The sequence below is a fragment of the Vicugna pacos genome, chromosome 30 (genome assembly GCF_048564905.1).
Source record: "Vicugna pacos chromosome 30, VicPac4, whole genome shotgun sequence".
Classification (NCBI taxonomy): domain Eukaryota; kingdom Metazoa; phylum Chordata; class Mammalia; order Artiodactyla; family Camelidae; genus Vicugna; species Vicugna pacos.
Window position 1 is genome coordinate 8,792,622 of NC_133016.1, and position 144,179 is coordinate 8,936,800.

General features: G+C 37.9%; 1 long non-coding RNA gene and 1 pseudogene across 2 annotated transcripts; one reads left to right on the forward strand and one right to left on the reverse strand.

Moving 5' to 3' along the window:
- Nucleotides 1-12,093: 12,093 nt before the first annotated feature.
- Nucleotides 12,094-13,551, reverse strand: LOC102527347 (tyrosine--tRNA ligase, mitochondrial pseudogene; annotated as a pseudogene).
- An 18,979-nt stretch (nt 13,552-32,530) lies between these two features.
- Nucleotides 32,531-120,657, forward strand: LOC140690527 (uncharacterized). 2 transcript variants are annotated; one of them, XR_012065836.1, is made up of 5 exons: nt 32,531-32,706; nt 93,424-93,553; nt 96,670-96,757; nt 114,539-114,654; nt 120,519-120,657. It is a non-coding gene; the product is annotated as an uncharacterized lncRNA (long non-coding RNA). The 2 variants fall into 2 exon arrangements; XR_012065837.1 differs by lacking the exon at nt 96,670-96,757.
- The last annotated feature ends 23,522 nt before the right edge of the window (nt 120,658-144,179 follow it).

The window sequence follows — 144,179 nt, forward strand, 5'->3', positions numbered from 1 at the left end:
TAGAATTTAACAGTTTTGGAAAAGCATTAATTCCTCTGATTTATACTGACTTCGGGTGAGAATTTCTCTTTCTTTTTCAGAAGTTTACATATTCATTTCAAGGATGAAAAAAGATTGAGAGATATAAACTTTTGTGTTCATTTTCACAATTCTCCATCTTTGCAGAAATCTCTTATGAGTGTTTAAATAAGTCATTTGATCCTGTAGCACCTGTACAGCTGAAGACTAATTCTCACTGACTCCAACAGAAGTCATTATGTTAAGTTTAATTTTGCATCCATTTTAAAAGCGGAGTACACAGCTGGGAACTCTCTTAAGGGCATCTGTAACACAAACTGCCTCCTTCTCCCTATAGACTCATCATGTCATGACTAAGACTCATGGCCTATGGCTGCCACAAAAAGCTATGAATATATAATACAAACTGAAACTCAAGTGCCCCCAATGAATTATGTTGTGAAACAATTTATTGTGCCTACCCAAAGATTCATTCTAAAGAAATAAAAAGACCAAGTCATTACTGGGTTTTCTTTCCTCTACTGATACCAACTCAATATTTCAAATGGGAAGAAAATGTACATAGTGATGGTTTCATTCTTGATAAATGATAAAAAGCTGATAAATTGCCCCTACCCCAATTCCAGAACTTTGGAGAATCTATAAAAAACTGCATAGAACACATCCCACTCCATAATAAGCCACCCTGAGCCTTCAGATCTCAAAGACAAACTGTGAGATTTTTGTGTTCCCTCTCATATTTCCAACACAAAGGCAGGTTATGTATGAAATACTATTTTTTGGAAGCTGATAGCTGCATGCATTTTTTGTTTTGTTTTGTTTTGTTTTGTTTTGGTTTTTGTATCACTCTAATTTTTCACCATAGCCCTAAGTGTAAGCCTTAGTGAGGTATCATTAATTGACAGAAACAGACTTGGGGGCCTAGGCATTCTGACTGCTATCACCACACCTAAAACCTACGGGCAGTATTCAATTTCATTATAAGCATTAGCAAAAATGTCTACAAGCAAACAAACAGCAGCCAGATAAAAAGCATTAATTGAATTGTATTCAACCTGACTTAATTAAACCTTTAACCAGCAGACATAGGGTGGCAGAAGTTTTAATGCATCTATTATTGTAAACTTAAATTGATGCAGACAAACAAAAGGAAGCAACAAACACATAGACATAATTCAATTAACAGCCATTGAATCGTATTGTTTAGATGAACTGCTTGTCAGAAATTGTTAATTATCCATAGCTACAGAATAGCAAAGTAGGAAACATCTTCTAATTAACTAGTGAAGATCATTTAGTTAGTTCCACATTGCTTTGTATTTATAAATGACTAAATTATATGTGTATGTTCTTATGTTTTCCCCCATTAAGTTAAATCGATATGTATCACTATCTTCATTTCAAAGATGAATCAATTTAGAAGCAAAGAAAATCAACTTGTGCAAAAATTCTTAACTAATTAGAAGACCTACGGTTTTCAACTCGGGATTATCTACCTGCTGAATATCACATTCATGAGAAATAATTTCCTTTTCTACCTCACTTATCAGATGTCTCTCTTCCACACTGACTGAGACACCTGCCCAGACCTGTTCTCCGTCTCAAGGCATTTTGTTCTTAGTGTGCCTCCCTCCTATGACACTTCCAGGCCTGTCAGAGAGTTTGCCTTCTCATATCTCATATGGGAGTTCACATCTTCATCCTTCCACTCTCAGACAAGAGTACACTTCCCTCTGATTCCCTTTAATTATGTCAGGTTAGCTCATGTAAACAGCCAGTGGAACTGTTGAAAAGTTAATACTTTCCTTCTACGGATTAGTCTAGAATTCTGGACAGAAGGAAAAAAAGAATTTTTGTAAAATGGGAATAAATTAATAGTACTTACTTCCTAGTTCTATTGTGAAAAGCAATATAATTATCAAATGTAAATTGTGTGGCCCATTTAAACACGTAGGAACTCAATTACTGCCTGCTATTGTGGTAGATGTTTTCATTATTAGGGCCTATGATGAGGCCAACTCACTCCTCTACATTCTGTTCATTTATTAAAATTAGACATGTAAAATATATTTTAGGTCCTCCCAAAATTATAGTCTTGAGTATAGGGGAGATATATCAGATGGGAGATAGGAGTTATTTTAAAACCTCGATATGAAGTAAGTATTATAAAATTCTAAATCTATTAAGTGTTACTTAAACTTTTAAAAAGCAGCTGTGCACTGGTGACTGTGAGGGAGTATAATGTTCCCTGTACTTCTCCAGTTATGCTCCCAGGGGCACTGAACACCAGCACAGTTAGACCTGTCAGTCCCAGCCAGTTCTAGTTATTCTCCTCCATTCACTTTTGGGCCCAAGACTTTCAAATCTCAGTATTTAAACCAGAGAAGAAAATTAAAATAATCGTGGAATAAAAAGACCCTCCCTAATCTTATAATTCTTGAATTCTAGGCACTGATTTGTCTTTTTCCACAAGACTCATCTGTTCTCCCTATGTTTACTGAACCAATGGCTAATGTTTCAACAATCATAGAGATGAGTGGGAATAATAGTTTTAGAAAAAGTAAAAGAGGAACAAAGCTAATAATGTGCATGGCTGAAAACTGTATAATGAAAACCAAAGTTACTTATACACAATTGATTGAAATTAGATTATAAAAGCCGTGCTGGAAGGACACTGGCTATAAAGCATAAATTTTAAATATTAATGTGTCATGAACAATGTGTTTACTTCTAGTTCTTGGAGTAATAGACTCTATATAAATACAGAAACAAACACAGAAACACAGAGATTTTACTCTTGTTGAGTGAGAGAAATCTGACTCCAGTGTAGGTGAAAAGGGGGATTCACTGATTGACCAAATTGAGGAATGAGGTGTAAAAAAAGGCAGGATGGTTGCCTTAGAAATATAAGAAACTAAGGATTAGAATGTTTTCAGTATTTTCCCTCCCTTCCTTCCTTCCTTCCTCCCTCCCTCCCTTCCTTCTCTTTCCCCTGCTCTCTCTCTCCCCTACACCCCTCCTCCATTGACTTTTCTCCTTATTATGTCTTAAATACAGAGGAAAACAAAGCCACTAGTAGAATCCAATCTTTTCTCTTTGCAGAATCCACTACGAGGAAAAAAAAAAAAAGGCTAATTTAGAACAAGCCTCCATAACTGGTCCAAACAACTGTGGCAAGGAAATATGGGTCTTATAAGAAAATGACTACTTTCAAGGTTACCACTGGTATGGGGATGGGGCTATAGAAGACATCCCTGTAGAAGGATAAAGGAGGAGTCTGGGCAGAAAACACGTATGCATTACATATGTAATACATGCATTATATGTATTAATCTATGGTATATCATACATAAAAATCAATACAAGTAGATTGTAGAGCTAACCATGAAAGACAAAGAAAAGTTTTCTATTAATAATATGTTTCCAAGAGTTTTTGATAGGAAAAGATTCTTTAATCGGGACATGAAAAAACTAACTACAAATACAAAACTTGATAATTAGACTACATTAGAAGAAGGTCTTCTGTTCAGAAAGCTTATGTTAAAAAAGCAGAAAGGCATGGTGAAAGGAGGAGATGACATCTGCAAGACACGCAAGTGATAAAGCACTTGTAACTGTAATATAGAAAACATTTCTATGAATTAAATGTAAAACACTCAGAAATCATTTCATAAAACAACATACAAGAAGCTTCATGTATCACTTTTTAGAGGACAAGTTTAAATGGCCAATAAACACAAAACTTGCTTTACTCCACTAGTTACCATTTAAATTGCAGTAGAGGCCATTGTGCTCCTCCCTCTACCCTTCTATTTTATCGCTAATGTCATCCATGTCTTTCAGCCTTGCTCAGACAGCATCTTGCCTTAAGAATGTGTCATGTATTTCTGTCTGCTCCAGGGCTTCTCCAATGTCAAGAAAGCTAACAAAAGCCTGCTGGGCAAGTGCGCAAGTACAAGGAGGCTGGAGTAACCCTGTAGCAGAGGACTAGAGGCAATGCATAATCCTCCTCCTAACTGATCCTTGAGCAGACAGTACTGAGTGGCATCCTGTACACTTTGTAGAAGGTCCTGGAGAAGCCCTAGTTGCCCACCGTGGTGATTATATAACACACTTACACAATTTTTCATTTTTCAATCACTCCCCAAGGTCCTTCCTTCCTGCTTCCTGGGATTGCATCCTGCATACGAGTTATTTTCTTAGGCTCTGCTTTCAAACAGAAACTCAACCTAAGACAGGCATACAAATTAAGGCCACAGTAACATTGCTTTAAGTACACACCAAAATACATTAAACTAAAACCTAGAGTTGGTGAGGATATGAAATAACATTCACACAGTGCTGGTGGGGATGCAAATGGTATACATATTTTGGAACATTCACCAAGACAGACCACATACTGGGTCATAAAACACATCTGAACAAGTTTTAAAAAATAGAAATCATAAAATGTCTGCTTCCAGTTGGAATTAAACTAGAAATCAGTAAGAGAAAGAAAGATAAAAAATCCAAAAATACTCGGGGACAAAACAACAAACTTATAAATAACACATAGGACAAGAAGAAATCTCAAGAGAAATTTAAAAAAATATTCTGAACAAAATGAAAATGAAAACAACTAATAAAAATTTGTGATACAGTGAAAGCATCCAGAGAAAAAGTCCAACATGTGCTGAAAAACCTGAGATATTAATATTCTTTGATCCATTAATTCTAATTCTAGAAATAGTGTGTACTTAAATGTGTGCACCAGGGTTCTAATAGTTTATAATAGCAAACCAGTGGAAATAATATAAAGTAAAAGATTATGAAGTATTTACATAATCCTAAAGATGTCAAATTTAAAAAAAATAAATGATACATGAAAAATAAGCACCTAAATAGCACTGCACCTGCCAAAATGTCAACAAGGGGCATCCCTGGATTGTAGAAGTATATAGTCTTTTCTTTCTTTTTTCTTCTTTTAATTCTAACTTTTCCACAATGATATGCGTTATAAAAATTGACAGTGAAAAGAGTAAGCCTGAGAATCTCTTGTTCCTGAGGTTCATACATGACCTTCCTTCACTGTGGTGTTGTCCCTGTAGATTTAAGAAACACAAGGTTTCAATCCCAAGTGTAGTGTTGGCACAAATTTATTCTTAATATTTTAATAGCGTTTACCTTAATGGCACTTTTGTGAAGAAGGAATTTTTTTCTGGAATCTGCAATGTGCTTATCCTAGAGTCTGTTTTCCCCTTGCTATCACAAGTGTCCTTAGATGACTTAATTAGCTTTTTGACTTTGGTATTCTGCAACCAGGATCCTGTATGATTGAATTTATCAGCTCTCATTGTCCCACTACTGAGATAAAGGTGTTTGTTTAAGAATAGGACATCTTAACTTGGCAAATGAAAAACTCACTTTGCCAACAGTGACTGAAAGTTAAACACACACACACTGATAGTTATTTGGGAATGTTAAATGTTCTGTAAACATCTCCAGGATGTAAAACAATATATTAGTATGTGACTGAAATCCTCTGAACCAATGATTCTATTTTAGAAAACCGGGTCTTTAAGAAGCAAAATCACATAACGGGTATAATTGTGCACACTAAATTCTCCAGTCCATCCTGATGCTGTAGCAAGAAACAAGGAGAATATTAAACAATTAATAGTCAAACACAAATGATCTAATATTTATAACTGAACTTTGGCAAATTTGAAAAATTATCTGTCATTTTCACACTTTAATATGTGTGGAAAAAAAAAAACAAGTGCAAAGTGTTTATGGAAGATAAGAACTCTGAGTTACAAACAGAGACCAAAAAAAAATGAAGACTGACAACCTTCCACTGCTAAGAATCAAGAGTCAACTGACAGCAATAATGCTTTAAATTCCTAGTGTTTCTAATATTGTTGCATTAAGCAAAGTAAAGCAGTTAAATGGAGAAAAATGCTTTGGTTTTCAATGACTTGTCCTCAGAGACATCATTTATGATGGAACAACCTTTGGTTGTTCAGGAGTGTAGCCTATATAGTCAGTGGAAAAGTGCTAAGAGAACTGTGTCCTAGCCATGATGTGGGGCTGCCCTGGTGCACATACTGTCTGCCTGGATGATGTTTTGTGGTTCAACCTGACTCTTTGCTCAGATAAGTGACTGTACTGGGGAAACATGCACTTTTCAAGCATAGAAGAGTCACGCAGTTTGCATCTATCCTCGGCCACCTCCATCTTGGACAGTGCTGGTACCATGAGATTACGCTTTTGAACCCAGCCATAGGTTCAAAACTAGAGGGCATTAGGGGAAGAACAGTTAGTTTCTCAATCCACAACACTCTAATCAATAGGTCTATTTTTAGGAGACTAGTTCTAAGCGCTTACTTCTCAAGGCCTACATCACTGATATAGGGATAAATTGAAAAGGCTATACTCATTATCTATTATTGCTCTACTCTGGATTGCTCAGTGGGCAGTCCAAATAGCCTCTACTAATTATCACTTAATGATCAAAATAACTCTAAGTGATGGGGACAAGCATGAAATCCTGGCAAAAAATGGCATTAGGTGAAGAAACTGAGGTGCAGGAGAGTTAAGTATCAAAGCCAGGATTTGAACACAGGCTTATTAGACTTTAGGCCCTTATCTTCATTATCAGCTGAAGCCCTTTTTGTATTCTCACATACAACTCCTCACATACCTAGGATGATGAATAAAGAGTTAGCCACACATGGTACATATAACTCAACCTTATCTCATGAAATAAGCACTTGTAATACAGTAATAGTTTTATCTTTAATATCGGTATATGGTTCTATATACAGGTGATTTCTAAGACAGAGATAAAATTAAATGATTACTTACAGTTTATATTTTACAGATTTTTTTTAAAGACAAAATATTAAGTGTATCAGACTCTCCCTGATAATTTGGAGTCAACTACCCCTCAGGTTGGTTTATTCCTATAGTAACTGACTTGAACCCCATGATTTCTAGGATTCTTACATGTGCATTTTGTAGATTTATCTTCTGGCTATTAAGCTATTCACTGCTCTTCTCAATGAGTAGCTTGTATGTCTCACCTTTCTTATTTGTTCTTCCAATTGCCTACAATATGAGAACTTATATAATTTTGACTGTTAGACATGTGTGTAAACTGAGATAAAACAATATATATGTAAAGGTCTGAGAGGCACTTCTGTTAGTACAATAGAAGGGAGTGATCTTTTCCCATGAGATTTAGCATTTTTGACTTGAAGAGTTGTATTTTGACTTCTTCCAGATATTTGAGTTTGTTAGTGATGTAGAAAAGTAATAGAGAATTGAGAGAAACAAAAGTAAATTGCAAAGGAAAGATGTGAAAAGAAAAATTTTGGAAACACTCAAATACTTATGCAATTTTAGAAATCTCCAAAAGCTAGCTCCCGTTAATGAGCAAAGCACATTCTACAAAATGCAGAACTTGACTATACCACCATGCTTCTAAAGAAGGAATAGCAAAGTGCTTCCTTCGAATATCAGTATAATGGTAGCCAGAGTTTGTTTCTGCAGGAGGAAAGGGGAGGCTCTTTCATTGGAGAAAAATATCTCTCCATCAGCTTCTGCCACTCCGCATTCTTCTCCTGCATTTTCTTAAGATGGAGAGAACATTAAGCTAAATTTTCAGAATGTGGAATATTATTTGAAGGCACACATACCCAAATGTAGAACCATCTGAATTTCTCCTACCAAGATATGACCCACCTACTGTCAACTTTTACATGACGAGAAGACACAGGAAGGTCTTACTACAAAAGCCATGTTCTCTTTCCTCTTCTCTCCTGTAGAAAATTGAGAGATAAGCTGACCCACATCTAGCATCCTAAGAAACGTATTTTTGGTTATGTGTCTCCTCCATTTGAACACTTAAGCATGCTGGAAAGTCCTTCAGGTCCTAAGATGGGACAGGCAACCCGGGGACCGTACTTTTTCAAACTTGAGATTTAAACCTTAAGGGAAATAGTAGCCCATGTAGACCTCCAACCTAACGGCCTCAAGCTGCTCACTAGAATTCAGTACCTAATTAGTTGACAATAAAATACATGTTGATTCTCACTCACTCTTGCTCCTTTTATAAAGCTCCCTTGAAGATTTCATTGGAAGAGAGCCAACTGGCAGCACAGGCCTTGAGAACCCATCCACTCTTCAAGTGATATCACCAAACACACAATAACATTTTCAAACCCCAACCTTGCTCCAAACACATCTAAATACACAAATGAATTGCTTTTCTGAGAATCCACCATTGTATTAGTGCAAATAATGATGAGTATGGGTAGATTTAGAGCAATACATGATGGAAAAAATTGCTACATTTGTCAATCTCATTTAGACAAATGATAACATTTTATTTACGTATGCCTTAAGAAAACATGTAAGGAACCCCTTAAACTAGACTCTAAACGAGACAAACTACACTGTTCAATGAAACTTGCTCAGTCTCTCTGCTTATTCTTTCCTCAACTTATTATGAAAAATAACATTGTCATCAACCTATTTTACAGCAAAGTTGGAAGACCTTGCAGCATAGTATGTTTTCAGTTAAACAGCAGCATTCATTAAAACACAGGTTCCCAGAGCAGAAACTCTGGACCCTATTTGGGCTATATTATACTTAATGCATTTTTCTTTTAGAGTACAAATGATTATGATGATAATGCACAGTGTCCAATAGCAAAATGACCTATGTCACAGGGAGGTTGTCTGGAAACTCACAGTTGTGAAATTGTAATAACTGCTGGTTGGCTAGTGTGGATATTTCCAAAGGGAGATAAAAATGAATTGTGTATGTCTTCCCCACAGTGATGGGCTTACTATAGGAAAGAATAAGTAATGTTTTAGATTCTAGTCACAACTTGACAAAAGAGAACATAAAGTAGGTGCTTACGTGTTGTTAAAGCACAGGGAGTCCAAAAAGGGACTTCTGTCCAGGAGGAAAATAAGTTACTGTATAGAACATGGTGCCCTTTAAAAGTAAAAAACTGTTGCTCTAACTAGAACTACAACTGGAGGTGGGGCGAAGGTGCCACAGCACAGACAGGGAGCCAGGTGCTTTGTGGAAGCAGCCCCTGTGATTCAGTTTGCAAAAGCAGATTTCTCAGTGACAAGGAAGCTGAGCTCACCCATGGCCGAGAAAGCTTTCTACTCGTCTGAACAATTCTGTGAATGTGGTAATAGAGACAGTGTCTTCTCTGATTCAAAAGGCTACAGGGGAAAACCAGACTTGTCTGAGATGGCAGGGGAGACGTGAAGAGGGAATGTGCTGCTCTTACGACTGCTGCAAACTGGTGTAAGATCCAATCCAAGTTGTTTCAGTTCTCTCCCTCTCAGTTCCTGAACACATAAAATTAGACGATCAGATCAATCATCCTAGCTCTTAGATTTTATGATTCTAAGCAATATAATGCGAAGGAGTGCCTGAAAATCTTTAATATATGATAAATTATATCCTCCCATGCAATGTTCACGTGATAAGAAAGGTGATGGATATATTCAACGTACTTGAACAGATCGATAATGGCAAGAAAGGAAGACAATCACTCCAAATTTTCGTCCTTTGAAGAACATGAGCACATTTGTTCACTGGGAGAACCAAAATTACTAAAAGAAAAAAAATATGTAAATACAGAAACAAAGCAAAAATAAACCATAGTCTCAAGTCTCCATGGAAACTCCAGAGAGTAAACATACATGCCACAAGTACCATGTTGAAGGGAAAAAAAAAGTGTTATAAGCATACATTTTGCCAGAATTTAAAAGAATTCTGAAGAGTCTAGCCACTGTATATTAGATAGTAGCACTCTCTAAAAATTATTGTTCCATCATCACTATTATTTGATGACACATTTCATCGAGACTCCTGATTCCTGAGCACCACACAGTCTTACCGATGTAAGAACGTTAAACAACATGTAGTCCACTCCACCTGACACTGAGCATCCCTCCCGACAGGCCTTTTTCCACCGGCTCCTTTTCTAATCGTATAGGTCATGCACAGAACTTAGGCATGGATGAAGTATGGGGTAGTGAGTTACTTAACACAGGAAGCAAGAGATGGGATGTTACCAAAACAAAATTCTGGTTTCACCTTTTGCAATGAAACTTTTATAAGGATATGATATACAAATTCCCTAAAAGATGAAAAAAAGGCATTTAAATCATGTCCCTCTCTCCCCGAGGAAACTCTCCGAAGATCACTTCGCATTCACAAGATTTCCATGCCCCAGCGGAGACTCCTCTGAGGAGACTACATCCTCTGCAGGTCAGAGAGGAACCCCCGTGGGGCAGCTAGGCCGCTGCCGGCCAGAGACAATCGCTTTTACATTATTTTTAAATGAGAAGACGAAACAGTTTAACCCCAAAACAGATTAAAGTTAACAGAATAGATGAAAGGCCCATGCCAATCAATTTAACTTCTCATCAGACAGGAAAAAGGAGATGAACTCCAAGAAAAGACATGTTTCGACACAAAAACTAAGAAACTCATTTGTTCAGAGTCACAAGCCAAGCTCCACCAGCTCAAAATGTGGGAGTGTTTTCCATGGATTTTTAAATCAATTTTAAGGGACCGCAGGAATTATTAACAAAATGTACATAATAATTTGCCCTGTTCTCCTTTACAGAGGAGTTTCTCATATCTATTTAGGGTTTATAGTAATAAGTTCTAGGCAGTTTCCTTCTTTCTGTTTTAAATTTTTGTACCTCATATTCTTTGTTTCACTTGATAAATAATCACTGAAGACTAATCAGGTGCGCTCATACTACTAGATATTAGATAAATAAACTTAAATAAGACATTGGGCCTGCCCTGGTTAGTTTTATAGCGGCAGAGACAGACAAGAGTATAAACAAAACAGTAACTAAATTATTAAATGCCCAATGATAAAAGTATAATACTGTAAAATTAAGGAATGCAAAGGAATGACTGAGGCACCGATGTCTAAGGGAGGAGTGGAGATCAGAAAACCACTGGGGGTAGTCAGACGGGAGCTGCGTTTGAAGATGAGTTAGGTGTGGTAGCAGAGCACCCCAGGCAGGCGATATGTTAGTTCTAATACTTACTACACTGACTGATTAGACTCACTAACTTTGATACTGAAGTTCTCTCTTTGTAATACTTAACAACTGAAACAAGGAATTTTGTTATTGTTTTCCTTTGATCCCTGAATTGTCTGTTTCTTTTTCCCCTCTTCTTTTGAAACTCCAATTACATATACATTAGCTAGCTTCATACTGTCCCACACCTGAGATTACTGTCATTTTGTTTGTTTGTTTGATTTCTTTATATGACTCAGTTCGAATAACTTACATCAATTTGCCTTCAAATTATTGAATCCTTTAACCTGTTGTATCCAAGCTGTTAATTTCATCAGATGGATTGTGTAGTTCAGGAGTTTCTACTGGGTACTTTACTTTTTTTAAGGCTACGAATAAATTTAATTATACGTAGGCCAGGCCCTGGAAAACTGAATCAGAAGCTTTCTGAAAAGTCAAGTACTGATTTTTGTTCTTTTCTTTGAAAATAAATGATTTCTACTGTAATTTCTTATGACAACTATGGTTTCATCTGATGCTTTTCTTCTTTTTAAGGAGAACTATATTTACTTCCTAAATAATGAAAAAATCATAAATTTATGTTTCCAATACTACATTTCACATTCTTAAAGTGGACACTTCCCATTCCCTTTTGATTTTAGAACAATATAACGCTGTGATCAGTGAGATATATACCTGGTATAAAGTATCCACAATTCCTTACACGATCTCTTATTCATTTTTCCTCCTCATCTCCAAAAAAATAGAGCAAGAAGGGTAGGAGAGGAAAGGCAACATTTACCTTTTTTCATGAAGTACAATTTTTTAAAAAAATTAACCCAGGTTAATAGAAAACCCATGGTTTTCTATAGTCGTCAATGCTCGCAGATCAGGAAATAAAATATTTCATCATCACACAAACACCTTATTTATTAACCAACCTACATAAATAATGAAATTACTTACAGTGTGAAACCTAGAGTCTACTCCACTCTCTGTTCTGATTTGCATAAGTGAAGGTTCAAGTTCTTTTCTGTATCTTGAGAACAAATCATGGATGTTTGAACCACCAGGATTTTTCATCATGGCTGAAGCGATTTTATAGTGTAGAAATTCCTTTCCATCTTTAAGAATGAAAGTCCATTCTTAAGAATACGTGGTCCAACAATTAAATCAGTCTCAGAATTTGTTACTTGTCTGTGATTAATACCGACTCCACCTTCTGTTATCCAATACCCTCGGGGACCATCTGGAATGGCATTTGCTTTGCAGTATGTATCTAGGACGCTTTTTCCAAGGTTAAAGAGTAATTCAGAAAATGAAGCTTCTTTAAAAAACTCTTTTTAACTCTTGATCAGACATGACCTCCAGTGCATGTATGCTACTATGACAAACGGCTGGTGTACATTTTTAAAGCAGAATCCAGCCCTTCTTCTCCATAAACAAACTTTGTTATGTCTGCAGCAAGTCGTTTCTGAGGACGCCGATTTTCCTGGCTCTTTGATATGCAGCTGCATCATTAGCGCCATCTCTGGAATGGGTAGTAAAGTGAAGAGCTCCAGGTATTTTTCTACTGAAATCATCTTGCTGCCTGACAAAGAACTGACACAATTCAAGGAGAAATGTCTTAATTCTGTTTAGCCAAACGGCACTGCCAGCAGACTCTCCCAGTTTTGATCTAGTTGTAGTCAGGGGAACAGTGATCCCGAGTACGTTTCTCCAGGCAACTTAAAGATGAGCTGGTACCTGGACATGATATTGCCCGGCTGATCAGATCCGCGCAGCTGGATCCGACACCCATAAAGCTGGAGCAGGCAGTAGAAATCATAGGCCTGAGCACCCGGTACAGGAACTCGTCCAAGCTCACGACCTCCGGGACCCTGAGTCTGGGCTGGACGCTCCTGCGCAAGCGTCCGCGCGCCGCCAGCGGGCGGTGCCGCGCGGGCTGCTCAGGCCCCTGGCCGAGCTGCCCGGCACCGCGAAGAAGCCGCACGAGGCCCGCCCGGCAGCGAAGAGCTGCGGGTGAGGAGCCGCCCGCGCCTGGAGCCCCTGGCGCGCGGCTCTCGCAGCTTCCCGCGCTCTGGGCCCCGCGCCTCGCGCCCTCAGGCCCCGCCGGCCGCGCGGGCCTCCCAGGCGCGCAGCGGAGCACCCCACCGGCGCCGTCAGCTCGGCGCCCATTCGCTGGACGTGAAGCGCACGCAGCAGCGCCAGCCCAGGCCCCACCTGAGGCAACAAGCCGGCCGTGGTCTGAGGCCACGGAAGGTGATCTGGGAGCTCTGCCCGCCTTGCCCCGGGGGACGGGCTCTGGGAGCTCTGCGTACCGCTCTCGGGGAGGAACTGTCTGAACCGCCCCCGAGCCTCCTGCACCTCCTGAGCGCCAGAGCGGGCCTCAGCGCAGCCCCGGGGCAGGACTCCTGAAAGGCCGGGGACACGAAACCACCTGCCTGAGGAAAAGGACCGCAACCTGCGCGCCGCCATCTTGGTGGTGGCGCGAAAGGAATGCTGGGATTCTGGAGGCCCGACTGCACCCCTGAGTCCCCGCGTCCTGCTCCTCTGGGTAAGTTTTAAAAACAGTTTTAATAAAGCATAACTGAAGTACAGAAAATTGTACAATTCTATTAGTATGTTTGTGTATAGTGTATGAAACCACTATAATCAAGATAGCAAACATTTCAGGAACTATATTCAATACCTTGCAATAGTTTATAATGGAAAAAATATGAAAAGGAATATATATGTATTTGTATATGTATAACTGAATCACTATGCTGTACATCAGAAATTAACAGAATATTATAAACCGTCCACATTTCAATTAAAGACAAGCCATAGATAGGAAGTATTTATAAGACACATACCAAAGAATTTGCATACAGAATATATAAAAATTTTGTATAAAATCAATGAGATAAATATGTATCGCTTGAAAAATAGACAAATGAAAAATAAACAGCTAATTACCTGAAAAAAATACTTAAATCCACTTATAATGAAAATGACTTAAATCCACTTATAATGAAAATGACTAAAAACCTGAGATAACATGAAATGTTATCAGATTTCCAAATATTCTTCTTGTTGATCTCCAGTTATAGTGGAAAGTCCATTACAAATATTGTTCAGCCATGCATACTGGTGCAATATTTCTAGAGAAATATTTGGCATACCATATCAAAAACTCGAGATACCTACCGTGAAACCTAGCAGTTACAGAGTTAGACGTTTAATCTAAGGGAAAACATGAAAATAATTTATGTACGTGTATATAAGGCAAAGAAGTGAGAAACAAAGCATATCCACAAATAAGAAATTTTTGAAATGTAATAAGTTCATGCTATGAAAAATTACATGGGTATTCAGTTATTTGGTAGCAATATATTTACTGCTGTGAAAGGACGTTTAAAACATATTTGAAATGAAGTAAGTTACAAAAATGAATGTAAATGTAGTAGGTTAAAATACGCAATCATAAAATTCTTCCATCTTGGATGTGCAGTGAGGTCTGTTTACCCAGAAGTACACAAAAAATACTTCGCCAAACCTCTATTCATTGTTCCCCAAAAACTTAACTCTCTAATTTGTAGAAACTGAGTCCTATCTGAAGGCAGTCTCAGTCTCTTTGTGATTGGTATTCAGTCATTAAGTTCCTTCAACTCAGTTTCTCTACTGGGATTAATCTAAATTCCCAGAAGGGCTTAAGTATCTCATCATTCTAGGGAGGGTCATCTGGTCTCTGTCCTGGTGCAAGGGAAGCTCATTTCTTCTGCTCCTTTTTTTTCTTTTTTTTCTTTTTTGGTTCTGTTGATGTCTCCCACCATCCGAAGGAGCAGGCTTGGATTTCTAATCCCTAGCTTGTCTGCATGTACAAGCCTAATGTCAGACACGTCTGTGCTCCCCTAACAGTGTTCATGATAACTTTTTCACACTTCTATTTTTTTTTCCAAATTATGTATAGAAGAGGGAAATAGAAAGGGTTTTACTCACCTCTTTTTCAGCTAGTGCCACTCTACTTTTCAGCCACCATGTTGACAAAGGAGTTTCTTTATGACGATAACAAGCTCCTAGATTTGTTATAAGAGAGGGAAGGAAAACATTCTCAAGCTTTTTCAAAATCTTAACCCATTAGAATTAGTAGCATTCCCTTTTGGATGAAAAAAAAAAAGAAAGAAAGAAAAAACACATACGCAGAAGGAAAGAACAAATAATTATGTACCCACTTGCACACAGAAATTACCTCTGGATACCAAACACTAAAGGTGAATTCTGTTCTTATGTGTATTAGTCTTCTCTAGTTTGCTAATTAAAAAAACCAAATATTTATTTTTAAAGTAATTTCCCATAGGGAAAATAATTCTTAACTTCCTTCCTTCAAAATATTGTTCTGTTATTTTCAGAGAATTTTTCATCTAGGAGAACTCAAAGATCTTTTCCAGAGCTGTGTTGCAAGCTTTGTAATTGTTTTAGAATTGACTGCTATACGAAATAGGTTTATGTGTTCTGACAGTGTGTTAATACAATAAAAGGAATTTTTAGTAGCAAAGGAGTAACAATTTTTCATTGGTTGTAATAAGTTTTTCCCCCCTTTTCATTGCTGTCTCTTTGTAGATAAAATGGGATTTCATAAGCTCTTGTTTTTCAACATCAGTTTCTAGGAAATTTTTTTCATCAGGATGCCTTGTTCAAGGCTAAATACAGCTCAGAGGAAAATATATCCAAAAAAGCCTTAAAAAGATTTATTGTGGTGTGCTTAATGGGAAATATTGTTACTGTAAAAATACATTGTAAGTTGTAACCTTGAATGTTTGTTTACCAGGATACTTGAAAGTAAATGTAACAGCCTTATTTTCCAAAATAGATAAACTACTTTTCCTTTGGTATCTGTGCAGTATTTTCAAAATAATTTTCTTAGGAATTAAGTACGTGTTTTAGCATCGGTAGAATATTTTAAATTTGTATTTATCATTCAAATGTAAGCAATGTAGTTTGGAATATTCATCCTCTAGGACTAGAGATGCTTTTATTAGTTTCACATGAACTATGTAGTTCCTACTTTCCATGACTGGGTGTCACTGGTTTCTTCTTCACTTTTAATTTTAAATACTATCTGTGAAATTTTATAGATATACAGTGTGCACACCAGAGAAAACTAGTGGCAGCTGACCTCAGATAGAGGTCACTGGTGGTAGCTAATCTAATGCCACTTTGTGCAGTCGACCCTCTGTATCTTTGGGTTCCTCATCCTCCCATACAACCCACCCAAATTGATCAGTGGTTTGTCGAATCTGTGGATGCAAAACCCACAGATATGGAGACTGACTGTATAATATACCCCATTTTATATAAGAGACTTAAACATCTGAGGATTTTGGTATCTGTGGTGGGAGGTTCTGGAACCAATCCCCGGCAGATCTCCAGGGAAAGTTGTACTTATGAATATGGACATAGGAACAGACTTTGGAGTGAACCCAATATGTGAAATGAAGACTTTCTGTACACAGTTGCTTTGCCAATATAAAATGGTACAGAGATGGGAAGTCTTGTGTGGCAGTCAAAAACCTCCTAAATATTTAGCAATCGGTGAAATAAAACCTAGCACAGAGCAGCCCTGGACGAGATAAGTTTCTCAAGTTCAGTTCTCTCTTCTGTACCTGCTGAACAGGTGACTTGAACAAGATGTATCTCTCTGTAGGCCTCTGCTTTCTGATCTAGCCCTGGACACTCACTAGCTCAAGGATTTTCACTGTGATCAGGGGAGAGAAGGCTACTGAGACTGCCATTTTCACTCAACAGTCGCTGCAGTACCAGTCACTAGGTGTATAGTTTTGAACAAAATCCCTTGTCTAATGGATCACGTAGTCTAGTGAGGGAGATAAATAATAAATAATTAATAACAGCTAATGTTTGTCAATTATTATTGGTAATATAATAGCCATTGATGGTATAACTAATACTAATAATCAGTCATTATTATTGTTTTATATAGCTAATCTGTATTGAGTTATTTTCCAGAAGAATTTCAAAAGACTTTAATTCATCCAATTCTCACATAAGCCCATGTGGTAAGTAGCATCATTATCGTCTCACAGAAAATCTGGGGCACGTAAATTTCCAGGAGCATTGCCAATTTCCAGTAGCTGGTGAACTGGGATTTGAACCCAGCGTAACTCATAACTCATAACTCATAACTCAACTTTCATTGAGCAAATGAATACATGGACAGTGAACAGTTAACAACTTAAAATTAGTTCTAAGAAGGAAATGACTCTGGTGCAGTGAAAGGGATTTACAGAGGTGAGAGGTTCAGCATGTATGTAATTAGTTAACCAGAAAAAGCCCCTCTGAAACTTGAAGGTTGAGAAGGAAGAAGCCAGATGAAAAACAGAGGGAGGGTTGCTTAAGGGAGAAGTCATAGCAGGTGAAAAGATTCAGAGGCAGGAAAAAATTTGCCTGTGAGAGTAATTGAAATAAGGCGTCTGGCTGTGAGAAAGTGCACGTGAGAAAGGGTACTTAGGTTGAGTCCAAATTGGGCCAGGTAGGCAGTTCCTGGGACCAGTTTCCTTTACACTCACCAAACTGCTTCCTAACCTACACTGAAAACTCACTAGCTGTGCTACACTGATGTAAGTGCATGACACGTTTGAATCCCGTGGGAGTGAAATCAAGTTTGAGTCCAGTTTACCCTTGGAGTATATAACTCCTAAGGTGGTTTCCAACCTTAGAAGCCTTGAGTTTGTGGAAACTCAAATGTTTTCAAAATGATTTACTGATTCTATAGAGGTTCTAGGAACGTATGATCATATTTCACGTCCAAATGGCTGCTCATACCCCAAAACTGCTCCCCCTGAATGCATGTAGCTTATTCCTAAATCTGCATTTTTCAGTATGCTTTCATTCGTTCAGATCTACCTATTACTGCCTACCTTGGGCCAAACGCTACCAATCCTAGGCATTCCAATGTGAGCAACATGGGTTGGTTTGCTACTCTTCTGGAGTTTGTAAGCTAACGGGGCAACAGACAGCTAAATACCTAACTGAAGTAAAATATGATGGGAGAGATAAAGTGTTGGGAGCACATGCAAAGAGGGAGCAGAGGCTGAGATTGCCAGAGGGAAGCAGTATCTAAGTTGAGATCTGAAGACAGAGGATAAGTTAGGGAAAAGGTTTGGGAAGAATAGCAATTCGACGCAGGCCCTGGCAAACACAGTCTAGCCTACACCCTGTTTTTTTTCTTTTTTCCCAATACTGTTTTATTGAGATGCATTCATGACTATTCATTTTCCTTTTATTTTTGGCTGCTTTGACGCTCCCCTAGCAGAACTGAGTAGTTCCAACAGGGACTGTATGACTCACAGAACCTAAAATAGTTCCTGTCTGACCCTTTACCAGAAACGTTTGCTAATCTCTGATCTCAATAAACGGGGAGGACAGGAGATGAATGAAAATGGAGAGAATACCAGGAGTAAGATAGAATTATAGCCTGCACTAGAGCATCAGAGAAGGGAATCCTGACCACCCTCCCCAAAAGATGTTAGAATACAAAAATGTTTTGAAGTAGAATCAGCAAGACTTAGTGATTCACTGGACATTGGGGGCATAGATAAGAGCGGTAGTCCTCTGTGGGACATTCAGTTATAAGGCCAGTCAAGAGTCCTGTTTGTGGATGTTGATTACAGAAGGAAAGTGTTGGCTTGGAGATGTAGTTTTGTGACTTGTCAGCATGTGAATGGTAACTGAAACCATAAAGATGAATGAGATTCAATCCTTCATGCCTAGCGAGATCACGTGTAGGTGTGAATCTTGGACAAATCCTAATATAGAACAGCATTTAAGAGTTGGGTGAAGCAACACGAGGCTGTGAAGAAAATCATGAGACTGTATTGACTTGAAGGACAAGGGGACAGGTTGTTTCAAAAGGCATGGCTGACACTGTTAAATGTTCAGTGTGTAGGGTGTTTATTAAGAGTGCTTGTAGGATCCTACAGTTTTGGAAAACAGAGGAAAGGAGCATTATTGGATAGAAAGAGAAGGAGAGCTGTCATGCAGGTTTAATGACGGCCCGTGGCTGATGCCATAGGGAGCTCTGGAGCTAGAGCAACAATCCTGCAATGATCAGTTTGTGCTGCCCTGGCAAAGGTGGGGCCTTGGTGAGGGTGCTCTTCAGCTGACGCTGACTCTGGAGGGGTTTTCAGCTGGAGACTGGAAACAGAACTTGCAGATTAGAATCAGGTGCTTCCTAGAAGGAAAATACGGGAATCATTTTATGCATACTTTAGTTGGTAGGTATGTTAAGAAAAAGTTCAGGGAATCTCTTTCTTTAATGGCTTTGATTTTTTTTTTTCCTGAAAACAAGGAGGTAACTAGAACTCTTCTAACTGAATCAACTTTCAACTTGAAGGGCAATAAATGGAAGTATTCACACAGAGGTGACAATCACTACTTCTGTGTCATCCCTGGTATCACTAGCAGCTGATTCTTGAATTTGAAGCCTGGTTTCTCTACTTACTGTGTAATGTTGGTCAACTTACTTACTTCTCTGACACCTGGTTCTCTCATCTTTATAATAAGGGCATAATGGTGCCCACCTTAAAGTGTTACAGTAAAGACAGAATAAGCTAACATATGCCAAGAATGTAGAATAGCTCCTGATATATAATAAATGCTTAATAAGTGTTATTATTCTTATTCTTAATAATCATTACTAGTATCCATTAAGCTATACACTGTTATTAATTAATAGCATTGTTAATATTAATATTGCACTCTTTAGTTTTCTGAAACTGTGGTGCATGACATACAACTCAGGCTGTATTTTATTTAAAACACACATTGCTCCATGGTAGGTAACCACCATTATATTTATTTTCAAGAGGAGAAAATCGTGGCTCAATGAGGTTAAGGCAGCCTTAGAAAGAGTAGAGCTGAAGTTTGAATGCAGTGTGTCAGATGCTCAATAGATCAAAGGCATCTAAATGTCAATTCTAACATTGGAAAACTACAAAATCTCTCCTTTCCATTCATAGCACACAGTTTGTTTTACAAAAATATAGCAGTGTATTTATTCCTGGGAAAAAGTAAAGCAATGAATTTGATTCAGGTTGTTACCAACTTTCAAAATGTTTGATGGGACAGCTCAAATGTTGATGAACCAAATTATTATGGCTTTGCATGACATTAAAGTTGTGCTACATTCCTCTTCACAAAAAAGCTTTAAAGAATTGATATATAGTATGTAATATGCATTCATTCAGCAACCTTCTGTGAGTACCACTATGCCCAGGCACCATTCTGTTTGGGAAGCTAAGATAAACAAGACAGAGGGCCCACCCTTAACAATGCAGTAGTTTAGGAGAAGGGAAAGAAAAGAATTGTCTGAAAATGAAGAAGAGTGGGTACTGTGGTCAGTAAACATTAAAACATTAAACCACGTATAAAATGCAGGGGAACCATGATGCAGAAGGTAACTTACTCTAGATAATGGTTCAGGTCAAGTTTTCTGGGTAGATTAAAAAAGAGAGAAAGTGGTATTTACAGCTAGCTGCGTTTTGGTGAATGATGTTTTTACAGCTAGCTTGGTGGTTTTGGTCTGGACTTGCAGTACTCAGACTCTGTTTGTGGGAAGTTTGTAGTATTTTCTCAGAGCCTTCTTTAGAGGCCAGGGGGGTTTGTGTGTCCTGCCAGTCACACTGGACACACCCAGGAATCAGTAAAGTGAGAGTTGTAGTAACTGGATCATGAGCACGTGCATTGCAGCACTGTACCTAATAGTGAAGGAGACAGTCTAATGTGCTCACACTGAAGGCTATCATGAAGATGTTAATAATAAGTTTAAAATAATGTTGGACTATGTCTTGACATGGAAATACGGCAAGGACATATTTTAAGTAGGAAAAAAAGCAATTCTCAGAAAGTGAAACAAAATAAAATGTGATTTTATTTAATTTCATTTATATATGCATATGTGTGTATGTGTATAAAATCCAGTATAAATGTAAATGAATGCAAATATTGTTTGTATGATAATAAAACCACAGAAAGAGGCTGGAATAATATAAAAGAAAATTTTATTACTGGTTTCCTCCAAGGTGGAGAGTGGCTTTAAGAGACAGGGGAAGAGAAAGGATACTAAAATAATTTACATCATTTTAATTTTTTTGAAAATTGTAATTAAAATATTCATGTATTAATTAAAAACATTTAAAAATGTTTACTCTCTTTCATAGACATCTGGTACATAGTAGGTATTCAGTAAATATTTATTAAATAAATTTTAAAATGCCAGTGTTTATAATATGTATACCATCTATTTATGTTACTATAATTTGATGATTGCCTCCTCACAGGGCTATTAGGTCAAATTAAATCTGGTAAAATTTTATTTAGCACAGTCCTGTTCTCTCTGTTGTTCAATATCTGAAAATAATTATTGAATACATTTCCTTTAATTTTCGACTGCTACTGTGGGATAGAAATTCCAGTGTCAGTAACTTTCTCATTAGATTTCAAAGGTGATAAGCATCAAAGGAATGGAAAGATAATTCCAGAAGAAATATATTTCCAAAATGAAAAAAAAAAGTATGTGAAAATTCAAAATTGGAGGTAATAGAGATGAAATGTATGGGAGTGAGTTTATTAGGCCAGGACTTGACTTAATTTTCCAAATTTCCACATATATAGTCACATTTCCTTCTTAGTAAAACTGTGTGTCTTACTAACTTCTGTGTGTAGAATGGGACGTTCCTAAGTGCCATTGAAGAGTAACACAATAAATGTAACGAACAAATACTGAGAACCATAAAGAGTGTGTTCAAAGAGGAAAAAAAAATGCAATTGATAACATTAATTCACAATTATTTTCAGATTTTTAATATGGAAAAAGCAAGTATAGTATTTATAATAAATAAGGCCTATGTAATGTTTAGGAGTATAGGAAAATAGAGAAATTGAAAAGTGTCTCTGATGTAGTAGAAACAAATAAAATGTAAGAACACTGTCATTTAATTGAAAGTCAAACTTGTGAGTGTAATCTTTATAGAGCTATATGATTTGGTTCCTCCTTTCATATCTCTATATTGTAAGAAAGGCTTCATTAACTTTTTCTTAGACAAAGTTAGAGGCATGCAATAATTAATTGGAGAATCCAGATATTTCTACACCATCCTTTCAGGGAGTTCCCTGTCAATGTTACTTTATTTAATGTGTACAGTAGTGCCCTTCACTTTAAAAGTTCCTAAGCACATAAAAAATAAGAGATTAGTATTAAAATATTTAAATAGACAAAATGAAAATTATATAGTATTTGAAACTCAGCAGATGGAGTTGGTTTTGTGGAGAATATTTTCCACAAAACTTAGATGTGTGATTATCAGTGGCTACAATCTTTGTTGCAACAGCAAGATGAAAAGAAAAAGCAAAGTTCTGAAAATGGGGCTCCTACAGCTAAAGATTCTCAGCTCTTCCAACCCCTTCCATTTCACAGGAGTTTGCTAATGTCTTTGAAAATAGGAGCTACCAAAAGCCAAACAACATGGAGGGAAAATTTCATGAAAGATGTTTGTGATTATCACACATTATCACCTCAAAAAGGCATAATTTATAAAGCACTCATTTTAAAAGCATGCAAAACATACTTTCCTTACCTTCGGACAGTTTAATGTCTGCCATGGAACTTACGAGATATATGAACAAACAAAAGTCTGCTGAAAATGGAAAACAGAATCTGGGAAAGGAAACTTTGAGTGAGGAAGACTCAGAGGGAAACACACAGACTGAGTCAGCGAGTTAAGGTTTTTAAATGTTGGAAGAAAAAAAAGAGGGCAGAGAAAATAAAAGCCTCTAACAAATAGGAAAGGACATAAAAATCAATGAGCCGTTGATAATGGGTTATATCTGGCTCTATTTTTTGAAGGAAAAAAATGAAGATAAGGAATTTGGGAAATGGGGAAATAATGATAGCCTGGTTAAAGTAGTTATTGATGAAATGTAGGTAAGAGGATGCTGGTCATGGGACTGAATAAATAGCTCACCATACATTTGGGAAGAGTATCTAATGAGGTCCTAGTAGGGCGGATCATCATTCTGTCCCAATTCAACATCATTCTTAGTGACACACAAGAAGTGAATAATACATAATTGGGGGTTGTACAGAAATTGAGTTTACAGTTACTGCTGGAAATATTGCCAAGAGAAAAAAACTATAGAGCTAATGGATTAAATAAAAGTGAGTGTAGATATATAAGCCAAAATAAAATTACCTTTGCCAAATCAATGAGGCAGCCAAGAATACTAACAGGAGAAGAAGAAAAGCAAATATAACCCCTAATTAATATTGGCATATAATTTGTTAACTAGTAATGTACACATGTTCTTTATCTTAGAAGCTTTCATGGAGTGGATCCCTTACAGACAGTACGTGTGGACCAGCTGATATCAGAATGATGATGCCTCTACGGACTGGCTCTCTAGACCAAAGAAGAGCAGGTCCAGTCCTCAGCTGTATAGAACTGAATCATATACTTAGCTGTTATTAAAATATAAGACTAATCAAGGTAACTCCACAGCTCTATGTTCTAAGGCATTTTTAAGTAGTATGAGGAGGAAGAGAAATTACCTAAGGGAAGCTTTCACATGACCCTCCAGAAATGGGAAAAATTAGAGAAAGTGATAGCAAGAAAGTGAACAGATGACAGTTTCAAGAAAGGAAGTGATAACCTTTGCCAAATGATACTGGAAGGTCAAATAATAGAGGAAAGAAATGTTGTTCTTGAATTTGGCAATTAGGATGTCTTCTGTGAGAACTGACAGATAGTTTTTTGTGCAGTGGCTGGAGCACAGTCTGGATAGCTGTGATGGATAAGTGATTGGTTGTTAAGAAAATAGAAAGAGGATATAGAAACTATTTTTCCAAAAAGGTGAGTCCTGATGAGAAAAAGTGAAATAGAGTGGTAACAGGAAAAACACATAAAGGATAAAAAAAAATGACATTTTTAAATGGGAGATCTTTGCTGAGTAAAGAATTAGTAGATGGGAAAAGGGACTTTCTTACTAAACTACTAATTTTTCATGACTCAGTTCAAAAGCCGCCTCCCCTGTAAGCTTTCTCATTGCTCAGCTGACTTCACCCCTGTCTAACTGAGGGTTATCTTTCTGTTGTGCTTTCTTTGCTGTTGCACGCCACCTAGCCCATCCCTCAATGATGCCACTCCCTGTAGTTTTCTAATATTTCTGCTCATCTCTGCCAGACTGAGTTTCTTTAGAGAAGCAGTTATGACCGCATCTTCAGTTTCTGTCAGAGTGGATGCCACATCATTTTGGTTAATAAAGCTGTGTTAATAAATGAATAAACAAATGCAGATTTCATGTAGTTTTCTAGACCATACAGACTCTTAGCTGGAACGTCATCTCAAAACAAGAATATAGATTCTGGCATAACAGTGACAAGACACAAGCTAAAGAGGCAGTGTGGTGTAAGATCAGAAAAAATAATAAGGAAAGTGTGACTCTGAGACTAAGAATGGGACCCCAGTGATGAGAAATCTAGAGCAAACCACCAAAAAAGTTAGTATATGAAACAGTGAAATTCAAGATTCTGGAGGCTAGAAGCTAACCCATGAGGAAAACTTTTGAAATTGAGACTTCAATTCCTTCTTACATCAAAACTCTGTAATTACACAAGGGAACAGTTCATAGGCCAACAATTGATATCATTTCACTTTCAGTCTAAAAAGCTAAAAGACATTTGCTTCTTTAAATATTGATATAAGTTGAAAGAGGAGTAGGGATGTATTGAGAACCTCTTTCCAGTAGCTTAAAAAGAGAGAGTTTGAGGGAAAGTTGTATAGAACACACAAACGGGAGAAGCTTTTATTTGAAAAGACACAGTTAGTAACACTAGGAACAAAAAAGAAATCTATAAAGTGGTTAAGATCAAGATCTTAATAATGACCTTGGTTTAAGATCTTGTGATCCTTTTCATCCCGTTTCATGTGAAATAGTTGGCAATGTGAACATGAAGGTCTTTGCTTGACAGACTGTGGAATCATTAATATGACATGTTTATGGCCCTCCAGTCATGCGCAGTCTGGCCCGAAGCTTCTGAGGCTTTGGTCATCCTCATGGTGCAGTAGGCACGATTTGAAAATTAATGATGTCAAAGGGCAGGTCAGCCATAGTACTCATTGAGCTGATGATCAAAACCATCCACAGTGGAGAGATGTATATAGTCCACTTATGCAAGCATTCTCCTAACACTACTTGAACTATTAGCAGAAAAATGGTGAGGCCATAACTCTTGTTGGTCACTATGGAGAACATTGAAAATAATCTGACAAAAAAATTGTGGATATGGGGTGTATATGAACAGAAGTCTTGGAACTTTGACTTTCACCTCTGATTACTATTTGCAACAAACTAGATGTCTTAGTCGGGTCAGGCTGCTATAATAAATTATAATAGACTGGGTGGCTGAAAAAAAAAAAAACAGAACAGAAATTTATTCCTTACACTTCTGGAGGCTGGAAGTCTGAGATCAGGGTGCCATCATGTGTGGTTTCTGGTGAGCCCTTCATCTGGGTTGCAGACTGCTGATTTCTCCTTATATGTTCTATTGAGGAAGAGGAAAGAGCTCCCTGGACTCTCTCTTATAAGGGCACTAATCCCATTCATGAGGGCTCCACCCTCATGACCTAATCAACTCCCAAAAGCCCCACCACCTAATACCATCACATTGTAGGATTTCAATATATGCATTTTGAATAGACACAGGCAGTTGGTCCATAACACTAAGTATCCTCTATGTTAAGAAATACTTAAATGAAAATTTGTTTAGCTAGTAAGCAATGAAGAATTCAAGAGAAAATTTCATTTATTAAAGTTATTACATCTTTACAATATAATGAATAACATTATTTTCCTTTCCCTGTAACTTAACAAAAACAAACTTAATCATTGCATTTTAATTAGTAATTAACTAGCTTGTAACCATTACATGCTATTTATTACATTTGCCCACATTTTTAAATATAATCCTTAAATTTCTGGAATCTACATGATGAAATAATTTAATAAGATTCCATGTGATATGAATTTTTTGATAATGGGGTAGGAGATTGTAAAAGTTTGTTTTTAACGGGAGTTTTCTTTCATTAAGTCCATGTCCTACACATGAAGGAGGCAAACATCACCTAAGATAGGAGCTTAGACCACAGGACTCCTTGGGATACTTTCCAGTTTCCATCTGTGCCTTTATGATCAAAAAAAAAAAATTACTGAGAAGTTAAGGGTAACTGGAGAAAAATACAGGACACCAGGGAGGGAAAAATTTTATCTATACAAGGCCAGTTCCTTAGCATAACTTAAGACAGATTAGACTTTAAGTAACTGTACATAAAAAAAGACCCCCCCCAAAAAAGAAAGAAATATCCCTTAATCCTAGCATTCTCCCTCTCTCTCTCTCTTTCTGTCCCTCTCGCTCGCTCGCTCGCTCGCTCACAATCATCCCCACCTCACTGCCAGGCTTTACCAAGAAGAAAGACAAATGGAGAAAAACTGTAGGGAAGAGAGAAGAGGGAAAATATTGATGGGGCAAGGAGTGATCTAAAACCACTGCCAGAAATGCTAAATCTGCCCCAAAGTCTGAACATACGCAGCCAGGTGAAATAAACTATAGTCAAAGAGGAGGCATTTAACAGTACGCATGGCTTGAAAGGGCTGTCTTCAAAACACTTGGTGCTGGGGGAGCAAAAGGTGGCAGAAAGGAAGAAGCTCCTTCTTAAAAATTGGGTAAGAAAGAGAAGAGTCAGATCCTGAAAGACAAAAATGGAACCAAAAATCAGAGGACTCACTACCCCTCTCTCTGTGGCCAAAACAAACACACACAAATATGCTAAATTTTCTGGAGTTTGCTATACTGATCATGGGAAAACTGGCAAAATTTATTCAGCCCTGTGGGTTAGTTAATAGTATTGCATTGTTAATTTTGAGGTTTCAGTAACTGCACTGTAGTCATGTAAGTTAGCATTAGGGGAAGCTGGGTGAATGATCTATTAAAATTGCACCTCTCCAGTAAGCCTAAATTATTTCAAAACAGAATGTTAAAATGAACGTTACACATGAAGAAATCTTATGCAATGACTTATGTTCTAGAACTGGGAAAATGGTATGGCTCATATGCTATCCGGAGGAAAAAGGTGAGGTGAGCCTATCTGTTGCCTAATAGGTGCTGTTCCGTGAGTGAGCACCAAAAAGCCACCCCCAGGGAGGCATGGCTCTGGCAGGCAACCTAACTCATCCGAATTTTTGCCAGAGAAACACCTTTTTTCACCTTTTATTTTTACCTTGCTTTGCATTCGATAAGCCTGTGCCACATCTGGTTCCCTTATTTACTTCTGCTCCAGTTCCTGTTTAGATTCTCAGAATTATTGGGCACATCCTTTCCGACTGACCGTCCTAAATCTCATGTGCTCTTTTTTGGGCCACTGTTCCATTTTCTCTGGATTCTGCCATTCCAAAGTGACTTGGAGATGATCTGAAGGAGACTGTGGGTGTAATTGCTAGGTGATCTGCTCTTATAATTAACAAACCTATAGCAACGCTATTCGCCAGCTAAGAGATGCAAGGATTCTCATTTCTTCATTTCATCAATGTGAATACAATTTGGCTTGGAGTCTATGGATTAATTAAAACTTAAAGATTCAATAAAAATAGCTAAGTTTTCACTTTGTGTCAGGCTAGGAGCTTCACACTTGCTACATATGAGGTAGGTAGTGTTCCCAGCATCATTCTAGGGACACGGACACTGGGGTACAGAAATGTGCAAAGTCTCACAGCTCGCAAGCCTTGACCGTGTCCTCATCTCTCGTGTCAGTGTGCTACAAGGTTTGAATTTGTTTATTTTCCCTTGATCCACTTTTCACATAAATTCTTCACAGGGGGGTCACTATGAGAAACTGTGAAGGAGGAAGTTGTTACTACTAATGGCTCTGAAAGTTGTTAACTTTAATGGATTAGAACTGGAGGCATTTTAAACTCAGTGATTTCAGGTAGCAGGGGAATTGAGCAAAAGACTTTCCAGGCTCTGGCTAGAATTTCAGAGTTCAAATCACATTAATGCCATTTGATCAAATCTGCAGAAAGAACAGTCCAGGCACGAAGCCTGTCAATTGCTCTGTGCGCCCAGGATTCACTGGCAGGTTAACTCATCTGTTTTTAAATAGGTTCAGATTCTAGTGCCTTTGATGGAAAATCAGAATGATTTTGTCCAATTGCATGAACTTTGTATATGTTATTATAGTTTCTTCTCAAAAATTAATAACAAGATGGATTTTCCTGGGGACACACTTTTTTACCCAGGTTCTGGGGTGCCTGAGGTGACCTCTCCCCACGCAGCAGAACGTTGTTTTACAGGTAGTTGTCACTTTCTGTCTTGATTTTGTCCAGGAGTGCTCAGGTCACCTAGCTCTGCCAGCTGTGCTTTCTCTCCTCCGATAAAGGATTCTCATAAGAATGTGTCAAGTTTGCAAAGGAAAATGGACTATCCTGGGTGGAGCGTATAACGAAGGATAACAAGTTATTTCCTGAGAACAATTGCCACTCGTTCAGAAGCAGGGAAATGGCTGACTTTGGGGGAAAGGAGAAGGAAATTCTTTTAGTCCTGGGATTGTTGGTATGCAGAGATTAGGAAGAGGGCTAGTTTTAGGATTTGGCCAAGACCACAGACCCATCAGATCCAGCCTGACATATTTTAATTACCTAGCATGCTGCACGGTCGTTACTGCCCTGGCTCCCTTCCTCTGAGGGCAGGACACCAGTGGGAAGGGATGGCTGCCTGAGCCTTGGGGTGAATAGCTTTGGGTGGACACATAGGAGGCTGAGAACTCTGAAGTCCCAAGTTCCCCTGCCCTGTTGCTACCAGCAGAGCCAATCCATGGGCCCCCGTCTGTGGTGCTTTGTTATGACGGCCCTAGCAAACGAACACAGCAGCGTTCAGTGTAACAACAAATTCTAGCGACGTGAAACCAAAATGCTTTTACTCAAGTTCTTATCTTTGAATCTGTTCTACAAGCACAAAAGTTGAATTGATTCCTTCCGCTTCTAGTGTGTTAGGAAGTCCCCTAGGGGCTGGAAAGAGCAGAGAGCAACATCCAGAGCAGTCCTCCTCTGACTTACTCTCAGGCACTGCTTCACCCCAGCAGCACTAATGCAAATGGCTTTCCTCCCTCTAGGGACCTGAGAGTGCAGACCAGGGCCACAAAGTACAGGCCTCTTAGAGGCTGCTCCTGTGGCTTAGGTTGTTTTCCTTTTTTAAGTTGTTGCTTTGGGAATTGAGAGAGTATCTACTTTGAAATTTTACCTTACATTTTACTGCCTTTTAAAGCTGTGGGGGCAGATCAGAAAGTTTGTTGCAAAAATGTTATTTTAAGCTCAGTTGTATCAAGAAAAAAGGGGTGTATCATAAAAATCACAAAGTTAAATAATAGATCCTTGTAAAGATTCTTGGTAATTGTATACAGTAATAACATACTAAAGATTTAATCATTTATTCATGAAATATACAAATTAAGCAACATTAACTTACTTCATTACTAATGCCTTAAAATAAATGTACTTTTAATGGAAAGAGCACAGGATGATGAGTTAGGAACCCATGACTTTGTCTCACTTCTCCTGCAAGTTACTTTGAAACTCAGGCAAGTAACTTGACCTTTTGCATTCTAAGAAGCCTCTTCTATATGAAGGATGAGTTGTAAATAATCTTGAGGTTTCCTTGCTGCTTTAAAACGTTTATATTGCCATACTTGTACTTAGTAAAATTACTGAATACTAAATAGTTTATCCATAGAAGAACTTCCCCCTCCTTCCCTTTATTATGTAGAGAGGGCAGGATTTACTCTGGCAGGTCCATTCCATAACAATAACAGACCCCTCTGATCAGAAATGAAACTGCATAGTGGGGAAAAAAATTAAACCTGAGAAGTGGCCTATACTCTGTACTTCTCAGGATGATGGCAATGAATATATGTTTCTTTTTTTTTTTTTAACATTTTTTATTGAGTTATAATCATTTTATAATGTGTCAAAGTCTAGTGTAGAGCACAATTTTTCAGTTATACACGAACATGCATATATTCATTGTCACATTTTTTTCTCTGTGAGCTACCATAAGATCTTGTGTATATTTCCCTGTGCTGTACAGTATAATCTTGTTTATCTACTCTACATTTTGAAATCCCAGTCTGTCCCTTCCCAGCCCCAACCCACTTGGCAACCACAAGTTTATATTCTATGTCTATGAGTGTGTTTCTGATTTGTATTTATGTTTTGTTTTGTTTTGTTTTAGATTCCACATATGAGCAATCTCATATGGTATTTTTCTTTCTCTTTCTGGCATACTTCACTTAGAATGACATTTTCCAGGAACATTATCCAGGAACATCCATGTTGCTGTAAATGGCATTATGTTGTTGAATTTTATGGCTGAATAGTATTCCATTGTATAAATATACCACATCTTCTTTATCCAGTCATCTGTTGATGGACATTTAGGCTGTTTCCATGTCTTGGCTAATGTAAATAATGCTGCTGTGAACATTGGGGTGCAGGTGTCATTTTGAAGTAGGGTTCCTTCTGAATATATGCCCAGGAGCGGGATTCCTGGGTCAATGAATGTATGTTTCTACTAAATCTTTATCATTTATTCACTAACTCCCTCTCATACTTCACTCATTCATTCATTCATTCAACAGACATTTATTGAACACTTACTTACTTTCTCCTAACTCAGATAACCAGTGCCCTGGGTGGAGGCTGAAGGATTTGAAGATATGATCCCTGACCATAAAGACCTAACTGGATAGTCAAGGGTAAAAGAATAGAGAAAGGGTCAACTGTGTAACCACATCAGAGTAACAGATAAACAGGTTCATGGTATTTTAGTATAAAATAGAATATATCAGTATGGATGAGTCTAATGTGTTAAATACTTTATGCTTATGATGAGAGAACACAACAGTGGCCAGGTCCTGACCTCTTTTAATAACTTATATCTTGGGTACATGGTTTGGGCGGTATATATGAATTTAAGAAAGAGGATAACAATCCTAGTATTGAAATAAAGGGTTGCACATATCTGTGGGAAGAAAAAGAAAGACTGATTCTTCCTTGTTAAGTAGAACTTCATAGAAAGAGAGGCATTTTCCTGGGACTTGACCTCAGTATGGTTTGACAAGTGGAGATAAAGGGGAAAAGCCATCCCTATGAAGATAGGTGTGTGTGTAAGACGGGGCAGTCAGGGTAACCCAGAGGGAGGTTACTGGAGCAGTTAATAGACTAACTTAGTGAATATAATTCAAGAAGGGGCAGAAGTAATATTAGATTCGGCTGGAAACACATGCTGAAAGGAGGCATTGAAGGCATGATTAGATAGTACATTTCTGCGTAAGCAAATGGGAGAGTTTCAATGGTGATGTCTAATAGTATAAAATACTGAACAGTAATCAAGTAGGTTAAGAGCTGAGAAGAAGCCACACAATTTCATTTCAGGAAGCATGTCTCTTGAGATAAATGTAAGTACCCTCATTGTTCGAAAATGACAGTAATTTAATCATAGTGTGTAAGGAAATACTTTCACCTTGGTTCCCATGATATTTAAAGAAAATACGATTGTGAATTTCACACAGTATTTAGCTCAACTTTTGAGCATAGTGATATTCGTGTTTTCCCTTGACTTTGCTTGGCTTCTGTTCTGGTTTTAGACCTAATCAACTGTTGCTTCAGGACCAAGCCCCTGCCTACCTCCAGCTTAGTCTTAGCTGTGTCTCCATCCCGACTTCTATGCTTCATAAATTCAAAATTAGTTGTTGTTCCCCAAATATACTTCTGTCTTTTGTATCCTCACGCTCTCTTTACCTGAAATATGCTTTCCAAATTCTAAGCCTCACATCGAGCTGAACATCACCTACCTCAAATACTTCCATTAATTTATATGCCTTAAATACCTAATAAGTGAATATATCACTTAAAAATGTAATACATAGTGTTATAAATATTTCCATGAGTTAGGCTTATTATCTATTGTGTTTTCAAACATGGAGCTTAAAGCTACTTACGACTGAATATATAATAGACATGGGATTAGAGTTTAACTGTATCAGCCAAAATTTATTACTCAGTAGATTCCATTACATTATTCATACTATTACTATAAAAGAGCACCTCCCTCCCTACAGAGAGTCAAAATGTGCTGAACTCACTTCATGTGACAATTGAATATACAGAATTAGTTGCAGTCATTTGGCATGTGCTTAAGAATTACCTTCTTTAGGAGGTGAGGAGGTAACTTTATTTATCTCTTGAAAGCTAACTAAAAACCCATTGTGAGTCAGCTCAGTGACTTGTGACACCTGTTCCCTTGTCTCCACAGAGACAAGGCACCTATTGCCAAAGTGCTAATAGGGAGGGCAAGTGCGTGCACAACATTGCTTGTTAACGCTGCCTCTAAAGTAGATTTTTCTTTTTACAAATAATCAGCACACCATCACATCAACTCTGGAATTCTACAGTAACTTTGAGTCAACACAGGAGACACGGAGAAAATATTTACAGCAACACTACGCAAATAATACAACTCAATATGCAAATGTAAGATGTTTTCCTTTTTTAATAATAACACTTACCAGGTTTTTCTGTTTGACTAGTATTTGAAAGTAATAAAAGACAAAGATAAATTCCATCCAAGTCTCTAAACAGTCTTACAACTCCTCTATAAGGTGTATATATTTTTATGTGTAGGTATTTTTATATTTCAGGTGTAGAATTTTTGTTTATGAGAAATGTAGAATGAATTCACTAGTGTAAAAAAAAATTCATTTCTTACCATTCCTTATTTTTCCTAAGACATACTGTTTGCAAAGACTCTACCACTTACCTCTTGCACTTGACTCCTAAATTCCTGTGTAGAAAGAATCAGAAGATATCAACATACTCCCCAGTATTAGACAGCAAGAGGCGATATTAAAACAAATATCTACCCTATTCATCAGAAGGATCTTACTCTGATCCAGGTTCTTCTCCTAAGTAGCTGTGTGACTGCAAATAAGTTACCTCTCAGATTCCCTGTCTAGAGATTCAGCTAGAACATTTCTAGATTCTCATTTGATTCCAGAATTCTACCTATCATATAATTCATGAACATCCTTAAGTCTCATAAAATTTACCCCTTTTCTTATCAGGCAGTTCCTTGAATGTGAAATCATCTGAAACAAATCTATCCAAGAAATTCTACTCCAGTAACCCTCTCTCAGAGCTCACATTCTTATCCTTCCAATTCTCCCATGATTTAGCACATACCATTTCTACTTTATGGTTGCAAGAAACCTAGAGATTGTTGATCCCCTTATCCTTTTGCAGTCTGCCAACTCCTGCGGCCCTCCCCTTCCTCCCAGTCCCACCTGGAGCACACAGCTGATTGATTCTACTTCTTTCTTCTCAGGTCTCTCAATCACTTTGCAGTTTTTATTTTACTGCACTTTCCTAGTAAAACTCTGAGTCTGGAGCAACGCCTTCCCTGTCATCTGCAGATGGGAATGGCTGAGGATCATTAGAGGATATGACACAGCCATACAGGTTGTTTCCCCAAGAAATTTATGGCTTCATTCTGATTACTTTCTCTCACATTCCTTTCCATGAATATCCCAAGCTTTCACAGATGTTTTACTTACTTAGTATTCAAACACTCTGCCTACAATTATCAGCAGAAAACCTATCTCCTTTATTAATTTTTTTTTAAATGAGACCATCAGTGTCAATTTACATCAGCTATCCAATGCCCTTCCTGCAAGCCAATCTACATCCATACCTGAGGTCACTCCTGGTCCTTTGGTCCTTAGCTCCTCTAGTTCAGCCCTTTACCCGCCCTCCCCCAGTCCTTGCATCCAGAATGTTTCACTCTCTGCCAGTTACTCTTTCTATTGCATCTTCAACACTCTCCTTTCCACTTCCTCCTCTTAGCCTGTAAATGTACTCGAGTTCCTGCTAGACAGTTGCCAGCCAGCTACTGTTAACTTTATAGCTCTTACTTCCGTCTACAGTTAACAAAAGCTTTGTTGCCACACCCTTCACAGCTTCACCTCGCATTCAGTGCTCTGATGCCCTTCGCACATTGGTGGTCTCCTACTTAGGATTCCAGTTTCATTTCTGAGTTTACTGAACTACTTTGCTGCTTTTGGGAATGCTGGGTTTTTTGTTTTGTTTTGGTTTGGTTTTTGTTTCATTCTTGACATTCTCTAATCTCTCAGTTTGCATCATACCCCACTATGCAGTTTGCTGTCTTTGTTAGGGGCTGGACTCTCTGACCTTTTAATCTCTCTCAGTTAAAAGAGTCCTCTTTCCATGAGTATTCCAAGTTCTTGCTCCCAGTGTTATTCTTTGTTTCACCATTATTCTGACTTTATATATAAATCTTAAACTATCTCATTTACCCCTGTAGTTTTAAACTGTAGCCCACAAACCTACTAGGAGCTCTCAATTTTATTTTTCCATCCCAGACCTCCCTACCAACCTTTATATTCAAAGCAAGACCCCTGGATATAGTCTTCTAATTATGTCACATAAGCATCAACGTTAATCAGGCAAAATGAAAATTTCTTATTTTTTATCAACTGACTTCGTTATTTTCTCTTTGTCTTTGGTGTCTTCCTTGCTCTTTAAATATTATGAAAAATCTTCCTTCCTAATCTTACCTCTTAAACGTTTTCTACTTGCCTGCCCCTCTTCACCTCCACTGGTAAGTTTAACACCGCGTTGCCCTCATCTCTCACTTGGGCAATTGTGTACATTTCTAATTGCTTTCCCCGTCTCTTGTTTTGCCCTCCTCAGATCTGTTATCCACAGAATTGCTGGAGGAAATTAAAACCTGAGTATGCATAGATAGTTATTCCCATGATCATGACTAAATATGTATATTTATTTATTTCTGTTTGTACAGTTAGGAAGAGAATTCTTCAAGGTAAGAAATCGGGCTTTTATCATGTGTGTACTATTAGCAGTGCATCAAGTACATAGGAAAAATAGAGATCTGTTGAATAAGACAGAAAGCAATATTATTTTTCCTAAAAGAATATTTAAATTACCCTTCTTTGGAGAGGAGAGAGATTATAGCTTCAATAAATTCAATTTACTGTATTCATTCAATAAATATTTATTTAGTACCTGCTGGGTAGCAGACCCTGGTTATACAACAGGAGAGAATATCTGTCTTTGAAGTTTACATTATTGATGGAAGACGCAGATAAAAATGGTGACATGAAGGAAAAATAAGAAGCAATAGATTGTTTAAAAATGTAGTGAAAGGTGGTTGCAATTTTAAATGTTGTGGACTGGGTAGGTTTCTTTAAAATTCGGTGAGATTTTTTCCAGTAAAATAAGAGAGTACTCCAAATTAGTCAACACATATATTTGAGAGCATGTTATAGGGAAGGGGGTAAAAAGCACTATGACTCTGAGAATGGGGTTTTTCAGCGAGGTTAAAGAAGGTTAAGGAGACCATTGTGGTTGGGGCAGATTTAGTGTGTGAGAGGAAATATGTGTCTAAAGAGTTAATGACCTTATAATCAGTGTTATAGGGTTTTAGGACCATAGAGAGATTACAGTCTGAAATTGGCAGTGAGGAACAAAAAGAACATTTACCCAAATTCAGGCCCAGTGGGATGGAGGCCGAGGGAGACGTTAAACCAGCTTCCACCTGAGTGCCTGCAGAGGCAGCAGCGTCCTTAAGGGAGATTTAAGTTCCATTTAGAGTGGAGTTGAAGGTAATTTTTAGACAAGAGAACATGGGAGTTTTATTTATGATGGACCATAAATTCCAGAGGGCTCACTGGAGAGGTTTTAGGAGCTAGGGAAGATGCAAGACAAGGACATTAAAAAAAAATAAGGGATATGTAGAGATGTATAGTGATTAAAATGTGTGCAGTGAGGGAAAGCCTGGAAGCTTGGAACTCCTTGTGTGATTGACATAAACAGGTAATAGCCTTAATGAGATTAGTTCTGGCTGGTATCAAAGTAGACAGTGGTAGCTAGGGTGTGACTTTTTGGGAATAGGTCCGACTTTATGCCTGCTAATAGAGTTATAGAGGCCCTGATGGGAGGGTCTTATTCTTAATATGTGGCCTTATTCCTCTGGACCCCTGTTGGTGATGATTTTGATAGAAAAAATACATATATTTAGCATAAGTATAAAGAGGAATAAAATGTTATTGTGTTCAGAATGAAAATTTGTGGGACTTAAAACTGTTTTAAAATACTTAATGATTTATCCAAAAATCTGAAATACATGTTTACTAAATTCATGTTTTACTGGTCATAAGTCTTGCATTATTTCAGTAGTATTTAGACTCTCAGAAATATATATTCCCCCTTGTCTGCTAGAATTTCCATTCTGGAATTCATTCTCTCTGTTTGAGTCATGTTCTCAGAAGAGAGAAGGCATCTGTCATTCACACATGTGGACGTAATTTGTCCAGGTCCTCCAAGAATAAGATGTCGAGATGATTAGATGTGCAAGAGGTTATTGAGGGAAATCCCTCAGAGGGAGAACGAGAATGGGAAGCCGTCAGGCTACCGTGTAGCTCTCACCCTGGTAAGGACAGGGTAAGGGAGGTCTTCGACAGCGGTGCAGTTCAAAGACAGTTTAATGAGACTGATGGGAGATCTTCAAGCCAACACCCCCTGCCAGAAGAGGACTATCTCATAGGGGAGAGCCTGCCTTAGCATCCTTGCCACATTCAGTGACTGGCTGGGAGCAGCGAAGGGGAGTGTCACCTTGGTGCAGATGCAGTGGAGGACTGAGAGCACCGCAGCTGAGGCCCTTAGTCACTCTCACTGCGGTGGAAAATCTGAGAGGCACAATCCCTCATCAGCTACAGTGAATTAGCGTGCATTTTGAAATAAATTCAGTTAAATGTCATGCAGTGAAGGGCATGCGATAATGCTGCAAAGACAAGTGTTGAGACAGAAGAGGGTGCTGAGTTGTGGGAATCAAGAAAACATCCTTTGGGCAAAGAATGATACTATGAATTGAACCGTGCCCCTGAAAATTCTTATGTTGAAGAGTTAACCCACGTTAAGCCACAGAATGTGACTGTATTTTTATAGGGCCTTTAAAGAAGCGATTAAATTACAGAGAGACTTCTAGGGTGGCCCTAATCCAATCTGACTAGTCTCCTTATATGGAGAGGAAGTGTGGACCCACGGAGTGACACCAGGGACGCGTGCTCACAGAGGAAGGACCACGTGAGGACACAGTGAGAAGGCAGCTGTCTGCAAGTCAAGCAGAGAGGCCTCGGGAGAAACCAGATCTGTCAACACCTCGATCTCGGACTTTCAGCCTCCAGCATTGTGAGAAAATGCATTTCTTTTGTTTAATCCTGTGGTACTTTGTCACAGCAGCCCTAGCAGGTCAGTGCGGCTGGTCTTCCCCGCGGCAGGTGTTTGCCTGACGGTGGAATGCCCCGCCCCCAGAAAAGCGTGCGCCGCCCCCAGAGCTGCTGGGGTTTTCTTTCGTTCTTTCACTTATCAGGGGAGGCCTCTGAGCAAAGACCTACCGGTAGTTGAGGCTGTAGCTCCATAAAGGTGTCAGGTCACAGTTACCGTGAGGCAGAGAGACACGCAAGAGCAGAGGCGCTGAGCTGGGAAGAAAGGCTGGATGAGCACCTGTCGGGAATGCTGCGGAAGGAAACTCTACATTATGTAAGGCGCTCCCAGGGCCCCTGCGTTACAGCTGCGGGAGTCAGCGTTAACCCCGAGTCTGATCAGTGCCACGGGGAGAGTGATTTACTTGGACCCTCCCCTGATGGCTGCGTGCGTGCTGCAAAGCATGGCTGCCCGTTATGTGTGCCTAGGCAATCCTTAGGGGCCTTCCCTAGTTGCATTTTGTAGACTTTGGTTAAAATGCAAGTTAGTGGAATTACAGTGGGCTGGCAATTTTATATTACCCTCTTCTACTCTAAAAATAAAACGTGGAAGAACGTAATTTGTGACATACTGGGCAGTTATGGAGAACACTGTAGCATACTCTAAAAAAAATAATCTGATTCTTTCCAACTTAGCTCAAGAAGTAATGCCCTTAATCTCCCAAACTTGTTAAAGCTGGTTTAAAAATAAGGTTATATATTTGAAAGGGTTCTTAACCTAATTTAATAAAGCAAAAGAGATTTAGTTTTTCCTTTTTATGATGCAAACTCTGTATGAGTCTAATTAAAGACAAAGTTTGTTCTTCATACAACAAGCTGAGAATTATCAAAATTAACACCTAAGGCCCTCATTAAGTAGAAATGCATGTAGGTCAGAAATAGGCATAATAATACAATTTGGAAATTAACAAGTTGAGGATGCGTGTGTTAAATGAGTTATGCAGTTTCCCATTTTGAGAAAAATAAACTCAAACTTATATTTAGATTAATATATAATAGCCACTTGGCCTAGAATATATACATAATAGAAGAAAAACTGATTATCAATATCAGTCTATCACTTTTATTGGTCGTTTCTACTTTTAGGCCAGACCCATGTGGCAGTGTAATTAATCTATAATAACATACAGATTATATCTCAGTGAATAATGAAATAATCATGTGGGCTATCATACAGTTTTAATTTGAGAAGGTAGAGGCATATAGTCTTACAGAAAATGTGAAATTAAAGACATTTGGGAGTTCAGTGATTCCAAAGGTGGAAAAAACAAAACAGGCTGCTTAACATGTTTATAAGTATTATACTAAGATGTTTACCTAATGGCACTTTGCCTTTTTAAATGCAGCTTTTGACAACCCATTTCTTATCCTGTTGGCATCAACATAATTCAAGGGAAAATGTTCTTTAGAAAAATTAAATATATCATGGCATATCTTAACCACACTTCTAGATTAACTTGTTTATGCATACTTCCCTTGAGCTGTCTACGGTGGAGATTTAATTTATATAAGCACAATCTCAAGCCTGGATGTTTATGCGGTTTCCCTGAAAATGCTATAATGCAAGAGTTAAGATCCGGTCTCTAGCTTCACTACCTAGGCCTGCAGTTCAGCTCCACCACTTATCTGTGCAGACATGGACCACTTAACCATCCGATGCCTCAGCAAAATTTGGGTAATAGAGGGCTTTTATGAGGATTCAAGGAGTTAATACATGTAAGGCATTTAAGGCAGGCACGGTGCTAGTAAGTGTTTCATACATATTTGCTCCTTTTATTGCATGAGCTGCAGAAAACATCCAGAACAACAGGTGTGCTGAGATGTTTGCTGTATAGCATAGCCCAGCTCAGGGACACAGTCTGCAGCTGCTGAAGCTAGCTCAGAGGCTAATTCAGATGAGAGAATGACGCATAACTTGCTGAGGCTCAAAGCCTCCTGAGGTCTGCAGGCAGATGGACGGGTGAATTCTGTTGAGCCTTCTGTAACTTTTGACATAAGGTCTGACTCAGGTCCTTTTGCCGCACCTGCCATTTACCACTTTTTGATATTGAACTATTAAGCTACTAATTTCCCATTTCTATGACCATTTTTACTAAGTGCATCAAGTCATGTCACTGCTTAAAAACCTCCAAATGTTCTCCCCTGGAGGACAGTAGCCAGGCTGCTTAGCAAGGCATCTAGGTACTTTTCCATCCTGGTCTGCTTTGCCTTCACCTTTCCCTGGAATCATTTCCAGTCATGGCACCTTCCTCTCATGATCTCTGGTTAGAAAGTGACTGACAGCAATCACATGTGCAAGCATGGAAGTGGATTTTTCTCCAATTAAGACTCCCGTGGCTTCAGCCCTGACTCACATTTTAACTGCAACCGTTGTGAGAGACCTTGAGACAGGACCAGCCAATTAAGCTGCTCCCAAATCCCTGACCCACAGAAACAGTGAAAAAAAAAATTGTTGTCTTGGGGTACTTTGTTACATAGCAGTTGATAACTAGTATACAAATAAAAAAGAATTGACAAGACACATGTAAGGAACTTGGAAACTTCCACTCTGTTTTGACAATTAAAACATGAACAGGCTGAAAAATCAACAACTCTTCTTAGATCCATGAGAGAGGGGAAGACACAGGACAAACCATTGTCTCAAGCTTGGAGAGACTCAAGCTCAAGTTAAGAAGATGGAAGAAGAGTTGAGGTTAGAGAAGGTGTCCACTGCTCTGCTAGCTTTTGGGCTGGTAGACAAAGTGGGAGAGCAGCCCTGGCCATTAACGCTTTACACTGACCACCGTGCTGTTCTAAAGGTATTGACCCTCTGGCTTGGACAGTGGGAAGCCAGGACTGGGGTGGTGGTGGTGTTGATTGTCATGAAGAAATTCTTTCAAGATGTGTGGAAAGACATTTAGGTTCACCTGCAAGAGCCTGAGGCAGTCCTCACTGTTTTCCAAGTCCCAACTGCTAAGACTTCGACCCCTCCTGGCAAGAAGAAGTCTGATGCCCTAGCCTGGGTGCGAGCCCTCACAACTTCAGGAGATAGAGCAGATGGGCTGCAGAGGAAGAGTGACCACCACAGCGCCTGGGAGCGATGGTCTACTGCCAAGGATGCCAGATTGCCCTTGAAATATAGTGACTCAGTTAATGCCAAGCAGCATGGCCTGTGTGTTCTGAACGACTCAGGGCAACTGCCAAAGGAGTCCAGTAAGACACTGGCAAATTGGTTATATCAGCCTGCTCTTTCTCAGTGAGGTTTCTAAATATGCTTTGGTTTATGTGGACTCCAAATCTGACCTCACTTAAGCTTTCTCCTGTCATTGTGGACCTGCCACCATCAGGGAAGTGGAGAGGCTGAATACTGTGTAGGGGTCCTCTTCTCAAATCAACAATGATTGGGGCTCACATTTTAAAGGTCATGATGTGCGAGGCTAGGCAGAACAACATGATGCTGAGTGGAGTGTCCATCTCTTCTGTAACTCACAAATGGTAGGGTTAATAGAAAGGAAAAATGGAATATTAAGGCAGCAGCAGGCCCTTCTGGTAGGTCATTCAAGTGTATTAAACCCTGAGAGAGTACCTGGCCACGGTAGTTTTACTTATTAGCAAAATTTTCTTCATCTGTAATTTTTGTCATGAAACAAAAAGCAACTATCCAATAGAGCAATTCCAGTTTTTTTTGTACTTTAACTTTTCAAGTTAAGTGCAGTAAATTTTAAGTATTAAATAATTGTCATATTTTCTTTGAATTGTTAGATAATTTTATTTAGCATTAATTTTGTGTTAATATTTTCTTTAAAGCTTCCTATTATCAAATATATAATAGGACATTTGAATTTCTGCTTGAAATGTTGAAAGGAGAAATCATTTTACATTTTGTTTCTGATGCTTATTTTCCTGTGCTGGGTTGTCTAGGCTGTCACACCTCATTATTTAAACACTAATCTCAGTATTTCTGGGAAGGTGTTTTGTAGATGTGGTAAAATTTACAATAAATTAAATTTAAGTAAAGAAGATTATCCTCCATGATATGGGTGCACCTCATCTAATAAGTTGAATGCTTTAAGAGAAAAGAAAACTAAAATGTCCCAAAAAAGAAGAAATTCTTACTAAAAGACTGCAGCCTCATTTCCTCCAGTCTGCAGCCCTGCTCTGCAGTTTTCAGACTTGCCAGCTACAGCAATCACATCAGTCAGTTCCTTAAAATAAATCTCTTAACACATACACACACACAAAACTTCTTGATTTTGTTTCTCTAGAGAACCCTGACTGATCAAGTATTGAAATATATCATCTTACTGGAGTATTTGTACATAATGTTAATACATACTATTAGTATTATATCTTTACCAGGAAACTTTAAAACTTCTAGTTCACCCTATAACAGAAAAAAAAAGATTTATTGCTTATTATTATGTTTTTGGTTATTCCTGAAGATTAATAAATGTCAGGAGTTTGGAAACATGAAAGCCATTTCAGGAGAGAGAAGAAATGGAATGGAGCGTAAACAGGTCAAATCCAGTTGTGGTTGCAGGCTTTATTCTCACGGTCTTCTTGGAGGCTCCCGGGACTGCTGAGGAGAAAGGGCTGGAAACCATCAGAGGGGTGCTTTGCTGCTAATCCCAACTCCCAGTCATCAACTGTCTGGCTGCCCTTCCATTCATTTTATGTATCAGGTCTCTTTACGCAACTTTCCTTGAACATAGAATCCTGCTGCTAAAGTCTGGAAAACATTGCTTTGACAGATAAGTTACAGTCAATTTAGGTAGGAGGCGTCTGGATAACAGAAGTAGGGAAATGGATATTGCATAAACACCTCTCCCTCCTTTTGAAGAAAACGCCAGAATTTGTCAAATCTAAGTTTTGGAGATATTTTTTTCTCGATAAAAGCAAACAGCCTTTATTTTAAACAGAAGAGTTTTCCCAATTCGCAGGCTTTCTTCAGAGTTGTTTTGAAATGTACAGGATCTCAAAGAGAATTATCAGTTATCAGAATTAATTTTATGAAAGGAAACTGGTCATTTTAGTGAGAAGGCCATATGAACAAACATAGCATTATCCTGAATTAATATTTTCTTTCCTCTGTTATACTAATTGTTTCAGAATCTTACAGAGCTAGGTTTATCCTAGTCTTTGCCACATTCTGCTTCTATAGTTAAGATTCTGCCAAGTTTTCCACTCTAATAAAATCTCTGTTTGGGGATTTATAATTTAATTTCAAGTCTTCCCTATGGAATGACATTTCGTAGACAACCTTGCCTGGGAGATAGCTTCTTTATTTTCAATTCAGAGGAATATGCCAAGTAGGTTTTTCAGTAGTATATCTATAGTTCATCTTTTCATTTAATAAGAATATTATGTTTTTTTTTATAAAAGCAACTGATTTAATATAAGGACTCTTTATAGAAAATGTGACACAAGAACACACAAATCTTTACTCAGCTGTCATCAAAATAATGCACAGAGGCTTAGTTTTTTGATACACTCAAGCCTTAAGTTTCTAAATAATTTAGTGTGACCTTACGTTCTTAGAGAATGGAGGAATTTCCTGAGGCTAAGCCAGTTAAAGTTGCTTGGCATTTGTGCTATTTTTGGAGGTAATAAGCTATTCCCTCCTTGTTCAGTGTCACAGACCCTAGTGTTTACACCATATTACAAAACCTGATGACAGACAGCCCCGCACCAGCTGGCAATGTGACCTTTCTTTCCCTTAGTGATTCCGTACAAAGCTGGCAGTTTCTTTTTACACCGTCTTTCTGTACTTTTCCTCCGTATAGTCTTAGCTTTAGCCACTGTAGATTAGAGAATTAAGTGAGATTATACATGTAAGACACTACAAAGTGCAAATAAAAGGTATTTATGTTTTAAGTGGATGCCTAAATGATTAGCTTCCTGATGCCTGAATTTTATTGTTTGGTTCAATAGGCACCCGGGTAAAGCGGGAAGAGTACAGGCCATGACAGTAGGCAGATCTGGATTTGAATGTGTGTCAAGACACCAAACTAGTCGTGTCTGGTGGCAAAGGGGTTTGACCTCTGTGCACTTCAGTTCTGTCATCTGGACACTGGGGATGATAAAACCCACTTCTGGTTCTGTTTTTATGGGTTATAAAGAGTTGGCACTCAAGGGGCATTCAGTGCATTGGAGTTATAGTAACAACTGTAAGGATTAATTTCTAAGAAAAGATAATATTATGAAAACTTTAACTTTTACAATTTCAGTGCTTGCGAAGAGTGTAATGGTCTGTACTATTTCCTTCATCACTGCTACTACTGTAGGATGGGGAAGGAACAATTATCAGGGATAGCCTGGAATGTGGCCAAGTGACGGTCTACCTCTTAGGTGTTCACTGGCGGGTACTCAGGGCTCTGTGTTATTTACACACTCTTCTGCCACTCTGTGGGTAACTTTATGTTGATTCCTGTGTTCATCAGAGCCTGGACAGTGGCAGAAAGAAATGAGAAGAGAAAATATTTTTTTATCAATCCCAGTTTTTTTTTTTTAAAAACACTCTAGTAAAAAGAAAAATTCTTGGGGAAAAAAAAGTTGTTCAGATTAACAAATAGAGTTCTGGTTTCTCTGCATAGCAGGAAATACTAGAAAACTGACGGGCTTAGCATCAAACAGGCCTGGATTTAAATTTCAGCTCTGAGGTTCTCACTTCCCTTTCCTTATTTGAGCAATTAGACTGCAAAGGGACTAACCTGATATATAACAAAAAGGGCCAGAGTCTATGAGGATGATGGGCTGAAGCTAGTTGTATACACTTGTTGGATAAGATGTCCACATGTTGTGATATCACTGTAAGAATTACTTTCACCCATAACATCAGTGCTCAGACACTTTGTGGAACAGCAGGCCAACTATTTCAGGAGATGTTCAGACTCCATTACAGACAATCTAAGCTGGATGAAATTTTGAAATAAAATCCTAAATTCTGATTGATTCTTTCCCATAGCTTATAAACTTCAATGTAATGCAGCTCAAATATCTGTCTGCATCCTGCTTTTAAAACCCTCAGTACTCAGTGGCTTGTCTGCTCTCTCACCTGCCTGGGCTGAGTCAAGCAGGTATTATCTTGATGGACTGTAAGCAGCCTTGGCTTTTTATCTCAGAAGGAATCAAGAGTGGGGCAGAAATCTCAACATATTTTGTTCTCTGAGACATAGACACCAGTCATTCAAAAAAATACAGCAGACACTTTCAGGTAACTAAGTAACTGTGAACCCAACAATAATTAATAATAAATCTGTACACACTTTAGTTTACAGAGCAATATCCTTTTGTATGTTACTGCTGATCTGTACAGGGTACCAAGAGGGAAGCCAAACAGTGGTTGAACTAATAGTTCATTGCTTCTAGAATACACTAGTATTAAACAGAAGGATAATAATTACAAATTGATTTTCTACCAAATGGAAAAGCTATGTTAAGCATGATGGGAAAAAAGTATAGTCAGGTCTTTCCCAACAAGAAGCCTATAATCTAGTAACTATCCTTTTGTATCAAATGTCATATTTTATGTTATTTCTTTATTTGGAAAGGGTGTAAACTGTAATCTTAAAAGTGACACTGGTCACATTCTACACTGTTCAAATTATATAAGAACAACTTCACTATATGCCTGAAGAAATTAGTTTTTCTTAAACCTAGTCTTCCAAATGATTATTTTATCATAAATATTTAAAACATAAGAATACTACATTCAAAACAAGCAATAAGACAAAGAGCAGCCTTCAAACCCAAACATCTGGAGAGTTCATTATCTGCCTTGTGCATTCCCGCAACTAGATGTGCCTTTCACACGGAAGAGTTTATTAAGAGCAGGGTAAACCAAAGGCTATTTTGGCAGTCAGGGAAAATTGTTCTGCATCTTTGGGAAATATCAGGAGACTCCATCGTTTTCTCCTGTGCTGCATCAGGACTCCATCAGGAAGAGTTTTGTGGGTTAGCCAACATAACCTCATGCTCTCAATCAAATCGCTCCTTCATTCATACGTAATATCAACGATGTCACCTGCAGTGTTGTTTCTGAGCAATGTACGGATGTAGCATGATTGATACCGAATTGAGGGAAGCAGGAATTACTGATCATGGGAGTGCATTTAGTTGGTTTTGTTTCTGTTTGGTAGCCCTGGTGGTTGTATATTTGTGGAAAGGAGGCAGAGGAAGAGAAAGAATAGAGCTGCTGCTTCTCTAAATCGAAAAGTCAAACCACAGTAATACACTCAGAGCTGAGGATTTGAAAAAACAGAGAAAAGCAAACTAAACAAATTGATAAAAGAGGTTAGTGAATTACTCCTGATTTTAAAAATCGTATAATCATATAAACGTGTAATACTAACTTTAGCAAAATAAAGAATGCCTATTTCAAAGTGGCAATTACCATTACAGCTCTGGTAAACAATAAGGCAAATTCATTAAAATCAGAACAGTTAAATAAATACCGAGTTTTATCATAATTACTTAATAATATTATGTAAATATAGTTCAATGCAATGAGATAAAAGTGCAGAAATCAAAGAATTACATGCTAGAAATGAGCCAATTAAATTATTTGCACATCCTGTGATTATGCAGAAACTATGCCACAAAATCAAGTAAAACACTATTCAAATTCATTAAAAATTAGGGAAGACGAGAAACATAAAATTGGCACACATAAATGAATACAAGATAATTCTAAACAGAACAAAGGGGTAATGTATATTAACACCAGGTGCTGGTGCTGGAGAAGGCACAATATGGCAGACTTAATTTTTTAAAGTTTTTATTCAGTGCACAATGTACATCTACTTATATATGCTTCAATTATTAGAGGTACTAAAACTCTGATAACTTTTAATCATAATTGAAAATTTTAATGTTTATCTTCTTTCTGGATTTGACTGCTTAATTAGGTACCATGTAAAGAAGTAAGATTTGGAGCAGAGGTTCTTAACAGTGGCCAGTAGACATAAAGGAACCCATGATTTTCTTTTAGAGAAGCCAGCAACTCCTTAAATTTTTATGTAATATTTTACATGTTTGTTTTATGTGTCCTCTTCAGAAGAGTATCCACCACTTAGTGTAGTCTGAGATTCGAAATATGTTAATTTCTGTAAGGTATCTAAATAATATCATCAAGGTATTTGATATGTATTTTTTCAACCCCTTTATCATAAAAAAATGAAGTATATGAACTGCTTGTGTATAATTTATAAAAATTGGTGATGATGTGCTAAAATGTAAAATTAAAATAAAAACAGTCTCAATTGAAAATATTTACCAGTTAAAATACACATTCGCTAATACATGTACATGTGCTACTTAAAAATAAATGTAAAGTGAAATATGAAAAATGGATGTGAACAAAAGAACAAAATCTCCCTGGGGAATAGCAAAGGAGGTTTGAGTAAGTAGAGAGATATAACAGCATGATCCTGGGAAGAAAGATTCAGTTTTTTCCGAATTAAACAATCAGTTGAATTTTCTTTCAAATCGGTAGGTTCTTAGAAATCAAAAGAATGAAACAATGTTTACAATAATAGTAATAATTGCTCAAACAGACATTAATTTGTAATATTTCCAACTGTTCTAGAACAATCTAAAGCAAATAATTTCTTTTAGTAACAACACAAAAATCTAGTTACTTGAACTCTTTCGCAAACAGTCTGATGGCTTCTTTGCACATGAAAGACTTGTACTACCAGATGGCTCCCAGTTACTAACATGTGGTCCCACTGATAGAATGGGGAGAAAAATCAGTTTAAAAAGAAAAATTCAGAAACAATACTTATCAAAAGCTATCTATTAAAATCTTCTTGGTTATTATTTTGAAGTTGTACGATTTTGAGTTATTTTTATCTTCTTTATAGTGTTCTGATTCTGAACTATAAAGAAAGGACATCTGTTGGAATTAAGTGAAGATAAAAACTTTTCTATTTTATAAAAATCTTTAAAAAGCACATAATTAAATTATACTGAAACTAAAGAATTATAAATAAAATGAAAAAAGTATAGATTTTAATTCATACAAATTGGAAAATTAAAACTCAAATATAAAAATGGGGAAAAATTGCAAAAATGATGAAAATAGTTAATGGCCCATATAAATTGCTTATAAATATTTAAAATTAATGTATACAGTAGGCTTATGAAGAATTCTCCATTGTCACTAAAAATTAAAAAAAAATGAAGCTCAGACCTTGTCATACCACTGCTCCTTCTGCGGGGTCCCTCCTCAATAAAATTTGAAGTCCCTGTCACAGCCTGTGGGGCTATAGGTGATCTTTAAGGAGTACCCCTCCCCTCCACCACCTCTTGGGCCCTGTAAGACATAGTCCCCTTCCTCACTCTCATTAGAGGAGTTTCCTTGCTCTTCTTTCTACTTCCCAAGCGTTTCACATCTCAGAGACTTTGTACTTGATGCTTATTCTGCTTGGAGGACTCAGATCCTGGAAACTGCCTGCATGCCTCCCTTCTCGTTACCTTCTGGTCATTGGTCATTCTTCACATGTCACCTTATCAGAGCGGTTTTCTCTGATCAATCTTCATAAAATAAACCTGGTTGTCTGCATAGTAATCTTAACCCACTGATGACATACATACATATAGTAGATACAATAGATGTTATATATTATGTAAAATGCTATATATGTAGTCTATTTATATTATATGATATAAAAATACAGTAAATGTACTTTTTTCTTGTTTGTAGTTTTTTATCCCAACTAGACTGTAAGTTCACGAAAGCTACTTATGTTGTGCATTCCTGTATCCCCAGTGACTAAAAGAGCATCTGGCAATTGGTAAATCTCAATAAACATGAGTTGAATTAAGCTAAAATAATGATTCAACATTTCCTACCATCAAATCTGCAAAGATTTTAACCTCTTATTGTTAATACTGATGAGATTGCATTTAGTAGGTATTTTCACTTAGGGCTGAAATAGCCATTCTGGAAAACAGTTTGAAAAATTATATCCAGAGTCTTTAAAATGTTCATAGTTTTGACCTAGTCATTATTTGTCTAGGAAGTAGAAGAATATGCAGGGCTATTTATGAGAGTTTTCATCGTGGGTTGTTCAAAATAGAAGCCATTGAAAGAAAACTAGATGTCTAATAATATTGCAAGGTCCAACTGTATTATGTGATATCCATATGATGGAATTTAATAAAAATCATTTTTTATGTAAAATTTACTGACATAGGAAATTGAAATAAATAAATTGTTCAGTGAAAAATGGAAACTAAAAATGTGTTTATAATGTATGGTCTCCACTTTGCTTAAGTAGAGATCAAAATAAATATATATGCAAATACACATGAGGTGGAAAATCATTTGTAAGATTTACACCAAATGATATCATTAGAAATATTTACCAAATATTTTCGTTTTTCCCAGCCTTTGGGGGGATTGCATGACTTACCCCCTTGCAAGTAGGTATCTTAACGCACTTGGCTTAACTGATCGAAGGTGAGCACCCTACTCCCCAAGGACATGTAGTCTGAGTGGGTAATGACTCTATATTCCATTATGTAGCTGAGGTTTGGGGATTGGTTTATACTTAAGCATTCTGGCTCATACAGACTTTTATAAATGGGTATCTCGACTAATATGAGTATGGGTGGTGCCCGTTTTGTTTCCTCCATGTTATTTCACATTTTGCAAAATTTCTAAAATAGTCTGTATTTTTACTCATTAAAAACTTGCTTCAAAAAGATGGACGACGAGAGTGAGATTGCAGCCTCACACTAAGAAATGACTGTGTGAAACCCTTCTCGAAGCTAATATTTTTCAGTTTCTCATGTAATTTTTTTTTAATATTTTGAGTTGGTACTCCTTATTTTGGTCCCCAATTTGTGTTTTTTTCCTCAGTATTCTTCTAGTAGTTAGTCTTGGTAAATCTGAAGAAATGCTAGTATGTGACATTTTTGGAAAACATACGTACTAAGAGCTTTACATACATTTTGTAATTTAATTCACACATAGGCATTCAAGTTAGGCACAATGACTGTGTCCTTTTTACTGAGGTGTAAACATAGACTCAGTGGAATAAGGTGACTTGTCCAATAGTTACAAAGAGGAAAATCTAGAATAACCACTGCATGGGACACTTAAGATGGGCCTTATTTCCTGCTACTTTCTGCTTTTTGTTACTGTGTGTTTATCCCTTTTGCTGTGATAACCAGGTATCTGGCTAATGACACGTAGATTGTAAAAGATTAAATGTAAGGAACCAATACGTGTGCCATAGGTCTGGAAAGGCTTGATTTCCCAGGGATATGAAATTATGTAAAATATAGAAACAGGGATCTGGCTGCTACTAATAATTCTCTTATTATGTATTAAGTCTAATTGCTGTAGAAGTCAGGTTCCTTCTCTTCTTTTCCTCTGCCCATTAAAATGAAACTGTAACTCTAGGATAGGCTTATTAAAGGGAAGGACAATAAAATATTAACTCAAAAAAAGAGTGATGTGATCTTAATTAAAGTGGTTATTTCTATTCTACTGCTATGCAGGGAATTCAAGAGGGAACAAGTGCCAAGACTCAGCGTGGGGGTCAGTAGAAATCTGAGGATCTCATTTAAATGGTCTGAGGAATACTTACATAATTACTAATTTTCTTTCTTTTAAAAATAGTATTAATTTTTAATATTCTCAACTAATATACCATTGAATGGTCCTATTTAAGAAAAATATAGTAGTTAGACGCCAAAGGTGACATGGATGTGACTGTATGCCTACCATAATATACACTCTTTCTAGGTAATTATCTTTCTTAAGTGGCCTTTTCTAATTATAGCATTCATACATGTTCATTTTTGAAGATGCAGCCTCTGCTAAAATATAACGCAATTTCCCTCCAGTGTTTTGTATAATAATAATAATTTAAATATTTTAGAATAGCTTTAGATTTAGAGAAAAATTGTGAAAGTAGTACAGAGAGTTCCTATAAACCCCATACTCTTTCCCCTGTTGTTGAAAGCTTGTATTAGAATGGGAATTTTGTCACAATTAATGAACCAATAATGATACATTATTGCTAACTAAAGTCCGTACTGTATTTCAGTTATCTTGGGTTTTCCTAGGATGCCATCCAAGATACCACATTACGTTTATTTATTACGTTCCTTCAGGCTTCTCTTTACTGTGTCAATTTCTCAGAAATTTCTTGGTTTTAATGCCCTGAGAATTTGGACAATACTGTAGAATCTGTCTCAGTTAGTATCAGCCTAATGTTTTTCTCAACCATGCAAAATAGTTCTTAGTTACCATAGACATGGTGACTTACACTGGTTTTTAATCTGAGCCTGTTTTTCATACCTGGAATAAAACCCACTTGATCATGATCCATAATTCTTTTCGTATATGGTTGGATTCATTATACTAACATTTTGTTTAGAAGTTTTGTACTGATGTTTATGAGAAATACTGATCTGTAGATTTCCTTTCTTGTAACGTCTCTGTCTAGCTCTTGTAATAGGATAATGCTGGCCTCATCAGATGGGTAAGCGTCCCCTCTTCTGTTTTCTGGAAGAAACTGTGACAATTTGGCGCAATTTCTGTATGCAGCAGAAGTGGAAGTATCTGGGCCTAGTGTTTTCTTTAGTGGAATTTTATTAAATATTGATCCAAGTTCTTTAAGAGAAAAAGAGCTATACGGATTATCTGTTTCTCCTTGTGTGAGCTTTGGTACTTTCTGTTATCAAATTTGTGCGCAGACAGTTGTACATAGTATTAATTTATTATCCTTTTAATGTTCATGGGCCCAATCGTGATGACCCTCCTTCACTTCTGATATTGTTAAGTTCTAAATTTTGCTCTTTTGGTGGCAGGAGTGAGTGTTACTCTGACTATAGGTTTACAATTTTATTGGTCTTTTCAAGGAACTAGCTGAAAAAAATTCTTTTATTTTCCTGACTTTAATTTTATTGATTTTCACTCTAATCTTATTACTTATTTTCTTCTACTTGATGGATGCTTAAATTGTTCTTTTCCTGGTTTCTTTAGGTGGTGGCTTGCTCAGTTATTGATTTTAGATCATTTCTTTGCTACTGTATGCATTTAATGCTATAAATCCACCCCCACCCCGCCAAGCATTGCTTTCACTGCATTCCACAAATTTTTATGTTTTATTTCTATTTTCATTAGTTCAGAGTATTTTTTAATTTATGTTGAGACTTCCTCACGACCCATGTGTTACTTAAAAATGTTTTTAATTTCCTAATATTTGGAATTTTTTCCAAATATCTGTTATTGATTACTAGTTTAATTCCATTGTGGTCTGTCTTGGTGAGTGTTTCATGTGAACCTGAGAAAATATATTCTTTTGCTGTTAGTTATAATATTTTATAAATTTCATTTAAGTAAGTTGAACTTATGCTATTCAAGCCATCTATACCTTACTGATTTTCTACCTTCACTATTTTTATATTTATATTACTAAGAAAGGTATGTTGAAGTTCAGCTATAATTTTTATCTGCTTCTGTTTTCGTTTCTGTACATTTTAGCCTCATGTATTGTGGCACTCTTGTTGGATACATGAATGTTAATGTTCTTGTTCTGAAGTTCTCGTTATCTGAAAGTAATGTGGCTGCTTCCATTTTCTTTCGACTAGCATTAGCATAGCATAACTTTCTCCCTTCCTTTATTTTGAACCTATCTATTTCTTTGTATTTAAAATAAATTCTTGTATACAGCATAAACTTGGGTATTCTTTATTTATTCACTCTTACAGCCTTTTATATGTATATTGTGAAATTCATAATGTAATTATTGATAGGGCTGGATTAATAACTACTATGTTTGTAACTCTTTCTGTTCCTTGCATTTGTATTTGCTTCTCCATCCCAGCCTCATTCTTTTTCTGAGTTCTTTGGTTTTAATTGAGCATTTGTTTGTTTTCATTTTATCAATAACTGGCATATCAAGTACACTTTAAAAATTTTTTAAGTTTACACTTTACAATATACATTTTTAACTAATCTAAGTCTACCTTTCAAAATACTATATTGCTTCACGTGTAGTCCATGTACCTTCTAAGAGAGAATCCCCAGCTCTCCCATCTTCCCTGTCACCACTTTTTATATATGCCATTCATTTCAATTATCCATACAATGTAATCATCCATATATTGTTATTACTGTAGACAAACAGCCACCATTTAGATCAGTTTAGAATAAGAAAAATAAGGTATTTTATTTCCCTTCTTTTACTCCTTCTCTGATAGCTCCATTTTTCTTTATGTAGCTTATAGTTTCTGACAGACATCAACTGCCCAACAAACGTTTTAAAAACGTTTCTCGCAAGGCAGACGCACTGTGATGAACTCCCTCAGTTTCTGTTTGCCTGTGAAAGTATTTCTCTTTCACTTTTGAAAGAAAATTTTACTGGATATAGAAATCTGAGTTGTCAGGGTTTTTCTTTGAGCACTTTAGGTAGTTCACACCATTGTCTGCTTCCTTGCATGGCTCTTCATGAGAAGTCTGCTGTGCTGTGAGACTCTGCACAGTCTCAGGGACAGCAGGAGAAGGCTGAAGAAGGACAGAATAGCCCCTTACTGCATTTATGGCATGTAGCAGGGCTGCCCCATTAAATTAACTCTTCAACACATAGTCATTTAATGTCTGCTCTTTGCCTGTCACTTTTGTAATACAGGGATAAATAGCACAAAGAGAATTTTTTTTTGATCATTTCTATTATTTCCAATTTACTGGTTTAGAATCCACAGGCTTTTAAGGAAAGTTGTTGTTAGTGTGCCACTTAAATGATTTTACCCTAAATAAAATAAATTCCTATGACTTTTAGCAATCAAAGACATTTTATTGAAAAGCAACGGAGTGTTTCAGAGCACAGAGCCAAGCAACTTGTGTGAAACATTGTTGAATTGGTCATGTGACCCTGGGCTAATTACTTACACCCTCTGTGACTCTTTCCTCATCTGTAAATGGGGGCAATAATGATGCTCCTGCCTCATTGGGTAGTTGTAAAGATTCGAGGAGTTGACAGGGTAACAAGCACTTAGAACAGTGTTGGGCTCTGATAAGGACTATATAAGTACAGGCTATTACTTAGACACTGATCATGATTTTTTATGCCAAGTACAATTTTTACATCATTCTCATCTTTGTAAGTAATGATTTAATTAGGGGAGTGAATGGTTTACAATGAATAAGAAACACTATCTTCTTCAGTATTTTTATTATACTCTTCATCACAAATGAGAGAACTCAAGTGGCATTTAAAGAATAATAATAAAATTTCATTCTTATTATGTCTATGACCCAAAGTACTCTTTTTTAAAAATTTAACTCCTTAATGATGTTTCAGTAAGAGAATATGAATGTGTTCCAGAGTATCAGGGAATGGTACAAATAATGGAATCCATTCTGGCCTTTTGCCCTATTCAAGAGATTAAAACGGAGAATCATATGTCCACATGCATTGAAAGCTGGCCTACAGGAAGCAAGAGAAACTGGGTGTGAATATAAAGGACCCATCATATGTACTATAAATACTCCTTTATCTTCTGAAGGCTCTTTTTTGAGTTTGGTTTCACATGATTGCTTCCGTGCCATTAGCAGTGAGTCTATTCGAATAAAAATAAAAAGTAGCACTTAAAAATCCTCTTTGGCACTTCAAAAGGCCATATATTAGAGAGCTAATTGGTATAGCTTTTACAACTTTCACATTGATTTTTTTTTCCCCATTGATTTTTTCTCCTCCTTTGAGCTGTCTTTTCATCCTGCTACTGCTATGAGTTCTGCTTCTCAGTTCTTGGGGGAGTAGATTGCATGCAAGGAAGATAGTCAGTGAAAGTGACAAGTTTCCCAAGAACTTTTGTTCTTCTGTCCTGCCACATTTTAATTTCAGACAAGTAGAACTAGTTGAGTATCTACTGATTGGACTATGTTGGAAATTTTTCTACTTCAGAGACTTAGGAATCTCCATGAAAATGAGATACTCTGGTAATTCTGCCTGGGAGCACTGAATTTCTGTTTTGCAGAGAAAAAGTCTCCCACCTTTAAAAAATTGAAGAATGACAAGATTTACTTGTGAAAGCTAATTTCCTTCTACACATAGGGTCGTGAGCTAGATGGCAAATCTATTTCAACATTTCAGGAATGGGTGTTCTATATTCTGTCATCATTATCATCATCAAAAACCAGTGTAGGTATCAGATGTCTGCTTACATGACTTCTTGTTTTATTACAACTACTTTCAGCAAATTATAAAGGATTTTAGTAATATGGAATGTTAGTTTGAGGACAAATATTGTGGAAGATCCTGCAAACAACGTGAAGAATATATGCGAGAAATGCTTCTGAAACACATGATTGCTTCAGACTTGATGTAACATTTAGTGTACTCTCCTCAGCAGGGATTCCAAGGCCTGTCCACTTTCCTCTGACTCCCAAATGAACTAATCACCATCCTTATCCATTACCCTTATTCTATTCAATATTTTTTCATTAAGTAAAACACTCAGTTTTTTAAATTTGGCCATGCTTGAAGTAAGATAGGGCTAGCTTATATAGGGAAGATAGATCCACTGAAGAGATCTTTAAAAGTGAAAACCAACAGACCTTGATGACAGATTGATTATGAGAGGGAGGATGACTTGGCAAAGAGAGTTCCCAGGCTTCTGGTTTGAACTGCACTGTAGTTAAGGTTGCCATTCACTAATAATCAAAACATTTGAGGAAGATGTGTTGGTGAGGTGAATACCATGAGTTCAGTTTTGTATATAATGATTCTGAGGTATCTGAGGCACCTTGAAGACATCCAAATAAAGATGTCTAATATACGGTTGGATGTAAAAGTTCAGAACCCAGAAGAGAGGCCTGAACCAGATCTACCTTTCTGTCAGTTAGCGTCACAGCTGTTGCTCAGTGCTCTAAATGTGGGTGAGGCCACCTCAGAAGAGGGCTTGGAATGAAAAGGGAAAATGTTTAATAGTAAAATTTGAGAGATGTTACTATTCAAGTTTGGGTAGAGAATAGAATAAAGAGCTGGTAAAGGACGTCGAGAAAAGTGATGCCACCACCAGAGTAAGATGTTAATGCAAGTCAAAGGCAATGAGCGCCCTCACAATAAAAGAGGTGTGCAGGAGCTAAATGCAAATTGTACTGTCACTGTCGTTTTTTGCAGTTTTTTTCAATAATATATCTTCTATCACTGTAGAAATTTCCACGTCCTTAGAGTGCCCTTCTGTTCTTTCCCCCTCCAGTGTATGTCCTGAATCATCAATTTATGCTAAACATATTAATACATTTTAAAATTTGCTTATTTTACTGGAAGTTCACTTTTGTCTAATAATGTAAATATATTTCTAAAGGATTAAATGTTTCACTTAAAAAAAATAGTAGTTTCCTTTATCCTTCCTAATGCCCACGTCTGACACCCAGAGGCAACACGGTCAACTCTTTTGGTTGTTCTAAATAATATGCATATTCTGACGTTTCTTTGTTCATAAGATTCAGATAGTGTCTCCTGAATTTCTTTTCTTGTAGTTGAAGATTTATCTCTGTTAAATATTACCCATGTGCTTCCTTGAGTTCCATCTTTCCAATATTTAAAACCTCTTATTGAATTATTTTCAAATTTTTTTATCTTTTAAATTTTCTAATAGTTATCTATTTTGTTGTCGGTTGTTCCTTTTTACCCTGATTTCAGGGATATAATATCTTTGTTTATCAGAAGGTACTAATTAAATATATTTAAAGGTTTTCGTCTGTTCCCTAAACTACCTTTTTTCCACAAACCTTGGTTTCTGTTTGTGTGGTTGGTTTGGTGGGTTGGTTGGTTGGCTGGCTTTGCTTTTCTCTTTCATTGTAGAAGATTCTTCAATCATCTGATAGTTTTTGGCTATCTATGCCTGTATAAGAACAAGACTCCTAAAAAAGCTGATTGAAATCTTGTATGTGGATCAGCCTTGTACACTAGTCACTTTCGCCTAAAGGCGACCAGCTGTGTGCTGCCTGTCCAAGAGCGCCTTTTATTTGGAGAGGCTACAGAGAATACTTCGCACTCTGTTGTACTGTGTATGTGTGTGCAGTATTTTTTCATGGATTGGGGCTTGGCTAGCTAATATGTGGACTTTCTCAGAATCTTCCTGTTTCCATTCTTAGAGTTCATCCTTGACCTCCACCGTACCTGGGGTCCTCAATCTGGCACGTTGCTGATTCTCACTAACATAGCCCCTCTGTAGCCACCTGCTGTATGCAGTCAGTGACTTCTTCTGTATCTGACTCCTTTCTGTAAAAACGTGTTCAAACTTGTCATCCATCATTGCCTTTAATCTCATTTTCTTTGCTCATATTAGAGGCGCGTTGGTAGAAGAGAAAAATGCACATAGTCTGCACCTTTTGTAACTGGATGGCTTCCTCTTTGTCTGTAAAATCATTGTTGTGTTGCCAAAGCCTCGCATATTGTGTGGTTTGTAAAAGGCAATCTGAAATGTGTCTTGAGAAAATTAATGAATATTTTCAACTACAAAGAATATATCATCCCCCATTGCTATTACTATTATAACTGTGGCTTCTTCCTATATTAATTGTTTGATAATTTCCTGGTCTTTTGAAATTGTGACACAAAGAACATTTTTTCATTAAGGGATATAACACCTCGTCTATCTTGTAGGAAATTCATGGTTCACTACATTGGTCTTCGCCTATCTCATATAGCATTAAGAGTGGGAAATTATTCTATGTTGTTACATTGAATTGAAGATGAATTTTACCTTGTATTGCATGCCACAGTGGATTTTTAAGGGAAGAAAATCTAAAATATATCCCAAGTAGACTTAGCAACATGGGCAAAAACTCTTCCCAGTTATATGTAGGAAAATAAAGGACAATAATTATTTCATACAATATGTAAATCTTGAATGAAAATAGTTCTTCTAAGCCCTATTTTACAGATAAGGAAAAAATTTAGGTCCACAAATATTGTAGATACATCCATCTAGTTAGTAGCTGAAAGATTCCATCTTTTAATTTCTGATCCAGTATGTTTTCCCCAGTATCACATTACATCTAAAATTCTTGAAGATCTTTTAGGTATCTTGTTCTATGAAAGTGTTTCCTACACAACTCTACCTTTTATCAAACCTTACGATTAATGAATTTGGCTTTGTGTAAAATTTTCCTTCTCATCACACCCTTACATGATCCAGAATCACAGTCTTTTCCTTGGCAAAAATGATAGAATTTAGTTACACGTTGTTCAGATAGCATTATTAGAGCCACTTAAAAATTTTATGGCCCCACATTTCTTTTTGCTATCATGTAATTACACTGAGAATTTTACCCTCTTACTTTCCAATCTTTCTTTTTTCTTGGATGAGAAGCTTTGCCTCTGGCTGGTAGATATCACAAGCTTAAGTTTATATTTTTACTTTTCCATGTCTTCCAAAGAAGTGCTTAACAAATTGCTGGAAAAGTATAATATTCCGTATTTCAAGTACCTGGGGTCCTCAACCTGGCCAACCAACTTCAGAAAGTCTCTTCTAATTGTTGCTTTTCTGCTCTGGTATCATTCTCTCAGAACGGACTGGCAACGTTTATAAAGATACCATAGCTGAAGTCTTTAAAAACAGGATTCACTAAGCTTTTTGACAGAAGCCGTTATTTCAATATCATAGTTTCACTAATCAGTTTGAAACATCTCTCAAATGGAAGGAAAACAAGATATCCTTGCAAGTCAAATTCACTATCTTATCTTAGAGGAAATCAGCTCATCTCTGTCCTTCCATGTACACTTCTTAATAAACAGGTGAGCAGTCTGTCATATTTTAGAGTTTGGAGGGTTATATTTATACTTCTCTCAAAATATTTGGGGATTTCTTATATCTAATTTTATATTAGATAATTATGTTATATTAATGGGAAAGTTTTTAATTCAAAAGGGAAGCAATAATATTGCCACATTATTTGAGGGTTATTAATTAACATGTGATCATTTCAGTAGGGACTAATATACACAGAAGTTCATCTGTGTACTATATCTGACAAAAATACAATTTTTTGTATACCCTCTGCAATATTTCAGAGGGTATACGTTACCTACAAGAAATTCTTTCAATGATTACAGTATTCTTTTGATGATTACGGTAGCAGCTTCTATTAATTGTATAAGGTTTGTACAGTACAGAAATGCATGCAGACAAAATTAGAAATCACCTGTGAACCCACCATGCCATCATAGACAGCTTTAATAGTTTATTATATTTCAAACTCCCCCCTTTCCGAAGATAGAACCAATTATATAACTATGTATACTTGATGCTACATATTTCAAATCTATTTTACATATTAATTTGTATTCTGCTAGTCTAATAAAGAACATAAATATTTTCCCAAGATATTAAATATTCTTTTACAATGTGTTCTTCAGTATTTTGTTGTCTAAATGTACCACAATTTATTTCACAGATCTTTGGGGATAGTTTAGAAGTATTATTTTACTTACAGGCAAACAACATATTCATTACAAATAATTTTAATCTATTCATAAAATGGTTCCCTGAAGGGTCTCAAAAAAGGAATTTTTTTGGTGGTGTTTTATATTTGAATATTATTCAAAATGTTGTAAATAATTAAAATGAATCAAGCTGTTTTATTTTAAATATTTGCTTGAATTAGTCATTAAGTCAGTTCAGATATGGCTTAGAAAATTGATGATTTGCTTTTAAAATAGAATATAACTTGAGTAATATTCTGATTTCAGGAAAATTATACCAAGGGGGGACATCTGGAAAGCTATGGTTTTATTCTAATGTCTTTGCTCTCATGTCCTAATATGAATATTGGAAAAATAATTACTCTTTTATTTCCACCAGAAAACAAACATGGAGGGAAATAAAGAAACTAGAATCTAAAGATAATTTTCTATTCATTTCTTCAGTCTTAAATGTAGAAGATTCCATTTTTGTGGAATCTTCAACAAGCATGTTTTTGGCAACGATTCTGCTCAAATGATTTATTTCTTCAGAGAAAAGCTTCACTTCTTATAACAGGAAACCCAAAAGGAATCAAGTCCTCTTTAGAGGAAAATAGTACACAGGACATTTTGGAGAGGAAGGGAGCCTTTGGTTATGCTTGATAGAGAAGAAATCGCTTTTCATTTAAAAAATAGAGCTTTCTCGGGGAGCTCTGTTCTTCTTTCTGCTAAATAAAACAGCTTGAATTTCTGATGAGGGTTCTTTAGAGTATATTTCTCTTCTGCTGACACTGAGATTCATGGGAATACTTGCCATTAACACAAATGAGAGCTAAACACATCAATTGCTTCATGTGAAGATTAAAATGTTCCTCTTCATTTGAACCCAATACATTATTGGTAATTACATTATATGTCAATAATAATTACTCTTACTCTGTTTAACATTGCTGCTTAGAAACAAGCATCTTATTGAACCACAAGGATCATAAAATAGACACAAAAAACATGGAGATATTTTCTTTCAGAGCTTTGAGGGTCCCAACCTACAGACCGTAAGATTTATTAAAGTCTCATTTTGTTAATATTACTTGTATCTATTGCCAGCAGACACAAAATAGAATAAAATATTTAATACATTTGTATAAAATGACATATTTACAAAATTTACATTTTTCTCCAGATAGTATTCTCTTCTAGTGTATCCCAACCAATTTGAAAAAGATAAAAAGATATTTTAAAATATACTGTATTTGAAAATTGACTTTATAAAATAAGACCAATTTAAGCTTTTTCATATTTTTCTATTTTTTAAGTAAAAATCGTACTATTTACTTAACAATAAATGAAGGTGACTATAATTTTTCTAAAAATAATTAATTCTATATATGTATATGCATATACATATATATAAATATTTTGCCATGACTTAATAGAATTGAAACATACTTCTAGACATATTTAGACATATTTTATCATTTATCATGCTAATATATATAATATGAAATATATAATATATAATATTATCATTCTAATATGTATAATATGAAAATAAAAAAATAAAATTATCAAAGTTTTTTCTAAAATATCAGTGTGTTACACTTTAATACAAAATCATCTAGATATGTTGCCCTTTCCTTTTTCTATCGTGGTGTCTTCTAGCTCCAACACGTATTAGTGATTTCAGGAAGAAAACATGGAAAAATATATGTACACTAGACTACAGAAAGATGTTGTGTATGTTAAAAACAATGTAAAAGGGAAGAAAGTTTTTTTTCCCTGCACTTCAGCAAAATTGACTCATTCAGTGGTAGATTTTGGAAGAAGGTAGTTTTACAAACCCATCAAAAATAACAAGGGAGGAAACAATGTTGAGACCAACTTTTAAGATGCCTTATGTTAAAAATTAATTCACATTGGAGAATGACAACATCCAAGCAACCATCGTTGAGTTAAAGTATCACAGAATTATTTATTTAGTGCTTTTATGTCAAAAGAGACTTTGCTTTATTAGTGCCAGTGAGGGTGCTTTAATGATCTGAGAGTTACTTCGGAACTATTGAGTCCTCTTAATTTTTGAAGTTCAGAGAAGAAAGTCAGACGTACTCAAGAGGTAGTATATAAACGCTCAGAATAAACAAATCTTCTTTGAATACAAATCATCTTTCAGTAAACTGAGACAGAGAAAGGGAAGGAGGGAATTAAATATTTCATCCATTTAAAAAAATAACCAACTCCTCTGGGGAACCAAAATATTCACAATTTACCAAACTCAGGGCTTTTTTTCAATTAGCTACTATATGTATATTGACCCATTTTCTCTCTGCTGCTTTCCTATAGCCTAGCAAACTCCTCTTTCAGTGTAATCTTTTTCCAGGCAATACAAATTCTGTTTGAGATTTTTTTTGTTATCAAAATCTTTAGTCATCAGGCCTTGAGATGAAGCCCAAATTGCCTGTTGTGCTCTGGTGATACCATGGTCTAGTCATGTAGTCACAGTATCATTATTTATTTCTATCATCAGCTCAACTCTTCACCTAGGAGTGAGTTTTACTAGTTTGACTCCAAAAATGCAGCCTATTTCCCATCTTTTATATTTTATTATGCAAAAAATTTAAGGATAAAATAGCATTTCCATGGATGCTTATAATTATCATTTTTATACCATTTAAGGATGTTTGTACATGTTTACTAAATGTTTTCTTCTTATTTTTTATTTCTAATCAGACTTTACATTGGATAATTTTCCTCTTACCGTCTGGATGGGGCTCGCTCTCCTCACACATGTTCCTCACACTGTGTGCACACAGTTAAAACAATCCAGGACCAGGACCCCTCCAGGCTAGAGGTCTGTGCTCAGAACAAGCACATAACCTTGAATGAAGACCTTTTTGGGTTTCCTGTCCTGTAGCATCCCATCTGTCTCTCCCTCAGCATCCATGATTAACAAATTCAGCTGCTTCCTATTTTCTTTTCTGTTTTTATTTTTTTTTTCCAGGGGAAAAAACTACTGAATATTATTGTTTTTAAACAATAATAATATAATATTTAAATAAAAATCCTACATATCTACATTGGAAGGAAACATATGATATGTAAGCACACTCTTTAAATGCTTGGGGGAGGGCAGGAGAAGAAACACGGCTGAGATAAAGAGCCCTGGCTGGATGGAAGGGCGAGAGAGCCTAGTGGCAATGGACTCTTCCCCAGGATGAGCATCAGTTTCTTCACATGGTACGTGAGGTCTCTACATGGTACACAGCTTTGCTCCTGCTTGCCTCTTTTCAAACATGCTTCCCTTGTATGTCACAAACATTTGGGGGCCCTTTTTATTTCCTTCACAAAATACCCTTCTTTGTACCTAGAATGTTATCCCCCTCCCACCCATAACTCTTCTTGGCTTTACCTACTTCTTCTCCTGCTCCAGGCTTTCGGTCCCTTGTTCTGCAGGTCAGGTGGGTACCTCTGCTGTGGCCCTCTCAGCACCTGCACTTCCCCTTCCAGAGGAAACATTGCATTTGGGTTGATTACTGGATGCTCATCTTCTCCACGAGGCACCCAGTGCGTGAAGGCAGAACTCTGCCTTTCTTGTTCAGAGACATAGCTCCAGGGCCTGTCACATACAGCATTTGTTACATAAATCAAAGTATTTGGTGGCAGAAGTAGGAAAAACTAGAGCAGAGAGGAGATGTTTTATTTAGTAAGATAAAGCTATTGAGAATCATAAGTGAAGCACTTGTGTTGCAATAGGGGTGGGCATGGATGCATATATCCCCTCAACACTCAACTTGCCAGGATTTTTTTTTTTTCAGTCAGGAACTTACATGTCAAAAGTATATGAGACCAGCAACAAAATACAAAACATGGCTGTAGTTCTAATTGTAGTGGGGTAGCATGGAAGATGGTTAAATTGATGTCCCTCAGTGTCTTCTACTCTTTGTAGTCCCTTGTACACTAACTCTGGGCTTGTCACATCCCTTTCTTTGGCCAATGGGAAGCCACTAAATATGACACAAGCAGAGGCTTGCTAAGTACTTTCCCATTACACCAGCCCCCTCGAGTGCTCCCACCACCATGTTAGTAATTCAGTCTGTCCTGCTTGAGGGGCTACATGGAGGAAAACTAAAGTTTCCCAGCCAAGAGCCCCAGGTAACCAACAAAAATGTGAGTGAGACTGTCCAGCCGTCAAGCCTCCAGATGCCTGGAGCCACATGGGTGACCCCAGGCAAGACCAACAGGGGTGATCACCCAGCTGATTCCAACCCACATTGCAGAATTGCAAGCAAATAAATGGTGGATGTGTTAAACAAACAAAGAAGAAGAAGAATAGAGTTGACCAGTGATGAATGACTTAGACAAACAAAGACGAAGTAAGAGAGACAGAGAGTTGGATAGGCTGTGCTTGGACTCAGGGTAGGGGTGGGGGAAGATGCTGTAGGAGAGAAGGAAAAGGATCATGAAAAAATACAGAAATTAATTTTACTGACTTTACAGTTCTGCCCGAGATTATCTCTGATTGATTGAGCAACAAAATCTCCAAAACAGTAAGACCCAATTACATCAAATTGTCTATCTGACTGAATTTCCTCCACTCAAAACTGATTTTTTGGTGGAACTGACTGGTTGTCTTGGCATTAAAATGTGTGACTCCCTCTTCAACGATGGAAGGCTGAGGAGATTGCAGGGAGGTCCCTGTCCTGCCCACTGTATTGTTATATAATGGAAGGTGCTTGGTTGCCTATCAACTCCAAGAAGAAAGAGCCCTCTATAGGCAGGGCTGAAGACATATAATTCTTCATTAGTACTGTAGTAATTAACTTGATCTAGAAAAATAAGAAAGATCTCAAATGGTACTCTTCTGATACTGAGACATTACCTACTCATCACAAATCCCCCAAGATTTCATCTCCCACATCCATTTTATACCTCGAGGAATTCTCAAGGCACTCATGTTAATTGATTTAAATGTCAGAGATTATTTCATACCTTTTCTCGGTAATTGCTTGCTTTAGAATTAAATGATTCCATTCTCAACATTTGAAAACTGGTTACAAAGAAAAGAAAATGGTCCTTAAAGCTCTATCAAAGTATTCAAAATCCAAATATAGAGATAAACTGAAAGTTTATATTACCTTATGCCAGTGCCGATACTGGTGATTTTTTTTTGGCTATTTTGTTTTTATCAATGTAGTACATGCATATGATTTTAATATTACTGACTAAATGTAGTACAAAGGAATTAAAAGGAGAAGCCACAGTCTCTGCTCTGACCTTCCCCACGTAAAGTCCCATTTCTCAGAGCCTTCTGTGTGTAGTTTTCCCTCCGGGTTCTGCTTGTACCTCTCTGTGCTGGGTTATCAATGGCCATGCCCCTGTCATGGAAGATAATTTAGTATCCTTACCCTGCCTGCTGCTCCTTTGCCTTTCTTTCCATTTTTTGTCTTGTTTAATGTAATTACTTTATCTGGTGTTTTCACACTTTTGAGGAAATTAATTAAACCTGTTTTTTTTTCTTTGACACAGTTTCAATTTAATGGAAGAGTTTCAAGGATGATACGAAAAAGTTTAGATACCCTTTACTTTAACTCACCAGTTAGTAATACTTTGATGCACTTGCTTTCTCTCTTTCTTGTGCTCATGCTCTCATTCATATACATTTATATACACATATGCTAATGTATATATTAGTATATCTATCTACAAATAGAAGATAGATAAATATGTACATAGATACAACCAAAATGAGTGAGTTACAGACATCATGTGTTTTTACCCTCAGTGTTCCAATATATTTTCTAATGTTTCTAAAAGAACATTCTTGCTTTAAAATAATCAAATTTGGGAAATTTAACATCGATATGCTGTTTTCTAATACAGAGTCTATATTTGAATTCTGACAATTTTCCCAATAATGTCTTCTAAGATATGCCCGCCACAGGCATGTTTCAAAATCTAATTCTTGAATTTGGACAAGCCCTTTAACCTTCCTTTGCCTTTTGCTGACAGTTTTGAAGATTGCACAAACAGTTGTTCTTTAGAATGTCTCTCAAATTGAATTTGTCTGATGCATCCTCATGATTACATTCAGGTCATGTATATTTTGTAGGAATACATTCAGGTGACATCTTTTCTTTCTTGGTGCATCACAACAGAAGGCACTGCTTTGACCCATTATAGATAATGGTACCTTCAATCCTTTGGTTAAGGGTTTTTTTTTTTCTTGAAAGTGTCTTCAACTTGCAGGTACTAAATAGCATAAGGAGATATATTGTTGAATTAAATAAGTATCTTGTTCCTCATTAAGTTGTATTCAATGATTTTAGCATCCATCAATGATCCTTGCCTGGAATAATTATTTTCATAATGGCTGTAAAGTTATGCGTCTAAATCTGTCATGTCTTCTGCATCTATTTATTGGTTTGCTTGCTTGGCTACTTGTTTTGTTATCAGTCTGGAATTATGGAATTTTATTAGATGAATTATACATTTAATACATATAAATGAATACACTACTGTTAGTATTCATTGAGCGTTCATTTTTTCCATAGATTTGGTCAGTTGGAAATTTTTTATGCTGGCTGGTTTCAGTGTGTTTGAATATACCCTTACGTCCTTTTTCTTCCTCTTTTTTAAGCACTTTTTTCCTGGCACAACTCATCCTGGTATCAGTCATATCACCAGTGGAGCCCTGGTTTTCTTTGGAGCAGAACAGTATTTAGGCTCTCCTTATAGCATTTTTTTTACAGTGTTATCAGGGCTTAATTTCTATGGTGATGAAGGAGTGGGGAAAAAGGAAGAAAGGCGTAGAAAGCCTACCAACACAGCTGTTCTACACAGACTATTTCAACGATCACACCTGCTGAATTCTTGGTTTTACTTCTGTCCTTGGGAGTCAGTTAATTGACTCTAGACTTAGAGCCTCTGAAATGTTCTGTTGGCTGCTCAATTAAAGCCTTCACTGAAGCTTTCTGTTTATTCTGAATCATTGCCTCTGCTTTCTGTTATCCTTCGGCAGGTGTCTATCCACTTCCTGTGTTTCAGATAAATGTTGATGTCTTCTGTGCACTGAGATCTTCAGTACGCTGTCCCATTCTTTTTGCTCTTAATGTGGCCTGAGGAAAGAATGAAAAACACTCCAAAAAACTCACACCATTGTGAATTAGAAATACAAACACACATTCTAAGACTGTATGTTTACCTACATACATATACTCAGTGTCTCAATGAAATGCTACATTAGAAATTATGGATATTGATCATTTGGAAAGATGAGAAAGTTCTTTAAAAACAGGTTAGTTTTGTGTCTTTTCCATTATTATGAATTTGAGGTCATGAGATGTTTAAATGAAAATAGTACCTATTAAATTAAAATTATAAATTTAAATAATATCTTATGAAACTAAGTTTGTGGTCAATAGTTAGAGTGTGGAAAGGAGAGCTGACATTATACAGTTGGAGCTGATTCTTTGTTTTCAGTGCAGGTAAGGAACAGGTGGAAGAACATGGGAATCAAAGCAGCCACACACTTAATTAATTGTCTTACCGTTGAAAACTGGTGAATAAAAGATGGGCTAATTTTACATGTGTCTCAGTCCATTTGGGCTACTGTGACAAAATACCACAGACTGGGAAACAGCAGATATTATATACAGTAGTCATTTATTTCTCATGATTCTGGAGACTGGGAATTCCAAGATCAAGGCACCAAAATGGTCCGGTGCTGTTAAAAGCCCTCTTCCTAGCTCCTAGCCAGTGCCTAGTGCCTTTGAGCTCGATGGTGGAAGGAATTAGGGCTCTCTAGATCCTCTTTTATAGGCATTAATCTCCCTCATGAGGGCCTCAACTTCATGACTTCATGAAGCATCTGCCAGAGGCCCTACCTCCTAAAGATCTTTGGAGGTTAGAATTTCAACACATCCAAAACATAACATTATAAGAGAACCCTTTCTTCTTACATAAAAAATCAATATTAATTATGTAAAAGCATTATAATTACAAAACATATTAGCCATTGAGTTGATTCATTTATATATTTTACCAAACCGCTGATTATGCATCCCTTTATTTTAACTTAATTGTGCAACCCAACTCATCTGTTACGTAGAACAAATCAGATCTTTAGATCTAGATAGTGTAGAACTGAGCTTTATCTGTAAAAATCAGAGCCAATATTTTAATTCCTAATTACCATTTTATTAAGATAAAAAGCATGTTCAAATTATAAAAATACTGAAATTCTGGAATGTTAAGATTGTACTTTCCAAATGAAATTACTGTTATTTAAAATATATAGTAGTTAGGTTAACAAAATTCAGACTTCAGCTATGTAGTTTAAAATGGAAAGTCAGAAGGAAAAATATAACATTTGTAGGCTTGCAGTGGACATCAATGCTTATAAACATGACTTAGAATGATGCAGTTGATTATCTGGGTTGGCTATCCAACACAGTATTGCTAAAAAAAATTACTGGATGTTTTTGCCAGTCTGCAATTAGGTGCTGTCATGTTTATTAGTGTTTGAAAGTGAGAACTGTACTTAACCAGTAGCTCTTCTGAGAATGGCTGTGCACAAAAGGACTTTTTTAATAGACTCCTATGTGTGACTGAACTTTCCAGGCTATACTACAGGGAAATCAAGTTGCATATATTTTTTTTCTTATAAAAGGACTCTGCTGTAAATTGAAAGTTTATGTTCCCCCCAAATTCAGTGTTGAAACCCTAATCCAATCATGAGGGCTCCAACCATATGACCTACTTACCCCCAGGGTCCTTAGGGAGTAAGTAGGTCATATGGTTGGAGCCCTCATGATGGGATTAGTGTCCTTATAAGCAGAGAGCTCATGCTTCTCTCTGTGTCTCTGCTGTGTGAGGACACAACAAGAGAAGACAGCTGTCTGCAAACCAGAAAGAGGGCCATCACCAGAACCTGATCTGGGACCTCCCCATCCTCCAGAAATGTCAGAAATAGATTTCTGTTATTCAAGCCACCTAGTCTACGGTAGTTTGTTATAACCCGCCCCCCCGCCCCCAGCTAAGACAGGCTTCTACGTATGTAACATGATGTACCATTCAAAAGGATAGGGTTTAGAGTAAGTACAGAAGCAGGACTCATTTTGACTAAGATAGGGAAGTAGTGAAAGTTCGTGCTTGCCATTTTTCCCCCCAGGACACACTAATTACTCTACAACTCTAGTTAATGTCCTGTCATTTTTCAGCCTTAATTTTTCTTTACGTATCAAGCTTACATTAAAAAGTGTATGTTTTTCTACAAATAAATTTAATGAGTAGAGACAAAAGTACTTTGAATACCTGTCTGTATCACACAGTCTTGCCGTATTAGCTTGGTAACAAGAAAGGACCTCACATCTGACTGCTTGGGTTTGTACAGACCTGAGGGGTCTGGAGTTGACCAAGGGAAGGAGTTGGAAATGGGTAAGGAGGGATGAGGAAGGCAGTACAGGTGGAAGAATTTCTTATGCCCTTTCTAGGGCTGTGATGATAAAACACTCAAATTACACTATTGATAACATATCAAGCTCATTTTGTTTTGACCAGAGATTACAGGATAGTCAGTGACTGATCAGCAGTCTACAGGCATACTTGTTTTTTTTGTGCTTCATTTTATGGTGCCTTGAATATACTGCTTTTTTTTTTTTTAACAAATTGAAGGTTTGTGGCAACCCTGAGTCTTAGCAAGTCTGTTAGCACACTCATCCAACAGCATTTGCTCATTTCATGTCTCTGTGTCACATTTTGCTAATTCTTGCAATATTGCTAACTTCTACATTTGTTATGGTGATCTATGATCAGTGATTTTTGATATTACTATTATAATTGTCTTGGAATTTTTAACAATAAATTATTTTTAATTAGACACAATGCTATTATATACTTAATAAACCACAATATAGTGTAAACATAGCTTTTACATGCACCAGGAAACCAAAAAATTCAAGTGACTCTCTTTATTTCAGTGGTCTGGAGCCAAACCTGTGATGTCTTCTGGGTATGCCTATACAGGATAAAACGCTTTGTTCCAGAGTTATTCTTAGTTATCTCCCTCTAGAACTTGTCACACCAAATTCTACTTGCTGATTTGCTCAGGCATTTCCCCAGAATATTAAAAGTTCCCTGAGAAGAGAGATCATGCTTATTGCATTTTTATGCCCCTAAATCTTCAATGTTTGGTTCACAGAATACAGTAAATGTTTGTTGATTGAATAATTGAGGAAATGAAGAAATGAGGTAACCTGTAACAGGATCAAGACAACCTCCAAAGCTTATCTGAGGATGAGATCAACTGTGAACCTTTCCTTTTGGGCACAAGAACATGCTCTAATCCCGAATTTATGGATTCTTCTTCTCTCTAGCCTTAATAATTGTTAGGCAATAATGAAGATAAAAATCAATTTAATAACTCAAAATATACTTTGGCATTCTAGCTGCCTCTCCACTGTTAATGCGATTGAAGCTATGAAAACATTGGGTGGAATTAGTGAAAAGGAATATAAACAGCTTGAGATGGAATTCAAGACAGCATGCTGGGCAATTACCAATCTACATCAAAAATGATGGCCCTGATGTAAGCGCCCTCGGAGTCAGACTGTCGCAATCTGTCTGCAGCAAACACAGAGCCGCACGCTCCAGAGCTCACAGACGGCCCCGCAGCACGCACAGCACGAGAGCCGCTTGCAGGTCTCCCCTTCCGATGCGTAGACCGTTTCTTTAGAACAATCTCTACTTTGAAATGTTCAGATGGATTTATTCAAAATTACATTCATGGCAGAGAGGATAATATACCTAATATTGATCCTAGAAATGTGAAATGATATTGTTTGGGGATGTGGGTTTTCTGGGGTTTTTTTGGTTTGTTTTTTTGGTCTTTTGTTTGTTTTTGTTCATTTGTTTGTACTCTGAAGTGATATTCATGTCCTCCATGAAATTTTGTTTTCCAGAGATCTTAGATTTTCTAGATCCTATTGCTCTGAAATACGTTACCTAATTTATATCTGTTTTTAAAATCTGCTCTGGCCTATGGTGAGAATTTAAAAACTGCTTTAACTGATCCAAATGAAGAAGTGGGTTATGTGTTATTTGTTGCTTTTTACAAAGTGTCTTTCATTTTGAACATCAGAACTTGGCTTTGGGTTTAGAGGAAAGGCCAGGCTTTTCTCAGCTAGTCAGCAGAAGGTAGAGACTAAGCAGAAAGCGTTAGTAACTCAGAGCAAAACAGGGTGAGGGCAGGTTGCCAAGAGCCTCTTCTTGGAAGAATCAGCAGCTTGTTTTCTAGACAAACATCTCCCATTTTGCTTAATCCATCAGATAAGCCGTTCTTGCAAATGAAGCCGTTTTAATCCCTGTGATCTCAATGTTTGTATTTTAACAGTTGGAAAACCTTGAAAATATGCTCCCTTTCATTCTTACCCCATTAGTTGAAAATGATGAGACTATTCACTGATGATGGATTCGGGCTGAAGAAGGAACAGGCTTAGGTGTTAAAAAAGGAGCTAACAATTTGCTATTCATCTCCTCCACCAGACAGGTCATATTACAGAAATGTATGTTACTATTCTAACTGTCCCCCTTAGATATTGGATATTTTGTCTTCCACCTTCCTCAGGACACAGCACCATTTCACTAAAAATTATAGTATCCACTCTAACTGTTACCTGTTAAATGAGGACTCCATGATCAGGTTGATGTGGCCAAGTCCATTTCTTGGTTAGTTGGCTAGTACAAATAAGCAGAAGCAACTTAAAATCGAATGCTTCTCATGTCGTCAACAAAGGAAAAGCAAAAGCAAAAACAAACTGAAGTCAAGTCCCAACCAATTCTTGCAGAAGGATAATTATTTAATATAATATTGATAATAACGTTAACATCACATTTCTGTTAACATTCAAATACTCTGATCATCACTAAACATGCTTTATTTGGCTTAATTCTTATAAAAATCCTCAAATTAGGCATTAATACACCCATTTAACAATAAAGAAACCAAGTCTTAGAGACATTGCATAAATAGTGAATAGTACTCTGTTGTCTTTCGCCTGTTCAGCTGACCTCAACCAATATGCACTTAGTGACAATGCTGTATTTATTTTTTAAGCTAATGGTATAGATAATGTCAATATTGGAAAAATAAGGACCATGGTCCAGAATATTATAGTGACTTCAGATGTCTGCTTTATGCTGAAACTACTGAGTAATAGAATTCCTTAGGTATCCTGCTATAAAAATCTCTCTTAATTGTGTCCGATGGGAAGAGAAGGTTATCATTCTTACCATTTGTTTGTTTGTTCTTCAGACCTAATTTTTTTTAGAGCAGGTTTTAGGTTAACAACAAAATTGAGAGAAGACAGTACTGAGATTTCCCTTAAGTCCCTGACTGCACATATGCATAGTCTCCTCCATTATCAACATCACTCTCCAGAATGGTACTTTGAAAATAAAATTTTTTTTTAACCAGGGATGAACTGACATTGACACATCATTACCTTAGATTTCACTCTGAATGTTGTACATTCTATGGATTTGGATAAATGTATGACTCATATCCATCATTAAATTAACACACAGAGTATTTTCTCTCCACCACACCCACATGTACCATCCACTGATCTTTTTATTGCCTCCATAGCTTTGCCTTTTCCAAAATGTATGCAGCTGAAATCATACAGTAAGTAGCCATTTCAGTCTGGCTTCTTGCAATTAGCAATATGCACATAAGGTTTCTTCATGACTTTTTGTGGTTTGATAGTACATTTTCTTTAGCACTGACTAATATTCTACTGCCTGAATGCACCACAGTTTATTTATCTGTTCACTTACTGAAGGACTTCGTGTTGGCTTCCAAGTTTTGGCAATTATGAATAAACCTGCTGTAAACATCCATGTGCAGGTTTTCAGCTCCTTCAGGTAGATGTCCACCAAGGAGTACCATTGCTGGATTGTATGGTAAACTGTTTAGTTTCTTAAGAAACTGCCAAGCTGTCTTCCAAAGTAGGAATACCATTTTGCATGCCCACCAGCGCTGGGGGAGTTTCCCTGTTGCTCCGTATCCTCACCAGCATTTGGTGCTGCCAGTATTCAGGATTTTTTGGCCAGTCTGCTAAGTGTGTAGTGGTGTCTCACTGTTGTTTTAATTTGTGTTTACCTGATAACATGCAGTGTGGAGTATCTTCTCATGTGCTTATTTGCCATCTGTATATCTTCTTTCGGGAGATATCTGTTCAGGTCTTCAGCCCATTTTTAGATTGGCTTGTTTGCCTTCTTATTGTTGAGTTTTTGAGTTCTTTGTGTATTTTAGATCAAGCCCTTTATCAGAAACCTTTGGCAGATATTTTCTCCCAGTCCATTGGCTTGTCTTCTGATTCTCTTGATATTATTTATTTGCAGATCACAGGTTTTAATTTTAATGAAGCCCAGCCTACCCACTATTTCTTTTATGGACTGTGTCTTTGGTATTATATCTGAAAAGGCACCACCATACTCAAGGTTGTCTAGGCTTTCTTCTGTGTTATCTTCTAGGAGTTTTATACTTTTGTGTCTTATATTTAGATCTCTGAGCCATGAGAGTTATCTTTCTACTCATGTTGAAAGCCCACAGTTTGCATATTCCTACCAAATACAGTGGTAGAAACAATTAAAACAACTTGGAAGAATTTGGTGGAGTGAGTTTCTATGTTGCTTGCCACTCCGTCCCCACTCCGGGGAACCAGCTTGATTGATGAGAGCATAGGCTCAGTGTGTTGGAGTCACTGGCCAGACCAGCAGACCTGAGCTTAATCCCCAGTTCTGCTGCTTACTGTTTTGTGAACCTGAATAATTTGCCTTATGTCTCTATGTCTCACTTTTCTTTACAGCAAAGTAAGATTCAACGTTGTACCATTCTGTAGGTTTGTTGTAAGGATTTCATGAGTCAGTAGATACCAAGTACTTGAAACTGTGCCAGGCACATAGCAGGCACTCTCTATATATTGTAATACGTAGACTATTATTTGGCTATATTACTAGTGGGCATTGTCATTGTATTTTAAAATCAACAATCAGTCTAAAACCCACCTCTTTGACTCTGCTAAGGCATAACATGATGCCTGACCTTATCTTTTACCCTCTGAGGTCAAGGGAAGAAGGTCTCCTGATCCTGGTGTGTTAACCACAGTGATGCTCACTGTTACCTCTGTTCTTTGACTGACTGATGTGGTGGGGAAAGAATAGAAGGAGGCCCAGTTGAGATTTCTCTTCAATCAAGTGTTTATAGGGGAGACTCGTTTTGGATGTAAATGTCTCCTTACTGGGCCATTCACATAATGCCTACAATTTGACTTCCATTTAACTGCTGGTTCTTGTGTGTATTTTGTCAGCAAAAAGCCAGAACCGAAAAAGAGAATTGAATTAGGGGAAGAATTCATATTCATCACCTGGCCAGAGGAGGTCACATAAGGAATCTGTAAAATATAGAACGTTAATTATTTCTGGTTATTTTTCTTCAGTCTTGGAGAAACAGAGTGTCATTTTATGGGATTTAAAAGAACATGTCAGAGGTAAAAGGGATTGTTGTCATCAGCTGGCCTAGGGGTTTCCTGTCTTTACTGGACCTCTTTTGCAGTTTATGGACATCTTTATTATGCTTAATGTTTTTAAATCTATAATGTAAAATATGTGGAATTATTAATATGTGTGTAAATAGATGATAATTTATCTTCACTGATACATAAATGACAAGATATACCAGTAGGTCTAAAAACTACTATAATTTTGAAGCATTAATGAGCTTAAGTGATGTTTTGAAAGATCTATAATATATTAATGTGATAGGAAAATATCTGTGGTTTCTGTTATTGATAAAAATCAGAGATACTGCTAATATCTCTGTGGTTTATTGTCTCTATTCAGAATTGAAATAAATGCTAAACTTCAGATGGAAGTTCATTAATATTGAGCAGTTATAATTTTCTGTCTGGGATCACATTCCCCATCTCCTCACCTCACCCCTGAGGGTTACCTTGGACTGCGGTGAGGTATCGTGGACCTCAGGTGGAGGGCCTCTGACCTAGGCCACTGTGGCTGCTTAACAGGTGTAGAAACTGAGGCTCAGAGCGTTAGCACTTGCCCACGTCCATGTTGTTAATTTCAGCCTAAGTTGAATTCAGAACTGTGGAAGTCCCTGACTGAGAATCCATTGTTCATTGTCTCATGCTGTTCTGTCTGCTGTGAAGCCGTTTCTAATGTAGAAGAGGAAAGATTTCTTTTCATTATTTTCTGACTATTGAATTAACTTTGTTCTAAACTGAGTATTACTAAAGAACTTGTAAGAAAAGGGCAACTTCAGCAGATCAGGAACCAGTAAAAATCTGATTTAAAAAACAGAAAGGAAACCTGAGGAGAAAATGGGCCAGTTCTTTTGAGGTTTTCATATAACCCTGAATTTTCATCTCACCAAGTCCAAATTAACTTTTTGTTTTAACTTGAAAACACAGAGTAAAGCTAAATTCACCTTGATGAAAAGTTGCTTGAGCTTAGGGAGAAGAACTGTTTGACTCCTCTGATTAGCATATTAAATTTTGAGATAATAGTTCCCGTCAGATTATCATTTTTTCTGTTTTTATTTTTCCTACTGAGGCACCGTTTGCTTTGTTCTCTTGTACTCTTTTTATTTATCCAGCTAACCTGGTCCAATAGTTGTGTGATTCCTTGAGTTATTCCTCTGTTGTTAAATGTATTCAATGAAAAATTTTTTCAGGGCAGAACGTGAATTCTCATGTTCATGCAAGGAAAAAAGACAGCAGCCTCGTTAAGCCTCTTAGGGCATTGTAAGTTAGCTAAAGGTGGAGTATTGAACTGGTTACTTTATCCTAAAGGATACATTATCGTAGAGGTCATATTATGTTTTTGCAACTGAACAATATGTAAACAGGGAGCATCTCAAATCCAGAGTCCCCAAGTCATACTTGGTAACAATAGCTTCTTGTATCCTGGGGAAATCCTAGTGCAAAATTGTTCAGTCCAATGGGGTGTTTAAAGTGGGGACTAGGATATTCAAATTTTGGCAAAATTAATAATTTGGGTGTAATGTTTATGTGGTATTTTTTGCAGAACAGCAATATTACTTTCTCTTAATGAGTTTTTCTTATAAACACTTACAGCCTAACTCCTATGTAAACTACGTGATGACTAGTGACTGGTGACAACTTTTGACCTTATGTGTAACTATGCATTCTTTACAACTAGATAAGAACTGGGAAAGTTACTGGGAAAGGGAATGGGAGAGTTGTGAGCAGAAAACTAAAGCCAAGTGTCAGCTCAACAATCTGTACAAATGCAGTGAAAGTGGATGATAAGCAGTTGGTGAAGCAGGATGTAGAGAGTCCTCGCCTACATCCAGCTATTCATCCGGAAAATGTGTTGAGATGTCTGGGATCGCCAGGCAGCTCAATCCACCATGAACACAAATGTTGCAAGTATTGGAATAAAGGATGCTTTAGAAGCAGCATTTACGGGGAGTGTTGGATACCTAACGATGTGGTTACTAGAATGTAGTTGATAGGCATGAATAGTGTTTCAGTTTCCCTGTATCACTTGTTTTTTTCTTCCTTTTATCCCTAAACACACATTTGTCCCCCTCTCAATCTCCTAAACAACAGACCACCATTCGAATGTGGGGTGTGTGTGTATGTATATTTGTACATCTTCTAAAATGTGCATTCTCTTTTAGTAGGTAGATGTTTTTAGTTTTCATTATTACTATTCTATTGAATATATTGTTTTCTCTACTTTCTTATATAAATGCCACACTTTAAGGTCTGTCTATGTGTTCAGCTTATTCTCTGCTCCTTCTAGTTGTGCAGTGCTCCATAGGGTACACCCAACACATTTTTCCCAGCTCTTCTCTTAGCAAGGATGTAATCCCACGTTGCTTCCCAGTCCTTGCCACCAAAGATGATGCTGCAGTGAACATCCTTGTAAATGTGAGGACTGTGAGTTTTGCAAAAAGATTTGGCATCTGATATTTTGCATCTGAAATGAAGGTGCTGGTAAGCACACTCCTCTTTGCCTAGGGTCTAATCATAGTCATGCTGGGGCAAGGGCATACTGGTAGGAGCAAAGGTGGATCACCTGAGTTCAGCTTGTATTCCAACCTCTTCACGTTGTTTAAAAGCCTTTCCTCCTCTTGTTGATTGGGATCAGTTCCTTCTGTCGTTTGGATAACCCCTCTTCTTGGACGCAATGAATCTAAAGTGTCCTGTGGGCAACTACAGCTTGTAGTGCAATAGGAACTTTGACGTGTCCTGTGGCAGACGTTATGGATGGAATTGTGCTCCCCCGAAATTAATAGGTTGAAGCTTTAATCTCTGATTGTGCTATATATGGAGATGTGGCCTGTGAATAGGTAATGAAGGTTAGATGAGGTCATAAGAATAGGATCCTAATCTGGTAGGACTGGTGTCCTCATGAGAAAGGAAGAGACACCAGAGAGAGCTCTGTTTCTACACACACGCACAGAAGAGGCCGTGTGAGGATCTAAGAAGGCGGGCACCTATAAACAAAGAAGAGAAGCTTCAACAGAAACCAGCCCTGACACCATAGTATCAGACTTCTAGCCTCCAGAACAGTGAGACACTAAGTTTCTGTTGTCTGAGCCACCCGGGCTGTGGTCTTTTTGTATAGAAATCCAAGAAGACTGATGTAGAAGGAGTCCACCCTTTTGGGGGACCAGGACCTCCAACCCAGGCTGTGAGAACTGCTTCCACCCCAAGGTCACTGGATTCCATGGAGAACATCGCACCACGTAGAAATCTTGGGTTTGACATATACGCCGCATCCTGAAGGATGGGACCCATTTTTCCACAGTGTTGCCTCTGAGTTAGTCTTTCAGCTGAGCCGTGACAGGCCATTTCGGCATTCGGTGAGACTAGGTACCTTCAGATGTTCACTAAAGCGGTGGCCACAGACCATACCTGAGGCCTCTTCCGTCTTCTCCAGCAATGACACTGCATCTGGCAAAGCAGCTGTGACCTGGCCTTGGGTTGGGTCAAGCCTGTAGTGGCCTGCAGTTGTTCCCCAGGGTCCATTCAGTGTCTGGGGTCAGAGTGGCAAGTTAAATGAAGATATCATAGGAACCAACACCCCTGTATCAGTTACACTTTAATGGTAGCTATCCTCCATGGATACAATATTGGGTTTTTTTGCTTTTTTTTTTAAATTTACTATCTTGCTTGAGTGGAAGTTGGAAGGTGAGCGGGATTATTCAGGTTCAGACATTTCCACTTGGCCTTTCCACTCCAATAACTCTTATCTGACAGAAGAGAGACCCAATATAGTGGCCACACCAAATGCCAGGTATGTCAGTTCCAGTTACACTCTCAGGGACTCGAGAAATGACCACTGATGGGTTTGTGGACGTACTGGGCCCAGGTGGGTGAACATTAACAATGTACCCTTAGGCCTCTGCAGTAACAGAAGGGGGTTTGTGATGATGCTCTGGGACTCCAGGTCCCAGACCTTGTAACCAGATTTTGTAACCAGTTGTCATCAAAACACCCGTATTAGCTGGTTAGTCCCCTTTCTCCACTGAGTAAATGGTTTTACTGCCTTTGCAGAAAACTGGAAGAATTATCACTTACTATGGTCTTGAATCTTCTGGCAATGGATTCTGAATCTGTTGATTAAGAAGCGTCAAGGTCTGTGGGTTGAGAAGGGGGCTTTTAAATTTTTGAATTGGAATGACCAAGCTCAGCTTCCTGCTCCTCCATTCTTGATTTTTGTTTGTTTAATAAATATTAAGCAGCACCTGTGATAATTTCCTGCCTGTGTATTTTACCCCAAAGGGCACCACAATCCATTAAGTATCAACACAGCTCCATGCAGGTCACACACCCTGGCTGCCCCTCCTACTTCGTCAGGTAACTGTGGCCTCCTGGCTTCTGGTAGTTAAGTGCTTCTACCAGAAGCACTGGTCTCAGCCACCTTCTGGGGGAGGGCATCCAGCCCAGCTCTGTGACTGCCTCCCCTGCTGTGGACCCTGGTCTGCAGACTAAAGCCACCACTGAAATCAGTGATGCTGCAGCCCTGAGTCATTTACACTCAGTGCAGTCAGAGATCTGAGCAGCTCATCCCCTTGGCCGTCACACTTCCACAACCCTGGGCTGTAAGGACAGAACGAATCCTTTTCTTTATGTTCTTGGAATTAACAACTCAAGATTCATGTGAAACATAAACATAAAAGCAATAATGCCTGCATTAAGAGAGAAGAAAAAGGTTTGCAAGTGTATATACATTTCATCTATCGCCATCTCAAGTTATTTGCTGGATGATATCATCTGATTCTAAAAATTGAGTTAGGGATTTGCAACGAATGTAGGTAAAACTACATATTGGGAAGACTGAATAAAAACCTGAGGAACAAAAAGAAAATCATTAAAAAAAATACTAGATGTGTGGACGTGGATATTTAGGGGAGTTGAAAAACAAACAGAAGAGGCAAATGGAAAGCAGAATAGATGGAAATGGAATGAGAGAAATGGGTAGACAGGGAGATGACAGCTCCAAAGGTCATTATTAATAAAAAAAGGGGGGGGGCAGTTGGAAACGTGTAGTGGGATTTGAAGATTAGGGTCAGAGTAATATAAAACTGAAGTCTGTGCTGATAAAAAGTTAATGTTATGTTAATTGTGCTCACTTAAGCTCTCTGAAGAACGCAAAAACTCCAGCAATAAAATTTAAATTGAAATTAGATCATGCGTATTTCACATATATAGCATGCTTTGGTGTTCCATTTATTACAGTCACTAGTGGTTGGAAGCAGTGAGCAAGCCTCACTTTTCCAGTGCCTTCATAAATCCATGGTAATTAGCCAGAGATTTTGGGAGACGACTCATTAGTAAATTATTTTTCTCAGAATGCCTCCAAACTTCAAATCAAGCCCTTTTAGTCTGAAGGAGTCATGTGTTATTCAACCCAGACATTGAGACTACTCTTTTCTTATCACTGATTTCCATTAATTTTTTTGGATTTTCCCCATGTGCTAGGGCTTTTTTTTTTTTTTTTTTTTTTTTTTTTTTGGTGGGGAGGCAGTAATTAGGTTTACTTATTTATTTTTAGAGGAGGCACCGGGGATCGAACCCAGGACCTCATGCATGCTAAGCACGCGCTCTAGCTCTTTGAGCCATCCCCTCCCCCTGATTTCCATTAATTTTTTTAACCGATTTCTATAATGGTTGCTATGTCCTGGGCACTGTTCTGAGTTGTGGGGTTGCAGTGGTGGACACTGCAGATCCATTTCCAGTCCTCACAGAGCTAAAAGATCTCCCATGTGTTTACCACTGCTGTATGAGGGATTGAATGTTCAGATTTACTGATATGTATAAAAAGTCATACATATTCAAATATACACCAATACATATGCAAAATCCTTGTCACCCTTGGCTCTTTATTTTTTTTTCATATCTCACATCTTATCCATCAGCAAGCACCGCCACCTTTACCTTCAGAATATATCCTGACGTAACCACTTTCTACTTCCTCCTACGCTAATGCTGTAACCCAGGTTGCCATTATCGCCCGCCCAAATTGCAGTAACTTCCTAATGATTTTCCCTCCTTCCGCTCTTGCTGGTTCCCTTCCCCTCAGCCTGTTCGCCACTCCGCAGCCAGAATTATAAGTCAGACCACGTCACTCATCTGATCACATCCCCTTCCCATCTCAGTGGGAATAAATACCCGCTATGATTTAAAAGATGGTTGCACGTGATCCTCTCCCTGGAAACTCCGGTTTTTTTCACTTGATACAGATCCATCCTCACTGGCCAGCTTGCTGTTCCTCAGACACAGCAAGCTCACACTTCCTGGGGCCCTTTTGCACTCTCTTTTCTGGCTGCCTGAAATACTGCTCCTCTGAGGTGGCTACTTCCCGCACTCCATTCTGGTCTCCTCTCAAGTGGAGGACACTTGACAGAATGCCTTTCTGACTGTCCTATTTACAGATCTGTCTCTCCTCCTATGCTGTTATTTTCCACTTCATCATCCCGATCAGTGTCCCTCATAGTGCCATTTGATTATATATTTCTGACTTTGTCTTATGTTTCTCTTTTCCTAGAGAAATGTAAGCTCTGTGTAGGCAAATGTTCATCCATTTAGTCTGCTTATTTTGGTGGATGTTCCTTGTGATCTTGAAAATAATATATATTCTGCTTTTTATTTTTTGGTGGAGTAATTTATAAATGTTAACTGGATCAAGGTGATTGATGGTGCTGCTCAAATCAACTTGATTCTTTCTGCTTTTTTTGCCTGCTTGATCTATTGATTACTGAGAGGTGTGTTGAAATTTCTGACCGTAACAGTGGATTTTTCTGTTTCTCCTTTCAGTTTTACTATTTTTTTTCTCATGTATTTTGATACTATGTTATTAAGTGCATATACTTTAGGATTCTTTTGTCTTCTCAGAAAATCAACTCCTTTATCATTAAGTAATTTCTCTTTTATCCCTAATAACTTCTCTTGTTCTGAAGTCTAGTTTATCTTAATACAGTTAGTCCAGCTTTCTTTTGATTAGTATGAGCAGTGTATACGTTTCTCCATACTTTACTTTTATCTGAGTTTTATACTTAAAATAGGTTTTTTTTTTTTTGTAGACAGAATATACTTGGGTCTTGTTTTTTGTTGTGTTTTTATCCACTCTGATAATCTCTCTTTTAATTGATCACATTTAGTGAATGGAATACATATATTATTATTATAGTAGTATATAGTTGGATTATTAATATTGTTGGATTCATATCAACTATATTTGTAGCCATTTTTCTATTTGTTCCATCCGTTCTTGGTTTCTCCCCTCTTTTTCTGCTTTCTGTGGTTTTAGTTGAGCATTTTATATGTTTCCATTTTAATTGCTCTGTGGTGTATCAGTTACAGTTTTTCTTCTAGTTTTATTGAGATACAGTTGACACAGAGCACTGTGTAAATTCAAGGTGTACAGCAGGGTGATTTGACTTATACACCTCGTAAATGATTACCACAATAAGTTTGGTGGACATCTACTCAGAATTTATTCTCTTAATAACTTTCGAATGTAACATACAACAGTTTTAATTATATTAATCATGTTGTATATCACATTGCTCATACTTATTTATCTTCTAACTGGAAGTTTGTACCTTTTGAGCACTTTCATCCAATCACCCTCCATCCTCTGCCTCTGGAAACCATAAATCGATCTCTTTTTCTGTAAGTTTGTTTGTTTGTTGAAGTATAATCGAAGTAAAGCACCACGTTAGTTTCTGGTGCACAACATAGTGATTTGATATTTCTATACGTTACAAAATGATCACCACAATAAGCCTAGTGACCGTCTGTCACCATTCGTAGATATGACATTATTATTAACTCCATTCCCATGCTGTACGTTATACTTCTAAGAAATGTTTTTAGTTGTCACTTCAGAGTTTCCAATACACATTTTTAACTAATATAACTCTACTTTAAGATAACACTGTACCGCTTCTAGGGAAGTACAGGTGCCCTGTAGCTGGACATTCCTGATTTTTCCTTCCGACTCCTTATGACATTGCTGTTATTCACTTATCCATGTTTTCATCACCCAATATATTGTTACTATTATTACTTTAAATAGTTATTCTTTACCTCGATGAAGAATGAAAAACAAAACAGTTTTATTTTTATTTATGCTATCATTTATCCCTTTTCAACACTTTCTTTTATAAAATCTGAGTTCATGCCTATATCATTTTCTTCTCCCGGAAAAATGTATTTTAAAGTGTCTTTCAGGGCAGGTCTGGTGATGAACTCCCTCAGATTTTCTTTTTCTGAGAAGTTTTTAGCTCTCTTTTGACAGATAATCTCACTGTATAAATAACTTTAGGTTAGTGGGGTTTTGTTATTGTTGCTGTTTCAACTCTTTAAATATTTCACTCCATAGTTTTGTTTTTGTTTTTGTTCTTTTTTTGCTTGCACAGTTTCTGATGAAAGACCTCTGTAATTCTTATACTTACTTCTTTCTCTAAAGTAAGTTTTTCCACCCCCTACTCCACTCTGGCTTCTTTCAACATTTTGTTTTTTGTTTTCTGTAGTTTGAACGTGAGATGCGTAGGTGTAGTTTCTGGTATTAATCTTCTGCGTGTTCTCTGAGCTTCCTGGATCTCTTGTTTTGGTCTCTGTCATTAATTTTGCAATAATCTCAGCTATTACTACTTCAAATAATTTTTTCTTCACCTTTCCATTTTTCTTCTCCCTCTGATATTTCAGTTAACCACAGTTACGCCTTTTGAAATAGCTCTGTAGTTTTTAAATAGTTTTATTTTGATTTCTCCCTGCCACTGCCCATGTATTTCAAGTGAGACATTTCTATTTACATATTTTTAAGCTCACTGTTTTTTTTCTTCCCTTGGCCATATTGAGCCTACTGATGCACCCATTGGAGGCTTTATTCATTTTTATTGCAGTATGTTTTATTTCTAGCGTTTACTTTTGATTCTTAGAGCTTCACTTCCTCTGCTTATGTTACACATTTCTTTTGTCTCTTCAGAGTATATTTTTGCCTTTTGACATTCTTTGTGGTTTTTTTATTGAAAGCTAATTATTTTGTGTTGAGTAGTACGCGGTGAGGTGAATAGACCTGCAGTGTGAGGCTCAGTGTCAGTCTGGCTGGGAACTGGATTGTGTTTACTGTTTGCCGGAGCTGTGCGTGTCGGAAGTTCCCAACTCCTGTAATGTAATTTCCCTTGTCTCCTCTCAACGTTGGGTTTCTCTGTGTGCTCCTCCTTAGAGTCTGTGTCTTGCTCTAATGCATACTTACTGTTGAGCCCTGTTTGTTTGGCAGTAACGTGTGAGAGAAGGCAAGTTATCTATAATCTAGTGATTACATTTCAGTTTTCAAGGGCCCTTTGTCTCAAACTTGTGACTTCCACAAGCATTTCTCTAGTGGAGGCACTCTTTCTGTCTTAGGCAGGAAAGCAGAAGTGTCCAAAGTAGGGGGCGTGCCCTTCCCCAGCTGGGGTAATGCCCTGGTTAAGTCTTTTCCCCCAGAAAGCAAGTCTTTGTTGTGGAAGATTTGGGGTGTACTTTACAGTGGTTTCTCTCCCACTCCTCCCATGAGGTCCATGAGGTGACAACTGGGATCTCTGGGGTTAGAACCTGGTGGAACTCCTGGAGGCAAAGCCCATGAAACTGTTCGGGCTCCCCAAGCCTCCAGTCCCCTCCTCTGAGGTTTTTCACCTCAAACTAGTGGACACTCAGCCCCTAGCAGATTTTGGCTTTGACTTTTTGCCTTCACCCGTCACCCCGGATTTTGAGGTGGCGTCTTATGCTATAACCTTAGTTATCTTAGTTCTCTGAAAGAGTAAGAAGAGCCATTGATTTTTCACTTTATTTAGCTTTTACTTGTTTTAAGGATAGAAGTGGTGACTTCCAAGATTTCTACATGTCAAAACTGAGACCAGAAGTCCCCAGAGTTTTTATATACAGTATTTTCCCTTGCGGAGTTCCTGTGAGCTTTACAGTGAGTGCTTCATCTCAAAGATAGATCACTTTTTATCACAGGTGTGGATCTTTCAATTTCAAAAAACTTAGTGACGTATAGATTCATGACAAAGAAAATGCTAGAATTCTGTTTTCCATATTCCATCTGGGATCTATTTTTATTACATTCCTCTCTTTGAAGGTAAAAACTATATTGGCTCAAATATCTTGCTTTCAGTGAATCATTCATTCACTCATTTATCGAGTACTTCGGAAGGTTACACTATGGGTGAGCATTGCATAAGATCCTGCAGACACCACAATGAATGGGATAGGATCCCTGTTCTAACAGAGCCCAGGGTCTAGTGGGAGAGGCAGAAACTTATACGCAGAATTTAAATACTTTGAGATAAGTGGCAAAACAGAAGTTCATACAAGGAGTAATTTGAGTTTAGGGGAGAAGGAAGTAAGTTTGGAAAATCAAAGTTGCTCTCCCCAAAGAATTATTGTCTTTCCTTCCCAGAAATAGTACCTAATATAGAGTTCTTGATATTTTGGCACTCAGCAAACATTTTGTCTGTTTAGCACTGAAACACTCAAAATTTTTTTTTTACGTCTTGGACTGTTAATGAGAGTACCATTTTCACTAGCAGTTTAGTGCCTGAACAATCATAATTTTACTTTTTGTTAGAACTCAGAGGTCTGTCCCATTTTAGAAACAGATTATTATGTTTTAAAGGGTGCTTGAGAGGTCTAGGTGCTCTGACACTGATATTTTTAACAACTCTTCTGAAACGTATGTGCTGAAGTGACTTTTGACCCCTTTGACACAGTAGTCACCTTCAGAAGATAATCTGTTATTTCAGTAGTGTCACCGTTGACCAAAAAATTAATGGCCTGTCTCTCTCAGAATTGCTTTCAGGCTCTGTAGCACATTATTTTGTATACCTGCAGTGGTAGAAAAATCTTCATCCCCAGACATTTAATGGACTTATGAACATAACCAAAAGTCAAATGTAAGCTAAAGATTAGAGACTCTAAATGAATAAAAGAAATTTTAGTCAAATTAAGGCTCACTTGAAAACAAATAACTTTAACATGGTACATAAAAACATTAATCTAGAATAAAACTTAAAGGGCATGGATCAAAATGTATCATATCATATCTAAGAAGATTATTTTGCAGGCAATATTATTTGAATTTTGAGACCTTTAAAAGCACTGTTACTATAATGACATATCAAGCTTAACTTTGCATCCAAATCAAAGTCCTAGCATACATGTTTAACAGATGGCAAACAAATTGGATAAATCATACCATTACCACAGGTTTCAATCAAAATTTGTTAAAATACATAAAAACACGATGAAACTATCATTGTTGCCTCTTAATACATGGTTAATTACAGTCCCGAATCCTTCCTTTTTCTGTAAATACTCACCACCATGTTTAAGAATCTCATCAGTGTCTTATCGTGTTGGCAGAACCACTTAAAGAGAAAATAAAGGAGGAAAAAACATACATTTTAACACATTAGCAGCTGATAAATATGTATCAACCGTGGCAAAGGTGACGTAGAGACAGGAAGGAATGCAGTAGGTGCTTGTTCTCACAGTCGTTCCTTTCCCTGTGGAATAAAACTGCGCTATGAAATACCTCACATTGTGCCTATTGCTTTGAAATTGTATCTTGTGGATGTCCCTGTAGTCGGGGCAACAAAATGTGATGGATTTACAGTCTCCATCACTTCAGGTAGGATAAATTTAGGAGACAATCGGGATGTAATTGAGATCAATACCTGGTACTGAGAAACCTTACAGCGGTCTCACTGACTGATGGGGAATGAGGACAAGCCCCAGGTAACCTGCCTTTATGCCAAAACCCCTCTGGTCTTTTGTCTTACCTCTTAAAGAGTTAGAGGAAGCAGAGAGAGGAAGAATCAGTTTCCTCTCGGCACAAGGGCCGTCCGTGGTGTGTCAAGACTTAGTTACCAGCATGTCTGTTGGGTGTACACCACCCTTGTAAGTAATTTTGTGCAAAATTATAGTTTAAACTGTACATTCAGCTGAATATGTTTGGGTAATGAAACAAGGGCAACTTTGTCTATGACACTGTTGAAAAATGAAGTCATTCAACAGGAAAATCATCTTGCCGCAGAATGTGGTGAATAATACCTAATATCTATCGAGAACTTATGATATGGCAGACACTTATCTCATTTAATCCTCGGAGCAACCTTTCAAAATCAGCCCTAATCCTATTAACCTTCCTTTTGTATCCACGAGTAAATTTTAAGTTAAACAAGTTGCTCAAGCTTTCACAGCTAATAAGTAGAGATACTGGAAGTCAAATCCAGGTAGCTGGAGTCCAGAGGTGAGTGTTTAGCAGAATGCTGTGCCAAAAAGGCTCTATGAGGGCTGGAAGAATTGCACGATGTTCCCCCAAAAGCCGTGATTTTGACTGCAAAAATACCAGAAAGAGCTTTCATCTCTTTCGATGTGTTTACAGGTAGAAGCAGAAGTCTGTCTGCATTAATCATGTTCAAGAATGTAGCCTTCTTTCTTGTTTCTAAAGTTAGCACTCACTGCTCAAGCTATCGGCTTATTAGCTTCCATTGCAAGGGTTTCAGCTCATCCTCATATAATAAGTTGCTGAGTTCAAAGATCATAAATGTAATGGCAGTGCCTTCAAAGGGTCTAGTGCTGTGTATTCTGGTCTATTCTCTGCTTCCCCTCCTTTCCTGAGTTTCCCTTTGATCTCAAGCTAAACATCAGGATCTACCTTTTAAAAGGACTTGAAATGACTTTCATTTTCCTTCAGCTGCCTGAGGAGCAACAGCTTCTGCATCTTACATGAAAAAAAGGTATTTCTCCCTAAAAATAACTTTGGTTTCAAATGCCCCCTGCAAAGAGGTTGAAATAATTTATCTTGAACTCTGAGAAGACAAAAGAAGGTAATTGCATAGGTGAGCCGTTACCTGCAGCAGGGAAGGTGGACGAAGGAGTCATTACCAATCCTGCAAAGGCAGTAGCAGAGCCTTTCCTGCCTGTGACTTTGTAGGAGAGGAGGTCAAGGTGCAGGCAGGCTCCTTGGGCCATTCCCATCCTCTTCCTGGATTATGAAGACTCACCACATCAACGTACACTCCTGGGTGTGCTCCGGTGGTTTTGTTCTCCTGTGGTTCTTGCCTTCCTCCCGTTAATGCTTTAAGTGCTAAGAGCAGCAAGTACCCAAATAATTAATTTCCTTGTTCCTTAGCTAAAAATAAACTTGTTCAAGGGAAGTTGTGTATGAAATTTTTTATGATGTTTCAAATTAGTAGGGCAATGTATGAAGAAAATGTGAAGACTCAAAATAGAGTATATGATACAATATACAGCCAGATGCATGAGCACCTTGTATACGGTAAGCACTACAAATCAGATTTTGAAATGAGTTAAAATATTAGTTTGGGCTTACAGTTTCTGTTGCTGCAAAAAGTCTAGAATGTTCACAGGAACACCATGCCATATATATATATATATATTTTTTTTTTTGCAATGATGTATTGTTCTCCCAAGAGCTGTGTCAAGTTCAGGCCATTTAAGTAAAAACATACTTATTCAGTTATTAAAAAAAACTATGGGTTTAGCACTAGCTATGGCACTTGTATCTGGCAGTTGTAATCATATATTTCCCTTCTCTCTCACATTCCTCAATCTCCCCGATTCTTTTCTACCTACCTTTCTAATCCTGCCTCAGCTACTTAGTTCTTATATTACATCTTAGTGAGTAAGGTCGTATGGTTTTTTTTTTTTTTTGAACTTCTTACCACTTACTTGCCTGCAAAAACAATGATATAAACAATGGTTATATTCCCAAGCAAACCCACGAAAACCCATAATAAACCTGAAATACTACGTATTTGCAATAGTAATTTTTCTTGCTATTGTTCATTGCAAGTCATTTAGGCAAGTCACTTAACCTCCGTGGGCCTCAATTTTCTCGTCTATAAAATTAGGGGGCTGGGCTCTATGACATCTATGGCCTTTTCAGCCTCAACCGTCAGGGGTGACATTTCTGCTGCATTCTAAATTAGATGGTGGAGTAAACTATGAGTCTAACCGTCATCTCCAGCATTGTTTCAAGTATCTTTGAAACCCTCATTGGCTTCACTTTGATAAAGGAGCAAGTTTACAAATCCGGCACGTACGGCAATCTAGTCTTTGGTTTTAAATTGCCTTTTATTCTCTAAAACTGTGGTAGGTGAGTTATACACAGGAAGGTCAGAAGGCTACTGAGCACTCTCAGGTCAGCTCAGATTTAAGTCAGAGTAAGAAGAGCACAGAGCTGCTGTGAGCCTGTCCTTTGAGGTCAACCTGAGTTCAAGGAACTGCATCGCCACTTGCTGGCTCTGTGACTTTGGGCAGATTATTTAGGCTGCCGATGCCTGGTCTATGTAGAGAGTATGATGACAGCATCTGACTTACGGTCTTTACAGTAGGATTCAATGTGGAGGTGAGTTAAAATACCTGGTGAACTCTTCATGAACTGCAGCCATCGTGGTCATGAAAGGTCATACTTCAGAATTTATCTTCTGGTTAAGTCAGAAAGCATAACTGTCCAGTATATTCTAATCCACTACTTTGACTTTTCTTCAAACTTACGCATTACGGCATTTTTAAGACAGCCTCCTCTGACACTTGTCTTAGATTTAAATTTCTTTTTATTTCTTACATGTGTGTTTTTTTTCGTTTTTTCCAGCTTTACTGAAATACAATTGATGTATAACATTCTTTACGTTTAAAGTGTACAATGTGATGAATTGATATACGTATATATTGCAAAATGATTACCACAGTAAGGTCAGTTAACACCTCCATCACCTCACATAGGTACCATGCTGTTGTTGATGGTGTTTCATTGAGAACATTTAAGATCTACTCTCTTAGCAACTTTCAAGGATACAATACAGTGTTGTTAACTACAGTCACTGTGCTATGCATTAGATCCCCAGAATGTGTTCCGCTAATAACGTGAAAGTTTATTTCTTTCATAAGAGTAAGTAGATAAACAGGAATTGTTTACACTATTACTACTGAGTATGTTATTATACATATATAGTATGTAAATATTACTATTCAGGATTGATATAGATGTTTCAAAATGAAATCGATCTTATTAAAAATAATTAGAGTAAAATTAATCTGTTTTCAATACATTTTTTAAGAATAAATGTTGAATACATGCTGTTAATGGGATACAATTTTTTTTTAAATGCAGTTTTCTTCAGTCTACTGCTTCCTCTTTGTTTCTCTAAACTGGCTAAGCCAGGAGCATAAATTTTCGGCATTAGGGTTTAGTGTAGGAATTTTAGGGGAAGTGGAGACTCAGGCCTCATGCACTATAGTCGCTTCCACTGTCCCCAGAAGGGCCGGCACATGATGTCATCCTCCAATAATGCTGATCAGTCACGAAAATGTGACTGATTACTGGCACATATAGAGCGCTAGTCAGAGTGCTTTGAAAATGTACGAGTAATTCATGGAATATGCCTTCCAAAAGACCAGAATCAAATTTTTAAATGATCATATATAGAATATTGGAAAATCAAGACAGAAAATCAGAATTTCTGACTGGGAGAATGTTAGGGAAGCCTCAATGTATAATAATGATAGGGAACTGAATTCTGGACGAGTAAGGAGAGGCAAAGAAGAAGGAAAGTTATGATTACAAAGTATGGCATATGTTTTAGGTCCTGTAAAACAGCTCTCATATGTCATCACATTTAATCCTCAGAACAATGAAATGTCCAGCTTTCGAATGAAGAAATCATCAGGCAAAAATAGCTAAATAATTAGGCCCAACATCACTGGCTGTAAATTATACCGGTAGCATTTAAATGCACTTAAAGCCTGTGATTTCTCCTGTGTGTGCATCAGAGTAGAAAGTGAGTGAGGGAAGGCAGTGAGCAAATATCACTATAAAAAATTCTTATAGTAAAAAAGTTATCTATGAGGTGATTGATTCCCAGGATCAGGCCTTTTAGATAAGTTGCCAGCAATTATTGAGTATCAAGGATGTACTTTAACTTGTGTTTATGTTCTTGGGAAAGAAAATAAGTAGACTATGATTAATTTTAGACTTTATAGAGCTTATAATATACGTTTGCAAATAAAATGGTAGCAAAATGTTGCTATAGTATTAGAGTCTATGTGCAAATTGCTGCAGAATCATGGTGGAGAGGAGTATAGAATTTGAACAAGTAGAACATGAATTCTACTTGGCAGATGAGGAAATAATTTACTGAGGCATTCATTACTTGACATAAATGTTGAAGAATGACTGACAGTTTCAACCACTGTAGAAAAAAGATGAACATCACAATGGAAAAAGGAATACATGAACCTAAGATATTTTCCGAGCAAATTATAAAGTTTAGTGTAGAAAGAGTAAGGTAGAGGGAAATCAAGAAATGGTCAATAGATGAAACAGGAACAAGAAACTGGAGCTAGATGTTAGCAGCAGAATGAATAGATCCTATCTGTGAAATGTGAAGAAGAGGGCAGAGAGCTCAGTATGAAGGTCATTTAAAGGATTTTTCCAAGTTAAGATAAAATCCTGAGTTAGGTAAATAATTATAGAAATTAAGAGGAAGAGATAGAGACATTTTAAAAGCAAAATTATTTGGGTTTGATACAAGCTGAATTAATGCATCTAACAAAGGAAGGGCAAGATGACTCAAAAGTTACTGGGAAGAATGACATTACCTGATTTGGGACATGGGGGAATTAGCATAAATTGAAGAGCATAAGTTGAATTTGAGACATGTGGTTGGAGGGGCCTGGTAGAAAGTCTGAAATGAAGTATGGAGCATAAGTCGTGGACTGAGAATCTTCAGACACACTTGTTAAAAGAACAATCAAACGAAGGTTAGAGTCAAGGACAGCACTGGAGCGGTGTCATTCACATCCTCTTACGCAGGGTGGGAGAGTCAGATGTGCCATTCATTCATACAGAGGAGGAAACTAGACTGCCTTCTGTTTATGGAGGACAAAGTCCAAAAGCTGGTATGGCCATATATAGACAAAAGTCAAAACTAAAGGGTAGCTTTAGAAATGAAAAGGTGTGTTCATTTTCATAAGACAACATAAAGAAAATTATAGATAGATGACAATAGCAGGTAGGGAGATAGATGATGATGGATAGATAGAAAAAATGAAGACAGAAAAGAAAAAAGAAAATAGAGAAAAATGAAGATAGAATAGAAAAATGAAGGGGAAGAAGGCCACATTGATTCTTCCAAATTTCAAAATGAAACAAAATTAGTATAAACTGTGGACTCTGGTTGATTCTGATGTGTCAAAGTCTATCCATCAATTGTAACAGATACACATCTCTGGTAATGGAGAAGGTTATATGTGTGGAACAAGGGAGTATTTGGAAAGTTCTCTGTACTTTCCCTCAATTTTTCTGTGAACCTTAAACTGTTCTGAAAAAACTAAAGTCTTAATTTAAAAAAAAAATGATGTTAATACCAGCCATCAAGTTTGTGATTGGAAGTGCAATTAAAATTATAAAGTTAGAGACATATAAAGGTATAAAAGAATTAAAACAGATAACAACCCAAAATCGATATGTAACACAGCAGAGTAGAAAGAAAATAAACTCTGAAATTACAGTAACTTGTGCTGTAAATCCCAACTCTGCCTCTTAATTAGTCATATGACTTTGGGCAAGTGATTCAACCTCTCTGAACATCCATCTTACAAGTTGTTATGTGATGAAGTAGATAATATGCATAATATACTCAAAATGCCTGGCAAATGATCAGTAATTAATAGACAATATTATCATTACTGCAACACCCCCACTATTCAACATTCACACTGACTAAATGAAAATGCTTGTGGATATCTATCTGAATTCCTCTCTTATACATTGTGCTTTCCTAGACCTTGAAGGGAAAGGGGGATGGAAGAGAAACTCTTTCTACCATTTTGTTATTACAATGGCTGAGTTACAGTGAAGCTCAATTTAATTTAGAAAGTCTGCATATCAGCACATTTCCAGAACTTTATTGAAGCCTAGGAAGAGAATCAGAGAAAGCAAGGGTCTGAAACATAGCACTGGGCTCTGAGACAGTCAAAAAAGAGCAAAAGGTTAAGTTGGAAGGAGAATCAGAGATATTCAAAAGGACAGAATTGGCTTTATCCATGCTTCTGCCCACTTTTGATCAGTGATCACATTGACAAAACAGAAGAGAGGCTATTGTGTAGCCTGGGGCTGCCAAATGCAGCTTAGGCCTGCTTTTAAACACACGAGGGGCAAATCTAACATTTTATGAATGTCTGATGAACCGAATTAAGTTGAACACTTTCAGTGCGCTCAGCACAGTCTTAGGTTCCAGGTGAAAATGCAAAATAGATGACCTCTGCCTTAAAGTAGCTTTGAGTAAATTGCAATTGCAGTCTAAAACAGAAAAATTTAAGTAGAAGTATGAAATAAACAAATATTAATATAGAATATAATGCTGCTAAGAGTAATCATACTGAAGATGATGGCAATGGTGGGGACGGTGGGCAATATTTGTTTGCAACCTCTAGGTTCCAAGCCCTATTAAGACACTTTATATATTTGTAAGCATTTAATTTTCACAACTATAAACAAGTTAGAAATCATCATCTTGATTTTAATGATGCATAATATGTACAAAAGGCTATATGCTTGGGTCTCAGATGCACAGCACTCTTATCAAAATAACTGACCAAGAAAAGAGTTTATGGCCAAATACCACAAAAATTGTAAAGAAAATTACTTTGAATAAATACACACAATTGCAATTGTTTTCCAATGCAGTTCACAAATATGTAAGAAGTACAGCATAGTACTAGTTTTAATAACCCCTGGTACAAGGAATTTACTTTTTTATGGACTCATAAAAATGTGTTTATACCACCAGTAATTTAAAATAACGATGCTACATGCAACAGCTATTATTGTAATACATAATTTCAATGAACCAATAATTAAATAACATTTCAAGTTATTTCAACCCTTCTGTCATGTATTTCTAAAATGAACTGCCCTATATCACCAAAGACTCACTTTTCTTCATTATTTGAAACATTTTCTGGGATGAAGATTTCCAACAAGTGTGCCATGGTGAAGGTACAGTGTATATTTCTCTAATTTTTGTCTCTCTCTCTTTTCTAAAGCCATAGGTATTAAACAAACAGTGATAATGTATAAAGGCGAGACTGTCTTCCCACAGTGCAATCAATTCAAGATCATGTTCCAGCAGTGATTAGCGAAGTTCTTTGTTCATCATATTCAGTTAAAGACGGGGTTGGTTTGCGCAATGTTTTTTACAGGATTTGAGTCTGAGCATGGAAATGAATACAGTGGCAAGTCTGCCCATAGCATTATCATTCAAATTAAAGTTAATGCTTTAATGAACACCTTATAAATATTAATACACTCATTAGTTCACTTAGGCAATGGTTACTTTTCATACCTGTGTCACATCCTACCCCAATAAAAGGAGAAGAAAATGTCAGTAAGGGAGTTTATATTTGACAGTCTCCTGCTCACTGAGGGGGGCCTTCTTCATTTATTTCACCTGAGTTTAGGGAAAAATAATTTTTGAAAGAAATAAATAGAAAGGAAGCAGTGTAGCTACCAAATACAAGCTGCTTGGACCGTGCGCAGGACAATGTGGTTATTTAGATTTGTGAACATTGGAACAAAACTCAGGAAAAGGCAGATTTATGCAATTTAGATAATATCTTTTATAAAAATTCAAGTAATAAACTAAAAGATAACATAAAGGCAGAGTACATTAAGAGTAAGTAGAGAAAACGGGGAAGTAGGAGAGAGGAAACAAGGGAAAATGGGATAAAGAAATGGACGGAAGGAGGCCACACAGGCAGGGAGGCGCTGCCTTCCATTATGGTCTGCGAGTGAATATGGAACCGAGCTCCCTTAGGATAGGCCTCTAATATTTCTTTTTGTTTATTGTCCAGGTCCTGATGAAAGTTCCAGCAACATAGGGATGTCGGTACAGAAGTCCCTTCATTTCTTCTTGCCTCTGCCTCCTGGTTCACAGTGTGACGGGTCCTGCTGGGGGAAGCACCTTCAGTGAAGTCAGGGAACGTGAGTACATTCTGGATTCTATTTTTCTATTAAAACAAGAATCTGCTGAAGTTTTGAGTGTGGGATGTGGAGGAAACGCAGGAATCAAGGCTTACGTTTATTTCTGAGGCGTTAGGTGAGCAGAATGGGAAAAGGAATGTTGGGAACTAAGAGAAACCATGATGTGCATTCGGAGAGTTGTCTCTTGTCTCTTTTATGGCAGCTGTTCTAACAGGCGCGCGGTGATTGCTTGCCATGGTTTTGATTTGCATTTCCCCGAGGGCTGGTGATGCTGAGCATCTTTTCATGCACCTGTGGGCCATTTGCATGTGTTCTTTAGAAAAACGTCCGTTCCGATCTTTTGCCAATTTTTAATCAGATTGTTTGATTTTTTAGTATTGAGTTGTAAAAGTCTCTTACACATTTTGGATATTAACCCCTCATAAGGTGTATGGTTTGCAAATACTTTCCGCTATTTTGAGGTTGCCTTTTCATTTTGTTGGTGGTTTCTTTTGTTGTGCAAAAACTTTTTGGTTCGATAAAGTCTCACTTGTTGACTTTTGCTTTTGTTGTTTGTGCTTCCTGTGTCATAGTCAAAAACTTATTCCCAAGACCAATGCCAAGAAGCCTTCTCCCAATGTTGTCTTCTAGGAGCTTTACAGTCTCGGGCATTACCTTTCAGGTTTTTTTTAAATCTATTTTGAGTTGATTTTGGGGAGTGGTGTAAGACAGCAGTCCAACTGAATTATTTTAGATGTGAATATCCAGTTTTCCAGCATAATTTGTTGGAGAGACTTGCCTTTCCTCACTGAGTATTCTTGACTCCCCTGTCAAACATTAGCTGGCTGTATATGCATGGGTTTAGTTCTTGACTCTCAGTTCTGTTCTACTGGTCCATGTGTCTGTTTTTATGGCAGCACTATACTGTTTTGATTACTACAGCTTTGTAATATAGTTTAAAGTCTAGAAGTCTGATGCCTCCAGTTTTGTCGGACGGATCGAATTTTATACATGTGGAATTTAATTACTTATGTAGTCAACAAATGTCACTGTGTCTTCTGTCTGCTTTTCATTGTGAATTAGACTTAGAGGTATGGTCTTAAATGGGCAGCCCATTTAAGTCTTAATTTATAGCCCAGCAAACATCAAGTTGAAAAAGAAAACAAATGTTAAATCATATAACCACTGTGGAACACAGCATAGCAGTTCCTCAGAAATTTAAACATAGAATTGCGAGTCTGCATTCAGGTGAGGCAACCCTGCATTGTACTGGTGCCACACCTAGAGTGTCGCATCCATGGGAGGGCTGGCTAGCACACATCCCACAATGACCCTTACAGCCCCTCCTCCCCAGGTGCAGCACCTTCTTGCAGAGCCTGTTGCTCAGAACCAGAGACCCCTTTCTCTCCATAATTCTAATGTCTCCCCAGGTGAGTCAGAGAGAAAACCCTGTTAACCTTCTGTTATTTTCATCTACATCTGTTCTTCTCACAAAATTCTTTTTTCCTTACCCTATCTTAAATACTTCCTGGTGTTGTATAAGGCCTTAGAATAATATAGATCAGTAATTCTTCCAAGGAAATGTTTTTGCTTTTGTATTCTGCCCTTATAAATACTTCCTCCTAGGCCGGGATGACAGAGGAGTTGCTCTGATGGCAGAAAGAAAAGCAAATCAGGACAAGAACATACACCTCAAGCGTGTTACCCAGCTGCAGGCAGCATCAGCATTCAGTGTTGATATGCCCTGTTGTCATTGCACACTAGGAGGTGAGACACCTCCTCCCAGAAAACAGAACAGGTTCCTCAGCTCCCTCTCATGCCAGTTGATAACTTTTGAAACATTTAACACGTGGGAGAACTACAGGGAAAGTAGGGACGAGGTGAAAGAATTTTATTGGAGCGCTTTGGAGAGACTTAAAATACTTCTAAGTTAACGTTTCAAAGATACATCTTTCCAGTGATGGCATACAGTGCTTGCTTATCATTGATGGCAGATCCTTGAGCTACAGCTTGGAGGCATTGCATAGCGGCAACTAATGAGTGACTGCAAAACAGGTGGGGGAAATTTCAACAGGGGCAAATGCCAAAATTCTCTGATGTTCTGGAGTGTCCATGTACCCACTTAGCAAGTAGCAACACTGCGTCGTGGTTTGAGCGTAGGCTCTGCAGGTAGCCTGCTTGGATAACTCACCTTGCCTCAGCCCCCTCTTGTGTAAATGAGGATGATGATAATACCTATGGCAAAGGGGATCCTATGAGACTTCGATTGTTTAATGTATATTAAGTAACATCAGTGTTCATAAATGGTAAGAAGCAATCCTAGTGCTTATATTATATCAATTTCAGGTGCCAAAGGCTGAACCAGACATGGGAGATACAAAGATGAACAAAACGGGATCCTAGCCCTGAGAGGCTGTAATAAAATGCGAGGGCTGTGCGGAATGTTGAGTCCTAACACTTACTCAGTCCCCCCCCCCCCATTAGCCGTTGATGCTGTTGGGACCAGTTATCACAAATTTAGTGATGTAAGGACACTCATATTTGCTGGAATGACTCACATTTCTATTGGTAAGAAGTGCAGGTTAACTCAACTGGTTTCTCCACTCCCGGTTTCACAAAGCCCAAATCGAGCTGTCAGCTGGCTGGGTTCTTATCGGTAGGTTCTGAGAAGAATCTACTTCCAAACTCATTCACATTGCTGACTGAATTCAGTTCCTCACACTTACAGGACAGGTCTGTGTTTCTTTGCTAGCTGTTGGCTGGGAGTCCTTCTCAGCTTCTGGAGGCCACTGCAGAACAGGTCTGTGACGGTCTCCCTCCATCAAGGACTTCCAGGCTCTCCTCCCTCCCCTTCTGCCATGTCTCCCTGCCTCTTCATCTTCCTTCAGCTGGACACTTCTCCCCTTTTCAGGACCACATGAATCTACCTACTTAGAGCCTGCCCATCCAAAGCCTATAACCTTAATTCCATCTGCAAGTTCCCTTCAAAAGGGTGCCTAGATTCGCATCTGGTTGAGTAAGTAGGGAACGGCAGTCTTAGGGGCTCATCTTCGGTAGTTTGCTTACCACACCTCCCATCACTAGAAAAAACATCACCCTTCCTCACGTAAGCCTCCCGGGCTGTGCTTTGTTTTCAGTCTTTCTCGCTCCCGTGTGAAGCCTGAAGCTTGTCATAGCCTGTGCAACAACATCAACATGGCATGAGGACTGAGGAGGTGGAGAAAGGTAGAAACCAGTATCTCCGGTAGTTTGCCTGGAGATCATGTCTTGAGTTAATGTACCTGGTTCCACTTCTGGCTTAGAGAGCTCCAGCCTCTGCTGCGTTTCATTCTGAGGTGGAAAGAGTAAGGACAAACCACCACTGGGAGTTGGTCTCACCTCTCACTTCTCTACTTCCACCAGGACATTGAAAGAATTATGAACAGTATGCTTTCCATTCGTAGGTGATGAATAAAAAACACACCTCTGAACATACTAGATGAAGCAGTGAGGGGAAAGTAAGGTGCTGCCTTAGGAAGCAGAACACATGGATTCTAACTCCAACTCAACTCACTGGATTTTTTTTATCATTTTTTCTAATATTTGCAAGTCATATTTTGCTGTCCCCAGTACCTCATGGATCTAATTTTGTGATTATAGAAAAATCACTTCAGCTTTATCATTTATAAAATAACTGGATAATAGGTCAACCAGGGCACAGTAAACATAGCATTCATATGTCTCCTCTCCCCTTCCATGTCCATAAGTAACAGACAATGGAAAATTTTCTTATTGGACATGAAGCAGCTTCAGATTAACAGTTGTATGTAAAAGTTTATTGTAAATCAACTATACTCCAACAAAAAAAAATTTTAAACAAAGGTTACTGGGAGAAATTAATGGAGCTGTTCACACATAGGACTTCATATACTGCCTGGCGCAGAAGAATGGCAGCCTCTGCCAATTTACAGGTGAACTCATTCCAGGAATGGAAAACTGTATTTTGCATGCTACCTAGAATAAGTTGTTTGCAGTTGCTTGAAACAGATCTGCAAGCAGAGTAAGTGGTTCTAATAGGAAGGGAAAAAGAGAAAAAGCAATGAGAATTCTGGCACTCGCTGTTTCTGCAAGGAGTCTCAGTGGCCCTCCCCCAGTTGGGACGGGAAAGCAGATCCTCTGAAATGTAAGTTAAATGGAGAACAATAATCAAATGTAGCAAAATCCATAAAAATGGCGAAAACATGATGATAAAAAGATCTAGTAGCAATAAATTTTGTTAATAAGGCAGAACCAGTATTTTGCTTTAATGAAGGCACCTGAGCCTGTTGTGAACTGTTTTTGCACCCAAAATACAGATGATTTTGTGCTCTGAGGTGTCCTATTAAAACTTCTTTGTAACGAAAGTGTGCAGGTATCTGGATGGTTTTCAGTGGTACTTTCACTTACCTGTTTGTTGAGTATCAACTGAGGTGCCAGAGTAAACAACAGAGATGGCCCCCCGGTAAGTGGAGCTCATGTTCACAGCAGCGATTCTCCCAGTGTGGTCTCTGGACCACCAGCAGCATCACCAGGTACCTTGTTGGAAATACAAGTTCCTGGTCTCTGGCTTCACCCCAGACCTACTGAGTCAGATACCCGGATTGAGCCCAGAGATTTGTGGTTAAACACCAAGCCTTCCAGGTGATTCTGATGGACACTAAAGTTTGCAAGCGCCTCGTGTGGTTTATCAGTAGAAGAACTTGAAACTTCCCCTGCTTGTACCTGCTCACGAAGAAGTTTTGCACATGTGAAACCTGTTGAACAAATAGGTCGATAAATCCATATGTAACAATCATCATGTATCAGTTTTAAATTATATGACAGATATCCACGAGCCATTTAAAAAACTAAAATATTCCTGTTTTTCTTTAAAAAGTAAGTATTATTTGTCTTGCATTTCTGCTGTTATATGTTATTTTTGAAATACTAATAGTTTCACTTGAAATCACTCAATTCAATTATGCCAAACTTACTTATTTATTAATACAAACAGTTCCAGCTCAGGATTGAGTTTTTTGCCTTTATGATGGTGCAAAAGTAATATGCAATCAGTAGAAACTGTCCTTGGAATTTTGAATTCTGGTCTTCTCCTGGCCAGTGATGTGTGAAGTCCAGTGCTCTCTCCTGAGGCTGGGCAGTGGCGCGAGCGCTGTTCCCAGTCAGCCACGTGATCGCGAGAGTGAACAACTGGTGTGCTTACGACCACTCTGCACCCAGCAGCCACGCTCTTTCACAGCAGAAATGTGTGAGATGGTTGTGCCCAACCGTAGTCTAATGGGAGTGTTCTAAGCGTGTTAAAGGTGGGGTAGGCTGAGCCATGAGGAGTTAAGTGTGTTAAATGCATTTTCAGCTTATGGATATTTTCAACTTACAATGGGTTTATTGGGATGTAGCCCCATCATTAGTCAAGGAAGAGCTGTAGTTCATTGTGGAACAGCCCTGAGAGGTTAGATGGAGGCCAGGAAGGTATACCCGTTTTGTGCTGAAATTGCAGATTTGGGATCCTTCAGCAGTGGAAAAGTACCTTGAATATTGATCAGCTCACCAATAATTTTTCCAGGCTGTCAGAGTGTCAATCATTCTAACACCTGGGACAAACAGTACCAAACACCTGATAGGATAATATGTAGGGCTCAAAGAATCATAAAAATTTTTTTTCTAATTTTAATTAGACTTCTTTCTTTCTAGCAGTCTGATTTATTTCAAATGATTCTAAAATTTTAAGCTCCTGACTCAACGGCATGGAGAGGTACTCATCGCCATGATAAAAACACTAATAAGTAAAGTTACGTGTGCCTGAGCACTGTGGCTGCTCTGAATGACTCAAGTCCAAGCCTTTGGCTGCAGGATGGTGCTTTCTGATATTGGTGCTGGTGGGCAGGGAATGGCTCTGAGGAAATCTGGGGACCGGCTATCTATGAATTTCATGTCCTGCCTTTCATAATCTTCATGATATGGCAAGTATCCAATCATTCAGGCAAACCGTGAATGTATAGAGATGCATGCATAATTAATAGACAACTGAATGCCTGGAAATAAATTGCTAAAGCTCATGGTGTAGGAAGGGCAGCCTTGTGGCATGATGATATTTGTGCTGCTTGCCTGATAATTGTGCACCACTCAGAAGAGCACAGAAATTTCGTAATTAACGCTTGATACACATTACCTTTAATTACATAAGGCAGACTTGCTTGGAGGGATCTGTATGTAAGTGTGTGCATATGTGTTTCTGTGCAGAATGAGTTTTAACCTCTAATGGAAGAGTTTCCTTCCTACTGATAAAGTGCTTGGCTGATCCAGTTCAAATTTTCTGCTTGAAAGGAGGGCAGCCAGGGTTAGAGAGAAAAATAAGATATAAGGGAGACATGTTAAATCAAAATGTATCTCTGGATGCTCTTTAGGGAGAAATAATTTTATTGATAAGGAACAGCAGAGCTGATACCACGTTGAACCCCTGCTAGAAAAGCATTCTGTTCACTGCTGGACAGATGCTCTGCCAAAGGGAATTCCGTGAAGGTGTTAGACCCACTAAGTGATCACTAGCCCCACTTTTGGGCCACTGTTTGTCTTCTCCTTGAGCATTTGTCTAAACAACACTGTAGATGGTTAGAAGTGATTTTCTTTCTTGATTTATTTATATTGCCATGATATTCTATAGCCGTGCTGGCTAGATTGAGATGACAAGTCTAAAGGAAAATTGTGAAGGAGCAATGTTCAGTCCCATTGTCTATTCAGTCTCTGCCAAATCCCCAGTCACTTCTTGCCATTTTCTGACTTTTCTAGCACTTCTCACTCAGCGCCTCCTGGGCCTGTCCGATTAGGGAAGTGTGCTTGCTCTGGTTCGAAGCACACAAACCAGAGCCCTGGGAGTGGAATACGGCTGATAGAAGTGTTTCGTTGGCCCATAGGATGTTTTTCTTATAGTGCTTTTCCTTTTTCTTACTTAAAAAAAAAAAAAAGAATCAGTTACCAGCAATTGATCACTGAGATAGCTCACATAAAAATCTAGGTTCTTGGTTCCACTTGAAAAGTCTACATTACCAGCCACATCCAACTTGCATCCCCCTTTGAGACTGCTCTGTTGGAGCAGAGCAGCAGCTGCCCCTTTAGAAGGGGGCCTGAGTGCTCCAGGCAGCCATGCACAGCCCTCAGCACTGACTGCTGCCTCCCTCCCACGGAGGCGACTGCCAGCAGCCACTCGTCATCAAGTGTCTGCCATTGCTTTCCTCAGGCCCGATTCAGTTTATTTATTTATACTACCTGTTTGCCTCTATAGACATTTGAGTTTTCAGCATCTGCTATGAGTATTTCTTCTCTTTCCTGCCTAATTCATGAAGCCATCATCTTAAGAGAACTCCAGGGAGCATCCAGCATCCCACCCCAGCCACACGGCTGCTGTTTTGGTAACCCAGATATCCACAGCAAAGTGGCTAGCTCTCTGGTTTCATCCTTTTTTATGCAAATACAATTACTCAAGCCATATTTTAGTTTGAAATAATAAACTCAGTTCCAAACTTTGGGAACGTTCCTGGGAACCCACAAAGGTGACTTGGGCAGGGGCGACGCTTACTCAGCACCTTTATTTCCCTCTAGCTAGCATCACTTGCTTAAAACTCCTGCTTCCTCTGATCACCTCTGGCTTTCTTGTCGTAAGCTTTCTGAGTTTCTCCAGCTCTCTGATACCCTTTTTCTGAAAAACAGGCTTCGTTCTCCCTTTACTGTCTTGGGTAGTGAATATCATGAAACCAACACCTACCATGGCGGTTGACAGAATTTTGCTGATGGTTTTGGTGATAATTAGGGGAATGAATCAAAAAAAGCTTGCAAGTGGACACCAGGGTGGCTAAGCCAGGTCAAGCCTTACTCTTTGGTTTCTGAGAAATCAACTCGCTGCTGTGTTGTAAGCCTGGGATAACAAATTCCCTTCTCTCATCTCAACGCTTTTCTTTCTTAGTTTTACAATGGAAATCTAGAAGTCCCTGAGCAATACAAAGACTGTAGTGAGAAAAGAAATATATTTTTTCAATATATAGGGCAGAGATAAGTGTTTATCCATAAAAAAATAAAAGGGACTGAACTCTTAGCTCACAGCACACATAAAAATCAACTGCAGGTAGATGATGTACCATAAAGCTTTTATAAAGTTTTATAGGAGAACATGTGACCTTAGGGTAGATTAAAGGCACAGAAAGTGTTAATCTTAATGGAAAGGTTAATAAAATGTAAGAACATTAAAATGAGTAATTTCCTTTATGACAACATAAAAAGGGTGAAAAAATAAGCCAAACAGTGGGTGAGGATACATGGATACGTGAAGCACATATGACAGACACAAGACATACATACATACATGTATATGTACACATACATACACACACATTTTTTATTGTAGAAGTTCTTCAGAATATGCATGATAGAAAACTGGAAAAACAATGTAAAATGGGTACGAGTTCTTCTACAAGTAATTAACAGAACATAAAACTAGAGAGCTAATAAATATTTGAAGTTTCTCAATCTTCATACAAATTAAGGAAATATATTAAGAGGTACCAACTTCTAGTTATACAATAAATGAGGCACAAGGATGAAATGTTGGGTAGGGAGTATAGTCAATAATAATGTAATATCTTTGAATGGTGATGAAGATGGTCCTTAAAGGTACAAACTTCCAGTTACAAGATAAATAAGTAGGGATATAACGTACAGGTGATTAATATAACTAACACTGCTGCATGCTATATATGAAAGCTTTTAAGGGTAAATTTGGGGAGTTCTCATCATAAGGAAAAAATGTTTTTTCTTTTCGTTTGTACCTGTGAGATGATGGGTGTTCACTAAACTTATTGCAATAATCATTTCATGATGTGTATAACTCAGATCATTTAAACTTATATGGTGCTGTGTGTCAGTTATATCTCAATAAAACTGGAAGAAAAGAAGGAAATTAGGAAAATATAAATTTCCACAATAAGACACTATTACATACAGGGTTACCATGTTAGCAAATAAAAATACAGGATGCTGTATTAATTTCAGATAAACAATGAATAATTTTTAGTATGCCTATGTCCAGTATAATACTTGGGACATATTTATTCTACATTATTTTTATAGCCAAAGCTCAGATGTTACTGTGCATCCTATATTTTATCTGTCAACCTTAATTAATTTCACACCCATCAGGAGGGCAAAACTTGAAATGTCTGCTGATAACAAGATAAGGTGTGGAATAACTAGACCCCCTTAGTCTACCAGTAAAGGATATGTATTGATACATCCACTTGAGAAACAAGATTTGGTATTATCTGCCAAAAGTGCAGATAAATTTGCCCTGTGGCCCAACAGTTCTCTATTTGATATACACACCTTAGAGAAATGTATTTACATGTGTATGAGGATACATTTACTAGTATGTTTATATCTATATTATGAACAAAAGAAAAAAAAACACTACCCAAGTATTCATTTTCAGTAGAATGATAAATATTGGTATATCCATGTGATGGAACACTATACAGCAGTAAAAATTAAGGACAATGGTTAACTTTGCAGTAAAGGGAGATTGTTATATGAAGGAAACAAAGGATGATTCTGCAGTGCAATCTGATAATATTCTGTTCCTCAGTCTGTCTGTAGGTTATATTATATTGTTTTGTGTACTTTTTATATGTGCATATGTTTCATAATTTTGAAAGGATAAAAACACTGCCTGCAAAAGGGTACACTCTCATTATGCAAACTTTGTCTCAGCCTTTCCCATCTAGACTAGGCATAGCTAAATCCAAAGTGTTTGTCAAAAAAATAATAGCTATCTCTGTCAGAGACTCTCAGGTATAAAGAAAAATTATTAATATATTTTATAAGCCCTAGGAATCATAAGGAATCCCAGGTTGACATGAATCAGTAATATGGTACAGTTATTTTTCAAGACAAATATGGGAACTTGGCTGCAATAGCGGAAGTATTGCTATGAAAGGAAGGGTTGGTCATTGACCAGAAACCTGATAAAATCACCAGTTCAGTTTTGATCTCTAATTTTCAATGATCATGGTCAAGCTAAAGCGTATCTACAGGAAAATAGTAAATATATGATTTAGTTAAATGACAGAAGATAAACTCATGTAAGGAAAGTCCATAACTTTTTGATTTCCTGGTGTTGCCTACAAATGGCACTAAACACTGGACAGTGCTGCCTTTTGACCAAAACCAGCCCAACAATGTTTGTGCAGCTAGTAGATGTTCTCTGTGCAACCATCCTTCACTGTCCATACAGAGGATCTGCTAGACCCCAGCAGGGAAGAGAAGAAAGAGAAGAAATAACACAATTTCTTGAAGCACAGTCTACAAAAAGCATTGCTACTGAGTTTTCAGAAACAACAACCAGGCGAGTCCAGCTGGAAGTGTAGCAGACCACGACACAGCAGTTCTTTCTGTCAGATGATTTCACGCGAGCTTTGAATCTCAGGCTGAAGTCTCAAATGTAGCAGCAGACCCTGCGAATGCAACTATAGCTGCAAACATCTTTGTTTTCTAGGTTGAAAATAAAGATTGCTTTTTGTATGTCCAGATATACTCAAACAAGGAGACCAGAGTACATAGCAGTCACCATCAACTCTACAGTATGTCTGCATGTATTAAAATTTAGTTAAACTGTACTCCCACCTACCAATTTGATCCTGACTTTTAAACAGCTCACCTAAAACACCCTCACGTAAATCTAAGTGACTCCTGGCCCTCCAGAAGGAAAGTGTTTTCTTCACCAATATGCCTTAACAGTGCCACTGGGACCGTCACTCACAGTTGTGAAGAACATAGAAAATAATTGGTTGGGATTGTTCAATTACCAAAGATGTTGAATGATGTTGGTTTTTACAGATAGTATTAGTCCTGCTAATTTTTACTTCAAGGATATTCCGAGATTCAAAAGAGAAGGTGTATCGAACCACTGTGTAGCTGTGTGCCTGGTGTCCCCATGTAATTGTATAATATATAGATGAAAATAACCCTTCCTATTTGTTGGAGCTAAACAGTTGAGCTCGTTTGTTCTAAGGTCTCTTGCCCCTTTCTGTCCACGTACAAAGCGGCCACTGGAAACAGGGGCCGTGGCGAAAGCCTTAGTAGTGCTGTTCCCGGACAGTCTTGCAACATCACAGAAAGCTCTGCAGAAAGACTTCACCACGTGCCTTCCTACAGTTGGAGGTAAGCAAAGGCGACACCCGGCACCCAAGTGGAACACACACAGAGCTTGTCTTTTTCATGGCACATCTCAGATTTTCTCTCCTCCATCCAAGATTCTCTGCACATCACAGAAAGAAGTCACCTCAACTACTCCTAGCAGATTTAGAGCCTTTTCACTCTCAGGCCCGCTGTGCTGCGGGAGGACGGTCAGAGTGCCCACGCTCCCCATGTGCTCGCACGAGGTGAGGACGGATCCTTGTGTGTTGCTAGAAGGGCCCACCACAGCCGCCTCAGGGGAGCTTTTCAGAAAGCCTCTGAAGAGCATCGTGATTGCTCTGCTTGCCTCTGAGCTACCTACACACGCGCCCTCAGTGACCGGTGCAAATGCAGAGCAGGCGTGCTGAGAGAAGCTAGACGTCACAGTAGTCGAGGCCGAGTTTATCAAGAACTGGAGTTCAGTGGGTACCTCCCGTGCGCCCGCACTTTGGGAAAGGGAAGTCTGAAACACAGCCCCTCTCCTCATGAACTTTTGTACCTGGTTGGAGAGATTAGCCTAAGCATATAAAAATGGTGGTAAAACAATAACAAAGTTACTGTGTTGCACAGCGCTGTCTCCAAACACTAAAGGAGTGTCAAGAGAGCGAGATGAATTGTTATAGCCTTCCTGAAGGAGGTCTAGCTTGAGGTCCCCACCACCCCCAAGCCCATCTTCCTAACGAGTGTGGAACTCCATCGTCACAAAGGGAAGGCCAGCAGGCTTGGGGCCTGGGCCCGGGAACCAGCCTACGGCGGCCCCAGAATCACACAGACAAGGGGGTTTCTAGGAGCCCCACCCCAGATCGGGATATCGTCTTCACAGCGGGTGGCCTCTTTCCATTTAGGATTCCTTCTGGCAGGGCTCTCCCTCTAGACTTGCGTAAAAAGAGGGATAAAGCTGTAACCTCCCCCTTCTCTTTCCAGGCACGTCCCCCTCCCGCCAAACCCCCTTTAGACACTTCTGCTGTGCACCTGAGCAAACATATCTCCAACTACATGCGAAACATCTTCAAATGCTTACGTCCTTTGAGGCTAATTAACCTCAGATTCTGTAAGGTGACAATAGCAGCCACTGCCTCACCATCATCGAAGATAATATCAAACAAACTGATGTAAATCAGCAGAGCCAGGAAGCACGTACCCAGCTTTTCTGAATTGAGAATCTTCCTTGACGTCTGAGGTTTGATATCTTTCAGCAGAGATGACAGCCCGAGACTGCTCTCCCAGTGCCAAGCAGAATATGAAAACGATTCGGGGCATCATTTACATATCACACAGGCTTCTCAAGCTGGCAAGCTTGTTGCTTAGTAAAGAGAATACAAACGAAGCGCGACTCAGGCGATGGGCCCTGGGACGCTTGCGTCAGTACAGCAAGTGCTGGCTGGTTAATTAAGCAGTGTTATGTCTTGGAAAGGTTAAGGGAAGAAAGAGTTTAGTAAAGAGCTGTTTTCCTTCTCAGTGTTCTCCACTTACCACCTCTCACCGTGAGACAATGCTCTGAGCAACCAGAAGCAATGACTGTGCAAATTATTTTCTTTCAAACATGGAAGTGGTGTTGAGATGAGGGGCGAGATAGTAGGAAAAGAAACAAGATCAAAATACACAGATGTGTTTTTGTGATGCAAAAAAAATCAGCTCGAATAACCCCCTAAAACTCCAAGTCAGGGTTCCCCAGTAATAGAATGCTTTTCACCCTTTTAAATCTCAGGTTTCTGAAATTCTTATTTGATTTACTTTTTGTTCCTACATCTTATTTAATCTATTTCCTTGTTTTCCTTAGGCTGCAGTAGTATTCCCTGTTCCTAGCATAGTGTTTGACACATAGTGGATACTCAGTAAACATTTGCTAAATAAATATCAAGTAACTAAATCCACACACGATAATTTGGGTTTCACTATTTATTAATACGGAGAGGGAAAAATGAAGTTCTGGAAAGGCCTTTTTCATTAGAGTCATAAACAGCTTAATTCAAATCCTGGTTCTGTCAGTTAACAACTACATGATCTTCATCCAACTGAATCATTTAAGCTTCAGATTCTTATATTAGTTAGGAAAGAAAGAAAGAAAGGAAGAAAGAAAGAAAGAAAGAAAGGAAGAAAGAAAGAAAGAAAAAGAAAGAAAAGGAAGGAAGGAAGGGAAGGAAAGGAAAGAAGGAAGGAAGAAAAGGAAAGGAAGGAAGGAAGAAAGAGAGAGAGAAAGAAAGAAAGAAAGAAAGAGAAAGGAAGGAAGGAAGGAAAGAGGGAGGGAGGAAGGAAGGGAGGGAAGGAGAAAGGAAGGAAGGAAGGAAGAAAAAAAAGAAGCCTCATAATAATAACAAATATTGACTGAGTGCTTAGTACAAGCACCATTGTGAAATCTTTCCATGCATCAGCTGATTTAATATTAGAAATAATTATCATCCCTGTGAGAAAACCTAGACACAGAAGTTAGGTGATTTTCCTAAGGTTACACTGATGTTAAGTGGAAGAGATGGAATAGAAATCTGGATACTTTAAACCCCTCCCCTCAAACACACGGAGTGCTCCCTCTCATGAGACTACAATATACCACCTCTCGAGACTGTGAGAGATTGAATTATATGAGACATCTTCAGGGTACTGTGTTTCACTAGTGTTAAGTTCTTTTGATGAAAGTGCACAATAGGCACTTTCATTCCCCCTTGAACTTGAGGCCACCACTGAGTCCTACCTCATTCCTCCCTCAACTTTGCATCCTTATTCGGGAAGCACTGACATGTCCTCCCACCTTCATCTTAAATCTTGTTACTAAATAGAGCTTCCTTCAGCAATTTCACTTCTGGGTATATACCCAAAAGAATTGAAAGCAGAATCTCAAAGAGATATTTGCACACTCATGCTCATAGCAGCATTACTCACAATAACCAAAGGTGGAAGTAACCCAAAGGTCCATCAACAAATGAATAGATAAAGAAAATATGATATATGCCTATAATAGAATAATATCAGCCTTAAAAAGAGAGGAAATTTTGACATTTGCTACAACGTGGATGAACCTTACAGACATGATGCTAAGTGAAATAAGCCAGACACAAAAGGACACATGTGGTATGACGCCACTCATACGGGACACCAAGAACAGTCAGATTTATGGACGCAGAAAGTATAATGGTGTGACTATGGACTAGAGGGGAGGGAAGAGAATGGGGAGTCGTTGTTTGATGCATATAGAACATTCGTTTTTGAAGATGATCAAGAGTTGTGGAGATTGTTTGTACAACAGTATGTACAAAGTTAACACTACTGAACTGTGCACATAACAGTGACTAAGATGGTAAATTTTATTTTGTATATATTTTACCACAATTAAAAATAAAATAAAAAATTTAGAAAGGAAACAGTGATAACAAAGCCCTCACCAAAACATCCTGTATGACTCGCACATAATAGCATAGTAGGTAGGTGCTCAGTTAACATGCTCTGTACTCACTTTCAGGTTTCCGATGTTTGAAGTTAGTCCACAGCTAATTGTCCCTAGGCTTTTGCTGCTGGCAAATGTGGACAGATACTTTGAGTCCAGGATAGTTTGGCAGCTGTTGGGGAAATTAAAAAGATATAGATGATTGTTACTAGCCTGGCCACACGCCATCACATGAGAAATCCTGGCACAAGGAAATGATGTGTCTCCCAACACCTGCCTTTTCTGTTCCTTTCTTCTCTGGACGTCTAGTGAACCAACGTTTTCCTCCTATTGCACAGATGATCTTTCTACCCTTCCTTCTGTCTGCTCCCTACAAAGGAAACTGTCCTTTGTGTCCATGGGTCAGGCTAGTTGAGAAAGCAACTTGATTTAGTAGGTTTATGTGACATATGTGAATGCCTAATAACCACACACCCTTTCCTAGGGTTTTATATACATTTTAAATTTACATAAAATGGATTATAGCCAGAACAAAATTTGAAATGTGTGGGATTTCAGACGCTATGACAATATAAAGCATTTTAGAGGTGTGTATGTTTAGAGTGATCAAGGGATTTCTCAAATTACATTACCTGGACCACATTCTTATGGTCCTTCTTATGAGATGCAGAATGTTCTGGCTGAATCCTAGTTTCACTAAGTCTTAAATAAAAGACTCCCTAAGAATCCTGATGGATGTAGGTGGCTTTTATTGAACAAGGTTTAATCAGGGCTCCGCAGAAAGCCCCAGTGGCTGCTTCAAAACAAGTCTTATTTTAGAATCACCCTGAAGGGAACTGACCCTCAATGTGAAAGAACCCAGCCTCCTATTCCCCTCGCACCCTCTAAACTAAATGACTGATTCCAGATGTGCAGAACGTTCTGCAGTGTGATGATATCACCAAACTGCTAATGCAGCAAATACTCCCTCAGCAGAGGAAAAAATATACAGGGCTCCTGGGAGATGGGAGACAGGGTATAGGAACAGTGTTTGCCTGCCAGTTATACTTCAGAAGCTGGGATTTCTCAAGGACCATTACTAATTAGGTATTAAAATTAAATATAACCAAGACAAAGCAAAGTCTCACTCAAGCAAATTAAAAAAGGCAAAGCTACCTTTCAGCACCTTCAACCATCCCTTCTCCGAGGAGCAAAAGGCCTCCTTCTGGTCAACGCCCTTCATTCTGATTACTGTCCTGGGTACTCTTCTCACCTCTGCTGAGCTCTCCATCAACTCCTGATCAAACCTGTTCTTTGCTATGCCTCTAAGAGGCTGTTAAATTCAATCACACACTGATATAATGACTAATGGACTTAAATGCTACCCCAGGTAGTGAGGATCTCAGTTTTATAATCAAACAATATTAGATTTGAAAGGGACCTCAGAGGTCATCTGGCTAATTTTCCCACCTAATTAAGAGATTTTATCTACAATGTTTCCCTCCCCACAAACATAACATAGCCCTTCCTTGAACCCTTCCAACTACTGGTCACCCATCATATTACAGAAAGCATTTCCATTGTCTGATGGCTTTAATTATTAGAAAGTTCTCTCTGAGGTTTGGCCATATTTATTCAATGTCTTCATTTCCGTCATTTTAGTTTATCATAGTTTCTAAACTTCTCACAATCTTTTTATTCTCTTATGAACATCCTGCATATGCCAGGAACTAAGGTAGGCACTTTAAATTATATACTAGTCCTCATCACAGCCCTATAAGATAGTTCTTTCTAGTAATGTTATTTCTCACCAAAAGGATGATTATTTCTAATGATTAAAGAAGAAAGGCATAGAGAGTTAAGTGAATTGCACAAAGTCATGCATTCTTCATGACAGAATCACAGGCTTGTCCTTCTCCAAAGCCTATGATGCCTCTGCATTAAGATAAATTACTTCTTACTCATTCTTATATTCAGAAAAGTAACTCACTGTGATGTATTTTTATTTTCTGTTTATCATAATTGAGTCATTTAATATTTAATATTATTATAAGATTATACATAATTAAATATACTATAAATATAATCATGTATATCTTATTATCTATAAAATACACTTATTAAATATATTCAACAATATTGTATTGTTTAATAGTTAATAAAGTTGATTTTGAAAGCACCTGCCGGTCTACATCTCAGCTCCTCTCTGAGGAGTCAAGAAGGGTTTTGTGATCCATAAATGGGATGGGATCTTAAAGTTGGAGCAAAATACTCTTGGAAGCCTAGAGTAGAGTTAGTGGCAGGAATCAGAGTGTAAAAATACCAACAGAGAGTTGAAACAAAGACAAGCAAATATCACAGCCTAAACTTGCTTTACCTGAGCTCTTCCTCAGCCATGCCAAGTGGATATGCAGTTCCATCACTTACTAATAACTGTAAAATTGACATCAAACAAGCCTGAATAAACTGAAATACTTCTACAGACTTAACTTAGGCTCTCGTTCATCATGGCCGTCAAACCCTGGGGGAGAAAGACTCTAGTCAAAGAATGCCTGAGAGCTTGAGGGGCTTGGTGTGAGTAGTGGGCAAAGCTGAAACCTCCAAGGTGATGCCTAGTTAAAAATAAATTGTGATACTCGCAGCACTGTGAATTGGCCTGCATTATGAGACCCTGACTAGCTAAGCCAGAGAAGGCTGCTTTTAGGGGTGTGGAGCACAGATAAATGCGGGTTCTCTTAACAGGGGGATGAAGGTAGAGTGAAAAGAGACTCTGAATACAAATCAGAAGAATCTGGGCTTAATCCTATTTCTGCAGTTCCCCTAACTGGGAAAACCTTTTAGACATCCTGAGCCTCCATTTCCTTATCTGTAAAATTTATATGCCTAGCCCCCAAAATTATTGTGATAATGACACAAATGTTTATAGTATGTCAGTATGTGAATTGACAGAGAAAATGATTAATGTGTTTTATTGACAAACATTAATGTAATACCAGGCATTCTGTGGGAGGCACGGAACACAGTATAACTAGCTCCCTTGACTGAGTCCAGGATGTCCTACCTGTAACCTTTACAGTGAAGCTGCGCCTGGAGGGTCACTTAAGTCAGGAGAGGTCACCCAAACGCTACAACAGGAGCAGGAAGCCCAGTCAAAAGACCACTTCAGAAGCCCACATCGCAGCCACTGGGGGCTCACACAATAGCAGTTGAATTGAGGATGGAGAAAGGGAGAGAAATTTGAGCATCATTATAGACACAACAGTTATGTAACTTAGTGATTATTGTTTTTGATGAAGTAGAAGAGCAAGTGAAAGAGGTGAGAAACTCAAATAATTCTGTGAATTAATCTCTCTTAGCATGATTTTTCAGTGGGAGCACTTCAGTCAGGATAGGAAATAAAGAAACAAAGCCGTGGAGGAGTTTGGGGTATGAATAGATACGCACACAGGGGTTGAGCAGCCTGAGATGCAGGAGCAGTGCCCAACAGTGATTTGCATCCGAAGCTCAGGAGAGAAATTCTGGGTGGAGGTTTGAAAGTCATCCCATTATAAGTGATCATTGAATCCGTAGGACGAGTTCATAAAGTAAAAAAGATGAGAAGAGACAAAGTGAGATGAGAAGAGAGCCAAAGACAAAACCTTGAGAGAAAAAAAAAGACAATCAAAAGGTAGGAAAAGAAGAGTTAGAAAGAGAAAGTGACCAGAGGTCGAAGGAGAGCAGAGGGTTGTCCCACAGACATCAGGAGGGGAAGTTTGTTCAAGAAGGGAGTGCTCTGTTGTGTCAAAAGCCAGGAAGATTTATATCATAGCCATCAAGAGCTTCATAGTGAAATGAGCCAGTGTTTGAATCCCGACTTTCCTGGATACGCAGGGCAATTTACACAGCCTTTCCAAGCTCCAGCCCCATCCACTTTTAATTGAGGGGAAGGACATTGTCTCTTCTCAGAGGGTTAAAATGCTTAACTCTGTGCTGATTACTTTGAAAGCACTCAGCAAATGTTACCTGCTAATATTAATTTTAACTACTATTTATATAAAGAGGACTGAAAAGTGACTTGCATTTTATAATTAGGATGATATCTGTGTATCTTTCAGAGTAGATTCAGAGTGGTCAAGGTAGACATCTGAGAATGGGTTGAGAAACACTAGATTGGACCAGGGAAGACTGCCATTCTGTGTAGCAGAATCATCCAGTGGTTAGCAACGTCCTATCATTCAACTCCACAGTCAGTTAACTGGTTGGGAGATATTAAATGCACATTATTTTTTGAAAAAGTCCTGAGATACGGTTATGATAATTAATAGGAGGTTTCAGGGCTGGGAAGTTGATTTTTATTTTGTTTAGAGGAGAGAGATTTGAGCACGACTGAAAAAGAATGAGCAAGTGCAAAAAAAGAGGTTAAAATTACACAAGAGGAATTTTTTTTAAGTAATTTGAGGAACAGAATAGTTCTGAGCACAGGCTCTCTCAGACTCTGGCTGTTGACACTGAGGAAATTACTTAACCCTCCTATCCTCCAGTTTCCTCATCTTTAAAAATAATCGCTACCACCTCATAGGGTTATTGTGAGGCTAAAGGAGCTCCCTGAATAACAGCATTACTTCTGTCATTACTGTTACTATTCTGATCAACATGATCAAGGTTCTAGAGAAGATATTCCCATAATCCAACACATCAGCAGGGAAGGTTTTACCAGTCAGTGAAAACATCAGTTCCCTTCACGCCTTCGACCATAAATAGAACCATAGTGTCAACTCTGAAATCCTATCACGAGAGGGTCCATCACCTTTGAACGTCAAAGTCTTTCAGCTGTCAAAAAAGCTCAATTAGAATGAAAACGTGAGAGGGGATTTATTGGTTCCCTAGGGATGCCAAAACAAATCCCACACACATGAAGGCTTAAAACACAGAAATTTATTTTCTCACTATTCTGGAAGACAAGCTCTCAATCAAGGTGTTAGCAGAGCTGCACCTCCTCTGGAGGCTCTGGGAGGAATCCTTTCTTGCCTCTTCCAGCTGCTGGTGGCTCCATATGTCTCTTGACTCGTAGGTGCCCGACTACAATCTGTCTCCATCCTTCTCCTCTGTGTCTGTCTTCTCTTCTCTTTCATATGAGGACACTTGTCATTGGATTTAGGTCCCACCAGGGGGGTTTCAGGATGGTCTTATCTCAAGATCCTCATCCTAATTATATCTGCAAAGGTGGTTTTTTACAAATTCTTTTACGTGCACAGGTCCCAATGATACAGATATGTCTTTTGAGGGTCCACCATTCCATACACTATCGAGGATGTATCAAATCTTTTTCACCCTCTTCTCATTGCTCTACCAAACACTGGGTGAGATGTGCAGATGTTGCTTCTTCCTAGATGACATGAACTAACCAAATTTACCTCTGTTTCAGTAGCTTTCACAATACATGCCTATTAGGTACACAACAAATGTTGCCAAATAAGGACATTTGAAATAAGCGATACATGGTTCTACTCTAGAGTAGGACTTGCTGTGTACAGCATTTCAGAATAATTTTCAATCTTTTGATTCTAATTCTAGTAGAGACAGGACAACAACTTTTGGGAACAATGAGAGTAATGGTATTAAGTTTGTCACAATACAGTTGTGCTTGCTTTGAAAAATAAAATCACAAAATTTTGCAGCATTTAACATGTATTTGTTTTCTAAAAAAATGGTTTATTTGTATTCTACTTTGTGCTATGATCTCTTCACTGAAAATATGAAGCTGCAAATGCTTTATGAATCTATATTTTAACATTGACATTGCAAAAGATTTGTGTTATACTATTACTTTGATCCATAATAATCACACATTATGTGTTATTATGGCTTTACAAGGAATAGATTTGTATTAGACCCATCAAATCATTAACAGAGTAATATATTTGTCTTACTACTTCCTTAAAAATGAGACACTTGAACTGAATCCCCAATTTTCCTACAGTTAAGCTAGCTTGAGGTTGTCACCCTCCAGTAAACCTTGGTGTGTGTAGCTCATTAGACCTAAAGACATGAGATGTGTTATGTGGCTCTCATAGGATGGCTTCTGCATATTATGTGCTGCGTATTGTAAGTAATTCTTCACTCTCAGAAAGAGTGTTTCTGGGAGGGCTGGAAGAGACGATCTCTACTACCCCTCCTGGCTTCCACACTCGTAAGTCCTCCAACCTACTATCAGTAGGTGTGTCTGAGTTAGTTTTCCTATCAGGAAGTAGTGTTAACCAGCCGCCTTCTGTCTCCGGATTCTTTCTGTGACCCATGACGAACGTGTACAAGATAAGTGAACCTGGTCATGGGTGCAGTCCATGGCCTTTGAGCAGAATGAAGCTAATTGCCCTGCATGAAAATAGATCAATGATCTTGTTAACACAGCACTCTAAGCAAATGTCTCTATACAGCAGGTTTGGATTCTGTGTGCACACAGAGATAGATGCCAGGCAAAATGGAAGACTCGTGAAATGCAAAACAAATCCAGTCCCCCTTCCACCTTCTAGAGCCACTAATCACTTTAATCAAGGTAAAGTATCTTAATTAGCACAAATAAGCATTTCTATGGTAACAGGTGCATGTGAAACTCTGCGTTTGCCCTTGCGGTACTTTCCATTCTTGGACAAAAACAGGACTTTAATCAATGTGCATGTGTGAGTATAATTGAATGTGAATGGTCAACAGGTTAAATATTTATTGTATTTATATATGGTAAATAATACCATTAAGAAAGAAAACCTCATCTGTGATCGATAATATTTTCTTTAAGTTGGGTCACTGGCCTTCTAGGTCAGTAGAAGGCAAACAAATGAGGTGTAACTGTTCATTAATCTTGTGATGTCCACCTCAAGGATCCAGCATGCTCTCTGATAAGGTTCGGAAATGACATTCCAGTTTTCAGAAAGGCTGGCAAATAGATTGCCTACTAAATCTCAATCTTCCATCCAAGTCCAGAGGCTCCTCTGGAGCTCAGTAATCCGAACAGCATGTCATTCCTAGAGGGCCAGAAATACTGCTATTTGAACACAAAACCATCTGGAAAAAGATGCCTTTCTGCTATGATATATAATAAACCACAGGAACTTTTGTTGACAATATAAGACATAAAGGAACTTTCAATGCCCAGAATGAAATCTTGCAGCACCTACAGATTCATATGAACATGGGTTCTTTTCCTTAAATTTGAGTCGCAGACAGTTCTATGGACATAGTTACACAATCTTCCAGACGTCTATTGAAATATATGGCTTACATTACATTTCTCTGAAGAAGTTAGACTCGCTCTCTTCAAACTTGTTTCCACAATGCATTGTGGGTTTTCCCTAACATTTAGGATATCATGCAGCCCACAGACAGAGAATTCTGTGATACTTGATGTTTGCAGGCTTTTGAAATTATCTTTTGCTTTCATTCATTTCTGTTTTGATTTAAATTCAAATCTTGATAAGATGTTTTTATATGAGCTCATTTGAAAAAAAATCTTTGAGCTAAAGGAGGTGAATTAAAGTAGGTAAAAGAGAGAGATTTCATCATCTGAAAGCCCTAAAATATGAAGCATGAACCGTTCTTTTAAAAATCTTTCTAATTTTTGTTTAAATAGAAGGTTCCCCTTGTCTGTCATCTCAGTGCTGGCCAGTCAGCCTTGTGTGGGGTGAGGGAAGGTAATTTTTTGGTTCAGAATATCACCAATGAAGGTACTATACAAAGATGCATTTAGCACTAAGTCAAACTGCTTTCCTTTGCCAGCACTGAAATAGTGAATGACCTGCTCTCAGAACAAAGCAAAATGCCAGCTTCTCAGTGCGCACTAGGTTTAGGGACATGGTGTTGGCTGAGATTTAACAGGGTGTTAACACAGGCAGAACCGTGCTGATTCAAGGCCCTCTGAGTCAGCATGGCCCCACGACAGCCACGGTGTCAGCCGGCCGGTCTCGGAAGCCTGTCTTTTCCTCTCCCTCACCTATCATGGACCACTTCATTTATAGTACATTATGGAATCTCTTGCAGTGTGTTATTCAGAGTTAGGGATGTGTGTGTGTGTAGGTATGGCCATATGTGTATCAAATATCAAAACTACTCATTTACTCAGAAATTTCCTTAGCAATTTAACTATTAACAGTTTCAAAGTCAGCAATTGCTGAAGTTCCAAGGAACGCTAATACCAGTTTCTTAAGATATGATCATTTCAACAAGGTATAACGTTACAATTTGATAATGCACCTTCCTGTTCATTATCTGGGGTCCTCACACTAATCCAGTACTGAAGGTCATTAGGCCCATGAAAATTCATAGGCTGAAACCTAATCCCCAGTGTGAATTATCATGTTGGATAATTGTCATGTTAGGAAGGAAGCCTTTGGGCGGTGATTAGGTCATCAAGGTGGAGCCCCCATGCCCAGGATTAGAGCTCTTGTAATAAGAGACCCCGCAGAGCTCCCTCTCCCCTTCTGCCAGGGGAGGGTGCAGCCGGAAGACAGCCATCTGTAAGGAAGGGGGCTCTCACCAGGCCCTGGAACTGTCAGCACCTAGATCTTGGACGTTGTTTATAAGATCCTTAGTCTGTAATACGCTGTTGTAGCAGCAGGAACAGACTAAGGCACTCAGGGAGAGAGCTATTATTTCTGTCTCCAGCAGCACAGGCTAAGACACAGATGTGAGATGAAGGCCGTGCCAGCTAAGCATCCTGGTCTGGACCACAGTCACGTTCACAGCACAGGAGACAGTACACGAAGCTGAGGAGTGGGTGCCATTTGTCTTTGTTTTCTTCTTTTCATTTTCTTCCGCTTGGCGTTCGCACAGAGCGCTACCTGGTGATTTCTCCTGCTCTGAAGGGCCTTGCAAAGAAAAACATACGTGTGAGGGACACAGTAGAATCAGATTTTAAAAATCCATTCACAGAAAATACCTTTAATGAAAAATATTTTGTCGTTTTGCAATGTCTTCGTGGGAGGCCTATAAAAGCAGTGAGGTGTTGGTGCATTTACAGTCCTTTTTAGGAAATGAACCAGCGTGCAAACATTTGCTGGGGTCTCTGTTCAGGTAACATCTATTCAACTACCAGATGGAATTTCAGCTGAGGAGTCACCTGTTCATCCATGTTGCTCGTGTGTTACTATTATCATCAGGTGAGAGCTCCTCTGTATTGTCCTGAATTCCTCTGGGTTCTTCTTTAGATGCTTTACACAATCCTGATACACAGGTATGAGTATCAAATATACTGTATCTTTATTTTTTGCCTCTTTATGAACAGCTTATTTTTCACAATTTGTCTTTTTGTTTCTCTCCAGTAATTTAGAAGATAACCACTGGATTTCTGGACATTAGTGGATGTTAAGCACTGCACATTATGTTTAGTATTAGCCCACATTCTTAATATAAATGCTGATAGTAATAAATAATTTCACCCTGCCCAGAAAAATATCAAGATCTTAAAACAATTTAAATCCAATGTAAACCCTCTTAGATTACTTTATTATTGTGTTATATTTTATTTCAGTCCTGTTATTTGAAACCTCACATATTAGACACAATTATTATTTTATATCATCAACTCATTTGCCAATATATTTATTAAAACTTTAAAACTATAATAATGCCTTTCGTCTAATACTGTCCATTAGGTATCATATTCCCGAGGTACACCATTTGGAAATAGCATTAGGAAGGGTCCACAGAGGTAAATTTGTTTACTTCTTGGCTTGTGTAAAATGTGTTTATTTCATCGCAGAATAGAAGCGTAGTTTCCTGTGGTGTGTAATTTTAGACGGATCGTTATTTGACCTTAGCCGTTGGAAGATGTCCTCGTGCTCTCTTCTGACTTACTGCTGCTGCTGTGAAGTCAGATATTGGTCTATAGCCCACACTTTGCAGAAGGCTGGTGCCTCTCTCTGAATGATGTTTAAGATATTTCCTTGATCTTCAGTATGAAGTTGATGTATCTAGGTGAAGATACCTTTTTGTTTAGGCTACTTGGGGTTCATTACGAATCCTGAAATTGAGGCCAAGTAGCATTCACCAGCAACTTTTTCTTTAATTAATTCTAATTTCTAATTCTTTCCATCCTCTCTTTATAAACCTCTGAGTAGATGAATGTCAGGTGTTTTCACTCAGTCCTTCCTCTCTTCTGTTTTCTTTTGTATTTCCCATCTATTTCTCCCTCTGTGCCCTTTCATGTTGTATTGTTTTTTAATGTTGTCTAATTCACTTATGCTCTGTTCAGCTTTTCGTGACCTGCTGTTTAACTCATCAGATGAGCTTTTTTTTTTATCATTTTTGTTGTTGTTGGTTTATTTCTTTCAAATATGCCCAGTACTTTTTTAACTATATGATATCTTGCTCTTATATTACATATCCCATTCTTTCATTCTTTAAGTATACATTAACTTATTTCATATTCTAAGATCCATAGCCAGTGATTCCAAAATCCAAATTTATTGTACTTTGGTCCTACTGATTTTTGTTACTAATGTTTCTCAATCATAAAATTTTCTTTCCTTGTGTTTTTAGTTTTTTGTTTTTGGTTTTTTGGGTTTTTTTTTTTTTTTAGAGAGAGAACACATGTTTGCTGGGACTCTATTTGCATAAATATTTTGAGGCCTGGGCTAAGGATGTCCCTGTCCCAGAGAGAATTTGAACTGGCATCTGCTAGGTGTCTGGGGATGCTCAGTCCAGGTCAGCTTTAAATTATCAGCTTATAAATGCTTGAGTGGCAAACAACTTCTGCTCTTCTTTCAATTCTTTGAATTTGTGTTCTTGCTTTGTGTTCTGTCATGGGTAATTTCCTAACTTTCTTTCTTAACCACATTTTCAACCAATTTCATTTATTTATTTGTTTAATCATATATTCAAAATTTGTTGAAGTTCCTAGTCAGACTTTTTAAGACTATCTGGCCTACCATATAGATGGAGATGGAAATTTTAAAAAACATATTCTCCTATATCAAAATTGTCCTGCTACCTAAATTCCAAGTCTAAAGCATAATTCAGAACATGTGTAAAAATGCATACCCAATGCCTGTAGTTATACCATCATAGAAATCTTGGGTCAAAAAATGTTTTGACAATATTTTTGGCCAATGCCTCATGGTAAATTTAAGAGAACTAATACACAGAGGTATTAACTAATTATTGCAAGGTCATAGAATGTCAGAGTTTTGATTATAAATCCATTTTCCCAAATCCCAGCTCTGTATTATCTTTCCCTAAGTTTTAATCAAACATTATGCATTTCAAACATAACATCAACCTCTCAGTATGTCCAAGTCCACATCTCAGATATTTCATTTTTCCCAGGAAAATTATATCCTGAGTTCCTGAATTATCTTGCAATCCTCAGACATTATACATCATCTCTAACTAGTAAAACATTCTGCTACATGCAGAACCAAAGCTCTTTTTTTCCATGTGTGTATACAATTGTAGTAAGTGTATATACATGAAATACTGACATTGTACGAGATTTATGAGCCAGACTCAGACATTATAAAGAACGCAGTTGTAGGGTGCAGGTTCCAGAAGGCTGATAAGGATTAATCATAAGTGACTGTGACAGATATAGGAAAACTGTCAGTTGAGGCACACATGCTGAGTTTTTAATTTTGTTTTTTTTTAAACTATACACAAATGTCCCAGGTTTCATTAAAAATAGAATAAAATATCCTAGCCATAAATCAAATATAATTTTAATAACAACTAAATATGACCAAAGAGGAATCTATATAGAAGGAAATAGCATGTCCCAACATATTTGCCAACATCAAAAATCTCTTTCATCAGCATCTTTGATTATTTTTTCCCTAGTGAGTTATTTTATGATGGGGGTCATGGTGTCATTGGTTACCAGTTAGAGAAATCATGTAAATTGAAAGTATTTGAAAAATTTTGGATCTCAAAGAAACCAGGTTTTTTTTTTTTTTTAAAGAAGAACAAAAACGCAATGGCAGAGTCTCTCTTTGCCATCACTTCTGTCTCCTTGTATTACTTATATTTACTTCAACTCTTTGACATCGCAGTAGCCTAAAAGTATCCATGAGAAATCTGAAAGACATCTCTAGGTTAAGAGATTTGTAGAACAAATGTGGAAGCTCATGTTTAAATGCCTGACTTTCGGAATCTTAATCAATCCTTGCTGTAAATAGGCCCACATCCCTGAGTGCTGGCTCTAGGGATGTAGAAAAAAGAAAAAGAAAAAGAAAAACTCTACATTTTACTTTCTCTATCTTAAATTTTTGTTTGAAGCTAATTGAAAGTACCCTTTGATATTGCCTTTCATGGAATTTAAATGTGAAATTAAAGCGTGAGTGCATTAAGAGAAAGAAAGAGAGAGAGAAAATAGGACTTTTACTTGCTTTATTTTGTCCTTAGATTGAAATCCCCCTTAATTTACTCCTTCAGTGCTTCTTTCAGCGAAGAGTAAGTGCCACTTACGCCCAGGTGCTGCCTCAGGTATGGCAATGAAACGAACAGGGAACCTGATCTCATGGAGCTTACATTCCGGTGAGGACGGAAGAAACAATAAACATATGTCAAGATAGTTATAATTGTTATTTTTTAAAAATCGGGGCAAGGTAATTGAAGGTCTGGGAGACTACTTTGGAATGGATGGCCATAGGCTCTCAAAGGAGAAGACATTTAAATGTTATCTATGTAATGAAAAGGATCACACCAAGTAAGTTCTTTATGCAAAGAGCATTTCAGCAAGGGAAGGAACTAGGGCACATTCCATGAGGGAGGAATGGGGTTGATGTGTGTGAAGGACATTAAGGAGGCAAGTGTATCTGGAAAGTAATAAAAGGATGCCTGGTACAAGGTGAAGTCCAAGAGACAGTCTAGGCCAGGATCCAGTAAGGCCTTGAAGGCGGTGGTGAGGATTTGGATTAACTCCAAGGTGATGGGAAGCTGAGGAAGAATTTCAAGCAGGAGACTATCATGTAATCATATCCCGCTCATTACTCCTGCGAGCCCAAGGGCATTGACGATGTTTGGTCTGTAAATTTTCCAAACAGTGTCAACCCATCTTTAGTTTAATACCACATAAAGTTTGACTCCCAAAGTATAATTTGTAAACTAAATGATTTTATTCTTATACTGCGACCTGGGGAAAAGGAAATATTCAGTGTATCAATTTCAAGTGCCTGGGTATGAGAGGAAAATCTAGTGTACTCTAGCTGGAAAGATTACAGTGCATCTTGTAAATATTTCTCCTGTGTATAATTCCCCACCCGGATGAGTTTTTACCTTGAATCAAACCTCAGTCCATTATAGCCGAAGGAAAATGGAACACAAATTATGAATTCTTTCAAAAATAAAGGAAAACAGCTATTCTTCCATAAATGCAGAAATCTTTGCTCTGTCATCATTCTTTCATGCAGAGATCATCATGGAATGACAACTTTGCATTTCTTGGTAAGACCATGGTCTGCCGAAATAGAGCTATTAAGAAAATAAATGATTCTCTTTAGCACCTTGGCGTGAGTGTAGGTTTTATGCAGGTCTATTATGCTGTAGCCTCCACCGATATATAGGAACTCTTCTGAAGTGTTGTAAAGACAAACCAGTGGCAGAAGTTATCATTCTCTTGCAGTATTAAAGATCAACTAGAGTCATCGAATATCATCTGCCTCACACTCCCCTTTTCCCAGCATCAGTAACTGATATTATGATGCATCTCTCTTTGTTAATTGAATAATTTATCTCATTGAGTTTATTCTGTCACTATTTTAAAATACTCAACATTCCGTGTACCTTTGATTCCTAAAGTTTTATGTTTTAGATCACTCTCACGTCATAAACAAATGAAGGTCCAGCCTGCGCTCTAATAAAGGAAAAAGTAATCTTTCAGATTCCAGTAAGACTTAGTCTAAAATCATTACATGAGGATGGCTATTTTTAAATAAAAGAAATATTCAGAATGATCTACTGTCACGACTGGGGAATTTTAGAGAGAGGGAGAGAAATTAGTTATAATAGAGGCCAGGATTTATGAAATGGACCGGAAATAATAGGCTGAAGGGAAGCACACAAATTAGCTGTGACCGGCATACATCCACTTTATTCACACCTCCACTCAAGGCTGCGTTCCAGACAGGAGTCGGGACGGATCCCGCTGCTTGTAGTGTTGAAGCCAAGTATGGTCGGTCTGCTCCTGAGAAGCTCCTCATAAGATATTAGCAAACATTACATGGACATGGCAACTGTTTATACTGGGAAACTATTAAAAAAAAAAAACCAAGCAAACAAAAGCCAGATTTTCTAGTTCAGAATTTCTCATGATGGAGTTTGGGACTATATCCTTCAGCACACACTCCCTGGTGATCCTAAGTCAGTCTTTTCCCAGTCATACCTGAGCTTATCCCTCCTTTAAAAACAAACAACCCAAAATATGCTTGTCAAACAGATTTTTATTCTTTAGCCTTTTCTTGGTATTTTCTTGTCATCAATGTTTTTGCTCTATGTCTAGAATTGTCTATTTTAGATTTCTTAAAATCCAAATCTTTGGTTTTCCTATATTCTCAAGATAAATCTGTCTTCCATTCACAATTACCTGGTGATGATTTTCCTCAGACTCTTGGAGATAAAGCACATTGAGAAATAAGGAATATAACGAGAAGCAAAGGAGTATAGACTTTCAGCTGTGAAATGTGCTCACCCTCCTGCCTGCTGCTGTTTTGTCTTTCTTATTTATACGTTCTGCTTAGAAAACTAGGCCCTGAAAGTTAGCTATACTGAATGTAGATATTTTCTTCTCTAAGTATCTCGAAGCATCGTGCTGTATGCTTTACTCAGCCTTTGAGTTGCAGTAATCTTTCGTAGATTTAAAGATGGTACTCTAGGCAAACTCACTGCTGAACGGGGCTGTAGAAAGCTCGCTGTGGCCTCCAGCCTCCTGCATGCTGATGACTCAGAAACCTTCCAACTGAGTTCACCCAAACTCAGCAGCAGAACCAACCAAACAAACCCATTACCACTTGACAGCCAGAAATACGTACAATTTTGCACAGTTAATTTTAGAAGGTAATTCATGATGTTCTTTCCCGGATCCCTCAGCACAGCATCTGTTCGGAGCTGGTCCATGTGACAGTCTAACAGTTTCTGTTGCTTCCCCAAGAGACTCTCTTAATGATATCAATTCAGTCGCCTTTTGAACAGATGAGTGCTGTCTCTGATGTCAAACCTTGGAATTGCTGGGTCTCTTACCAATTATATGTCGTAAGACATCTATTCAACAGATGTTTATTGAGGGTCTACCACTTGCCTGGAGCCATGTTCATGACTAAGAATAAAGAAATGGGGTGGGGGAAGCATCATCTCTGCCCTTAAGGAACTTCAGACTGGTGGAATCAGAATTGAAAAATGTGTCAAGGAACCCTGAAGCTCATCATCTCCACTTTGGTTTCCCACAAGAAGGAAGCTTTCAAGTTCAAGGAGGTCAGCCAGTCTTCTAAAGGTGTGCAGTAATCCAGGAACAGAAAGGAGATTTGAGCCCATGCCTCTTAATTTTCACTTCAGCACACTTCCTGCTCTACAACTGACAATAAAATGTATTCAACCTCCATTTAAATAAAAGTTTTTTGTACTTTCATCCTTTATTTCAGACATCTTTCAAGACCCAGAGACATAATACTTGCAAATAAAATAATGGATATTTAAAAGGAGATATACACATTTTTTTTTTGAGCCAGAAAGCTTAGTTATACAGAAGAGTGCAGTTGCACCTGTCCTCTGAGGAGCTCAGCATATTTTACAGACAGCATTCAATTACTCCTTGCAATATTCCTATGATGCATCATTAGGAGATTGCCTGTATTATGTACAGTACCTTTCCTCTTTGGACCTTGAAGATGCCTTTTACAGAATCCAACATAAAAGAAGGTAATTCTCATAGTGCTCCAGGGAGATGGAAAAAATATATTAAAAACCATGGAAAGACCAAATTACTATTGGTGGCTAGGGAAATAAGAGTCACTGAGAGTTAAGGGGCTACACAACAACCATGGGAAAAAAAATCTTTGTTCCTGATTTTTAAAGCAACCGACCCTCCTATATCATATATATGTACACCTGTGTTCAGGGAGCGTAACAGAAGACGGAAGGGTGGAAGTAGTTAAGGGAAGAGAGAAGCCCATGTTGATTCAAGGTCTTTAGGAGTCAGGTCAAGTGGAAGAAGTAGGAATGCTCTGTTGCTCCCACCTGTTCATTTATTAGTTCACTACATGAATACTTTCAGCCTACTTTGCTAAAAAAAAAAAAAAAGAGGATGTTAGGAATGAGTACGAGAGATCCAGGAAGTCTTGACATCTGGAAGTCTTTGTCCTTCAGTAACAATGGCAACAAAGACAGAGCATGTGAAATCCACAAAGGCAATGATGTTTACAGCCATGTCCTCAATGCTAGACACATGTAGGCTGCTCCAGAAGTGTTTTTGAGTAAATAAATGACTTCCCTGAAAAAGTTTTAAGGAATAGAGGGGTGAAGCTGGGCTGGTAAGAGCTCTGTTGAACTTCCCCATTTCTATCAAAAGTTCTAATAGTTTTCAGTCTATAGAGGTTGCACCTGATTGAAAGAAACATCCACGCACCACCCCCCTCCCAACACAGATACCATTTTGTGGATAAAATAACTGATTTTAAAAGATTTGCCCAAATTACCCAGGAAGCAGAGAGGGGACTTAACCCAACAACATGTGGACGTCACTCACAGTTCAGAGATTTCTAGACTAGAAGAGATGATTGCAATTAAATGTTCTTTTGTCTTATTAGTACTTCTGCCCCTCTCTGAATGGTGAGTAAAGCAATGTTTCTTAGTTATAGGGACCAAAAAATGTTGCCCCCTGTAGCTGTTGACAACTTCCAGGGGATATACACCAATCACAGTTAGAGTAGAAGATTTAATCTGTCTCCTCTCAAAAAGTTATAGAATACGAAGTCTTATATGGGTAAGTATTTATGATTATTATTTTCTTTTAAGGAAATCATTATTAAATGATTTTCTTTATCCCTTGTAAAATCCTTTCTTTTGTTTGGTGTATATTTTGTTTAGAAGTTTCTCTTTTTCTATCCTTTTACTTTCAAACTATTTGAGCCTTTACAATTAAAGATGATTTCTAGGCAGCAGCATGTAGCTAGAACTTGCTTTTTTATATCATCTGATGAATTCTGCAGCACAGTTGGGGTGTTTAAATCATTTACATTTAGTATAATTATAGATATGGTTGAATTTACATCTAATATCTTTAATATCTTGCTATTTGTTTTTCACTTGTTCTATTAATTTTTTTATTCCCTCTTCATTCAGTCCTTTGATTTAATGGTATACTTTTTTTGACACTTCTCTTTTTTATTCAGCTATCAACATAATTTTTTTGTAATTTGAGTGATTGCTTTAGAGTTTATAGTATAGATTTTTAACTTATCACAGCCCACCTTCAAGTGATATACCACAGCTGTCCCTTAGTATTCACAGAGAATGGGTTCCGGGACCCTACACAAATATTAGAATCCAAGGATGCTCAAATCCCTTATACAAAATGATATAGTATTTGCATATAACTTACATACATTCTCCCTCCCATACACTTTAAACCATCTGTAGATTAATTATAATACCTAATACAATGTAAAAGCTATGTAATTGTTTTAAATAAATGTAAATGCTATTAAAGAGTTGTAGGCAGGTGGCAAACTCAAGTTTGCTTTTTAGAACTTCCTGGATTTTTTTTTTTGACATTTTTGATCCATGGTAATTGAATCCACAGATGCAGACTCCCAGTTGTATACATGTATACCTTAATATAGAACAGTGCAGTCCCATTTCTCCCCTCCTGGCCTTTGTGCTTTTGAAGTCATACATTTTCCTTCTTTATAGAATAAATAAAATTTTAATAGAAGTAATTTTTAAAAGCTCTGAGAAAGCACTTTAATATTTGTCTATGTAGTTTCAGTTTCACTGGCCTCCATCCTTCATGTGGATCCAGATTTCTATCTTGTATTATTTTACTTTTTTGAAGGACTTTCTCCAAAAACTCTTAGAGTGTAATGAATTCTTTCAGCTTTTCTGCCTCTGAAAAAAAATTATTTTGTCTTGATTTTTAAAAAATATTTTCACTGGCTAATAAATTCTGGAACGGCAGGGCTCAGTATTTTTTCATTTTCATTACTTGAAGATGTTGCTACACTGTCTCCTCACCTGCATTGTTTGCAGTGACAAACCTGGTGTCATCCTTGTCTCTGTTCCCCTGCATTGAATGTGCTCTCCCTGCCCTCCAGCTGCTTTTAAGATTCTTCTCTTTTTCATTGTTTTAACTAATCTTATAACGGGCACTGATCTGTATTTTCCAGTCCTAATCGTATTTGGTAAATTTCAGACACTTCAATTTTTTCCTTTCCCTCCTATTTTCGGGAGTCCAATTACACATACATTTGGCCTCTTAAATTGTCTCTGTGTTCATTGGTGCCAGTTAATTATTTTTATTTTTTTTTCTTCTCAAGGCATTTTCATTCTGGATAGTGTCTTCTGTCTCTTAAAAGTTCACTCATTTTTCTCCCCCGATATTCCATAATATCCACCGTTCATGCCATCAATGTGTTTTTCATCATTGACATTGCAGTTTTCATCTCTAGAACGTCTATTTGGACCTTTTTAAAAATTATACACACCTCTTGTTAACAAGATACATATAATTAGTCTTTCCTCTAGCTTCTTGAACATATGGGATACATTTGTAATTACTGTTTAAGTGTTTTTGTCTACTAATTCTACCATGGGTCATTTCTGGGCCAGTTTTGATTGATGCTTTTTCTATTCATTATGGGTAACATTCTTCTGCCTCTTTGTATCCCTGATAATTTGTAATTGGATGCAAGAGTTTGTAAATTTTACCATGTTGGGGGATGGTAAGTATTTTTGTGTTCTTGAAATTGTTTCTGTACTTTCTTTTATGACATGATTAAGTTACTTGGAAACAGTTTGATCTTTTCAGGTCTTGCTTTTAAGATTTGGTAGGTGGGAATCCAAGCAGCATTTGACGTAAGGTTAAATCACCCATCACTAAGGCGGGACACTCTTCAGTGCTTCCATAATATCCCCTCAGTTAGGAGGTTTTCAGTCTGGCAGTTGGAACAGGCACTAACTAGGTGCCCCCTCCCAATGCTGCAAGCTAGAAACTCCTGAGGCATTGAGCAGGGGCAGTGAGAGGGCTCACCTCGTTTGTTTCTCTCAAGGATCACTGTCCTTTTTTTTTTTTTTTTTTTTTGCTTAATATTAAATTTCTTGAAAGCAATTGATTCATATTATGTTTCCTGTTTATTAGTTGTTTCAGTGGTAGAATAAATCCGGTCCTTCTTACTCTACCTTGACCAGACCAGAAGCCTGAGTCCCATTCTTTTAAATTTGATTTTATCTCATTGATTTATTCGAAGAAAATTATTTATAAACCTTGACATTTTTGCTGCAATTTGTAGCATGTCCTCCATCATGAACCATGACCCTTCGTTGTGTTGTGATTCCATGTGCCAAGGGAACATAAAGTATCTAGTGATATAAATATATCCTTCAGGGAGAAAACACTTAGAGAGGTCAGGAGTGTCTCCATACAAGTAAATTTTTGTATGAACATTAGCGTCCTAAGACTGAGAACAGAATTCTGAAAGAATGGGCTGGAATTTGTTGGAGGGCTAAGAATGTCAAAGGGCAAGGATGCATACCTGATCACCTAAGGAAGGTTTTGGGGGAGAAGTCCCCTAAATATATCTGACATTTTCCCAACATTTCTTACTCTCTAAAGACTTTGGTCCCTTGTAATCAGGCTCACAAGCTGTTCTTGGTAAACCCCAGTGAAGCTGGAGAGGGTATAGACTATGAACCCTGGAGAGGGGTGAAGAAGTTGACCATTGTAGGATTTACTCCAAAACAAATCAAATGTTCAGGCAGAGTGAAAAAGCACTAATACAGAGGAGTGCACTTTCATACTATCTGGAGCAGTAGAACCTATCCCAGAGAGAAAAATGTCTTTTCTCACTCTGGTCTGAGGACCCGGGGTTACCTTGAAGGAGCTCTCCAAGAAAGAAGGAGGGGAAGGTTCATACAATGTTGAAGATAAGGCTAAGAATATGTATGAGTGTCATCCAGTGGGCTTTTCTTGAGGGATGTTCAGTACAGAGCCTAATTCAGGGCAGCAGGCTCCAAGCGGGGGAAGGAAGTGGCTCGAGTCTGCCATATGCATCATGCGATCTTAATGAGGATCGCTCGCAGTATAGGTAGGTAGCAAGACTCCCAGGGGAGCCTGTCACCTGGAGCGGAGTTTCTCCAGACCAAATAGGAGCAATCCATCTCCCTCTGTCTCACTCCCGTGAGTGGCTTATAGGAAGTCTTATTTCAGGCTTTGGAGAATGAAGGGTGGGCAACCCCTGTACATCTGCCCTGCAGCCACTGGAGACCCTTTCTTCACGGCAAAGACTTCAGTAGGGGAGTTCTCAAGATAAGACACAGGCTGGAACACTGCAGAATCCACACCCTCAGACTGATCTGAACTTGCGGCAGCCCCATTCATGTGAGAGACTTAGGAGTCAATTTACAAGTTGTTAAAATGAAATGAAATGAAATTCAGAGACTTTCTCTTAAAAAAAAAAGATAAAGATAAAAAAGCTGCAATATAAATGAAAGATTTTTGAAGGAAACTAAACTGTATTTCTAAAAGGATTTAGTCCCTGAAAATATGCTTTGTGGGGACCAACTTTGGTCTCAAAAAGGAATGAAGAAAATGTAGTCTGTTTCTCCCATTAGTAGGGAAATGTGTGCAAATCTCATTCCTTTATTTCTTTGTGGCATAATTAGCCAGCCCCGAAATAAAAATATACTATGTCAGAGAATTCTTGCTGCCATCTATTATCTAATCTCCCCTTTCTTCCCCTAGTAAAGAAACATAACCACAGTGCATTTAGCCAGGAGGTTTTCCCAGCCCTCCAGACGAGAGGTACATGGATGCGTGACAGAACTTCAGGCCGGTTACTCAAAAAGAGCTGACTGAGCTGGCAGGCATGCCCCTTGCCTCCCTTATTACCTCTTCCCTGCATCATAGAATGCTGATGTGATGCATGGTGTTCAAGCAGCCATATTGGTACATGCAACAACTTTGAGGATGTGCTAAAGATAACACAGTAGAAAGTAAAAGATGCCCTGCCTCTGGCAATTTCATAAAGCTTCCATGCCAACCCTGGATTGCTTGTTCCTGGACTTCGTTTATGAAATGATGGTTATTTTTGTTTTTCTCCTTGGGCAGTTGAACCTATTTGTAAATTATCCAAAGTACAATGCGAGAAAACATCAAGGGTCATAATGCTGGAAACATTATGATACCAGAAACCCAATTAATGACATCAGAGCAGAGCCAGGGTACAGCCAGGGTTCTACACCCTGGTGAAGAGATACCGAAATCTGGGCAGGTCCAGAATCTGAGAGCCACTGTTCATGGAACTGTCTGGATTCAAAAGTACAGAGGGGAGGACCATAAAAAGAGAACAAGAGAAACATCTTTGCCATCTGGCCATTCTGGAAAAGTTCTCATGAATATTAGTAACAGTCCTGTGCTCCATTTATAGACATGCAGTTCTGCCCTTAGGGCACAATTTAATCTGCTATAAAAACCCTGATTTTCTGAAACTCCACAGTTTACATAAAAAATAATAGAACATAACTGCCCTAAAACCGTGGTATTCATAGAGAATAAATGAAAAGGAGAAATGGAAAGTTACGGGAGTGAAGAAAATTCTTGTCTGTACTTCTAGACTTTAAATAAATGAACGTGTGTGTGTGCTCACATTGTGTATGTGTGTGAGTGTGAGTGTTTCATAGTCAAAGTGATATCAGAGGCATTAAGGAATGGTAAGAATGGTCAGAAAATAGAAATGGGAAATGAGCAAAGCGTCCACGGGTGAGGCAAAGCACAGGCAGAAAATAAGGCAGCTGATTAGCTGATTTGAAGCACAGGAGTAGAATGCAGATGTGAAAGGGAATGAAAGGAGGCAGAATAGTCAGCTGAGAGCGTAACCTCGGAAGGGTGGTGATGGGAGTGAAAACGTGATGGGAGTAATGGCCTCGCTTATTGTGCTATTTAGATGATCTTTTTCAAGGTATAACATCCTTTTATTTCAAGATCATCTTTCCTCTCCAGTGGCAGGTGAACAGCAGCTGGAGAAAGCATCTCTGGCTCTTCACCTGCCCTTCCAGTGTGCCTGGCTGGAGGAGCGGGCAGGGCACCAGAGGACCTGAGGTGGAGCCTCTGTATCCTCCAGGGCTCAAATATTCCGTAAAGATACACCTCGTGATTTAGGGTTCTCTCCATCATTATAACCCTTAGAGAACTGATTCAAGATAAATAAGAAGCAAGGATGTGTCACTTTTAAAAAAGAAAAAAAGATACACATTTTTTGTTTCTTCGTCTGGAGTTCATCAACGTCATATCCCTAATTCTATAACCTTAGAGCGTTTAACTAGCTAAGGAAAAGAGCCAGCGACAAAACCCGCTGGGATGAGGAAGGAATCAAACCAGACACGCTGACGGTCGAGACCCGGCTCTATTTTGCATACTTTCTACAGCTTACCGACATCTTGAGCCTGAAAAAGTGGCTACTAAAATCGCTGGAGGGAGAGGAGGATGAGAGAGTGTCAGAGTGAGAGTGAGAAGAAGTGAAAGAGCAGAGAAAAAACACCACTCACTCCACAAGGAAGGCACCTGGCAAATTCAATTTTATCAAACTAAATGGCAAAGAAGGCCGGTCGGGCATTCGTTCAGTACACTTTGGTACATTCTTGACACTTGAGAGGGTGAGGAAGAAAAAAAGAAGTCAGAGAAATGGGATGATTTAAAATATGAGCTCCAAATTACTGGTAAAGTGAAAAAGAATTTATAGAATTTTAATCTGAAAAAATGGAACATTTAATTGATGTGAATTTGTCATGGGCTCATGGTAATATAACTGCTTGAAGTATAATCGTAATATGCAGAAACTCTAAAAGTAGCATAGAGGAATATGATCCCTGATGTTTTAAACTTCCCTGGGTCTATAGACGTTGAGCAAAGGAAAGAATTCTCATAGTAATCCATAGTTAAAACTTCCTTAATAGATAAAATTAATACTTTGAGCCATGAAAGCTAAGTTTTGTATAATAGAAGAAATTAGCTATGGAAATATAGGAAATTATTGTATTTTTCCATAATGGTAAATTCTGCCTTTCACTGAAATGATGGAAGAAAGGATTCAAGAAACCAAAAGCCATGTAATTACAGTAAATTATTAGCCCTGTACTAGGCTCATATATTAATTAAAACATTCATGTTTATCTTATTTTGAGAACTCACTTTTGCCCCTAACCTATATAATGTCTCTCTTTTTTAAGTACAAGAATAAAAGAACTTAGAATTACATTTAAATTATTTCACCTTCATAAAATATATCACTTTGTAGACTTAATGGTAAATTGGAGAAAAATTTGCCTAACATAAAACCACTTCTGCTAATATTCTTATTTTCCATTTCTTAATAAAACCAGGGGCAATGTTCTATGGCCCTGCTCTACCAGTCTCCTCCTGTGGAGCTCTGGTTAAAGCACTAAGTTATTTGAACTCACTCTGAAGGATTTAGTGTATTTGAATTACCACCTTTTATATCCCCAACTATACGTAAATAGTAAATAACAACCAGGCATTAAGGGGGAAAAAAATCGTGCCTGCAAATACTCCCACGTTGAAGTGTCATTGTTAGTAGTCTGTGGAATTTAACCAGAGCAAGGAAAAAAGGTGATACGTCATGTTCTTTTTTTTTTTTTCCTAATGAAGATAATTTTATAAGCTCTATACTCCACTCTCACCCCAAAGCACATGTGATTTAGGGGTCTGTGTGACATTAGCAGAATCATTGATATTGTGTTCTGCTGGAGGCAGAGGATTTCTTAGCTGGATAAGAACGCAGAAATTAAAGCATGAGGGAAAGAGGTATCTGAAAATAACTTGAGGGAGCATCTCATTAAAAAAACAGATGAAGAGAAAATATCTACAAGAAATGACTTGGCAACACACTGTGCTGTAAATTTCCTGCCCAGATCTGACCTTGTGAGACTTGACATCTGCACCCAAGTCATTCCCTTCCTGTCCCACTTCCAATGTGGCTTCATTGAAAATAGCCTCCTTCCTTACCTTAGCTCCTTACCAATCTCCCACTGTCTATGAAGGTAAGAGAGAAATTAGATGGTAGTTGCTTGATCTACATTCCTGCACAGGACACCTGAATATCCAAGTGGCACCCTGTTTATCCTGCATGCTGAGTATTACTGCATGCATGCTGCGTATTACATGGTCTTCAGGACCATAAACTTTGGGACAAAACTGACATGAGCCAGCAGAGTCCTGGCATCCTGTTCACAGGCACCAGGCTCCCATGATCAGAAACCCACGTGGTCTTCACAGATCTCCTCAATGTGCTATGCTTATTGCTGTACATGGAGTCATGACATGAACTTGGCCCCCAGCCTCACGTTTATTTTCTTTAAAGTCCACACACATATGTTTGGATTTGGCCAACTGAAATCATCTAAGTTTTTTAAAACACATACTTAGATTTCCTTAAATTTTAATATGGGTGATTATCCCTTTGTCTGCCTAAATCTTCATATTTACAAACAAATTATGTCAGATACAAACAGTGACTGTCCATGACCTGAATGGTCTAACAGTCTAGTAAGTGAAATCCTACAAGCACATAAGCAATTCTAATACAGTGTGGAATATGACAGGCACCATGGAAAAGATTTATATGCAAAATGCTATTATCACAGAGAAGCTGCTAATGTTATGTCAGCTTGTGGGTAGAGGGAATATGCAAAGAAAGAAAAAAGTAACAGTTGAGCTAGGTCAGTGGTTCTGAACTCGGGTTGAGAAGCTGTTAAAAGACACCATGTTTAGACCCCAGACTCTAATTGAGTTGGGCTCAATATGCACAAGGTCACTAGTGTGAATTATAACTATTATAATTTTTCATTTTCAAATAAGATGAAAATACTTCTACTCAAAACAAAATATGCCATTTCAATATTTTTGGCTTCTCTAAATCAAAAGTAGCTATTCTCTTCCTTGAACCACAGCTGAAATTGGTCATGCCACCATATCCTACAATGACAGATTTTTTTTTTTAAAAATGAGAGTATAGTTGATTCTTGAACAGTTGAAAATCCATGTCTAACTTTTGACTCCTCCAAAGCTTAACTAATAGCCTACTGTTCACCGGAAGCCTTACCAAAAAACAGTCGGTTAATACGTAGTTTATATGTTACACGTATTATGTACTGTATTCTTACAATAAAGTAAGCTAGAGAAGAGAAAATGTTAAGAAAATCATAAGGAAGAGAAAATGCATTTATAGTGCTGAGCTGTATGTGTAGATACTGTAAGTTTACATCATCTGCTTATAAGATGAATGGTCTGTCAGTATCTACTTCAGTATTGTCTTATATGAAACAAAGCACTGTAGATGTTACACTTATTACCAGCACAAGACATGAAAAATGAAAAGATAACATGAAGAAATTCGTATTTATTTACAGGTATCATGATTCATGCATTGATAACAAAGAGGCCCCAGTAAGATTGTTTATAGTAGCCTAGTGTAATTACTACAACAGCTTCATGGTAGCCTAGCTATACTGTGTTTTTACAGAAACATTTTCAGGAATTAAAGAAAGTGTTTATCTGGTAAGAAATACAGCACCTTTCCCCCTTTTATTTTTTTTAATAATATAAATCTCAATAATAAAGCAAAGCAACTATATTGATTTAAGCAAACAACTAACTGTAAGTATTAAAATTTCAGTAAATTTAAGTATGTGTTTAACTATATATAGTGATTTATTTAACCAAATCAGATGGACTTGGTGCACATTTACTACAAAATTAAATTCAAGTATTTAGATATCTTTGTTTAGTTACAAGAAGACGTTAGAACATAATGACCTACCACTTACTTCTCAACACCGGGTGTCAATACCACTACAGTCTAAGCTAACTCCTCCTCTTAGCATACAGCACTGACATGTATTTTTACATATAAATAATAATATATGATGGAAGAAACATTTAAAGCTCCCTAAACTCAAGGGATTTGAAGTAGTATGTATTTTGTCAAAGAACAGTGTTACGAAAACAGAAGACATAGCTATGAGCATTTAAGCTGTTGCTACATAGTTTTCTCACATTTTCCGTTCTTTTCCTCAGATTTAGCTCTGTAGATATTCACTGTCATATGGAGAGACATTTTAATCCCCCTGACCTGTTCATTCTTTGTTTGAGGACAACTAAGGGGTAGAAATTGTGTTTTTATTTTTCCTCAAAAAGAGCTCTCTGTCCCCGAGGACCTTGACGCATCAAACCACATCATTTCCAGACCTGGGTCACATTTGAAGGAGTGAATGGGCACAGTACAGCATCAACAAAAATCGGCAGAAGTCCCCCTAAATCCTAGTCACTGTAACTCTCAGTGACAGATTCACGCTGCTATTAATCATTTTCACACCAGGGAGATACACATGGTGGAAACATGCAGATTGGGAACAGCACAGAAGTCGCTGGGAAAATGTCTGAAAGCCAGAGCTTTCCAGCATCAGTTCTCTGTGCCAAAAATGCAAAAACATATGCTTGCCCCTTATTTTTCGCTTTTTTTTTTTTAAGTAGAGAAATTAGCTCCTGTTAGACTGTTGCTTACTTGGAAATCTGTATCACTGGGTAATGGTGTAAGGTTTTGCCATTTCTAGGGGAAAAAAATCAATCTATTTGCCAAGGCAAATTAGAAATCATTTTCCACCCAGGTTTCTTCCCTTTTTTTTTTTCAGATACAGTTTTCAGGGTTAAAATCAGCTTTCTGAATTATTGCTATTACTGGCATAATCTTATGTTGCTATTTTCAGCTCCTAATAAAGAGATGCAGAAAAGAGGTATAATCTTGTATCTCCCCTAAGTAGAAAAGCTGGAACTTCAGGATCACTGGACTAATTTGGTATCAATTGTGTGTAACATGAAGAATTGTGTTCCCTTGTTACCGTCATTTACACGGCTAAACACTAAGATCTTTGAAACCCGCTAGTCAGAATTAAAAGATAGCATTTGCTATGAGTTTAGTATTTTAGATAATTGATAAAATGAGAAGTCTTGGGACATGAGACTCAGTATTTTTCAGGTAACTTCAGTGGCATGGATGAGAGTAGTTGATGAGATTCGCTTCTGTACATAATGGCTCTCTGGAGATTTATTTTTCAGGATAAGGGAAGATGAAAACCGAAATTAACCAAATAAACCTCCACAACAAAAGGAGTAAAGACTGAACTAGCCACAATCCAGTATCTTTATCTGGGTGCAACAATAAAACAGGAAATGTGTGCTCAAGTATCAGCTATAATCAAAATCACCTGGCTAAGTTGTCGCACTTTAAAAAGTAATGAAATCATAGATAAAACTCAGTTGTTGGGTTTGATTTTTCTTGGACTGTCTCCATCAGATAAATCAACGGCAGTTTAATTATCCAACCTAGGAAAGCGCACGAGTGAGTACAGAGTGCTGACAGTGGTCTGATTGAAAAATGACTTCATGTATTTGTCAGGGAACTACCGGGGACTTACACACAAACTAATGAAGGAGAGATCAGTTTCTCCCCGCCCTCCATTAAACTCTGTGCATGAGAACGCACACTTGGCCAGGTACTACAGCGAACAGGTGGATGTTTGTATAATGTGGTAGGAATGTGTGGGAACGTAACTGTCTTTCTTCTTTCCACGTAACTTTGCTTGAGGTTCAGTCAACGTTTTATGTCAAGAAGATTATGTACTGGCTATTTTGCAAATCAAACCAATAAAATTAGAGATCTGTCCTTTTCCTTAGCAACCCCAGAAATGACTCCTCCCTTATCTGAATACATGAGAGCATGTTCCTCTACTGCCTCCCTCTGCTTCTCTCTGTAAAACCCATGCGGTGCTCTAGCTATACAAATCACTGATTTTTTTTTCACTATATTTTAAGAGTTGCCAACATTGTTCACCTTTCATTCCAGTGCCTTATCTTATTCATCTGAGCAGTGGAGTCTCCAAGTCCACGTCTCACTGCTGAGTTCTTTGTGCTGAAGACAAGAAGGTGCTGGAAATTTTAGAAAATGTTTCCCCTGACATTGGAAGAGTACTCCATAAATTTTATGCGAGCATTTTGGGTTGGCTACTCCTGGATAAACAGTTGTTTGATAACATTAGAAACCACTGGTTTTAATAATTCTTGAGATTGAATTAAGGTAACTGCCAATCTTTTTGTCTTTTTTTATATCAATTTAAAAAAAAATGAATCCATGAGACCAAAAGTTGTCTTGGCACACAGGATACTCAAGCAATTACTTTAGACCAAAGGTAAATTAGTTTATCTTAAACTCTACAAAAAATTTAAAAAAACAAATTTTGAGACATTTAATTCAGGAAACAATATCACTGTATCGAAAAATTGTGGGTTTTCCTGAATACAAAAGCAGTTGCATTTTACTTGAATAATTTTATAAATGCACAAGATGGGACTGCTATTATATGCAAAAATCTAGACATGTACAGAGGAATAAGATTTCTTTGAAGACTACCACTGATTTACAATATATTTGCAGAAATATGAATGGCCAAATCAAAGGAGTTCCTTGTATTCAGTGAATGTGTTTTTGAAGAGCTATGCCGGAGTAGAATTTTAAAACAGTGTCATAGTTCTGACTTACTTTTGCTTTATTTGAAAGAATTGTGGGTGGTGTGAGGAAAGGGGTCATTCCTCCCTTTTCCTTCTTAGTTCTTGTGGTTGGGCAATTAAAATGAACAAGGCAGGTTAACAGGAGAAAAATCAAATATATTTTATGGAGACAGGGAATCCACTTAACTATGGAGAATCCCCAAAACAGCAAGGCAAGGTGAGGCGTGTATTATTCTGGACTAAAGAGAGAGAGGTAGGGGTCTGGGACTTCAAAGGGAAGTAAAGGAATTCACGGGAAGATAAAAAGAGTTATGTTTGATAAACAAATGTTTGCAGGGCCATCCAATGACAATGGGACACAGAGAGGATTTGGATCAGACTGAGCCTCGCTGGGGTCCTCCCTGTCTTCTGCACCTAGTTCACACTTCACTATGGTTGTCTCTGGATAGCGGTCTTTAGCTGCCTCTAACCAGGCCCTTCCTGGGGTAGGCCTCCTATGTCAGATTCTTTCAGGTGGAAGTTCAAAGGTTCTTCGTGGGTCTTTGTGACCTTGTGTAATTTTAGCTCGAAATAATTCCGTGCCACAGGGGCACATTTTGGAGTGACCAACCTGAACCCCATCAATGGGAAGGAAGATCAGACTGCCAGACTGGTAGATTAAGTAACTGAGAGTTGTTCCTCTGGACACTTTACTTCCCCAAGCTAGTGGTGAATTCTATAAGCACCATGTCGGAGCTCAGGTAGGTGTATACTGGCCTCTGGAAAGACCTGTATTTTATTTTATTTTGTTTCATTTTTCTATTTTATTTTACTTTATCTTTTTTGGTACATGGGAGCTACTTAACCGGGGTTGTCAATAACTTATCTGAACTTTCATTTAAATACTTTTTACTCCAAATTGTGTGACAGGCAGTTTGAATAAGAAAAACTTGGTGGCTCTAAAGAGTTAAAACACACAATAAACTCGGTTTGGGAATTAGTGTGCTTAGGGACATTGATCTTAAGTACTGTTAATGGAAGTGTTATCTAAATCTCATTCATGTAATGAAAATTTCTCCAGCTGTTAAACCACCGAACCTTCTGTCACTTTGATATAGAGGTTAGACAACAAAATGGATTGCCTTGTCCATCAAAATGTGCTGGAAGAGAATATCCTAGTCACATTTGGGAGAGGAATGACACTGAAATATGGGGTAAAGGTCATCAGGAATTTGAGAAATTCAGGAAAAGACTAATCACTTGTGAAGAAGAGAGATTAAGGGGAATTTGATGCTAAAGGTGCTGCCAGAATTTTTAAGAGAAAACTAGTGCCCTGCTCGGCTTTAGCCTACTCGCTGCAATGTGATTTGTTGACTAAGGGATGGTAATCGTGAATTCTTTGGGGTTTCTTTTATTCAATATTCAGTTAGAAACAACTGAAGATTGTCTAAATCCAGAAACGGAGCTGCCTAATTTCCACACGGATCACTGTGAGCTTTATTTGTTGTCCTGTTTTGTTGTTGTTTTGGGCTTCAACTTCATTATGTAACTCTCGCTAGAGTTTTGTTCTCATGACGGCAAAAAATTGGAAACACAGCTTCAAAGGACTGTCTTCCCTATAAACAGTGCATCTCAGTTTTCCAGGAAACCGAAGGCAGAGTTGGGGAGGATCTAATTTTTTGTTCCTAATTTTTTTTACAGAAATATAAAATGCCAATTTTCTCTATATTGCAAGAGGCTGAAATCATACATGAATAGCACTGGTGGAATGTATTTAAGAGTCATAGAAAATTAAAAGAATTCATGAGATCTAGTTCAACTGCCTTTTTTTTTTAAGCTTAGAAAATGTAGTTCCAGAATGATGAAAGGACTTACCCAATATAGTACTGAGAAGAAACCAGAACCTCCCCATCATATGTCATCAGAAAAATGCAAATTAAAACATAGCATTACACACTTCACAGGGTGACCAAAATTCAAAACACTGACAACACCAAATGCTGGCAAGTTTGTAGAGAAACAGGACCTCTCGTACATTGCTGATGGAAATGCAAAATGGTATAGCCACTTTGGAAGATAGTTTAACAGTTTCTTACAAAACTAAACATACTCTTATCATATGATCTAACAATCATGCTCCTTGGTATTCACTCAAAATAGTTGAAAACCTGTGTCTGCATAAAAACCTGCAAATGGATGTTTCTAGCAGGTTTACTCGTAATTGCTGAAACTTGGGGACACCCGAGATGCCCTTCAGTAATTAAATGCAGAAATAAACTTCGGTACAGCCAGACAGTGGACAGTTACTCATTGTTACAGAGAACTCAGCTATCAAGCCACAAAAAGACATGAAGGAATCTTAAATGCATATTGTTGAGTGAAAGAAACCAGCCTAAAAAGGCTGCATACTTTATGATTCCAACTGTCGGACATGTTGGAAAGACAAAAGTACGGACACAGTAAAAAGATCAGTCACTGCTAGAGGGCTGGATGATGGAGGAAGAATGACTGGGCAGAGCACAGAGGATCTTTAGGGCAATGAAAACACCCTGCACAATACCAGAATGATGGATGCATGTCAACACACATTTGTCCAGACTCAGAACGTGCAACTCCAGGAATGAAATGTAGCGTAAACTGTGGACTTTGCATGATTATGATGTGTCATCATAGGTTCGATTGTAGCAAAAGTGTCATCCTGGTTGGGGAGGCAAGGCATGCACTGGGGGAAGAGGGGTATATGAGAAACCTCAGTACCTTTCTCTTAACTTTACTGTGAACCCAAAGCTAATATTTTTTAAAGTTGTTAAATATTTTTTAAAAAGGAAAGCAAAGCACAGGTATCTTCTCTGAAGGAAGAGGAAGCAATATACTTTGTTTCGTCTCATATATGTAATTAACTTGATCTACTTTACAACCTCATTATGTAAATATATAGCTTTTATACTATATAGCTTTAATATTTCAAGTTTATTCTTTGAGGACCCACCTCCCTTACTAGTAAAAGGTCTGTTTTCTCCCTTGATGCTCCCTCTTACATACACACACACATATATTTTAATTGTTCAAAAAATCTTGGGAATTTGGTCCATTCAAAGGAGCCCCGTCCTTATTTCCAATGACTGGAGTAGAGTGTGTGAGTTACCTACTACAGCTTTCACTACTTCCAGCCAGGCAGGCAGCATTGCTCCCAAAGCCTGGTCCTCTCTCCTGGATACTCGTCCACCGCAGAGCGCTGGTCCAGGTCTCTTTACATGCAGCCATGGTGCACTTCTCCAAGGTTGGATCTCCTTCAGTTCATCCGTAACACACTCAGCCATTGCTTCTCAAGTGAGACAATGTATTTTCATTTACTTTGCTATAGTTAGTTCAATGACATCAATAGTATTATTAGGCAGAATTAATATATATTTTAAGAATACAGAAGTACACTACTAAACAAGGGACAACACTACACTTTCCTTTTTCATGCAATACTTGGAAAGACTTGCACTTTTACAACAGCTCTTTTGTAGAAAGGGAAAAAGTGGCTATGAATATTGCAGTGTGAATATAAAACAGTGGTGGCTCTAAAGTACTATATATTTCTTTCAATATTAGGAAAAGCTAATGCTAAAAGACATTTATTTTAAATATGAGACATAAAGTAAATTAAATTCAAAACAATAATGTTACAAAGATTGACAATATATTGTGTTTAGGGACTTTGTATACGGTTAAACATAACCAAAAATAGCTCACCTCCACTGAAAGCAAAGCCTGCTGGTATTTGCATTAATCTTCCTCCCTCAGCCCAGCCCCAGGGTCCTTGATGTCCTTTCCTTCCCAAAGACATTAATTATTATGATAGTAATGTTTAGGGTCTATGCAACCAGGTCCACTAGATCAGGATTTACAGTTCTCAGATTTCAGGTGGTACTGTTTCAGTGCCTTTGTGGCAAACATGGTTATGCCAAGTCAGATCCCCTTTGAGAAGGGACTTGCTGCCAGCTATGGGAGTCCAGTCAACAGACAGCCTCCAGCACTGGCTCCTTCAGGACCTGCCTGAACTGCAGAGAGCCAGCCACTTTACCTAAAAGTCACACCTTCCTGCCATTGCCCATGGCCATTTCAGATGACGTAAATGGATAACACTTAGTCTGGAACCCGTGCCAGACTGGTGTGTGCTTTGTCAGTCTGGCATAGAAGTTCACGTTCTTCTTCCCAATTCTTCTTCCTTCCTCTTTTTTTTCCCCTTCCTCTTTCTATTACACAAACTCATCCCTAGTAAACATCTTGCACCCTAGCCTCATCTCCACTGCTTGTTTCAGAGATGCCAGCCTCTGCCAGCTTTTCATTCTTTCATCCCAGGGAAGAACATTTTATGCAGATTGGTCCATCTCTTCTTTAGAATTATACATAGAAATGATCATTGTCTGGGGACGCCCTTGTTAACCCACAAAGCATAGTATTTTTGTCTTCCTTCTGTAAACCTACTAGCCATATGTGAGACAAGAAATCCATGTGACTCTCCTCTGAACACAATATGTGTGCTCCAAATGACTTGTTACGTCCAAGTATGAGAAGTAGCTCTCATATTTCATTTAATTCTGTATCATCAGATACACCATTAAATATAAAATTAACTCACCATATGTTGATGGGTCACCATAGAAAAAATATAATATCTTAAAATGTATTACCAAAGAAGTAAATTTTCTAACCTAGTCCTCAAACCATGTGTTGATAAAAGTAACTCATTTTTAATGAGTGCTTACTATGTGACATATACTTCACCTGTATTATGACATCTATTTCTGAAGTCTACAGAAGTTAAGAAACTTGCTTGTTCAGCTAATAAATGGCCCCAGTAGACTTAGTATCCTGGTTTGGCAGATTCCGAAGTTGAATCCCTTAACCACTTCTCTCAAGTTTCTAAATTTGTCATTAATTTCCATCTTCTATCTTCTGCTGCTCCTCCCTCCTTTCTGCCTTAGGGTCCTTAAAATCCATGAAATAACAACAAGAAGGAAAGAACGGATCACAAAAAGAGCCTAGATGTAAGGAAAATCAGCACACTGAAAAAACGTATTGTGGGGAACTAACAGAATTATTTATATTCTTTAAACACAAATATACCTTCTGTCTCAGAGTAAAGGTAACTAACTAGATATCTCCCTTTTTATATTCTTCTTTTGTCCTATTCAGAATTTTTTCCCTCAAATATCCTAAAATATTTCTCCTGAAGGAAATAAAAGGACCCCCTTACTATGTTGTCAATACGGCGTACTTCAGAAAAGACTTCTTCAAAGGCAAGTTGTTTGGCTTGAATTAGAGGGTGTCAGAGTGGCCAGATGGAAAGCTCGATTTACATTTAATTTTGTTTTCACTGATTTATCAACTATTCCATTGACAAAGAGAGGTGTGACTTCATGGGGTGAGAAAATGCTATTTTCTGCTCATAGTTACATTAAAAAAAAAATCAAACCACAGCATGTTCAAAGTTAGCATTTGACAAAGCTTTTTAATCATGGTTGCCCGTCTTCTGAACACCCCTGCCCGCCAGTTCCAGCATGTCACAGAAGTTGGATTCTGCTTGTAATTCATGATGTGACAATCTGCATGAGGGGAGAGAAAAGAAAACTCTTCCTCTGGTTTTGCCCTGGACGGTAGAAAAAGACTCTTCTAAAGTGTGCTTGAATCTGTATAATAGCTTTTCAAACTCTGCACTACTTTGCCTTCATTCCTTATATTTTCCTAAATTGAGTAGGTTGGAGCAAATCAAAACTGATACCAGGGAAAAAGAGAGGGGGATGAAGTACTGCAGCGCAGTCGATGCTAAAATAAAATAAGAGCAAAACCCAGATGTTATGTGCCGTCTGGTGAAAAAAAAAATCACTCCCCAAGTCTTGCCCAAGAGATCAAACCTGAGTCTGATCAAATCTCTGGGTCCGGAGGTGAATTGACAAGAACTAAAGGACAGAGCAGTTTTTGAACTGAGTCTGTGACCACCTAAATCCAGACAACTGGAAACGCTACAGGTGAAGTGGCTTCGGTTATTCAGCAGGTACAATTTACGGGAAACAAAAGGGATTCTGTGTATTAAATGGGGTGCCACAGACATACTGAGCTTAAAGGTGCATGAACATCTGAACTGTACTGTACGGACATTCATGTGGCCAGTAAAACTACAAATAAATGCAAAGAAATGATTGCTGTGAAGGTCAGGGCGCTTACTTTTGGGAAGAGGAGAAGTGGCATCTGAAGCAAGAGGCGAGCTTCTATTCTTTGACCTCGATGCTCATTACAAAATCATTCCCCTTATAAAAATCGTCTCAACTATGAATGTATTATGTGTGGTTTTCCACACGTAAAATTGTGTTTTATTTTGTAGTCGAAAGATGTCTAAAAGAGATAAGGAATAAAAGTTTGAGAGTGAAATAAATCTGAGTTCAAATCCTGGCCCACCACTTATTATCTGTGAGACTGGCAAGTTCGTATCCGAGCCTCAGTTTCCTCCTACATAAAATGTGAATAAAAATAGCACACCTGCCCTTTAGAGTTGTTCTAAGAATGAGGGGCAGTCATTTGTACCAAGAGTCTGGCCCCGAGCGGACGACTCTAGTAATACGATGCTCTTTCCTTCTCTCCCCACCTACTCATTACTTTGCTTTGACGTCATATTTTCTCTACCATAGATTGCTGATACTTTTGTTTAATCAGATAATAATTTCAGATGTTGGAGTGTATCGCCTGCTTCTGAAGGCCTATGCTAAATAACAAGAACGTGTCCTTCCAACTTACTGCTGAGTCCAACAGTAATGACTCATGCCATCACCTGAGGGGCTGATTTTTACCCACACGCCCAATCCCAAATCACTTCATTCCAGAACAGTGGCTCTTATTTCTGGTTAAAAATAATGATGATGATTAATATTTGGCAAGGCAGTAGGCAATAATTAAGTTTTTAATGATGGTGTGTCATTTATCATAAAATGCATGTTCTTTTCATCGAGCAGGTATTCAATATATTTTTTTAAATGATTGATTATATAGAGTTGACTTTCATAGCCTCTTAGTAATGATGGAAGCAATCTGATGTAGAAGGTGATTTCAGTATAATTGGAGGAAGTCTTCTGGAAGAGTTAGTTTCAAGTGGCAACGTATCAGAGGGTGGTATGACTCTGTGGTGGGAGTCCCAGTCCACATTCAGGAGACCTGAGTCATAGCCTGGGTTTTATTTCCAATAACAGCTGTTGTGGGCTAAGTGTTTGCCATGTACCGGGCTGAGTGCTTTCCATTTATTAACTTGTTTAATCCTTGCAATGACTCTGTGATTGGCTATGTCTCCA